A 121,896-nucleotide genomic window follows, 5' to 3' on the forward strand; every position below is an offset into this window, starting at 1 on the left:
GTCTGCTCATGAACAACGACACTTAAGGACAAGAATTTGTACTTTGCATTTCTTTTCACTGATGGCTGCTTGATATTTGATTGAATTGCACCCCATCATTGTATCAAACTCAGTGCGGACTGTAGAGAACCATAAGCATAATAAGCCTAATCTTTGTTGAAAAATTCATTTGAATTAACCTATTGCAAACACTTCTACTTTTACACATTTTGGGGCTTGTGCTCTCACATTAATAAGATGTGCACTGCAAATATTTCATAAACACATTCAGCGAATTCATTTATTTATTCATTTATTTATTTTGCAAAAACGGTCATAGACTTAATTATCAATGTCAACTCCAACGCCATGTCACTCATTTTTTCCCCCCTGATGTTTTACTAAAATTACACATTTTAAGTACTGTTCATAAATCCGTAAATCCAATTACATTTTTAAGGAACGGTTTGTAACAGAAGACACGATGGGCAAGAAATACCAAAACAATATACGGGTAAATTGAAGACATTATTATGATGTGCCGGGCAGTGGTAGAGTAGAGTTACACATTGTTGCCTTTCATACAACATGAGTACAATGACAAAAATCATGTGAGTTTAAAACATGACATTCTGTGGTGACCACTGATGGGAGAAGCCAACGGTATAGACACTCACTATTGTATTTATTTATTTAAAAAGGGTCACTGCATGTCAATGAACATTTACATGTACAGTAAATATGGGAGATTATAGCCAAATATGCGAGATTATAGTTGTCACCGAGTTTCCATCTGCAGTCCCTTAATTGGCAGGTTGACATGACATTAAAGGTATAAATCAAATAAAAAAAACGTGTAAGAAAAAAAAACCGCAATTCTCTTGAAATTCAATTTCGAACTTCATATACTTGTATCATCACATCAGCTATAGAAAAGAAGAAAGAAGAAAAGTCTTGCAACCTTCGAGCATTCACTGAACATCCCTTGGTGAAATCCATATTCTTATGGATAAGTGCAGTGCTAAGTGTGTCGATAACATCTTCACTGTTGGTGGATGGAATGAAAATGGAATGGAACACAAAGTGAATCATGTTGCCATGACAGCTCTTTGCATGAACAACGCAAAGACAGTCCTGCAATAAATTAAGCAACTAAAACAAAAGCAGGACATTTATGTTGTGATTTATGATTTCCCTCTTTAGCTGCATCATAAGTTATGGAATCACCAGCTAATTGTGTGTTTCTTAATTGTATATGCATGAGATGTTAATGGTTGAAAAATGTCCCTAAAAAAAAAAAAAAAAAAAACTGTCTAGGATATTTAAATATAATTGGTTTATGGGACTCAGCTGATGCCCTTTTGCGGTATCTTAAAAACACCACTGCATGTACCTATTTTATTTTTTACTAAATAATTTCACAAATTAGGTTTTATATGAAATTACTAGTTTCTAATTTTTCTAACTCAAAATTGATGAATGATGAATCAATCATGTTCACAAACGAGACACAATAATGTACATAAAATTCCTAAGAAAGTGGAGGGATGAGGCAGGGGAGCTCCCCATTCTTTTTGGAATCACTTAAACTTGGATATCTTCACGCCCACCCCGTTGATATTTTCATCAGTGTTACTGAGGCGTGACATGACTTTGGCCCTGACACGGGCACTCTACCTGGATGTTTTGTTTTCGAGCTAGTGGAGATCAGATGTTGTTGGTCGTTACATCGCCTCTTATTAGGTTTCCTGTCTCGTCCAAAGAAACTTAATGAGACAGTGTTTAATGTCCATAGTCCCTCTCTGCCCCTGATATAAGGAGGACGTGTGTTAGAGTGCGTCAAGCCAAATTACCTCGACATCCCGTTCAGCGATGGCACCTGGTCCCCCTTGTCGCTCGGGGGAGGTTGGCTCAGGGTAGGGGAATCCACTGGGACAGAGGCACGGCTGGACCCAGCTGGAGGAAGTTAAAGAGCTAAATGCTGATTGGGGTGCTTCTGATGAGAGAAGAGTTTCTGGATCAAGAGAGTCTACAGAGGACTTGGGAGGGTTCTTTTGTTTGAGAATGTGTGGGAGAATTTAACATCCTTGTAGTGAATGCCAGAGTAAGAGCATTCAATATGTACACGTTTTCATATGTATGTCATGTGCCAAGATTCTAACTGGCAAGGCTGCAGGAGAAAGTGTACCGTGTCCTTAATTTAAAAAAATGATTTTAAAAAATCACGTTTACAAAGATAGAAGTGACAGTAAGGTTGTTGCTTTAAGTGACTAATATAAAATATTTTTAAAGTGGTAATTATGAGCAGTGTCAGTTGGTGTTTGAAAAATAGAACAGTTACAGTCACATAATGCAGGAACGGAATCTATTCATAATGGAATTTTGTTAAAATATAAAACACATAACCCTGCAATTTAAATGTAATGACAAGTTATATTTTTCCTCCATGTCCACTTTATGGAACTTTAAAAAAAAATCATTTTGTGGCAGTCGTTGCAGCAGTCGTGTTAATCATTACATGCAGCATGCATTATTTTTGTATTTGAATTGGATTTAGTTAGATTTGCATTTTGTGTCCAAAGTTCATTTTTTTTGCAACACACTGTTGTGAAAAAATACTTACTCAAATTCAGACAATACCTGAAATTAATCAAAGACAAAATAACTTTGCAAAGAGTTCAGGTGACAGTTGCAGTGTCATGAGTTGTATCGATATCTGGCCCCAAGGAGGTTTCAAGCACCAATCTTTAGCCCCCCAGTATAGAAAATGAATAGATGGATATTAACATTATTGTTATCATTTTAATTTGTGACAGTTATCACTTAAAATGCTAAGGGATGATTTTACTGTCTGCTAGAGAAAAAAACAAGCAGAGGACATCATTTATTCGAACCTGTCTTTCCTTTCCATCTCTCAGTGTGAATTGCTTAAGAATAATGTCTCCTTCAATCATAATCAGTGAAGCATCCCTATCCAATGGTCATTTCAGACAAGCTGGTAGAGATCCAATCAGGACCTTGAGTGGCTGTGAATGAGATGACACTAAAATCAGCAGGGCAAGTAAAAAATATATTCCTGACACGGATAGTTTGGCCTCAAAGAGATCATGAAAAAGTGAAAAAGTTTACCTGGAAAAGTATAAAATAACTGAATGGTAGAGTTCAGAATTTTTCTTTCAAACGTTTGCTGACTTGTAAAGTCGTGTTATATTGTTGTGTTAAGGGGGGAAGTCAACCCCAAAATTGTCTTTACAATAATATGGTCTATGCAGCCGCACTAGTATAAACACAGCATTGTGATTGATATTGTGTTTGTGGAATATGAGTTAAGTTGTAAATTCCACCGTTTTTTAGCCATCTCAAAGGGCAGCCATTTTTCACTTCTGTCGACTGAAAAGACATCACAGTTTCTCAGGGCTCAGGTAACAACCCATCATGGCCTGTTTTGAAAGCTGAGCCATGATTGGTCATTATCTGAACCCTCAGAAACTGTGATGTCATTTTCAGTAGACAGCAAGTGGCAAAATGGCCACCGCCTCAGATGGACAAAAACGGGTGGAATCTGATATTGCTGTGTGCCCATGGGGAAATCCTAAAGAAGGCCCAGATAACATCAAATGAACTCTAACTGGCATTGGCAGTATATATTGACTTTTAACAACATTGGTAAGAAGTCTAATTCTGATTTTAGGATATCCAATTCCATGCAGTTTTTTTCACTTTGTACTGACATGACACAACTGAATTTTTCCACTTAAAACAAACAACGAAATAGGAATTGTGTCACGTGAACACTTGATGCAGAGTAAATCCATCCTAAAGTGAATAAGACTCAATATCTCGTTGCATATCATTTGCAAAAACTAACTGCACCATGCTTGTGATCCATTAACATCACCAAACTTTTAGATTCTTATTTTTTGTGATGTTTTTCCAGGATTTCACCGCAACCTCTTTCAGTTGTTTTGTTTTGGGGATTATTCCCTTCAGGTCTTCAATCCTGTTCCTCTAGGGCCGGTGTCCTGCCCGTTTTCCATCGGTCCCTGCTGCAACACACCCGATTCAATGTTCAGATAATCAGCAAGGTTTGCAGAAGCTGGATAACCACCCTGATCATTTGAATCAGGTGTGTGTTGCATCCGGGAGAGAAGGAAAACAGGTAGGACACTGGCCCTCGAGGAACAGGATTGAAGACCCATGCTCTATAGGGTTTAAGTCTGGAGATTGAATTGGTCAATCAAAAAGCTCCCACTGCTTTGTGATTTTGGCAGTTTCATTAGTCCCAAAATCTTCTCGTGGCATTTTATTAGGCACTGCACTTTTTGTCAAATTTCAGCCTGGCCTTCCTCTTCTTCATGCAAATGAGTGACTTTAATGTTCATGACCTCCACTCTTGCCATCTCAAAGATGTTGCTCATGTCATTAACAGATGTTTTCTGGTCTTTCTTTACAGCTGTCAACATGTCTTTCTGCTTTAGGACATTCCAAATGGCTGCATTGGCTATGGCAAATGTTGAATGTTTCTCTTTTTAATTTCCATCTTCGCTCAGCCTTATGTGTTTTTCACCCATGTACAAGTCAAATGTTCCAATAATATTGGTCATGTGAAAAATGGGTGGTTTGAAATAAAAGGTGCTCTCTTCGAAGGTGTGTATCTGGAGCATATGTGAATATAATGTATATACAGTAAATACCCAGAAATTAAAACTGATCTTTTGGACTGGAGTTTATTTTGTATTGTAAAGCTTCCTTTGAAGTGATTGTGTGACTTCACACCTAATGAATTCAGAGGAGTTTGCTCCACTAAGATATACAGTACTTAAGTAAAACACCCCTGGCTCTGTCATTGATTCTGAACCTCAAAAGGAGCAGATGTGACAAAAATCAAAGAAGCATGGAAATAGAAAATAGTCCATCATTCAGATGAAGGCCAAGATGAATGGTATTTTATCCCATTTATCAAACAAATATTGTTATTTTAGATATAACATGTTTACATTGAACATGTATTAAATAACTTTTTAATTGTAATGCATCGAATTAACATCAGTAATAAAACTAGCGAGACCAAACAGTATTGCCCTCAAAGGTAGAAATTTAGCATTCGAAAGAGAATTTGTATTGTAGTATTAGGGATATAATCCCCCAAGATTTGTTGAATTCCAGAAGAGGTTGAAAATGCACATCGATACCTTAACTATAAACCCAGGATTACGATCACAGCCATTTTGTGTCCGTGAACCTCAAGTTGAAAGAAGGCATTCCAATTTAAAAGAATGGGGGAACTACAAGGGGAAGCACTCCCTGAACATGTCTCAGTCCTTTCTCATTAAATTTAAATTATGCCTGAGCATGGCCCAAGACTACAGTCCCATTTGGTTGTCTCTTGGTGGTAGAACCAGTGTATTAACATAAATTCTAACCCCTTTTTGATTCAAGATGTTAGAAAATACAAAAAGATGTATGATGATGTAGCTTTAAATGAAATTATAAAAATATTCAATTTGGAGGGGGACACAAAATTGTATTGATGATGTGCTTACGACTCTGAGTTTACCCCCAATAAATACGAGGACAGATTCAAATTTTGTATTTCAAAAAGTTTAACGGATTACAACTCATTCGTCCACAAGCGGGTACTTCAATCATTTGAAACTTTGAAACAAAATTATGGGTTGAACTCTTATGACTTCTTCAGATATTTACAGATCAGGCGCTACTTTGATAAGAGTATTAAAAAGGAAACTGATCATGGTTTTTTACAAACATTTATGTCATTAATAAAATAAATTCCCCCAATCAAGATAATTTCCAAACTGTATTATAGCATCCTGCTGGGTAAGGAGGGGAGGCACACACTATGTGAAGGAGAAGTGGGAAAGGGAAGGGAGGATTACCATCACAGGAGAGGAATGGACATACTGGAAATATGTCAAACACAGTGGACTACGACTGGGTCAAACATCTGGCGTGAATTTTGCTGGAAGAACACAATGAGATTTTTTGTAACATCGGCACAGAAGAAATATCAGGGAACAGGAGATACGTGTTAGAGATGCGGAGATGGTGGGGCCAACCATTTCCACATATTTTGGGAATGTGCTGTTGTAAAAAAATGTTGGTTGGACATTCATTATCATTTGCAAAATGTATTTCATATTGTTCTTCCCCTGTCCTTTAAATCGATGTACCTGTGTAAAATGGATCTGCCACACATGAGTAATAGGGACAAGAAACTCATTTACATTCTACTGGCGGCAAGTAAAAAAGCATTGACGAGGAAGTGGCTCGAACCTAAGAGTCCAACGACGGATGACTGGATTGATGTTCTTAGTGAGATCGTCATTATGGATCGTTATTATTGTTTAAACTCATACTCTTTTCTTTTGTAAAACAATGGCAGTGCAATAGGTTCCCATGCTCCTCTGTTGGTTAGTTCATTTTATTTGTAAAATGGAAAAGCAATGAGAAATTGTTTAGATTTTTCTAATTGAATGCGCAATGCGCTTTTCAATTTTGTCTTCATTTATTTTATAAAACGCTTTTGCCCATTAAAAAAAAAAAAATCAACTGCGAATGTCAAATGTGGTTATTTAGGATTTAAGAACATAACTTAACGCAATATAAGGCAGGATACATTCTTATTTTGTAAGTGGTACAGTGTATAAATTCCAAGGTATCCTGCCAGACATTTTGAGATGTTTTCTTAGAATTATTTATTGAGCTAAAGTGTTTTTATAAAATAAATGAAGACAAAGTTTGATTTTTATTTTTTATTTTTTTCATAATGAAAAAGACCAATTTCAGGCACCTTCCTTTCAACATGGGCAGCGCATTATAAAGTATTCTTGGTCAACAATATTGAAAAAGTAAAAAAAAAAGTAGTACTGTAAGCCAAGGAACAGCTGTTGAACTACCAGTTAATTTAAATGCGGCGAGGTTTCTTTTTCTGCTCACGCCGCCCTCACCCCCGCTGAGCTATTCGAATCGAAAGAGTCAACGTAGTCTCCGTGGTTAGGCTTCTATGTCACACTGGCAGCGGAGAGGCTTGTAAGGCTTGTTTACGGTGAGACTTTGCTCAGCAGGGGAGAGCAAGTGGTGTGTTGGTCGCAGTTTGTAGTCAGAAACGCTAACGTTAGCTTGTTTAAAAAAAAATTTCCGGCCGGACAAAATGGCGGATAAACGGACTGCTGTACCCCAGCTGCAGGCGGAAGGCGATAAAATGTTTTGTAAAATGCCCAGCTCTGTATATACCAGTATATTAATAATAATGATATGTGTGTGCTTGCATGCGTGCGTGTGTGTTTTATTCAAATTATTAGTAACATTAATTTGGTATTTTTTGCACAGTCTAATGCAGGGCTGTCCTAACTATCAATGTGTTTGTGTAGCCTATATGTCATTGCTGTTCAATGAAAAACATGTATACATGTCAACAATTTGTAATCATATTCTTTTATTTTAAAAAGCAAAAAAATGACTTCTTATGATAGTTACATATACATAGATTGGACATTGCAATTTATTCATTCATTTGCATTCATTAATTACCGGTACTTCTGAAATAATAAATATGTTTGGAGGCAATTCCATTTCATATTACCCTAAGATTAGGGTAAGATTAATCCAATTTAAATTTTCATTTCCATTCATTTACAGTATTAGTAAATAAGCATTTACTATTGTATATCTAATGTGTCTGTTTGGGTTGTGTGTGCTCATGATAAAGAACTAACATTTAGACAGTTTGTGACAATTTACTGACAGCCGCAGCATTAAAATATAAAGATTTGTTTTCAAATGTCTTTATTTGACCTTTATTTGGACAGCTAGTAATCCTCACTTGAAAAGAATGTTACTGTCTCTTTGGCCAGGTCAGGACCCCACAGGCCACAAATGCACAAAAAGCTTAAAAGTGGACAGATGGCAGAGCAGGCAGAAGTGGGCAGTAGTCCCTGAAGGAAGCCAATCAGACATTGTCACAGGAATGATGAAGTAAACAATGACACAATCCATCAACTCGGCTGTCAAATGACCAATTACTTCCTCAAAATCCAATATAGGGTCTCGTTCACTGCCCGGGGATGACACTATTCTGTTGTTTCTTGGGACAGTAATGATGGTTGAAATGAGTTTCTGTAGATACAACATTTTGTGAACAGAGAATGTAGTTTTCAGTTTTGAAACTGCCAATCCAAACAGGTCCGTTTCATGTAAGAGTAACATCAATATATATATATATATATATATATATATATATATATATATATATATATATATATATATATATATATATATATATATATACACACACACACAGTATATATACACATACATACAAAGATAGATAGATGTTCACGAGTGAGGGCAGGATGAAACGGGATCGATAGGCAGATTGGTGCAGCATCTGCTGTGATGCGGATTCTGTATAGGTCTGTCGTGATGAAGGAGCTCGTACCCTCCCCTATAGTCACGAGCTGTGGGTTGTGACCGTAAGAACAAGATCCCGGATACAATTGCCCGAAATGGGTTTCCTCCGCATCGTGTCTGGGCTCTCCCTTAGAGGGTGAGAAGCTCAGTCATCCGGTAGTCGAGCCGCTGCTCATATACGTTGAGAAGAGCCAGATGAGGTGGCTCGGGCATCTGGTTAGGATGCCTCCTGGACGTCTCCCCGGTGAGCTGTTCCGGGCATGCCCCACAGGCAGGAGGCCCCGAGAACGACCCAGGACATGCTGGAGAGACTAAGGCTCCCGGTTGGCCAGGGAATGCCTTAGGATCACTCCGGAAGAGCGAGAACAGTGTTTTTCGAACTCTGTGCCGCGGCACACTAGTGTGTGAGATATTGTCAATCAATCAATCAATCACATTTTATTTATATAGCACTTTTCATACATAAAAATGCAACTCAAAGTGCTTTAAAACATTCAAAGCAAAACATAGAATTATCTTCAATCAAAAGAAAAGATAAATTATTTAAAAGTTGTTGAAAGCCAAACTAAAAAGGTGTGTCTTGAGCTTCCTCTTAAAAATATCAACAGTCTCTGCAGACCTGACATCCTCTGGCAGGCTATTCCAAAGGTGAGGACCAAAATGGCTGAATGCAGCCTCGCCATGCATTTTGGTCCTCACCCTTGGAATAAATAAAAGGCCGGCGCCAGAGGACCTCAGGATCCGCGAGGGCTGGTATGATAAAAGCAAATCAGATAAATAAGATGGCCCAAGACCATTAACACATTTATAAACTAATAAAAGTACTTTAAAATCGATCCTGAAACACACAGGGAGCCAATGCAGCAATTTCAAAACTGGCGTAATGTGCTCCCGCCCTCTGGTTCTCGTCAGCACCCGAGCGGCTGAATTCTGCAGTAGTTGCAGTGGTGAAATGCTCTTTTTCGGGAGGCCAGAGAGCAGGGCATTACAGTAATCTAAACGACAGGAAATAAAGGCATGCATCAGCACTTCCGTGTTAGCCTGAGAGAGAAACGGGCGGACTCTGGCGATATTCTTAAGGTGATAAAAACCAATCTTGGTTACATTTTTAATATGAGGAATAAAACTGAGCTCAGAGTCAAAAATGACGCCAAGGTTCTTCACACAGTGTGAGGGATGTCAGGTGTGCCGTGGGAAATGATGTAATTTGTGCGGTCTAGCGCCTGGCAGCGTAATCATGTCTTTACTATATTGTAGTACTCTTCCATACGAGCAGGTGGCAGCAGCAGCAGCAGGTAGCTAATTGTCCTTGTTTAGAGACAAGCGAATTAGTGACGCATGTTTTTCCAAACAGGCCCAGGTTTCACACTAAGTATCAATATGAAACATTATAAGATACTTTTTTCTTTGTGTTTATTTCATTCCTATTCAAGACGTTATAATAAAACGTCATTCTTCAATGTTAAGAAATGCTTATATAAACAATATAACTCTTATATTGTTAAAGCTGGCAGTGTGCCGTGGGATTTTTTCAATGAAATAAATGTGCCTTAAAACAAAAAAGTTTGAAAAACACTGAGCTAGAAGTTGTGGCTGGGGAGAGGGAAGTCTGTGCTTCCCTGCTGAAGCTACTGCCTCCGTGACCCGACCTCGGATAAGCGGTAGATAATGGATGGATGGATGGATGGATATCAATATTACACACCTAGTGTTCACAACATTTGGTACATCACAGTAGAATGCTGCTGATCAGCAATGCTTTACTTATCCGTCAGAATACGGTTGCAAAAGTGGGACAAAAATTTTTAAAAGATGGAACTGCAACCATCAAGCAGAGAAGTCCAGGTCATCCACGGAAGTCAACAAGTCGACAGCAGCGTCTTCTGATGAGAAGGGTCAAAGAAAATCGGTATGCAAGTTCACTGCAGTTATCTCAGGAATTAGAAAGCCAAACTGAGCTGACTATTTCCGGTGACACAATACGGCGTACACTTGAGAGGAATGGCATGCATGTCCACGAAGGAAGCCTCTCCCAAAGCCCATGCAGGCACAAAAAAAGTGTGCCTAGAGTTTGCTAGGGCCCATGCTGAAAAAGGTGAAGATGAACCATCTCGTCCTTGGGGACACATTACGACATCATCAAGTGTGCCCGTCACATCATCTGACTTTTCATCTTAGGGCACCCAAAGGGGTAGCAGCGGCCCTGACATCTGTATTTTATGTCGTTCCTCATTTTACATAAATAAACGTTTACGTAAATAAACCTTTTAAATTTATAATTTCCTTCTCTTAATTTTAAGAATGTTTGATTTCAAACAGGAAGACATTCACTACACGAAAAAGCATTTACAATGTCTTCAAATACACAATAGCCTATCCATGATTTTTAAAATAATATACCCTATAAATAATTGATTGGTTAATTCTCTGTAGCCAACCTTATTCTATTTTCTAATAGCTTTTTCCAGCAGTTTAATAATTGGGTCTGTGTTTGTTTTATATGCATTTTCCCAAACTTCAACACCTGTCAGGAAATAAAAGAGAAGGTTAAACTATATGACGACCTTTGATTCTGCTTCATCTGCAGTCTCATTTTTCCTCCTCCTGTATAAATCCCTTACACACAAAACCAAGAGTTATGATGCATCTGACAAAAAAACAATTTGTGCTTATTCGAAATAAAACAAAACGAAACATCTGCTGCGTATCGAAGGCACAACATGAACGCGCTTTTTTGGTGCAATTTCAAGGCAATGAACGGATGCTTTTTGTCGCATCAGCCTCGACCTGAGCATCATCCATGGGTTCCGCGCCGCATTTTTGTCCATGCCTGCCTGAGCGTTGCCTTCCCTCCCACCAACCTTAGCAACAGAGTGAACATGGCGGCGTCCAGCAACACAGAACATTCACCAGAACTATCGAGGCCGTTAAAGATACCGAAAACCGAGGTGCCATCCCCAGAGTCGGAGGATTTGAGTGACAGTAACCAGTACCACTCCGGTCCCTCCACACCCAACCGCTTCTCGCCGTTGAACGTGGGCTCTGGGGCCGCTGCTCGGTCGGCGGCCTCATCCTCCAACAACTACACCGCTTGTCGGGGTATGTCGTGGACCCCTTCGGAAACGAACGCCCTCATCGCCGTGTGGGGGAACGAGAGGCTGACGGAGGCCAAGATGCAGCAGTTGGAAGTGGCGGGTACCATGTTTACCGGTAAGGCCCCCGGCCCTGCCATGTACGAGCGGGTGTCCAGAGCCTTGTCGGAGTTGGGCTACGAGAGGACCCCGTCTCAGTGCCGGGAGAGGATGAAGGTACACAGCAGAGGATTATGGAGACACTCCTTTATCAGAATACCTGAGTTTTCACACTGTGCTTCTGTCTGGTGATAGTGGTTTAATACTGTATTCAGTTCACGTGAACTGAGACTCGTTCTTAATTACGGCCCCAATCCTTATTTTGACTTTGATTAACTGTGTTGACGTTTTTACCATGACGTCACACGTACTTCCGGGTGGCGCCAACAGTAAACAAACAGGCAAAATGTCCTGAATGATGATTTTGGCCTTTTTGTCTACTGCTGTAGTTGGGAATGACGGACAGAATTTACATAACATTTTGATAGGTAAATTGATTAAAAAAATAGTATGTGCGATTGTAAAATATGAAATATTAATCATTCATCTACATTACATATGATTCATTGTGTTTGTGGAATATGAGTTAAGCAGTAAAATCCACCCATTTTTGTACATCTCCATTTTACCACTTGCTGTTGACTGATATAGACAGTGGCTCAGGGCTCAGCTCCGCTCCAGAAAACAGGTGAACTGTGATTGGTCGTTACCTGTGCCCTGAGCAACTGTGATGTCATTTTCAGTCGACAGAAGTGACAAAATTGCCACCCCCAGAGATGGCTAAAAACAGGTGGATTAACTCTTATTCCACAATTCTACAATTCACCAGAATGCCTTGTTTCAACTATTGGGCCAGCATAGAACATATTCTTGGAAAAGATATGTTTGGGTTGATTTCCACTTTAATGAAAGAAAAATATCAACAATAAAAGAAATAGGTGGCACGGTGGTCGACTGGTTAGCACGTCCGCCTCTCAGTTCAGAGGTCGTGGGTTTGATCCCGGCATCGCTGTGTGGAGTTTGAATGTTCTACCCGTGCCTGCGTGGGTTTTCTCCGGGTGATCCGGTTTCCACCCACATTCCAAAAACATGCATGATAAGTTGATTAGACACTCTAAATTGCCCCTAGGAGTGATTGTGAGTGCGGATGTTTGTTTGTCCCTGTGTGCCCTGCGATTGGCTGGCAAACAATTCAGGGTGTCCCCTGTGAACCGTGATTGGTCTTACCTGAGAACTGAGCAACTGTGATATAATTTTCAATCGACAGAAAGTGACAAAATGGCCTCCCCCCGAGATGGACAAAAATGGATGGATTTTACCACTTAACTCATATTCCACAAACGCAATATTAATCAGCATGCCATGTTTAGAAAAGTGAAGGAGCATAGAACATATTGAAAAGAATTTTGGGGGGGATGACTTCCTCTTTAAACTAGTATTATTAGATAGACCTTTTATAACATATTGCAAAGAATTTTGGGGGGTTGACATCCCCTTTAAAATAGTATTATTAGATAGACCTTTTAGGTTTTGCAGTAATGTAAGTATAATGTTCCTGTAACAAAGGAAGTTGATGACCGTTTATTAAAAGAAGTGAAAATGAAGGGCTATCTCATTTTCAAAAGTATTACCAATATAAAGCTTTCTAAACATGGAATCAGACAACATAACACTGATGGTAATTATTTCAAACTGATTAGTTAAGTATTTCCATTCACACACGAAACAATAGGTAAATGTCAGTGTCACAAAGAAACATTATTGTTTGAAAACTTCAATTAACATAAATTACAATTTTAAACAGAAAATAATCTGAAAGCCTCCTTTCAATAAAGTAATATGCTGTACAATCGTAAAGTAAAATGAATGTGGTAAAACACAGCAAATAAGGCAAACATAATGACAATATATTAATATGCATCATAAGGAACAATTATATCACAGTTAGGAGGCATCTGTAGTTAATAAAATTCATGAAATTAGTGTTGGAAGCTACAGAAAATATGAATTTGGATTTGAAGCATGGCTTTACCTAAGAGGGGTTTGTCAACTACAAATTCCGGATGTGTTGACAGTCATAGTCATATACCGCATGAACAAACCCAATTCCAATGAGGTTGGGACGTTGTGTTACACATAAATAAAAACTATCATATTATTTCCAAATCATGTTCAACCTATATTTAATTGAGTATACTACAAAGACAACATATTTAATGTTCAAAACGATAAACTGTTTTGTGCATTTTTAGCATATAATCATTAATTTAGAATATTATGGCTGCAACACGTTCCAAAAAAGCTGCAACAGGGTCATGTTTACCCCTGTGTTACATCACCTTTTCATTTAACAAGATTCAAATAAACATTTGGGAACTGAGGACACTAATTGTTGAAGCTTTGTATGTGGAATTATTTTCCGTTCTTGCTTGATATACAGCTTCAGCCTTTAAACAGTCCGGGTCTCCGTTGTTGTATTTTACGCTTCATAATGCGCCATACCATCACGGATGCTGTCTTTTGAACTTTGCGTCCATAACAGTCCAGGTGGTTCTTTTCCTCTTTGGCCCGGAGGACATGACATCCCTCATGTCATCTTCCAAACCGCTTATCCTGTACAAGGTCGCGGGGAGGTGCTGAAGCCTATCCCAGCTGACTATGGGCGAAAGGCAGACTACACCCCGAACTGATCGCCAGCTAGTCGCAGGGCTTTTGCTTTGCATATTCAAGTTTTAAATTGCACTTGCGGATGTAGCGCCAAACTGTATTTACTGAGATTGGTTTTCTGAAGTGTTCCTAAGCTCACGTGGTGATATCCTTTACACATTAATGTCAGTTTTTTGTGCAGTGTCACCTGAGGGATCGAAGGTCATGGGCATTCAATGTTGGTTTTTGGCCTTGCCGCTTACATGCAGATTTCTCCTGATTCTCTGAACCTTGTAATGATATTATAGACCGTAGATGATGAAATTCCTTGCAATTGTACTTTGAGGAACATTGTCCTTAAACTGTTCGACAATTTTCTCACGCAGTTTTTCACAAAGAGGTGAACCTCACCCCGTCAGAGCTGGACAAAATGGCTGGGGAGAGCGAAGCCTGGCCTTCTCTACTTGGGTTTCTGCTCTGCAACCTGACCCCACAAGATGATTTGATTAATTGTTTTGAAATGAAGTGATTTATATCAATTTGACTACTCATAGCAATCAATGGAAACAGATGAGCAGATACCATTCCCTTCCCTTGACAGCTGTTTCCCACTGCTTTTTCCCCACGTTATCTTTGTGAATCATACATAGCACACAGCAACTCACAACAATCAGAAAAGCTACTTCGGGGCATTAAAAAGGACATTTTTATTTATTCGGATGCCCAGAGTTCCCTGTAGAAATTGACAGTACAGTATTATGGACAATCTAGATTTCTTAGTACAGTTTTAGCCAGTCTGCAAATTACTTTATATTTGCAAAAAGAAGTTACACTACTCACAAAAAGTTAGGGATATCTGACTTTCAGGTGAAATTTATGGAAAATGTAAAAAATTCACATTACGGTGGTATCATATATCATGAAAGTAGGACATTTAAGTAGAAGGATGCACTGGTAATTTGCTCATCTCAAACTATTAATTGAAACAAAAGTTAACAACAATGTCGGGTACACCACAACAAAAAATGTCAATTACTCATCCCTAACTTTTTGTGAGTAGTGTATAATGACCAAATACTGTCAAAAGTCATGTTCAGTCTTGACGCTTCACTTTTCCACATCCAATAAGGCAGTGAGAGACATACTATTCAGTGCCCGAGGTGATGTCTAAATTATATATGATGTTTAATGGGGCTACCTGTGTCTACTGTATATGATATGTATGTGACGGCAAATTAGTTTAGCCTAGTCGTGATTCACTACTGGCAAAAATTCCATCAGTTAGTTCCTGAAAGACTAGCCCTATTTGCTATTTTCTGCCCTGAAATACCCTAAAATGCCACATGATGGTAGCAAAGCCTTGTCAAATAGCTCGGAGATGCCACAAGATGGCCAAGGAACTACTGTAAGCTGAAGTGATACATGGGGGTGTTAGTAACTCACATTTCCCCCCGGTATTTACATCAAGGCCCGGTCCCAGTCCCGAGGGGATTGCTGTACTAACTTCAAGATTTCTCCCACCTCACAGACACTTCGCCGTTGCTACAGTCGTGTGAAGGAGCATGGCATCGGCAAGAGGAAGAGCAGCTACACTATAGAGCAACTGGAGAAGGTGTTTGGTCAGGGAGGCTGGGATTCCCAGACCTGTGCGCCGGTGTTGATCAACAGCAGTGGACTTTACCAGGAGATGGAGTCTGATGGCAGCACCTTGGAAGACTTCTCACAGGAGGACTGGTGCAACCAGGTGCTTGATTCAGCTTTCCAGGAGGGAGACATGGACGCCGGTAGGTATTGGGCCAGGTAGGCACACAAGAATAGAATAGTAGTGAATTTCAACCTAGGTGATTTTTGTTTTTTGTTTTTTTCTGCAGAAGAAATACATATGCCGAAAAGCAGAGCTCTTCAGATTCAAGCAGAGCTCTCAGAGCAAATCCAGTAAGGAAAATTGATTATTTTAGTGTTTTTTAAAGTTGTGAATGATGTAGGACAGGGATAGGCAACCCGTGTTTTTGGTCCTCCCGCTGTGTTCTCTGTGACTTTAGAAAATAATCCTGACTATTTAAAGGGGAAATCAAGGTACACATTTTCTTTACAATAATATGTTCTATGCGGCCCCAATAGTCTAAACTCTACATTCTGATTAATGTTGGGTTTGTGCAGCATGAATTAAGCAGCAAAATCCACCAGTTTTTATGTATCTCAGGGGGCGCCATTTTGCCACTTGCCACGCTGTCAACTGAAAGTGACATCACAGTTGCTCACAGCTCAGGTAATGAACAATCACAGCTCAGCTCGCTAACGTTGCATGACCAAACTCAGAAAACTGGTGGGAAAATTCAAATTCAAGTGTTGTTTTTTTTTAATTGTCTCTTTTAATTTTCTTTTTCTGCTTTCTTAGGTGCGTTGTTTTTTACCACAAAATAGCCAATGTGGTTCTGTCGTAACTTCGTCTGATAGACCAAGACCAAAATCTAAGGGGAGAGATTTATCTAAATTCTTACTAATGTTTCTAGAGAGGAAAATAGTGTGCTGCAATGTACAGTTTAAATTTTAATTATAAAATGTTGATTATCTAAAAATTAAAACCAGTTGGCCGTTCATTTTTAAGTGGAAATGTGTTTTTTTTGTCTTCTGTATCTTTAACCAAGCAAATACTGATTACTCAATGGAATTTAGTAAGATATCCGAATACCAAAATAATTGATAGCTGCAACCCTACTCATTTTTATAATTTTAACATCGTCTTTGGAATTACCCTGGAAAACATGAAGTTTCTCCAGAAATTCAACACCTGCAAAATAATCTCAGCCCCAGTAGTAGATAGAAACATAATTCCAAAAGAATTTGAGACTTTAGACGTGACTTTCACACAGGCCCGAGTTTATTAATCTTTACTGTTTCAATCAAAGATGTAAAAATAAAGTGTCAGTGCAAGAGAAGCACTATTTTTGATTTAAAAATCGAGTGATGATTACCATCCTCTATTCTGTTAAAAAGCCGTCAATATTGTCATTGTTTACAAACATAAATCATAACCATATACTATATCACGTTCGACTGATTCCACTCGTTCAAAGTCCACAAACACGTTGTCTATATCACCGCCATGACTAATTTCAGAGCTCCCGCGATCGACGGCGTCCGCCATTATGATTCAAAAGAATTCCAGAACATCCTCTGCGGACTCACGACACCGTCATGTGTATATTCTGATGCATTTTATTGGTTAAGAGACCGAGAATTGGATAAAAAAGAAAAAAAAAGAAAATAGCATATATGCTCGCCAGGCTTTAAGGGTAGAAAGACGCAACAGCGCTCCAGCTCTAGTTGTAGAAATGTGATTATGCCTTAATGGGTTAACATAGAACTGATGTGGCTTGCCAAAAACTTCCAGTTTTGTTTCATCAGTCCAGAAGACACTCTCCCAGAAGCTTTATGTCTTATCAGCATGCAGTCTGGCAATTTCTTTTCTGATTAATTTTCAACAGCGGTGTCCTCCTTGGTCGTCTCCCATGGAGGCCATTTTGCCTGACATAACAAAGGATGGTGCGATCTGACACTCATGTACCTTGACCTTGAAGTTCGGCTTTAATTTATCTTCACTTTGTCTTCAATTTTCCTCTTGCGGCCGTGTCCAGAGAGGTTGACTACAGTCTTGTGGATTGCAAATTTCGGAATAATGTGCAACTGTAGTCACAGGAACACCAAGCTGCTTGGACATGGTCTTAGGCTAGGTTCACACCACAGGTCTTCATGCTCAATTCGGATTTAAAAAAAAAAAAAAAAAATCTAAATTTTTTGTGTAAGCGTTCATATTACATTTTAAATGTGACCTGGTCTTTTCTGCTGTATGAACACATGCGTCACCAAACTGACCCGCATGCGTCGAAGAAGAGACAGTCGACGTCACTCCCGATGTTGTATTTGCGGAAGTAAATGTGATCCAGCGTGTCACGGCATCTCTACAGTAAAGCCATTAGGTAGGAGGTAGAAGTAAATACAGTATTTTGGGAAAATCACGAGGCGACGCTTTAATATCTCATTTCATGGAGACGTCACTAACGATGACGTCATAACCGTGCGTAAAAGAAATGAATCGATTTGAGCCGTGGCTGAATTACTACGATCGCCCATAAATGTCCGACTTTATGCTTCATGTTTCATCCATCCATCCATTATCCATATACCTTATCCTCACAAGGGTCGCGGGGCGTGCTGGAGCCTATCCCAGCTGCCTTAGGGCAGTAGGCGGGTGACACCCTGAATTGGTTTCCAGCCAATCGCAGGGCACACAGACAAACAAACAACCGCACTCACAATCACACCTGGGGCAATTTAGAGTGTTCAATCAACTTACCATGCATGTTTTTGCAATTTGGGAGGAAACCGGAGTAAACCCACGCAGGCACGAGGAGAACATGCAAACTCCACACAGGGAGGCCGGGCCGGGATCGAACCCATGACCTCTGAACTGTGAGGTGGACGTGCTAACAAGTGGACCACCGTGCTTCATGTTTCAAGTGGGATAAATTAAACTCAAATATAAAGTCATTAGTGTTACTCAAAACTTTGCAGATTCGATCCCCTGCTGCTAGCACTTTGCTGCCTGAGCGGAGCGCATTTTGGGCTCCAGATGACGTCAATGTTGGATATATGCGACCTGGCCGTTCAGACTACCGTCGCATTGGAAAAGATCGGATACGTGTTTGATCTAGGACCTCGTATGGAAGTGACCCAGGTCGAATTTGGAAAAATCATAATTGAGCCGTTCAGAGTGTCTTAAAAAAAGCAGATACAGGAAGCATATTGGCAAAAAAACCCGAAACACCGTGCTGCCTATTTCTTTTATTGTTGATATTTTTCTTTCATTAAAGAGGAAATCAACCCAAACATATCTTTTTCAAGAATATGTTATATGCTGGCCCAATAGTTGAAACAAGGCATTCTGGTGAATTGTAGAATTGTGGAATAAGAGATAATCTACCTGTTTTTAGCCGTCTCTGGGGCATTTTGTCACTTCTGTTGACTGAAAATGACATCACAGTTGCTCAGGGCTCAGGTAACGACCAATCACAGCTCACCTGTTTTCTGAGCCATGATTGGTCGTTATCTGAGCCCTGAGCAACTTTGATCAAATTTTTATCCAACAGAAGTGACAAAATGGCTGCGCCCTGAGATGGCTAAAAATGGGTGGATTTTGCTGCTTAACTCACATTCCACAAACGCAATATTAATCAGAATTCCTTGTTTCAAATAGTGGGCGTGCATAGAACATATTCTTGAAAAAAATATGTTTGGGTTGACTTTCCCCTTAACAGAGAGATGGAAGTGCTATCAACAAAAATAATGCAGTTGTAACAGTGAGTTACATTATAACCAACATGGTTCATGGTTTTTGACCCCAATCTGTCTGCGTTATACCACTAGGTGGTGCCAAAGGAATCAAGAATGAATGATGATTTTTTTTTAGGCCTTTTTGCCCTTTTTGAGGCTACTTTTTTTAATACAGAAGCCCTGAGCCAGACCATGAATAGCAAATTTCTACAAACCATTGCTGCATACAAAATGCTGTGTATAGAATAAAAATCAGTCATACAATAACAAAGACAGTGAAAACTATAAATTAACTAATTCACTGCCATTGACGAATGTACTTGTCTTTTCACAGTCCAGCCACTCAATCCCAGGAATTTTTTTCAAACGTTAGGGTAAAAGAGGGTCTCAAAATGTCTGGCAGTGAATGAGATAAAAACACAAATACTGCAGGCATCATACACTAAAACAATGACAAGTGTCATAGTGAGTTAAAAGCCATCGAATAAAAATGTGTTTTAAGATGAGTTTTAAAAATGGGCAGAAGAAGGGTTTGCCTGACATCCTGCTGATCCCTCAAGGAGGCGCACCACTGCATTCTGGAGTGCTGACAGCTGAGCCATGGCCACGCTCAGGCTCTGGACATTAACGTGTAAAAAAAGACACACACACACACAAAAGTAAAACTAGAGCAATGATGCTCTTAGTCAGCATTTATTTCATTCAATAAAAGTAACCCCCCAAAAAAATGGAAAGAAAAGGAAAATGCATTTGCACACTATGGAAGTCCAAAAAGATGAAGAATGGATTGATGGATGACTGTTATCTTTTATTTTAGATGGTATGATTTAATAAAATCCCTTAATTGATCCTTCAGTATGAAATCCTTCAGGCTAACTTGACCATCAGGTAATTTTGAAGACAAAAATGGCAATTAAAATGGGCACTGGTCTAAGCCTGATTCTCTTTTTTTGCAGAAAAAAGGACATGATGCAGACGCTGATACGTATCCTGGAGTCAGTGCAGCTCAAATGGGAACACTTTCAGACTTGGACCGAGTTTTCACGCCTGCACCTCTCGAACAAGCTCGCCATCTTCGGCATCGGCTATGACACCCGTTGGCGAGAAGATGTGCGTTACCATTATGCCGAGCTAAGTTCACAGGTACCACTGGGAAAGAGGCTTCGTGAATTCTTCAATCCAGAGAAGCCTGAGGGCAAAACCATTATGACCAAAGTTCAAAAGATGAACTGGAAGAATGTCTACTACAAGTTCCTGGACATTACCATCAGTGAAGCACGCTGCCTCGAGCTGCACATGGAGGTGGACTGGCTCCCAGTGTCAACGTCAAGAGAAGCAGGATGTAGTATGTCCACATCCCACTACACCCTACCTAGGGATATCCCAAAGACATATGGACTCTACGCTATCGGTTATGAGGCGGCGTCATCAGGTCGGACGTCTCCCCAAAGTGATATTCAGAACTGTAGCTTACCTCAATGTGAGTCTGAGAATTGGGCACAAAGTCACATTGATGGAGAAGGAGCAGGGAATAGTGACAGCACTGGGACTAAAGTCACTTATTGCTACCTTGGCATTGCTGAAGATAGGACCATTCAACAGTGTCTCTTACAGAATTTTCAGATTTCCGCAAAACACTACTTCCAAAGTGAGCCCTCCTTAGTGACCCATTTTTTGCGAGAGAACTGCCGCAGCTGCGTCTTAAATGATTCTGACGGTGGTAGAGGCTCAGCTAGGTGTTTACCCATTTACATCAAATTTATAGAGGTGGATCTGGACTTCCTGTCTGCAGGTTCCTTAGTGGAGTGCCTGGAAACTGCTATTGGTTATTCTTTGAAGTACAACAACAATGGACCATTTTAATCTACCACGTTTTGGACGTCTGTTTAGAAAGGAGAGGAAGATGCACCAAGCTAAGGTTGCCAGTTACGTTGTGATTGGGCTTAAAGACTCAAATTAATAATCCAAAATATGGGTCGATGTTTTGACTTGGGAATTTTGAACATTTAAAAAGCTGTAACTCTTATTTATTGCACTTTACAAATTTACACAAATGCTGTGTTACTTGTTTTATCACAATGAATGTGAGGTAAATGGCAATTTAAGGATGTATCGGTCTACCTCAGTAGAATTAGCAGTGAGGTACAAAAAGGGGACCATAACAGATATCAGTTTACTATTGCTAAAACTACCTTTAAACAGACTAATGAACTGTGGGGCCTTAATTAAAACCATATATGTGTCAATAGGAATCTTTGAAACTACAATTTGGATGCAGGTAGGACCTTAGAGTGCTCACTGGGGATGAAGTCATATCTGTATGAAGCATTGTTCATACAGATGTTTAACTGCAGTTACTGCCCTGTCAAAGTTAAAACATTAACCATGGAGAATAATTTAAATTTTATAACGGCTTAAAAAAAAATTACTCAGTTAATTCAGTTTTATGTACTTTCTGTGGCAGCTGACCTTTGCTCACTTTGCAGCCAAATTTTGAGGACTGTCGCAAAGACTGACTTTGACGTAGTTTTACTTTAAAAAGTTGCTTGACGGCTCATTGACGAAATCCAATATAATTTGCACACTTTGCAACACGAAACTTAAATACCATATTAATTGCATGCCTTTGGTGTATCGTTCAACAGTTGTCTTACAGGAAAATCATCGTATTCCAGGTTAAAAGAAAGCTATTAGAACAGTCTTTGAATCGAAATTTTCTTTACATTTTTTTTCCACATTCCAAGATTTTACTTGAAGGGGAAGTCAACCCACACATATATTTTTCAAGAATATGTTCTATGCAGGCCCATTAGTTGACATTCCGATAACTATTGCGTTTGTGGAATAAGATTTAATCCACCTGTTTTTAGCCATCTCTGGGGCGGCCATTTTGTCACCTGTCGACTGAAAATGACATGACAATGAACGAATACTTATGTAACCTTAAAGTGGAAGTCAATCCAAACGTATTTTTTCCAAGAATGTGTTCTATGCAGGCCCACGGGTTGAAACAAGGCATTCTGATTAATATTGCGTTTGTGGAATAATCCACTCTTTTTTAGCCATCTCAGGGGATGGCCATTTTGTCACTTCTGTCAACTGAAAATGACATCACAGATTCTCAGGGCTCAGGTAAGGACCAATCACGGCTGACCTGTTTTCCGAAGCTTAGCCGTGATTGGTCCTTACCTGAGCCCTGAACATCTATGATGTCATTTTCAGTCGGCAGAAGTGACAAAATGGCCGCCCCCTGAGATGGCTGAAAACGGGTGGATTTTGCTGCTTAACTCATATTCCACAAACCCAATATTAATCAGAATGCCGCGTTTCAACTTAGTGGGCCTGCCTAGAAAATATTCATGTTTAGGTTGACGTCCGCTTTAAGGTTACATAAGTATTCTTTAGGTAGTCTGGTATCCTCTCACATTCCAAAAACATGCAAGCTAGGTTAATTGAATACTTTTACTTGCCCGCGGGCGTGTATGTGTATGTGAACGGTTGTTAGTTTATGTTTCCTGTGAGAGTGACTGGCGAACAGCCTAGGTCGGTGGTGATCAACCTTTTTTCTGCCACAGACAGGTTCATGGTCCAACTGATGTTTCTCAGACTGGCATCCATCCGTTTTAGGTGGGCGTGGTCGGGTTGGGGGAGGGGTGCTTATATGGGGATCTCTTATGAATTTAAGTAGATCAGTGTATCCTGGTACCATACCAGTCAGTCCTTGGACCTGTGGTGGGCGACCACTGGGCTAAGGTGTACCCCGCTTCCCACTCAGCTCATCAATGACCCTGTATGGAAAATAAGCACTTGAAATGGATGGCTCCAATGCCATGTAAGTCAGCCTCACTGCAAAGTACAACTTCAAATATACAAATTCTTGTGGATTGGTAATAATTGTCTTATTTGTTTTCATACTGAGTGACTACAAAACCTGAAAAGTCAACCGTAAGTCATATAGTTTTTTTATGAAAATAATTCCTGAATTTTATGTGCAATGTGCCAGCAAAGGACTGTGCGGAGTAGATTCAAAGAAAGGGAAAACATACAGGTTTATTCTCTCCTCTTTATCTGCATACAAATAAATGTACTGTATATACAGTATAGATATTAAATCTACCTTATATTGAAATTAACTTATATAAATATATAGTATATATGTGCATTCCAGCTTTTGAAAACTTGCGCTGTTTATCTGTTTTGGTCTGCAGTACCAGTCAACAGTGTTTTCAATTTTATTGGTTGATACCTTGTTCTTGGTTGTTGTCATGTGTAGGTCACTGTCATTGTTAAAAACAATAAATTGGGCACTGACATTTATTTGCCACACAGTGACTGTGGGCGTGTGTGTAATTGTGAAAATTGTAGCCTTGATTGGCTGCTGTACCTCCAGTGGTTATACAGTACATTGGGAAATGACTTGCAGTGCTTACCTTTTCCCACCATTTTTGCCACCTTATTCCAAAATTGATTACATTCATCTCTTCCTCAAAGTAGCCCATAATGGCAATGTGGAAAATGTTTTTAGATTTGTGCAAATTTATCACAAATAAATTAGGCATTCGGATTCACAGCCTTTGCATGAGGTTCATCCTGTTTTCAACCTTGATACAGTATGTTTGTTTATCTTAACTGGAGTCCACCTGTAATAAACTCAGCTGATTAGACATGATTTGGAAAGGAACACAATAAGGTCAGAGCCCAAAGCAAGCATGAAGTTAAAAGGAGTTGTCTGTAGAGCTCAGAGACATAATTGTCTTGAGGCTCAGATCTGGGAAGGGTCAGAAAATGTTCTGCTGCTTTGAAGGTCCCAATGAGCACAGTGTCTGTAAATCTAAGACATTTGGGACCCAAAAAACTTTCTAGAGTGTCTAAACTGAGTGATCAGAGAAGAAGGATCTTGGTCTAGGAGATTACCAAGAACCCAATGATCCCTCTGTCAGTGGTCCTCTGTGGAAAGTGGAGAACCTTCAAGAAGGACAACCGTCTGGTCTGATGAGGCTGAAAGATTTGAACTCATGTTTGAAGGAATCCAGTCGCCGCTCGTTACTTGGCCAACACCACCCCTCTATGAAGCATTGTGGTGACAGCATCATGCTGTTGGGATCGTTTTTGGCAGCAGGAACTGGGAGAGTCGTCAGGTTTGATGCAGCGGCCCGGCCAGAGCAGACTTGAATCCAATTAAACATCTCGAGATTTGAAAGTGGTTGCGCATCGATGCTCCCGACCCAACCTGATGGTGCTGCAAAGAGGAACAGGTAAAACTGCCAATGTTAGGTGTGCCAAGTTTGTGGCTGCATTATACTGTATTGAAAGAAAGACTTGAGGCTGTAATTCAGCAAAGTATTGGGCAAAGACTGTACATAACTAAGTACAAGATTTCTACCGTTATTTTTGAATTATTTGTAAATGATCAAAAACTGTTTTCAAGACGTGGAGAGAGGGAAATTTAGTTCATTCTTTAAATATGATTATAAAACATTTTACAGATACACTGTAAAAAGTCTTTGGGGAGGGTTATTCTAGTTCGGATTCTCCTAATATTGTATCATTTTACACCAAAGCCATATTATTGAAATTATCTTAATGTAGCAGGAAAAAGATACAAAATAATTTCCAAAGCATGGAACACAGTGAAGGCAGCCATCGTCAAGTGGAGAAAATATAGAACAACAGTGACATGACATTACCAAAAATTAGACGTCGCTCCAAAATTGATGAGTAGAGAACCTGTCAGGGAGGCTGCGAAAAGGCCTACAGCAATTAAAGCTGATCTGGATGAATATTATTTCTTCAGCGTGGAACACTGGACTTTGCAGTTTATCCATGCGACCACAGAGTTGTAGGCAAGTGCTATCATTGAAAAAGAACTGGGTGCAAAAATGACCCAAATGGGGTATATGCACAGACTTTTATACGGTACTGTGTCAAAGATGACTTGTCGAAAGAGTAAGGTTTAAATTGTTACCATATTGTCCCAATGCCTGGTAGGGATATCATTCATGATGACTTCTCTGTCACCAGATTACAAATGTTAATTGATTTGAATTGAATTGATCATTAGTTGATTTAGAATAAATTAAATGTGTATGAACGCTTCCAGTGTATATTGAGGTCTTTAGGATTAACACCAACTATTACTTATTTTGAATTTTGAAATATTTTGAATTTACTTTTAATAAACTTTTTTTTTAATTATACGCTCCTTTTTAACGATACGTGCCCCAAAAGAGTGAGACATTTGCAACATATTTTTTTTAAAGAATAAATGCAATTTTTACTTTATTGTTGTATAAATCACAATAAAGTCTCTCTGTCTACAGACATATATCAATGGCAGCAAATGTGTCAGTCATGTTCCACTTTGTTAGTTTGGTGTTTTTTCATCTTCTAAACAAAAAGCCTACAGCTTCCATGATGCCATATTCAGGAAGTGCAATCATTCATTTGGCAGGAATTTCAAAGAACAAAGAGCGGTTGGCACCAACTTCCTCTGCTTTTTTTTCCTCAAGTTTTGTGACGTTAACCTCTATCTGTTCTTACCTTTCCATGATGTTATGCTAAATTGTGAAGAACGTAAGCAATATTTTGAAGTAGTTGCAAGTATATTTGTGTGTAGAGTTAGGTGACTAAAGATGACAGCCTCACAGAGCTATGGCTGATTTGGTTAAAAAAGAAAAAAAATCCACCCTCTATGTTAGGCAGACTAATTTGAGGGTTTAACGTGCATGTAACAGGGTGGAAAAGTTATTACAAAATGTAAATAAATGCATATAAATTGTGATATATACTTATTAAAATTATATTTAAACTGTCCATGTAATTTACCAGTTTGTATAAAAAGGTTTTACACTTTACAAATCATTCAACAATTATTTGGATTTATTTATCAACTATATTGATCACACACTCTTGTGTATAATCACTATGCATTTAAACAGTAATTATTATGAAGTGTTGTCTGTACAATTTGCATGGTAATATAAAGATAAATTGTATATATTTTTCAGGAATTGGCTACAAAAAACTTTAATGAAAAATTAGAGTAATTACATGACAAATTACAATGGGAGGAAGTGTTGCGGTGTTAAAGAGGAAGTCAATGCAAACATTTTTTTTTCAAGAATATGGTCTATGCAAGCCCACTAGTTGAAACAAGGCATTCTGATAAATTTTGCGTTTGTGGAATAAGTGTTAATCCACTCGCTTTTAGCCATCTCAGGGGGCGGCTTTGTCTTCTGTCGACTGAAAACGACATCACAACTGCTCACAACAACCAATCACGGCTTAGATTCAGAAAACAGGTCAGCCGTGATTGGTCATTGTGAGCAGTTGTGATGTTATTTTCAGTTGACAGAAGACAAAATGGTCGCCCCCGGAGATGGCTAAAAACAAGTGCATTTTGCTGCTTAACTTATACTCCACGAACGCAAAATTAATCACAATGCCGTATGAGTTTCAATTAGTGGGCCTGCTGGGAACATATTCTTTAAAAAAATATGTTTGTGTTCTTTGCACTATAACAAGGCGCCCATTCTCATAGTTGGTAAGCAGACAAGCCTCACTGAACTGTGAAATGTGTTGTTCCATGATGTGATGATTGGGCTGACTGCTGTTTGGTGGAGTCCATAGCGGTCAGCAAGGTCTCAGTGCTTTGATTCAAGGGCCAGGTAATTCAGAAACATGAACTCAGCAATGGACTGCACGGCATAGGTGACAGCAGATTCAGCCATTACCTGCTGCATATGGTCTCAAATAGTTATACAGTGTCTTATTGCTAATGTATTGCTGATGAGGCAGGTCATGTGAGTTACCCCTCCGTCATTATCAGGGGCGTGGCGCCTTCGGGAATTTCAGGAGATCTCCCGTACAGCTGAAGATGTTTCGGTGCACCTACCCCGCCTGTCAACAAACAGGTTTCGGTGCCTGTCGGCCGCTGTCCAACATACTATGAGTGAAGATGAATTTCGGTCACATGGTCTTTTTTTCAGTTTGCAAATGTCACTTGAGCAAACTTAGAAAACAGGTGAGCTATGATTGGTCGTTACCTAAGCCCTGAGCAACTGTGATGTAATTTTCAATTTGACAGCAAGTGGCAAAATGGCCGCACCCTGAGATGTATAACAACGGGTGGATTTTGCTGCTTAATTCATATTCAACAAAGCTATATTAATCACTGGATGCCGTGATGAGACTAGTGGTCCATAGATCATATTATTGTAAAAGAAAATTTTCAACTTGACTTCAGCTAGGGTACGACAAGTAACTTGGCTTCAGTAAACATGATGATAAACTCCAATTAGAAGCATATAGTGATGGCGATAGGACAGCTGACGCTAGTAACAGACGAAGCACGACAGGTTAGCCTAAACAAAAATGGCTCTAATTTTTTCATGAAAGACTAAAAAAAAAAACACTACCTACTTTGTGTCATCCACGGCCGACAGAGTAGATGGCTCTAAGCCACCCAACAGACCACATGGTGGCGATGTTTCAACAAAACCCGCAACAAGATTTAAGTTGAATACAATTACAAAGTTCATGTTTGGGAAATAATGTGTACGTTCACATATACGCTGTTTAAATAAAGTTTTACCAAATGTGTTTGATGTAGTCAAGACAACAAGTGAGGGTGTTAAGATTTGTGCTCTGTACAGTGTGTTGCACCTGTGTTTGCATGTATGTTTGTTACATAACAGTGTTTCTTTGATTCTTTGCCTCTTTGATTCTTTGTCCCTTTGTAGTAAAGTTTCTACTAGTTCCACGCTGACGGACGAGGCAGGTTGTTTGAGGATTTCCTCTGTCATTATCGTAATATAGAATCAGTTTGCTGATCCTGGAAAAAGTTGGATGTGTTACTATTACTGCAAAGTACCACTGCCAACACTACCCAACACTTGCCCTAGGTAGGTAAATATTTATTTATTTAATTTTGCCAACTTGCAATACGTGTGAAACGTAAACAGTATAGAAAATTTGTTCTCAAGGCCCACAATCTCAAAACGTAGCATATTAATGCAATGATCACTATGGTATTCAATGTTTTACATTAATGCATACAATTTGTTGTTTGATCGGGTTATAGATGAAGACGGATTTGAAGTCTTTCACCAACGGATCATAGCTGTTGCGATGACTGTGAATGGCTAATAAATGAGAAGATTATATGAACAAACCTAAAGAAGCAGAGGAGATACAACTTTTTTTTCCATTGATAAATTCAGACTCAGTTCAATATGGACTGATAGTCAAATACAGGAGTCTCCAAACTTTTTGAAATAAAGTGCTAATTCTTGGGTAATACTGCAAAAGGTCAACAGTTTGATGCAGACCTCTGAAATAACAATTTAGCACAAATTACCTTTATTTGTTAAATGAACAATTACCAATATTCATGTACATTATTTGAAAGTACTGATCATGTTTGATTTCTCAGAATACGTATCAGCTAGGATTTTTTACCAAGTAGAAAACTGATTCATATCAATATGCACCACTTTAAAGTAACACAAAATGCATCCATTTTATTTATCCATGTGATTTGAACTTGTCCTATGTGGTGAAGAACCTTGGGCTCATCGGAAGTCTCTTAATTGCAATGTTCCCAGCCCCTCGCTCTTCAAAACATTGGAAGCGACTTTTAAGATGTTCTCAAGCCGCCATATAAATTTTCGTAAACGTGCATCAATGTGCGAGGATTGAGCATCAAGGAGCTTCCATGGGCTTAAATCAAGGTCCTCTGCGGAAGGCTTCTCGTTGTTCGATGGTGATGTTTGAAAACAAGCTGGACGCAGGACATTAATAGTTAAACCATGTTAGTGTCATTCCTTGATTATTTTAGTTTCACTGATTTTTGTTTCTTTGTTGTTTTTTTTTCCCTTAAACAAAGAAGGACACTGTACAGCATTTTGTACGGGGTTAAGCAGGGGACACACATTCACAACAGCTAATAGTAATTTTATAAAACATAGTGCTAATTGATCTGTTAAAATACCTTTACAAAATCATGATCGGCCTCCTTCTTTTAAGACTGTTGGCGTGACCAAATAGTGAAAACTGTTGTAATGAGCTCCCAGGATATGCTGTCTCTTTAATCTTGTGATGTCTGGTTATTCTGTAACAAAAAATGTTTTTCAATTATTTGACTGGTGTACTATAAGCGTACTATTATTGTTTGGACGAGAACTGTTTCAAAGATATATATCTATAGTAATCGCGGTCACCAGCTAGCATTTGTCCACAGGAAAGTCAAATACTTATGATCAGGTCAAGTGATAACCAACAATATAGAGCTGATTAGTCCTGGGAAGAGATATGTAACCAACACATGATATAAACCAAGGCACCAAATATACATATAAAAGGGTTTCAAATAATTTCCCTCAAATACCTTCCTTAAAATATTTGACGGATTATCTGTAGGTTGTAGGTCCAATTGCCATTTACACTATCAAAATAAATGTAATCTTATCTTCAAACAGACTAAACCCTGCAAGTTTCCTTGGATTTATTCACAAGAATAACCCTTATTCCCCTTTTATAATTGAGCAATCCTCCTGCATTAGCATCACCTCTGTTGCCACGGCAACAGGGTAACCTTAGAAAATGAAATAAAAGAAATCTGACCACTTCTGCGACCACAGGTCTGTTCATATTTTTCATTGGCTCGGAGTAGGGGGCTCACCTGGGAATTCATGTCAAGCTGAGCAGAGGCCAGTTTGAATCTGTGCTTTTAGGCCCGCGCCTCATCACACAAGAGTGTTGATTGTAAAACAATGTTGATTTGCTATTAGTATTAAATCCATTCATTTATTCAGTTCTTTGTTGTTAAGCAAATATGGGACAAAGTGTGAGGAACCTCTAATGAAAAATGATTGTCAGTGCAAATAAGTGCTACAGCTAGTTGTACATTCTTCTTCAAGTATACGAATGGAACATTTGTATGCAGCCGTTGCCCGTTGTTTTACTGGAAAAAAAGAGAAACTGCATGCGGTGGTGGTTGAGTGTAAAATTTGTGTTGAAACAAATATGCATTACTCAATTACTCTATATTAGTTAACAACTTGTAACATAAACAAATTGTAAGTGTAACCCTATTAAGTGCTGTACATTGTTATTAAAGTGCAGATATGCAAGATCTGTATACAGCCTTTGTATTGGAAAAGATCAGATACTGCACGCAGTGATGGTTAAGTGTGACGATATGCAATTTGCAATAGGTGGTCGACTGGTTAACACATCCACTTCACAGTTCAGAGGTCGTGGGTTCGATCCCGGCTCCGGCCTCCCTGTGTGGAATTTGCATGTTCTCCCCGTGCCTGCGTGGGTTTTCTCCAGGAACTCCGGTTTCCTCCCACATTCCAAAAACATGCATGGAAGGTTAATTGAACACTCTAAATTGCCCCTAAGTGTGATTGTGAGTGCGGATGTTGGTTTATGTCTGTGTGCCCTGCGATTGGCTGGCAACCAATTCAGGGTGTCCCCCGCCTCCTGCCCGAAGACAGTTGGGATAGGCTCCAGCACGCTCGCGACCCTTGTGAGTATAAGCGGTATAGATAATGGATGGACGGATACTCCAGTCATCTTATCCACTGGGAAAGGTCAGATTGACTTGAAGGGAAAAAAAACTCTGACAATACCTTTGAAATGTTGTCGGGGTATTATTTTGTATTATATCATTAAGACACCAACACTCGGTAGCTACACTCGTTATATTATAACCATTGTATCATTCTTAACAATCGTTATTATTCATTTATATATTTATTTGGGGCGTCTTGCACATTAATTATTGTTATTAATTATATATTTAGACTTTTGCATGCCGGTACACTTGTTCTCACTCACTCACTCACTCAGTATAACATTTATAGAGGAATAACAAATGTGCTGTCAATAGTGGTTTCAATAGAAAGGCTTCGTAATTTATGACGATTATTTTATTTTGAAAACGGAAGTTATACGGAAGTTATCCGACATTTTGCGGCAAACACCTGGCACAGGCTCAAGCTATCATCAGCGTCTCTCTCTCTCTCTCTCTCTCTCTCTCTCTCTCTCTCTCTCTCTCTCTCTCTCTCTCTCTCTCTCTCTCTCTCTCTCTCTCTTCTCTCTCTCTCTCTCTCTCTCTCTCTCTCTCGGTCTCTCTCTCTCCCTCCCTCTTCCTCTCCCTCTCCCCCTCTTTCCACTGTAAAGAACACGCCGATGACAAGTTGCCGAGTTTCTCGGTCCTCAACTGTAAGAAGGATCTCGCTCACGACACGGGCAGTCACATTTTAGTCGGACTCCCCTGTGGTGAAGCTGCTTATCGACTTTTCACTTTTTACTTGACTCCTTTTCCACTTTTCTTTACAGTCTCGGACAATAATTCCTGGTCTGAGGTGGCTCAGGTGGCTTCCATATTTCCTCACCTGAAGTGTCCCTTAACCTGAACCAGTGGACACCTGTCTGGGAGCTCGAGAGGAGCACCTGGAGTGCTGTGCCCGAGGCCAAGAAAATTGAAGAACCAGGAAAAAAAAAGCGAGAGAGAGACTGCCTAAAGGACTGTGACACACGCACAAGTTGAAACTGTGGCTACCTGAAACATGGAGTTCGATGGTACTTCGTGGAAACTTACTGTGCTGTTACTGACTTGCCTGTGGGGGTTGTCAGGTAAGCAAAATGCTTATTTTCACATGTAATATAATACAGTGCCAAATATACCATGGTAGCTTCAGTGGTCTAAAGTCCGTTAAATTACAGGTGTCAGGATGGCATTCAGTCAAACATAATTTCATCCAGTCCCTGAGAAAAAGGTTATTAGGTCCCTTGTTCCATAATGAAGATACATGCATAATCATACTTATTTCTTTATCCTCCGGCTAATATTTACATATACGTATGAATCACAATTAAAAAGGAATAACACAAAAGTGTCAATAAATTGTATTTTTGCTGGGCATGCCAGAGGGTAAACGGGTGTATTTTAGTTAAAAACACCTGTTTTTATTTCTCAGGATTCAGAAAAAAGTGTGTTATACATGATTATGTCTTCCAGGGAAGAATAATCCCTTTATAGCTTCTGTAACATTGGCTCATCCGCCACTCTCTCGAGCAACGTATTAAAACTCCTACTTTCCCTGATAACTATACAGTACACGCAGCCTACTTCCCCCCTGTCATCTTTCCGATTTAGAAAAATTGGGACGTCGTACAGATGCTCAAGCTTTTTTCAAATTTTTTATGGAACGACAAGCCATCAATTATTAATTTTGGTCAAAATCTGAAGAGCGCTGTCTGAGAAAATGATCATTTACACAAGACAGGAAATCATTTGTCATGATATTTCACTGACATTATTTCTTTCTCTTCAGTGAATTGAATTGGCTGCAATAGAATACCAGTTTAGGTCGTATTGTTTTTCCAGAAACTGTATGGCAAGGTCATTTCAAAGATCTGCTGCTGTTTTAACAACAACAATAAAAATCCCATGCAAGGTGTCGGTTTGTGCTGATAATCACGTAGTTATAAAAATGTATCTTTTTTTGGGGGTGGGGGCACTATTATTGACATCAGTTCTGAATGCTTTTAGATTAAACTTGTACTACAAAACCCATCCAATTCTCTTGTGGGATAACTAGGACACTCATCGTGCTTAGTTTCAACTTTCAAGAGACAAGCCGGTGACTCTCATGTTGCTTGTGAGACATAAAAGCTATCGGGCACATCACATTTTCCTTGAATTTTCTCTTAGCTGCGTCAAGCCACTGTTTCCATTTATACTCTGTTGCCAAAACAATCTCATGAGCTGACATCAGTAATCTCAGGCTGGCTTGCCCCTCCCCCTGATGGAGGGAGGTGGATCACCTGAAAATGCTACCTGAAAGATATTCCCACCATGATGAGTCCATTAGATAAATCACCCCTAGGCTATTTGCAGGTACAATTTACTCAGTGATAACTCTGGCCATTTACCAACAGGTCGTGATTCAGTGTCAAAGCACAACAGGACATTGGAGTCATAGTAGCTGACCTTGACAATCAGTTGTCTAGCAGGTGTGTCCTGAACACAGTCAGTGGCCAGGATCCGTGAAGGAAACGGTAAAGAATAGCAGTCTTTGGTCACAGGAAGGCTCAGTGCTCCTTAAGTCCTTGTTGTTGACGTGTGCAGTATAGCAGGATGTGAGCAAACGCCCTGCAACATGTAAGATAAGACCTCAATTTGTGTTTCTGTCAGAAATCTGAAAATTGTTAGGCAAAATTGTTAGACTGAGCAATAAGACACGACATTCAGTACAACATCTATTTGTGGCTTCTTTGTCACACTTATATTACTACAATTTTTGTACGCCGCAGGATGCTGGAAAATGTACAGTTTTTCTCATTTTCATCATTTAGAAAAAAATGCATGGGAAATAATGGAAATTCAATGGTTAAACTGTTGTCATTATATAACCTTCATTAAATTTAAAGTGGAAGTCAACCCCCAAAATTATTTACTATAATATGTTATATGCCGCCCTCCAGTCTAAACACGGCATTCTGATTGATATTGTGTATTTGGAATATGAGTTGAATAGTAAAATCCACCTGTTTTTGTCCATCTCAGGTCGGCGGCCATTTTGCCACTTGCTGTCAAATTGAAAATTACATCACAGTTGCTCAGGGCTCAGATAACAACCAATCATGGCTCAGCTTCAGAAAACAGGTGAGCTGTGATTGGTAGTCACCTGAGCACTGAGCAACTGTGATGTCATTTTCCGTTGACAGAAAGTGGCAAAATGGCCGTCCCATGAGATAGCTAAAAATGGATTTTGCTGCTTAAGAATCCCATGTTTAGACTATTTTGTGATGTTTTGGCTGCCGTCGAAGCGCGTGTGTGAGGACGTGTCTGTCATGGCGTCAATGTGTACCACCATTGACTTCTATTTACTTGTACATTTACAGATGTGCTCTTGAGCCACGTCAAATAAAAACGCATCCGTGCAAAGTTGTAAAGTGGTCAAATATTAAGAAGATGAATTCGACCGTATGTTTCTAACAAAACACAGACAAAAAGATATTGAGATGCCGCCAAGTGGTAATGCCCGCTGGCATTTGTTATTACGTCATAAGTAGGCATTATCTTACTTTTCCTGCCCTGTGGCGTGTGTGATGTTACTAAATGGAGAGCATTAATCATAATCAGCTTTAATTTTATACATGTATGTTTTATTTATTCATCCGTCTGTATGTTAAGTTTAGTGAGTGATTTAAGAAGTGCAGTCCACGTTTACATATCATGTTTCATGAAATGAAGTGACGTGTAGGAAGTGGTAGAGCCACTGGATTATTGTTTTTCGGTCTGTATAAAAAGTTGAGGGATAAGAAGTGCAGTCCACGTTTATATCATGTTTCATGAACAAAGTGTTATGTAGGAAGTGGCAAAGCTACTGATTTGTTTACATTATTGTTGTGATCTGCACTTGACTTTGTGCCTTTACAGTATAGTATCATTATAGTACACTGTACTTAGGTACACCACACCTGTGTGGCAGAATTATGTTGTCGTGGTGCTCGTTTACCAAACTGCACATCAAAATATTTAGTAACTATACACCTCTAATTGTAGTAGATAAACTGTCTTTCATATTAATTTATGCTTCATTTGCCATTACCTGAGTATTCTGTAATGCATTACATATCTGATATGGTTTGTTGTAATAAGATTAATTGTTGAAAAATACATTATAAACGACCTTGAAAAAAATAATGACTAATAAAAACTAATATCGCAATTGCAATTATTTAGAAGAAAAATCACATTTAGATTGTTTTCCATAATCGTTCAGCCCTAGTTAGTAACACTTGTGACTGTTGTGCCTCTTTTTTTTTGTAGGTATACTATAGTTAGAGTGTTATTGGTTGTAGTCTGGTATTAAATGTTTGATACTTTTGGTATTAGATTATTGTGACTTGGTGACACCCTAAGTAACAAAGGTAGGCAGTCAATGCTATATATAATCAAATGTGCCAATTCATGTATCTTTGGCAATACATTTGTACAACAACAAGATAGTCAGATTCAAGTGATTTCAACCCTCTACCTCTATATTTACTAACATCAATACGAATCCGCGGGCCGGAAGGAATCAATGCACGAGCTGGAGTAGCAGCCCGAACACTGTATATTGTAGTTGAGCCCAGCGAATGCACAGGTTACCCAAACCAACAAGGCACATATAGAAAAACAACCATTCACACCAATGGGCAAATCGTTTGGCAAAATCACACTCCATGTATTCATCTATTCTGCTTGACTGCTCACGAGGTTAGATTCCAGCTCATCCGTGCTCTTATTCTATTGATTTAGGGTCACAAGTCAATAACAAATTTCTAATCATTCATTAATGGCATGCAACTGGTCGCATACATGAGCCACGATGTTATCATGCTTTTGTCATCTCAGTTACGATTAGATGCCTAGATAAGATCTTGACAAAACAAGAACTGTATACTGTACCAAAAATAGCATGTTCGCAAGCCATGAATATGATGAGCACTTGCTTTATTAATTCAACTCATCTTTATTTATATAGGTTTTTCCCACGGCTGCAGCGTAACAAAGCGCTTTACAGAACATGTGAACAGGTGGATATGAAACCCTTCTTTTGAGCTTCCTGGCTACGCAGATGCTAAGCTAATGTCCATACTTTATATTTCTTGCCTTTCATGGGTCTGTCGACCCTGCTAACATTGCCGCCACATAGGCGCATCTGTTAACCTGTTCCAGCCTGTACTGTATATCTGTGGTCATTAACTGCCGGAGACATGCGGTCAGAGTAGGCAAATGAGGCAGTGCCACTAGAACAGGGGTTCCCAAGTCTGGTACCTGAGAGCTCTATCCTGATCGTTTGAATCAGGTGTTTTGGAGGAGGCAAACATCTAAAACTGTCTGGATAGGGGCTCCTGAGGACTGGACTTGGGCACCCCTGTAACTAGAGGTTGCAGCGAGACATACTGTATCATAGTACAGTTGATTCCTGGCCCAACAATGTATAATCCATGCCTTACCTGCTGATCAACTATGGTACAATTATGATTCTATTCTGGACACACCATTTGGAAAAAGAACATCTTCATTTGTTTTCCAGGTGGGTCCAACAATGGACTTTACTTATTTAACAAGGTCAATCCACACAGGCTTCAAAGGCTCCATTGGGATGAGGAGGGCAAAGCTACGTTTCCACTGCAGATTTTCTGTGGCAACCCTCAGTGATTTAGTAGCGAGAGTGAGGGGGTAGCAAGTTATTTTTAGATTTATGTATTATTCTAAACACACTTGTAGGACACTGATCCCTCACCCATTCTAACTTAAAACGCCTACTTATCATGCTTTCATATTCTATGGCTGGCTAAGTTGAAAACATCTGGTTTCACGTTCCTTATCATTAAATCTATCGTGTGTCCCTCAAGTCTACAACAGGAAAGGTCATGGAATAGAGTTTAGAGTTAGTTACAAATATGGCCTTATCGCTAATTGCCTATTTCTTAGAATAATACTAAATGGATGTGGAGCAGAGCCCATTTCCACTTTGAGCTGGGATTATAGCTGTTTGAAGCTCACAGTCCTCATGTGTGTCCCCAGCAACTGGTGCAATTTTGATTTGAGAAAGGATTGTGGGATTTATTGTTACATACGTAATGACATGGCAATACAACAGTGCACTTTTTCCCTCCCTGTGGGCCAGTTTACTGTTTAAAAATGAACTCACGTGCCAGTCTCTTTTGTAATCCTTTGTATTTATACTCATCAGCATTGTGCATAAGGCCAAGGAGAACAAGAACCTGCAGGGAGATTAGTGCAGGTTCATCCTCACAGTCACATTCTTCACCAGTTCAAAATATTTCTAAATCCTCTTTATATTGCGTTGTATTGTAATTATCTCAGTCTTAAACACCTTACGTTAATTGTATCACCTTAATTAAAGTCCCATTTGCTTGATTAATGATGTAATTATAATAAATGGAAAACATGGCAGTATTAGCCGAATCCTTCTAAATAGGCTTTTCATTTTTTGACCTTGAAAAAGCACTTTCACGTCCATTGTTTTAACATTATACGATTTACAGTCCAGTTAAATCAAGTATTAAAAAAAGTGTAGGTATGTAATTGATGCACAGAGCTGTCCATACAAGACTATTGGTCGACCTAACTATTGCCCCATACTGGCCAAAGGTCTGCTCTATTGTTTATTTGATTGATTGACTGATTGATTGATTTATTGAACATAAAACACAACATGAAAGACATGAAGGATATCAAAAAAACAAAATCAAAGTAAAAATTTTGATACTTTTATTTGATTAGATAAAACGATTTTGACTGGTTAGTTATGAATGTAGTATATTATTCTTGTTTATGTGTTGTTTGGTATACAGTTGTGCATTACATTGTACAGTTTGTCGTATAAGTCTTGAATTGCAGTTGCTTTTATTTTGCCTTGTTTTCCTCCGCTTTTGGCCGTCAGATCTTCATTGCAATAGGGAATCTGTTATCAATTGCTTTCCCTCGATAAATGTTAAATAAAAATACAATTGCTATACGCAACTATCTGGGAGGTGTTGCACAAATTGTAGCATGCGTCACCTGTTTGGAAATGTTTTTAAAAAAAACAATGTTGTGAATCATTCTTGGTAAATTATGGGCAATAAGAGTTTTCCTCACAGGTTTACTGTATACATAGTCTGTGAGTTGAGCACTTTCAGTATACAGTACCTATGACGTGCAGTATGTGTGTGTGTGTGTGATAGGGGAGTCTTGTTTTTGTTGATGACTGTCCTTTTGCTGGGACAGCCCATCTCCATCCATGGAGCCAGAAGGAAAAAGGCCTCTTCTTTGGGGTCATGAGAAAGTTACTACTTGACTTTCCCATCACTCGGCTCTGGCCTAGGCACTCTCTTAAAGGCACACACACTTCACTTCCTATCTTCATTTTTGGAGTTCTCTTGCTGTCCTTCAGTCTGCTGATATTGACGCCTGCGAGATTTGGTTGGATATCAGCAAAAACATTTTTTTTGCCATTGTTGAATTATTACCAGCGCAGTGTTGTCATTCGTATTTTACTAATAATAGTTCAGTTCATCCGGATTCTGTCTGAATCCAAAGTAAATGCAATGCACACTGTTGTACAGAAAATACATGTTGAGCCAAAGTTATAATACTGATCTGCTTCTGAATTGCATACACCTATTTGACTAAGGCTATGTTCACATTGCACTCATCTTTATAGCATCTCATATCGCCAGAGTAGTGAGGCAGGAAGAGATAGAAATACTGTATTTTGGGGAAATGAGACTATGTTCCTTTCTTCATTTTATGGAGACACCTACTAAAGATGACATCACGTTATTGCTGCGCGTAATAATTGAACCGTCTTCTGGCTGGATTACAACATATGTCAAATTTATGATCCATGTTTCAAGTGGTATTACATTAAATTCAGTATAAAGACAACACTGTTATTCAAAACAACTTTGCAGATTCATGGACAGTTGTCAGTGTAGGCACCTGCGCGGACCTCATTAGGGCTTTTGATGAGTCGGATGTGTACGGATGAGTGTTTATACTGCAGATGCATCACACACATATCCGATTAATATTACATATGAAAGAGGCTCAGGTCGAATTTGAAAAAAAATCTTTATTGTACTATCTATACTCCTGTACGACTATGTAAATGGGCAAAACACATCTGAATTGAGCTGCAGTGTGAACATAGCCTACATAGTTTTGTGTGACTGCACTTTGACTATACTTTTACCAATAACTATTTACAGCATCAGGAACCTCAGTTGGCTTGTCAGATTTCTTTAAAGTGGAAGTCAACCCAAACATATTTTTTTCAAAAATCTGTTCCCAGCAGGCCCACTAGTTGAAACACGGCATTCTGATTAATTTTGCATTTGTGCAATATAAGTTAAGCAGCAAAATGCACTCGTTTTTAGCCTTCTCCGGGGGCGGCCATTTTGTCTTCTGTCGACTGAAAATGACATCACAACTGCTCACGACCAATCACTGCTGACCTGTTTTCTGAATCTGAGCTCTGATTGGTCATTGTGACTGATTGGTCCATTCACCTCACCACCCCGTGCCAATTGCATCTGCCTTTCAGAGAAAATCATTGTGCTGGAAAGATGCATCTCAATGCAATCAGATTCAGGAGACCAGCCTACGGATGGACACCATCATCCTCAGCCATTCATGGTCGGAGTCCACCTATGCCTGGCAACCTAAGGTCGCTCATGCTCCTCTTGTCGCCACCCACATGGACTCCAACTTGAATGATTAATCCATTGACTCCAAGATAAAAGGAATTTAAAGTCGTCTAACTGGCTCATATCTCTTAAAAAGCCCCTCTCTCAACACACACAATCTCCTCATTTAATTGGAAAACAAATTTGCTGCTTGAGAGCAACAAGGCCTTCTCCCAGCTGCTAGAGGAACACCTCCAATTTCCCCACCTCCATCTTTGTACTAGGGGTCCAATGACTCTCCTGCCCCCCATCAAACCCTGTCCAGTCATTCCTCTTCCATCAGAACCAAGTCGTGTCACTTCACTGGCAACCCAGGTGTACACGTTTGACATCCTCAGAACACGGGAATTTGTTCCATTCGATGAGCAACAGGAGTTGCCTGTGTAACTGACATTTCAGAGGGGGTCCTTTTCTGGCGAACCGACAGAGACAGCTAATTACGGGGAGAGGCATAAAGCGTCTTCCTACTCGCACCGGGGAAAAAGGCTCCATTCTGATCCTCTTACTTTCCTCCTCTCCTCACCCAAAGTCAAGATCGTAGGAAAGGGCCAGATTGCACCCAGTCGCAGTCCACCCTCAACATGTCTGCTGTTACCCCCCACCACACAAATTGTGGAGGACTCCATCACCCACAATTGGGGATTAAACTGACTAGTTAACTAGTCGAGGTACCATCTGTACAACCAAAGATAGTGAGGAGAGTGAATGAGCCAGGTGGGCTTGGAGGCGAGACAGATGAAAAAAATATCAATTAATCAAAGTTGGCTCAGCTATGAACACCAATGACGGAAAATCTGAAATTGTTCAATCTCTGCACTTCTCACTCATCGCTGTACCAGCCAATGAGTCTGGTCACAGTCGAATTGAGTGTATTTCTGAGGAGAGGCAAACCTGAGCATACAGACAGATAAATGAGCCAATCAGTAAATAGCGGACGTGACGTCAGGAAAAAAACAGTGCCGTAAGATGCCAGGGGTTTTAATGACTGTGTTTCTGGTTATTTAAAACAGATTTAATGCTGAATGATATTCTCAAACGTCGTCTCCATATTGAATGAGGCTGGACTTCCGCTCCTGAAGAGTGACATTGCTTACCAAGTATACGTCACAGCAAATAAAATTTGATTGCACGGTTTGTTTTAAACCTAGTCTCTCTGAGTATTGAGGCTCCAACGATTTCTTCTTCAAAGTCCTCAGTTTACCTGCTTGACCCAATCCCTACTTGAACCTCCGACTTAATAACCCCCTATCGCAGGTTGATACTGCTGTGCTAAACATGATCAATACGTCCTTATTGGCAGACTATATTGCTGTCACTTAAAATAGCTGTTATCAAAGCTTGTCTTAAACAACCCACGCTTGAACCCTTTTAGCCAAATGCAGATTGATATTTAATCTCCTATTCCTGTCCAAAATCCTAGAGGAAACAGTTGCCAAACATTTGTGTGACTTTGTGTAAAACAAACAGTTTGTTTAATTTAATTATGGGCTGTCAGTCTGTAATACTGCACTTGTGAAAGTTAGTAATGACCTCCTTACTGTCTCTGGCCATGGTCTTGTTTCAATGCATCTCCTATTAGACCTTACTGCAGTCTTTGACACACTTGACCACCACATCCCTTTACAATAGTTAAAACATGCCATTTTAATATAAACGAACAACCCTGAATCGATTTAACCCATTAAGACCGGGAGCGCATAACCGCGTTTCGACCACTAAAGCCGAGACAGCTGTTGCATCTTTCTACCCTTCGAGCCGGGAGAGCGTATACATCATTTTCTTTTTCAATACAATTCTCGGTCTCTCGGAGGATATCCAGAATTTTTTTTCGGGGCGTAATGGCGTACGCAGAAAATCGCGGAAGCTCTAAAATAAGTGACGGCAGTGAAAAAGACGAGGCCCTGTGGACTTTGAACCAATCGAACGTGATATATGGTTAAAATATATGTTTAGAGACAATGGTGAAATCGACGGCTTTGTAACAGAATGGATGATGGTAATTACCACACGATTTTTAAAATGAAAAATAATGCTTCTCTTGCACTGGCACTTTATTTTTACATCTTCGATTGAAACTCTAAAGAGTAATAAACTCGGGCCTGTGTGAAAGCCACACGTCTAAGATCTCAAATTATTTTGGAATTAGGTTTCTATCTGCTACAGGGGCTGAGATATTACCGTATTTTACGGACTATAAACCGCTACTTTTTTCCTCGGTTTTGAACCATGCGCCTTATAGTCTGGTGCAGCTATTCTGTGGATTTTTCCTCCACCGCTCGGGGCACTCTAACCGGAATTACAGTACAATTCAATCCAATACATTTGCCATTAACTAGATGTGACTGCAGGTGGAGGAGCTAAACAGGCGAGGGTGCTATGCACTAGGTTATTGCATTAGGTGCATATCGTCGCTGTCATGTGAAAAACACTTATCTCCATTTTTTTCAATTCTCTTATTTTTACGTGAATCATGTTTCCGCGTTACAGACAGCGCATTAAAGTGAAAATTAAAAAAGTTTCCAAAATTGGAGATACGTGTTTTTCACAGGACAGCGACGATATGTAGAATGTAGTCGAACAATAAAATACTGAAAATTTCCCCACTGTGGGATCAATAAGGCCTTCTTATTCTTATTCTTATTAAAAGATGGAGTCATTAGCTGACAAAATGCAGTGGCAGCGGGCACTGAAATGACGATAAGTGCTGTTCATTTTCTCTTGATTCTGTTCCGTTCTAATCAGAAAAGTTGCTGCCGTGTTAAAAGGCACTGTTAGCAAAGAATCTGTTCAGGTACATGTACATTTACAGTTCAAAATCGTTCTGTAAATGCAGTAAATATCAAATTTTTCAACATAGATAGGTGTGGCTTACATAAAGGTGCAGCTTATATATGTTTTTTTCATTCTTTTTTTTTTTTTAAATAGAGTGCTTAGGGCTTATAGAAAGGTGCGGCTTGTAGTCCAGAAAATACAATAATTATTTTGTAGGTGTTTTTTGTAGGTGAATTCTGGTTTTTGAGGGTGATTCCAAAGACAGTTTTATAGAGATGTTTAGCCAGGTGCTTCAGGCCTTAGGCTTTAGGCTTTAGGATTAATATGAAATATGAAACTTAAGTCACGTGCATCCCACAAGAGGTCTGTATTTGGTCCAGTACTGTTAGTCCTATCATTCTTCCTTTCAAGTCAAGTCAAGTTTATTTATGTGGCCCTTAATCACAAGAAAGTCTCAAAGGGCTTCACATGCCCATAGCTGACAACATATTAATGACATCCCCCTGATCTTAACCCCCAGGAGGGGAAGGAAAAACTCAAAAAGTAGCAGTAGTATCCTTGTGTACTATTGTTAGTTGTAGGTTCCTAATATATGCAAAAAAAGAACAGAACTTAAGATCTTACTACTAAACTTGGATAAAAACCAAAGTAATGCTCCTGCGACCTTAGAGGCTGCCTCCAGTGACATAGCTGCTCAAGAATACTGAGCGCTTGTAAAACAAGCAGCACAGTGTGGAACCTTCGTATCATCTATGACCAGGCTTTATCACTCAACTCATATATACAAAGTGTCAATGACAGCATTCTTTCACTTGTGTAACAAAAATAATTTTAAATGTCTTGCCATTAGCCGATGCGGAAATTGTAGTGTACGTGTATGATCTTCAGGCTGGACTACTGTAACTCTCTCTTAAAAAAGCTGCTCCAGCAAGTGGTTAAGGACATCCAAACCGGTCCAAAATTCTGCAGCCCAAGTACAAGAACACGAGAAGACGATATCTCCCTTGTGCTAGTCTCATTTCACTAGCTTCATATAAAATTTAAAAATCCTTCCCTTCACCTATAAAGCACAAAATGAACAGGCACCACTCTGTCTTACACACACAGCTCATGCTGCCCTACCAATCTACGAGAGTGCTATCCTCTCTCAAAGCTCACATCTACTTGGTTCCTATAATATGCAAAAAGAGAACAGAACTCAGGACTTCCAATTATCAGGCTTCTTTCCTATGTAAGATTCTTTCAGATTTGGTCTGAAAAGGCCAACGCACACTTTTTCTTCAATAAAGTGGTCAGGACTGATTTCCTACTTCCTGGTTTACTGTTCTGGTTGTCAGACATTGAATTGACACACAGACGCACGCTAGCCTGTGCAAGGTGTTCTTTAATTGTCCATGTCACATATGTGACTGACTACATCATGTGCAAGGGGAGAGGCTGCGCTTTACCTGTATAAACGCACGGACCCCAGTGAGTCAGTCAATGTTTTCTGAGATTGGTCATGTGACGTTTCCAAGATGAGCAGTGATTAGTTTTTAGCTGAGCCCTTAGCAACTGTGATATCATTTTCAGTCGACAGCGAGTGGCAAAATTGCCGCTCCCCTGAGATGGTTAAAAATCGGTGGCCACAAGTACATTATTAATCAGAATACCTTATTTAGACTATGGTTCCACAGACAACAAATTATTGTTAAGAAAACATGTGACTTTATTTACTTTTTAACAAGTGAAGCGTGAGGTTCTAGACTTGCTCCATGTGGAAAGTGCACTGAAATAATTCCTCTTGTATTTTCGCACGATATAAATAAAACTGAATTGAATTGAACTCTTGCACACTGAAGCTATTATGCACAGATTTGTTGTATAAGCTTGGTTGGTTCAAAATTGAAAAGCTATCAAGCTATCTTGCTAGCTAGCTAGAATACCAGAATGTTTCTTGCCCAATGAAATAAGTAACATCCAAAATGGCAAATGCTAAAAACTCTACGGTACTCTAACGGTACAACTGTTGTTGCATTATTACAGTAAATAAGACATGGTTTTTGCTCAATGCAAACAGAAATGATCATGTGAGAAAATGATGCAAGCTGCCTGTGCCTTAGACAGATGTTGCAACCAGAAGTCAACAACAACTGCCACCTTACATCCCTTCGACCTGTCCGTCAAAAAAGTTAATAAAGCCCATGACAGACGGGAATTGAGGGCACTGGCTTAGACAAGATAGGCTGTGTTCAATTACTCTTACTTGAGGTATTTAGGTGGGGGATGGGGTGAGAGCCTGATGCACTTATGACATCAGGCACATTGACGTAATCCTGGATTCCTTCTTGAAGTGTTTGGCCAGCTCATTAATCATTGTCGTATCGTCAATTTGTTTTTATTGTATTTTCGTTTTCGTTTCCCTCCCCTGTTATATCAGAGGGCAATGTATAACAAATGAACTTTGTTCCACAAAAGGACCTTCCGAGTCATTTTGCAAGACAGGCAAACATTGTGTAAATTAGAGGCGCTTGTCACACAGTACTTAATGATGGGATAATATTGTGATATTTACAGGGATTTCGATAATCAATATCATGGCCAAGCCACATCATCAATACATTACGATAACCGTAAACCAAGAAGGGGAATGCTTGTGTAATTGGTGTTCTTGCACATATCAAAAATAGAGCTGAAATTAAATACTGTAAATAAATAACTTACAATGTAGTATGTTCAATTAGTATTTTTGTGCAAATACTGCGCTGAAAATGGAATTCAAAGCAAATTAGTTGTCTTTCTACTGAATAATTACCCTTTACCTGACCGCCTATTTAATCGGGTGAGAAAAAGGTATCAAGTCAAGTCAAATTTATTTATGTAGCCCTTAATCACAGGAAAGACTCAAAGGGCTTCATATGCCCATAGCCGACAGCATATACACGACATCCCCTGATCTTAAGCCCCAGGAGGGCAAGGAAAAACTCAAAAAGTAGCAGTAGTATCCTACTAAAAAAAAAAAATCTGGGGAAAAATGAGAAACCTTGAGAAGCGACCACAGGTGGGGGAATGCCCCTTCCAGGATGATCAGGCTGCAATGGATGCCGAGTGGACAACATTTAACACACATTATGGTACTATACAGTATTTGTTGAAATAATGTGAAAGTTAATCAAATGAAGTGCTGCAGGAAGATGACATCGGTGAAGTGAGCAGGGGCCCAATGGTCAATGTAGAAATCTCCATGGCAGCGCCTCCGAGGATGTGGTCAACCTCCAATCTTGTAGCGGTCATTTGCTGTGAGATCGAAACAGCAACCTCCAATTCGGTCGTCATCACCTAACTCCCAAGCCTGGTAAAAGGGGGCAGAGAAAAGAATAGAAGCGGCAGTAAATATATTGGAATGAGTTATCATTGTCTGCTATACTTGACGTATCCTGTACTTCCTTTGCTGTGACATCACTTCCTGTTGCACATTGTTTTACAGTGAACAATAGTATTTACAATACATATAAAATTATATGTATTGTACATATAAAATAAAATTACAAATAAAATTATATGTATTGTGGTTAGGTTGGAATCATGGGGCATCATCATAAGTTAGCATTTGCCTAAAACCTATCAAAAAATGTACACTACATTGTTTAAAATAGAATCATCAAAGGTTCCCCAATTTAACAAAAATGCTGAAATGTCAGAAAAGCTAATTTGACTTTCAAAGGTCAGAGGTCATCTTGACTTCACTTGCATGTCATTCTTTGGCAAAGAATTATTGGATCATCGTTGCTATCCTCATTACCTTTATTTTCTCATAGGCGAGGATAAATCACAGTGTTATACTCCCCTTATTTTTTTTCCCCACACATAATTGCTTTGGATATGTTGTTGCATGCCGTATTCAGCATTGTTTGGCGGAAAGAAACGTGTTTAAAGTAATAAAAAAAAAAAGAATCCATTTGTGTGACACCTTTCTTTACAAATATCCCATGTTAGAATGAAGAGACCTGTGGCTAATAAAGCGAAGCGGCCAATTAAAGAGTGTGCACTTTTTATTAATGGCTAAATTTAGATGTTGCTTTAAATCAGGTGCAGTTTGTAATCCGAAAACAGTACTTTGTAGTCTTCCAAGCAGCAACATAATACCTGTAGCACACAGACATCAAATCAACATTAGCAGTAAATAGAAGTATAATTAAGCGGCCTAATACACCCCAGACATTACAGTATGGGTGAGGTGACGCTGGCAGCAGGCAACAATGTGGAAAAAGTCATTATAACCAGGCTATTAAGCAAAGGCCCTTGGGGCATTTGAGCTGTACTGGTGATTTCAGAGACAGAACTAGAAAAGAAACACGTTCAATTAGATGTACACAAAATGTTTTTAAATACTCATCTGCTGCATCCAAAATAGAATAAAGGAAAAAAATATAGTAATAATAACACATGATGACAATATATATATTGTATGAATTATCATACTAACATGCATTATTCTCACTACTTTTCACATGCTTCCTCGATGGAGAAATGAAACACTTGGTTTTTCCGTGTGTGCGTGTTTTTTTTTTAACTTATCTGGAGCTCGAAGAACAGAAACGTGTATAGTTTTTGAATGAGTGTGGATTTGAAGTGGATATAAGGTGTTTTCACTGGTGGCAATAATTAAAAGAAATGTCACAACATAAAATTGCCACGATACTGTATATCGTCGTCTTATCACGATATTAATACCAGCAAGCCCAAGTTGTTCTCCATTTGTGCAGTTCCAGCACCCTCTGGTGGTTAGTTTATTAGTGCAGTTTGATTTGATGCATGACTGGCCAGACATATTTTTGTGAATGCTGTTATGTACAAAAACAGAATATTGTGATGTTTTTTTTTTTTTTAATGTGAATTTTTTTTTTTACAATACCGTAAGCTTTTATACAGTATAGTGAGCTTTTTATATATCGCCAATCTCTCCACAATATTGTGATAATTCTCGTATCGCAAGATTCATATCCTGGTATTATCGTATCGTGACATTTGGATATCATGGCATCCCTAGAAATCTCATGAAAGAAAAGAAAAATAATCGAGACAAAAAACGTAAATGTGGGTGTATCTGTGGTAAATACCTGTGACATGCTTTCTGTAAAGAATATTTAATGTGGTAACTCGTTCATCCAGAGGATGAATATGTAATTCTTTCGATTCTTAAAATCACTCTGTCTTAAGACACAGTGTAACGTCTGTGTCTACTGTATTTGTATAAAGCCTTCAGGTGTGCAATCAGAGGCACTATATTTATCCCCTAAAATGACAAAATGAATACTTGTAATAATCCTTATTGTCTATGTCTAAAGCAGTACTCCAAGCAAATTTACAGAATGTGAGCATTTACCTTCACAAGGCAAACAATAAATGATAATTGAGTGTTGAGGCACCAGATAAAAGTCTTCATTAAATATAAAGCATGAACATCGTATTGTAATTTATTTATATGGAGATGCTCTCAGATTTGGGAATGAATCTCTTAAGCCCATGCTGCACAAGGACATCCATGTTCCCTTGAGAGGAAGTCTTTTAGAGAGACTGCCTTGTTCTTTCCGTCACAGAATTTCTACGTCAAACACATTGGCCTTGAATGAGAAAGGGAGCATGTAATATAATTAGTCATTGCACAATTGGATATATTATAGACCTAAATCTGTCTGTCTATCTATCTATCTATCTATCTATCTATCTATCTATCCATCCATCCATCCATCCATCCATCCATCCATCCATCCATCCATCCATCCATCCCATCCATCCCATCCCATCCATCCATCCAATGAGAAAGGAATCATGTAATATAATTAGTCATTGCACAACTGGACTTATTATAGACCTAAATTTATGTCTCTCTCTCTCTCTCTCTCTCTCTCTCTCTCTCTCTCTCTCTCTCTCTCTCTCTATATATATATATATATATATATATATATATATATATACACCCATGCGCCCAGTTAGACTGCGCTTTGCACTAGAGTTGCGCTCAGTGAGAAAATAGTGCCCTAGGTGTTAATTCGATACCAAAATTCCAATTTTATATCTTTGTTTTTAAAGCCTGAAATGTGGAAAAAAGTCAAAAAGTTCAAGGGGGCGATATGCAGAACGTCTAGAAGCATATGCCTCACACAGTAACACACTTTGAACGTGAACCCAAAATGGATATAGAAATTGAGCAGTCACTATACCGGTCAAGGCAACAAAAACACAGCTTTTACTAACGTTAGTCGTTTGCAGTTAACTTAGCCTTGTGACTTTTGATTTCTCTTTTTGACATAATAAACCTGTATGTAAGTTTTTCCTAAACTTTGCCTTGCATTTGGGTATATTTTAATTACTACTATTACCCCTCGCCACCCTTCTTTTATGTTTCTGCACACACACAACCGTTTCTTTGTCTTTTATCTGTATGATTACCTTCCTCCCCCTCCTGCCCCTCCGTGTGCTGCTCTTTTCCTTTTTTCTTGGCAGCTTCTCCTCCTCCTCGTGCTCATCTCCATCCAATCTCTCCTGAGGGCTGCAGCTCCAGCATCTCATCAGCATCAGTGTCTCAGGTCAGCCGTGAGGGTTAGAGCACAAGGGTCTTTGTTGCACTAGCATTTGAGTGTTATTTTTATTTATTTATTTTCCACTTACCATTAGGCATCTCTTTCCTTAATTGTCCTTAAATATGATTTACAGTATATGTTATTGTGAGTGCAGGTGTATGTAGATGCAATTTTGCATCTAAATTACTCATCTAAATTAAATTACTCATTATTTTCAATTAACCCCCACCTCCATTCCTCCTCTTTTCTCATCAGTGGTCCTGTCCTCACCGGGTGGTGTATGTAATTATAAGCTCTTAGCTATTTTTCAGTCATACACAATTACACTCTGAGGAGAGAGCTCAGTTTATGGCATTATCGCCAATCATGGCTCAGAGGTGCAGATCCCCCAGTGTCAACCTTTAACTCATATACAGTAAAATTGCTGTTCATTGAAAATATCTTACATCACCCTTTCCTCCATTCTTTCTTTTGTTTTATGTACTCTTTCTCCCACACACATACATGTCTCTGGATATGTTGCATGCCCTGCCTTTCTGGTCATCATTGTATTTTTCTTTCCTCAGTTTATGTGACCGCACCTTTTACAAAACAAATGTGAACGTGGGCTATTTCACACAGGGCGCCATTCAGGAGTGGGTGTGGGTTGAGTGGTGCTTTTGCATTAATGACTATTCTAAGGTCTCGAGCCTGACAGTGACCTTAGAAAATTGTAATTTCAATAAGTGGCAATGGATGTAGGGGCCCAAAGTGAGATTTTCTTCACAGACCCCAAGTCCCTGATTACACAGCAGTCTATTCAAATGTGACACGGGCTTCATACGCAGTAAATTCCTCCACAAGGTTATTGCCAATGCTTTCTTTTTTCAGCGACTATGTATTGGGAAACACATGGTCCTGTCGCCTGCTTAACAATCAGATCTGTTTCCTTGAATCTGTGAGTCTCTCAACTAGTGTATATTTTAAATTCTATCCATAACAATTGGACATATATATATACTGGTGTAAGTGCAAGGCAGGAAAGTGGACAACGCAGGAAATAATGACCAAAATAGAGTCCTTTGTGCCGTGTTGACGTCACATCTACTGTTTGCAGTTGCAGTGTGACAGGAAAAAAAACAACTAGATCTTCTCCATCACTCTTGTGTATGAGTGCAGAACTACTATACATCCACTGTGAAGTACAGCGGCACAGAAAGCCCTTATAATCTTTCCTTGTGCATGTTTGAAGAGACGGAAGTCTCTCAACTGAATGCTAAACAGGATCTATCAGGATTACATTTAGGTTTGAACTCTAGCAGCTTGCTGACTGTTACAGATTTGGGAATTTGGAATAAGGCTTGCCACCTGAAGCTCAAAATTAAGGATTTCGTCAGCATTTCTGGAAGCCCAGTTACCAGAGGAAATTGTCTGCTTCTGCAGTAACAGATACTCTATGTATACTGTACATAAATTACATGTCGTGAGTTTTTTTGCTGGTGAGTCACATTTAAGACAGACATTTAAGACAGATTTATAAATTTTCCATTAACTTAGCCGCCTGACATTCAAAACTAGTAAATTGGTATTTTTTTAGCTGATGTTTAAAGCAGATCTCAGTTTTCCATCATTCCTTCGTTTTTGGCTATCCAGTTTTGAGAAAGTTTTAAGGCTAGATATAATATTTTCCATTTTTAGAATGCACTGATTACAGCTGCTGCTTTATTTTACTCACAACAGTGCCAACAAATTTGTTATGCTACCATTGTGCCCTAAATAATGTCTGCACGTGCACAGTAAGAAGATGAAATAGTGCAGTTGAAACGATCATGATACATGAAGTATTTTAGTGTGTTGTTATGCATGTGAATTAAGACAAAAACAAAAATAATTGCTTTAAATCAAATTATTCAGTTTTTATGAGAAATTACCCGCCTACTGTTTGTTAAGATTTGGGAAGAGGAAAAATTAACTGAATGGAAAGATGATAATCTCATCAAGCTACCAAAGGAGGTTGGGCCATGTTCATATAGGGGAACCATTCTATTCCTCAGAATAGGCAGTGTTTAACAGAATGTTGCTGAACACAAGGATAGACAGTCGATTCACACATGTGATACTAACAGACTGGCTTTCAAAAGGACAGATCCTGCACAGATCAAATAGCCACATTTCGCATAATTTTGAAAATGGATGTACTGTATATGTATGTTATACGTAACATGAAATTCTGTATTGTACCTTTTGATCACAAGTGACAAATATATGTCAGCTAACCAGTCTGCTTGGAAAAGCTAACAGTCTACTGATTAGCTGACAAAGCGCTGTTTTTCCACTTGAACACCATCAAGATTACCAATAACCATTGATGGTGTTGAAGGCGAAATTGTGCACGGAAAAATTTTTTGGGGAGTTATAATTCATAGGGGAGGTACGGTGGACGACTGGTTAGCACATCCACCTCAACATACAGAAGCTTTGATTCCGGGCTCTGGCCTTCCTGAGTGGAGTTGCATGTGATCCTCGTGCTTGCGTGGGTTTTCTCCAGGTGCTCTGGTTTCCTCCCACATTCCAAAAACATGCATGGTAACTTAAGTGAGCACTCTAAATTGTCCCTAGATGTGATTGTGAGTGTGAATGGTTGTTCTATGTGTGTGCCCAGTGATTGGCTGGCAACCAGTTTAGGGTGCACCCTGCCCACTGACCAAAGACAGCTGGGATAGGCTCAGCATGCTCTCGACCCTCATAAGGATAAGCAGTTCAGATAATGGATGGATGGATATAGTTGATAACAAATTGTTTTGGAAACCTCATGTGGGATATGTTTTAAATCTCAAAAAGCGTCTCAATTAAGTAAAACCATACCTTAATGAGGATTCACTCTGTACTTTATACTGCACCTTGGTTCTCCTATACTTCCCCTATTTGGCGCTATTTTGGTAGACCTGCGCCCGTGCGCTCGGCATAAAAACTTCATTTAACTTCATTTTCGTGCCAGCACAAGTCTAGTGTTTGGGGCCATGTTGCGCTTCTCTAGGCCTATGGCACACTGAGTTGCCTCGCCCCCAACTCATCCAACAATTTGGTAACAAAGTGGTCTGGCCTTGGCGTAAAAACAGCCATACCATCATGTTTGTGCGACGGCAATGGTCTTAAGCTCGGCGTGTTAGTGAATTTGGTATCCGCGCTACGCCTGACTAGGTGTTCCTGACACCCTACCCCACCCTACCCAGCTCATCTCGTAAATTGGTGACATAAGGTAGATAAAATTTTAGACTGTCTTAAAAGGGGGTTCATTGTGCAATACAGCTGGTATAACACGATTTTGGTGTATTTGAGGCACACGCAGACAAATTTGGCACTCTGCGGACGTGTCTGGTGGATGTCACCGGATTTCTTTCCTAAATATGACACCAGCGTGGGACAGTCTCTCTGAATCACTGTAGGAACCAAGTCATTGAACAAATAGTAATCATCATCATAAAAATATTTTTATAGCACACCCGTCACTATTGGAGGAGAAGAGGGATATCACACACGCATGGTCGTGCAGGTGCAAAGCGGTCTCCAATTGCCCATGTCACATGCATGGCCAACTACATCATCCACGAGAGATCTTGCAGTTTGCCTGCCAATGTCATGCACAGACTCAAATGAGTCTATTGTCTTTTTCTGCAATGCCAAGCAGGGCATACTCGGTCGTACTGCACTCCGACCGCCAGGATTTTGATGCAAATGAGGGATGCCACCACGATTGGCCGGAAAAAGGCTCGTTCCATCCCACGACGGTGCACAATGGCAAACGCCCTGTTCACACCCAATTCTACTGGTGCAAAGTCCAGGAAAATGCCAAAAGAAAGAAAACTCCACCCATGACCACATTTCGACTCATGCGCTTTGTGCTAGACTTGCGCCCGGGCCGGAATGAAAATAGGACCCTGAAGTTTGTGGAAACAGTTACCACAATACGACTAATCCTTTTGTCACCCTACAGAAGCGTGCTGAGTGGATCACTCACAAGGTTGGGTTTCTTGCGCACACTCATATTTTGTTCATTATATCCAAGTTTTAAAAATTTCAGGATCTTGTGAAATATTATACATCTATAATTTTAGATAAAGCATATAACAAAATCTAAACGGCTAACTTAACTTTTTGTCTGTGTGCTGTGCTGTCTGTGAAGTGTATATGTGTGCTTGTTCATTCCTTATCATTGTTGGTCTATTGTCTACTAGCATAGTTGGTATGTTTTGTCTTCGCCATTGCTGGTATTGTTACCTCCCACTATTGTACATTACTTTTGTTACAATCTAATACTGGCAATGCCACCATGCTAAATTCTTAATTTTTCGATAATGTAATATTCATTGCTCTTTCGGTACTTGCCTATCATTGAGTTTTAAGGTTGTAGTAGTTGAGTAGCTAATACGTGTAATGGGAGACTGACATTGGGTGGGATTAAATACATTTTCTTCTTCCCACTGAACCACCGCTGATTAAATTAATTTGTAAAAAGGATCTTTAAGTACCGTATTTTCCGGACTAAACGTCGCTCCGGAGTACAAGTCGCACCAGCCTTAAAATGCATAATAAAGAAAAAAAAAAAAAAACATATATAAATTGCACTGAAGTATAAGTCGCATTTTTTAAGGAAATTTATTTGATAAAATCTAACACCAAGAACAGACATGTCATTTAGAATTCAAATAATGAACAATTTAAAATAAAAATAGAATAGAGACAACAACAGGCTGAATGGTATACTTACGTTATATTACACAACACCCCCCCCAACACCCGCAAGCCAAGTTGCCTCCGTCGCGTAACGCTGATAAATGTGTCCATATCGATCAAAATAATAAAATTGTGCGCTTAGTACACATAATTTCCACTGAGCTACGATGCTAACATTTATCTTACATTCACACATGTAGAATTACAAGAAAGTTACTGTAAATTCCCGACATAAATCAACGTAAAGAAAGGACCCATTGGCTGCCCGAAAACATGTCTGGTGTAAAACACACAAGTTAAACAGTAAACCAATGCCTGTATAAACGAAGCACTAATGAGGGATTTACAGCAGGTATGTCAGAAAGACAGGGAGGAACCAAAGTTTAGTTCCGCCATGGTGCGTTTCTTCTGTGTCTGCAACACTACAAGGTAAGATAACTTTAAACTCACCAAAAACGGTCGTAGATCAATTAAACAAGTCTTTTATTTATCGCCGACCATGTAGAATGTTTCCAAGTCTCCAAAAGTATTTATCTATTCGGTTGTAATTATCTCTTTGTTGTCTCCGCTGCGTGCGTGCGTGTAAGACCACAGGCATGGCATTTATTTAACAAAATATTAGGATTTAATTGTTTAAATTATTCTTGCATTTTAATAGCGTTAAGGATTTATCTTTGATTCTTTCTGTGAAATGATATAGGTCTGCCCAGCTCTGCACTACAGATTATTCTGCCCGTTGTAAAGTCAGTATGTAATGCAGGTTTATATGCAGCCTTAGAACGCCCTCCCGTGGTTGTTTGGTGTATTGTTTGCTGACCTTGAAAAGGAAAGGGATACGATGTAATGTGTTAATAATTTCACACATAGGTCGCTCCGGAGTACAAGTCGCACCCGGCCAAACTATGAAAAAAAAAACGTGAGTTATAGAACGGAAAATACGGTATATAGTGTGGGGTTTAATGTTAAATGTTTCGACTTTATGGTGGGAAATCACTACCTTTGATTAATATTTGTATCAGTTACAAGATGTATCTTTTTAAATTATATTTGGTCCAGTATATATATTTATAGTCCCAGACCGTACAACATAAATAAAATATATCAACATACTCAAAATTAATTAACTAATTAATTTGTTTTTACTATCATTAATACAATATATTTTTTAATGTATTGAAGTGTATTTGATAGTTGGTCTAACGAAACAGATAGATGCAAAAATCGCAAAAATATCCATTGATAAAGAGAAATCTGATCTTTAAAAAAAAAATTCATTTCAATTCAAAGTTCAGTTAGTTGTAGGGATAATGACAATATCGTGGCATTAAAATTTGCCCGATACCCTGTCAAAAAACATTACTTTCAGCCAAATCCAGCATTGTGAACTACATACAGTAGACCATGTTACTTTGCATCGCTGAGCCAATAGGAAAACATGACAATAAAATCTTGGATGCGGGACTTCTATAGACAAGTAAGCAATGAATGGTGATTGTGTCAGTAAACAACTTTTATTGTAAATGATCCAACTGACCGCCTTCTCCTATAGTTTTGGTAATTAATTTTATCTTGTGGTCCTGAAATTGTAATGCTTTATGGGTCCCAGTAATTGGAATAATCTTACAAAAATGAGTAAGTCGTGATATTACTTTGTTACTGCCTAAATGTAATTTATTACAGTAACTCATCACTTTTGTAATGTGTTAACACCCAACACAAAGAGAATAATAATAGTCAGTATATCATAAACCACCACTGCTTTCAACCTCATACCCGTTGTTACATTTTGCTTTTCTTAAAATCAATTACAAACCCAGTTTTGTTGAATGAAGAAATTAATATTTACTATTATACTATTTGGAACATTTAGCTTGAATGGAATGATTCTGCCAAATGAGGGGCTATTTTGTTTTCCTCTCAGTCCAGCATCACCATTGATCTTTTTAACATTCATTAGTGACTGGTCATTGCATTTACTTTTTTTTTTTTTTTAACCTTCCATTCACGGGGTCCATTAACCTCAGACGCTAAATCTAATTAGTGCTCCCTTGTTGTTCTGTTATTTCTACACTGTGGATTTTTTAAAATATTCCTGATGACAGTTGGCACTTCATTAGCCATGCAATTGACCATATAGTGCTCTATTTCTGTACTATGTAGAAATCCTCATTACCATTTGCTGAAACATACAGTAGATGTGACTCAGATGAAGAAAAGTATCAAATAGGCAAAGGATGAGGTGGTTGTAGTAGGCTAGTGCTTGGGGGGTAGGGCACACTCACATGCACTTATGCACATACACACGTGCACACAAAAGCCCTATTAAGTATCTCCATCACGCTGTCATATGAAATGAAAATCCTCATTTCAATGCAACATGTTTTTGGTCTGCGTTTGAGGCCCTGCGCTACAGTCACTTCATTGTCCCTTCCTCTGTTTTACGTACACCCCCTTACTGTTTCCATGACATTCCCGCCAATTCTCTCTCAGGGAACACTTTAATCATGATGGCAGATTCATATATCCCTCTGTCTCCTCTACTTGGTGCACAAGCACACACGCTCACCCATTCCCTCATTTTCACACAGATCCCCCTGGGAGGACGAAAGGCAAGCCTCGTCTGAGCCGTAATCGCTCTCACGAGTCATTCCCCATAAGGAAAATAACAAATTCAGATTCAGTTTAATGAATGTTCATACTGAGTGAAATCACAGAAGAATACTGGTTTCTGTCTTCTTTTCTCAGCAGATTGCAGGAACAGCAACTTTCCTAAAGCCCCAACTTGTCACTCAGCACACTTACCTTTTCCCTGTTCTAAAAATAAAATCAAGTACATTTCTTTATAACTTCATTTTTCCGGTCAAGGCAAGCCAAGACTGGGCTGAACTTTTTTCTCTATGATCATAAATGTACATCAGGGGTGTCCAAACATTTTGCAAAGAGGCCCAGATTTGATGAGGTGAAAATGTGGGGGGCCAACCATGAAGCCTGATATTCTTTTTTTACATGGGACACCAATAAATCCAATCACATTTTAGCAAACCAGTCTTGCCTTTCGTTTTTGACTTTTTGATTTAAATTTCAAGATTCTTAAACATGTCGTTTGGTCCATTTGAAACGTGACATATCACTGGAAATTAAATGTTCACTGAACTTTTAGATTTAAAAACAGGGAAATAAGTAAGAGTATTAACCAGTGCAAATTACATTTCAAACATGAATAACAACCGGAAATTAAATATTCTATGAACTTTTGGATTAAATAACAGGGAAATAAATATGTAAAAATATATATATGTCATATATATAATATTCACCAGTACAGGCAATAGTTAATTTGAAACATGGAATATTTTTGATAATAAATGTTCACTGAACTTTTAGATTTAAAAACAGGGAAATAAGTAACAGTCTCCTGGCAATTGAGGGAGGCACAGTTGTTGCGTATTTCAGTGGGGAAAAAAACAGTCCAATATCCCCCTTTTCTTAAATTGTCGGCCCTCGCAGTCAACTTTCCTTTTTTATTCATTGTCGCCATTCTAGCCGCAGGCACTCATTCGCGCACAGCGGAGAGGGGAGGTGTTTAGCTTGGTAGTGTACGACGACAGCATTTCGACATCGCAATCAAGTGGCCGACACTGTGAAAATGCAAACAATACTGCTGTCTTGATAAAGTTCAACAGCTGTAAAAAACAAAAGAAAGAAAGTGAAAACATACCAGGTATACAAAGCTCACACAGTTCTCCAAACCTAGTCTCTTTTTTTTCTTGTCCCGGTAGTAGTAGCTGGCCGTGTTATATAGCTCGGGGTGTCCACAAACAATAATCTTTTCCTCCATTTTGCACTCCCCGCCTAATTTACATGACCCTCGGTGTGACGTAGTATGTCCTGATGCTGATTGGCTGCCGCGAGGCAAAGAGGGAAAAAAGTTCAGTTGTTTTATACGCGGCGAATGGACGGGTTTTCGATGCTTCACTCCGCGTCCCACCGCTCCAAACGCATGATCTGCGGCGCCCTGCACTCCATCGCGCCCGCCCGCGTGAAATATATTGACTTCAATTGAATCACGCCACCAGAAACTCTCAATGGATTTGGTGTGCATACAGCATAGAAACTGTCCGTAAAGGGTCACACAGGATTATGCAGTTGGACAGACTTCTGCTACACTCTTGTGTGTAAATGTGAAATTGCATTTAGAGTGTATTTAATACGCTTGTCAACGGGCCAACGGGCCAGACTTGATTATTTTTTTGACAGAGGCTGCGGGCCGAATAAAATTTGACCGCGGGCCGCATTTGGCCCTCGAGCCGGACTTGGACATGTCTGATGTACATCAATGTGCTGCACGGTGGGACTGTGGTTAGTGTGTCAAGAATCTTGGCTTGTGCCTTCCTGTGTGGACATTGAATGTTCTCCTCCGTGGGTTTTCTCCACGTTCTAAACACATACATGGTTGTTTAACTGAATTCACCGATAAGTGTGAAACTGAGTGTGAATGTGTGCACTGGACTGTATGTCATGCAATCTACTGTAGTCCAGGGTGTACTACACATCTCGCTTATGAAGACAAGTGGTTAAAAAAAAAAATGGATGTATGGATAGTTGGATAGTGCTATGGCATTCATGTTGTCTTTTTTAGATTGAAAAAACAATCATCTGAAGAAAATAAATTTAACACCTGGCTGGATAGCTAGTAAATGCTAATACACTGTACCTACCTGGTGAAAATGCATAGAACAAGATGAAAAGCAACCTTTAATAGAAAGCCCCAATCGCACATACAGTACATAAGTTGAGTATCAATTATGTATGAGCTTTAAAAGTGATCATTTTGAGTCAAGAAAACTGAAAACAAAAAAACAAAACAAAAAAACAAAACAAAAAAACGTGTTGCTGTGGTTCAAAAGTGCTCAGTTTTTCAAAATACCGGTCAGCGGTAGCTGTTAATTCATTTTTATTTGCAATGTATTTAAGCAACTAGAGTACTGTGATTTATATCAGAATAACAGAAAACATTAAGCGTGGGACATGATATTAAAATATATTCCTCTGTTATCTGTCATGGTAGAGAGAATGTCAATACTCCAATGTCTGAAATCTAAATTGTAATTTTACCAGGTATGTGCAGTTGTGCACAGCATAGCATAAAGAGGATATATTGTTATACACCCATGTTAACGTAAGATTACCATGACCTGTTCAGCTCTGAACAGTACTTTAAGGTAATCCAGTGTCCACTTTTCTACAGTGATCTTTTTGTAGCTGTTTTCAGTATTGACCTCCTTATCAAGGCATGGGAATACAGAGAAAGCAGTAACAAGGAGACGATTTGAACAGTTTACATTGTTCATTGTTTTTTTTTATTTTTAATCACTCATAAAGCTTTCCTGCAACATTTAAAGACAAATCAATGTCAAACAGGGAATGGAAAGTAAAGGTGTTTTAGGGCTGCTCGATTATGAAAAAAATATTAATCACAATTATTTTGGCAATAATTAAAGTCACTATTATTCAAATGATCATTTATTTTTGGATGCCAAACAAGAAAATGTTTTATATAGACAAATACATTTCTTTGACACACATATAGGGACCAAACAAAATTCATAAAATGAGTTATAAAATCCAAAAAGGTACAAATGTACAAATTCATGTATGATTTCCTTGTGTAAACAATATATATTGTATATAATATTATATATATATATATATATATATATATATATATATATACAAGTATATATTAAATGGATATTAATAATAGTTTTTATGATTATGCCAATTTTGTAATCGTGGAGTCAAATAATCGGAATTGTAATTGAATTTCAATTAATTGCACAGCCCTAAGAAGTTTGTATTTGTGTGTGTAGGCCTATAGAATTGCGCAGAGGCGCCTGTGTGCTTGGCGTAAAAATGGCGTAACTTCCTTTTCGTGCCGCCGTAAGTCTAGTCTACCCTGTTTGGGGTGGTGTTGCACCTCTCTTGGCTTTCTGGCACTTGGAGTTGATTGACTCATTAGACAATTTGGGAACAAAAAGTAGTCTTCTGCATTTGGCGTAAAATGGGTACATCGTCATTTTCATGCCTGGGCAATAGTCTAGTTCAGCATGGTGGGAATTTGGTAGATGTGCTATGCCTCACTGGGCATTCCTAACCTCTTAAATTGATTCGGCTGCCAAGTGAATGTTAGAGGATAAACGTTGTCTTCGAGCAGTAGGCGGGGGACACCCTGAATTGGTTGCCAGCCAATCGCAGGGCACACAGACCTAAACCAACATCCGCACTCACAATCACACCTAGGGGCAATTTAGAGTGTCCAATTAACCTACCATGCATGTTTTTGGAATGTGGGAGGAAACCGGATTACCCGGAGAAAACCCACACAGGCACAGGGAGAACATGCAAACTCCACACAGGGATGCCGGAGCCGGAATCAAACCCACGACCTCTGAACTGTGAGGCGGACGTGCTAACCAGTCGACCGCCGTGCCACCTGAGGACCACACCCTAAGCAATATTCAACTAAACATTTTACGTACTCAGGAAAATGTTGGCTAGTGTTTTCCTATGAGCCGGAAAAAAACAGGAGTAACAAGCACAAAGTGAAAAGACAATAGCGATTCTGCACATGAAAGGAAGGAATGAAGACAAAGCCCAAGAATTTATGCGGAGTCAAGGATTGTGGTGGGAGTCGTGTTGAGAGGGAGAAAAGGAGGACAAGGAGTAAGTTAAATGAAGAGTGCATCAGATACTGAGCTGGAGATTTGACTGTTTAATCGAGTCGGTGAGGATTAGAGCAGGATTATGAGGAATTGTGACATTGTAGCAAATTAGCAGGGTAGTTTTAATCTGAGAGGCGGACGAAGCCTAAGTACTTGACCAGACAGGAACATAAGTGTATGTGTGCGTGCGTGTTTTTGCGTGTGTGTAGTTGTGTGTTGTTGCACAGATGTAATGAGGGGATACACCGTTGTTTATTTTTATCATATACCCTTCTAGTAGGGTGATACATCGATTTTATTACTTCATTTGAGTTCATGGGTCAGGGCAATTTATGCACTATATTTTCTCATTTATTTTCAACCCAAGGCAAGTGCATCCAAGTCGCAGATATTTTGCTGAGGTCATCCTATCTCATCTGTCCAAGTCCACCTTTTTTCATACTTGTGCAAATGTGCAACATATTGATTGTTTTTAACAATACTTCCATTGGAATTTGTCTAAAAAGTGTTTATTGTGGTTTTTGTTTACAATGGTGTAGAATGGCAATGCATCATCAGTCAGATCCATAAATATGTGGACATTGACACTATTTTCCGCATTCCAGCTTTGTACAACATCACAATTGATTTGAAACGAAAAAACAAAAATGTACTTGAAGTGCAGACTCTGAGCTTTAATTTGACATTTCCATCCAAATCTGGTTAACAGTGTGGGAAGGAATTACAAACCATTTTATACGTGTCACCACCTTTTTAAGGGACCAAAACTAATTGGACAAAATAACATAGTTATAAATCAGTTTGTCAATTTTTAAATTCTTTGCTGCAAATCCTTTGCAATCAAGGACAGCGCTTTCTTCAGCAAGTAAAATGCATGTTCAAACGGATTCAGGGCAGGTGATTGACTTGGCCATTGCACAACATTCCACTACTTTTCCTCTTTGGTTGCTTTTGCAGTATGCTCAGAGTCATTGTCCTGCATTGTGAAGCACCCTCCAATGAGTTTGCAAGCATTTGGCTGAATATGAGCAGATAAAATTGCCTGAAACACTTGAGAATTCATTCTGCTGCTTTTATCAGCAGTAACATCAATAAATATAAGAGATTCACACTGGCAGCCATGCGTGCCTATGCCATGACGCTACCACCACCATGCTTCACTGATTATGTGGTTGCTTTGCATCTTGAGCAGTTCCTATCCTCTCAATAATTTTCTCTTATTAGGTAGAAGTTGATCTTTGCCTCATCTGTTAATTAAACGTTGTTTCAGAATTATAGACTCTTTTGAGTGTTCTCGATCTGGCCAACTGTTGTGAAAAGGTGTTTCTTGAAGGGGAAAATGATCCAATCGCCTGTCATCCAGCACACTTGATTCTAGTCTTCCAGGTCTTTTGGTGTTGCTGATCTCACTAGTGCCTTCTCTCTGTTTAAGACTGTACCAAACAGTTGACCACACCTAATGTTTTGCTATCTCTCTAATGAGTTTGTTTTGATTTTTCAGCCTAATGATGGGTTGCTTCACTGATAATGACAGCTCTTTGGACTTTATATTGAGAGATGACCTCACCAGATTCCAAATGAATATACCACACTTGAAATGAATTTTAGGCCTTTTATCTGCTGCTTGTAAGTGAAATAAAGGGGGAATGACGCATAGCCAATTGTCCATTTAGTTTTGGTCCCTTAAACAGGGGGAGATGTATAAATGTGTTCTAATTCCTACACTGTTCACCTGATTCGGATGTAAATACCCTCAAATTAATTGATTGTTTCATTTCAAATCCATTGTGGTGTTGTACAGGGATGGAATTCTGAAAATTGTGTCAATGTCCAAATATTTATGGACTTGACTAGTATCTGCGCACTTTCAAGGCCATCCAAACTTTCTGTCCAACATTATACAGGTATTACCATCACAATGCTTCACACCCTCAGTTCCTTATCCTGACTCTACCTCACTGTCCCACCTGCCCGCCTCACTACTGTAGAGAGCAGAGCACTCAGCCGCTCTCCCCATCTCTAGAACTAACTCTCACCTGACATGTGCAACAAAGTCTCTATTACCCGCTAAAAATCCAAACTCAAAACATATAGTACCAGTTCATAATTTCGTATCCCCCATTCTAGTGTCATTTTCGTGTTCTTTTTATTATTTCTAATTTTAATTTTAACATAGTATCCTTATGTGATTTGCTATGCGCCTTTAATTAAAATAAATAATTAGTAACATCCGTTGATAATATCTAACAAGAGGCGTTAAAGTTTAGATTACATATGACAACAAGGCGCTCATAGACTTCCTCTGTTAACTGAATGTAGCTCAATTACTTAATGCTCAATCAATTGAAATAATCAGTTTCAGTGGCAATCCAGTGCGTTACCCCATTAAAAAAAAGGTTATTTATAAAACATTTGGCAACTTACTCCTTTTGATGCTCACTGAGCTGAAGTCTCAAACGATGTAAAATCATTTTTTGCTGGCACTCGCATTGCATCAGGGCTCTATTTTTGTAGACATGCACATGTGTGCTCGGTGTAATAACTGGTGCATCTTCATTTTCATGCCATGGGAAGTCTAGTTTACCATGTTTGGGAACTTGGATGATTGCGCTGCGCCATATGGGGCATTCCAGCGGACTGGAGGGCGTTTTTTTCTACACACACCCGGGGGACTGGACAATTTGGTGACAGGAAGTAGACTACAACTTAAACCAGCTGAAAGCAAGGCGTTGATTTACACACACGGACACAAACGATCAGGGCGGGGTCTCAAAGTGGCCATTTTACAGCGATGATCTGTGATTCTGGCCAATTTTACATAAACATACATACACACTTTGATCTTTTGAATTGAGTCAAGCAAGCCCATGAGTGGAGCCGCTTTCAATGGCATAAGTCAGCTATGTTCACTCCCACATCGGCGCAAATGCCCCTTTCTAACTGCACCCGTCTATGAAAATGCCAAACGAAAGAAAATTCCATACTGTTAGACTGCACTTTGTGTGTGTTAAGTTTGCACTGGGCACAAAAATAGGACTGTTAGACTGCACTTTGTGTGTGTTAAGTTTGCACTGGGCACAAAAATAGGGCCCTGAGGTATTCTTCGACACTCATGGCATATTTTGGTTGAAGTAAAAAATTGTTGGTCTTTGGAAGCATGGGACTTTATGAAGGTTCCGTATTCTTTGTTCCTTTCAAAAACTTTGCGTAAACACGCACCGAAAAGTTTTTGTTACAATGTCGGTTACACAAATGCCTTAGGATAGAAAGAATTACCATTTAGTAAAACTAAACAGAAATGAGTGCTTACAGTCCTGTGAGTGGAGGTGCCCAAATGAAAGCTGATCAGAGCTGGTAGTTCAGGCAATTGTGAAAGCAGAAGCATTACAGTCTTCCAATACGTAGTGTAACCAACAACGACATGGCACACATGCGTGTGACTCCTACAGTGAACACTAGTTGATGTTCTATTTTCACATACACAGACACACATTCAGACAGTCAGTCAATTAGAGCAGGTTTACTGGTGGTGAAAGGTGGGAAGCTATCTTCTGTCTGACTGACTCGGCACTTCATTGTAGCTGCATGCGGGAAAACATCAGAGTTATGTCTTATTAATGTATCAAACGTGTGGATTGGTGTGTATCTGCGTGTGCTTGTGGGTTTGTATAGCGATGGGGGATGGTTATCATAAAGGACAGGTTGCTTACATAAGAGCTCATTTCCAGCCAGTTGTAGCACCTTGGACTTTTATCCCTGCTGTGTTGCTTTAAGTCGATTCACTCACAGCCCCTCAAGTCGCCCTGTGTCCGCTTGAATCAAAGGACATGCACAAAGAGCACGCTTCCTACCTCAGCGCTCGGCAGGCCTCACTAACAGAATGGTGACATCCTCTCATATTTGCACACGGCCTGATGCACACACACTTCACCAAAGGGATTGTGTTTGTCGAAGCTGTGCCACTGCAACTTATTTACCACTAGACAAGCAACTCTGTTTATTTGTTGCTCTTCCAACCCATTTTTCATCGTATGTTTTGAGCTAGAAGACAGAAAAGTTTGGGAAAGTTACAAAAATATCACAGCCTCTTTGTTTCATATCCTTTGGGCTGAAGATGTGATGTTACAGCTCTGTGACTGCAAATATCCACAATTGGCTCCCTTTCGTTTGAGGTATTTAGCCAACAAGAATATTATAAGCATGACTGAGTGTGGTAAAATGTATCAGCCTGTATTTCTACGCATTCCTCGCCATGCATGCTAAGAACCATGTTATTACATTTTAGTGCATTGTCAGCATACTGTACATAAGGTAAGCTTGGTGTGAATAAAGGCCCTTTTAATTGAAAGACAGACAATTACAGCACCCTGTGGGGGTTGTTTATGCACTGCAGGGAGAACAATAAACTATGTGTAGCTCCCAACTGCTCATACAACCTGATACCTTTAGCCAGAAATGTAATTGTCCAGGACAATCATTTTGCGCTATTGAAATTTAATTGTAACTACCTTTACAGAATGCCAAGCTGTCTTTCCTCCCCGTGTTGTACTGTATGTCTTTTGTCACTGTGTCTCCTTCTGAGTTTTGGCCACAAATGAAGACACAAATCCTAAGGATGCACTTTGCTTTGTTCGTGGCATTGTTCTTATTTTCTATTGCTATTTGCTACTGGACTAACTTAACCACATCATTGCAAAAGAGCAGTATAGCTACTTGAGGCTCTGCCTGGTTCTCTGATGTCCTGATGTCTCCACAGCTGAATCCCAACCACTTGATCCATAATCTTATTCTTTCCGTCATTATCTGAATTTTGTGGCCATAGGTGAAAAATGATGCATAAACAGGGCTCTGGCTCAGCTTTTTTAAAATAGATTTTAACACAACGTAGAAGTACATGTACATGACCATATTACTGCTGATGCCACGTGGATTCCCCCACCATTGTAACCTCAATCAATCATGAGTCAGAGATACTTCAACAATGTTCTCATCAGGAAGGCTCCCTTTTTAGGAGTATTTTATTCCACCAAAAGCAGTTTGGAAAAAAAATTATCACTGGCAGTATTTTAACAATAAAACACCAGTGAAATGGAGATCTAAAGCAGGAAAATCTGAGCCAAGCCTTAAGGACCTGGAAGATAGCTCAGATGGTCTGCTGTTCTTACAGTTCTGCTTTACGATGTTTTTATTGTGTCAATGGAGTTATTTCACTTCCATAGTGTACTATTGCTTTCTTCTCCCAACACTGTATGGTTTCCTATTTCTATTTTTATGGCATACGTTTGATTTCTAATTGTTAACAAAATGTTCATGCGAGTAAAAATGGTGGGCTCGAAGCCCAGTAATAGTGTCACGTAATAGGAACACTTTCTGTGACATCTGACCTACTATTTTGGTAGTCAATGCATACATAAAAAGCATTAGGCTATTATCATTGTAAAGACAGACAGAACGTAGATGCAGCTGTTGTATTGGACGTCATTAGATTCTGCAAGTGTTATGAGTTTTCTGATATAAAATGTTTAGCTGCCTCAAGTACTTCAACAAAGAAGGGATGAACACACATAGTGTATACTTTTAGAAAGATAAAAGTCCGTAAAATAGAGGAAAGCAATGTTGTTTTGTTCGGCTGTAACTGTATACAGTAGTTGAGAAATACATATCAAGAAGCTGCAGAAGCAAAGCAAACAAATTGTCAAGTCACCTGCAATCTTCTTATAGATAAATTCCTTTTAGGGTCTTTTCTAAATTCTCTCTCCTGGCTGTGATTTAAAATCTCTACATCTGCAACGCCTAGTTGTTTGTTTAATGTCTCTTCAATTTAACGGGGTAATTCATCTTATCCCTTGAGATCACTGGGCAGATCAAGTCCAAGTATGCTCTGAGACCAGAACAGGATATCACTATCATCATCACCCCTCATATGTTTGTTCACACAACTCTCTCAAGGGATGCACACTGCAATTTGGCTGCTGACAAATCTGAAGGGGCATGAGCAAACAGTAAAGCCCCTATTGGTAAGGGAGGGACAGTAATGTCTTGGAAGGACCAAAGTGCCAAGTTCAGTGGAAGGATAGAGTCTTGCATTATGTATGGTGGTTGTTATTTTCATCACAGGGAGCTGTCAGGCGTCATTGTAGTTCCTGCCCTGTCAGCATATATTGCAATGTATTCACAGATTGCTGTTTCGGTGTCTGCTCTAACCTTATTCCCTCCATTGACGCTAAAGCCACCCCAACCCGATACTTTATTCCACTAGAAATGGACTGAGAAGACCCACTGGATTCCATTAGCTGGACCAGTCCCCAAAGTAATATGGATTCTGTTCTGATGGTGACTTTAAGTTGAGCTGGTTGTTGTTGCCACTTACCATTAGGCCACTCAGGAAAATGAGAGTGAGAAAGTGGCCCTACTCAGGAGTCCATGCATTATTTCACACTACATGTGACAGGCCAGCACACAGACACAAATGCCAACAGACGCTGGGTGTCAGCTAGGTGTATGTGTGTGGTTGTGTTTTTCGACTTTATGCCACTGCGCTGTGAAAGCCCCAAGCATACAGTATCCTTTGCGGCCAAATAACAGATTTGGACGAAACAGGATTAAGTGAAGTCATTCAAACTAAGTGCTTTGAGGTTATGTCTGGACGAAGTAAGTGGGTTTTCAAAAATGAGGTGCCGTGTGAAGGCTGTTGAGAATATGTATACAGTAATCTCTCGTTTATTGCCGTTAATGGGGACCAGAACCCCCCGCGATAGGTGAAAAACTGCATAGATGTTGACTTATTGTTATTGTTATTATTTTTTTAAATTTTATATTATTTTTATATTAAAGTTTTATTTTGATGGGATTTACGCCTCTATTACGCCGGTGCAAACCCCCATAACAAGATATGACTAAATATGCAAGATCTGAACACTTCATTATTTTTTAACAATGGACAGAAATTTCAACCAATTCGGTAGAATGGCTCATATATGCATGTAAAATGTATACACATATATATATATATACAGAGCTGGGCACTTGACCCTTTTTTGCCCATCCGGCCGCGACCCTCCACCCTTGACCTGGGTACCCTTCCGGCATAACATTGTTGGTATTGTCGGCCCCCGCCCCGTTGCGACCTCCGTCCCCCCAAAGAAAAAAAACTTGTATCATGCCCCCGCGGCAGGGATGCTAGCGGAAGAGGTTGATTTAAAGACAATTAGCTGGCTAACTTACTATTCAAACCCGCTGTGGACATGCTTCAAACGCGCCACTTACTCACGTACTTACCCATGTAGTGTATGGACCTACTTTTCCAGGCGTAGTTATTCGCCCTGTAATTTCCTCAGTGCACCGTGACATGCGCGGAGTGATATAATTTCAAGTGTTATCAGTGATTCAACTCGTCTGTGAATGGATGCCATTTACGCAATAAAAAGAAGCTGAGCTCCGAGACTTCTCCAAGTTATTAAGTTGTGAAAGACACAACAACCCAGCTGCGTGTACTTACTTCCATTGCGAGCCATGGGGTTGGTTTTGTCATATTTTATAATTATTTGGGTCCAACAGACGACAAGTCTGCAAGCATTCAACAAGTTACCGGTACTTATTTTCCACACTCCCCTCCTTCACATTTCCTGGCCTTCAAAATAAAAGCATGCCAGCAAACCACAACACAGTAGGTTTGCTACGGCGTATTTCCGGAAGTAGGGAAGTGCATGATGTGCCAGTGTCATACTTGAGTGCTGCATGCAGCTTGATTTTCCTCCCGGACACAATTTGTTTTGAAAGAAGCCCAAAAAGAAGCCTTTCACCAAGTAGGCTGAGATTAAATTTGGCCGCCTCACGAGCACGTCACACGCATGAGGGCCGATTAGTGGGCCGGACTAAAATCCACTTCCGGCCATGCTTATTCCAGCCATTTTTTTCAATTTGTCACCCCCCACCCCTCCGCCCCCAAAATGGGCATCCGGCCGGGCCGGAGGGTCCGACCGGTCCGGCCCAGGGACGGACTGCCCAGCTCTATACCTCCCCCCCGCCCACACGCACACATAGTAGGGAGCGGGGACACTATGTTTTGAGAAGAAAAGTAAATTCTGGTCTTAAGATGTCGAAGCTACCATGAAAAACAACGGCACCGTTTGGCAGTATTTTGATGCAGCAGATGACAACAAGGTCGTCTGTAGGCTTTGTAAGCATAAACTCACTTACAACCACTCTCTGGGAACGATGAGAAACCACATCCAAAGTAAATCTCGATATGCACCTGCAGGTCGATGGCGGCGGGGCCAGTCAGACGAGCATGAGAGCGTTTGTTCCAGCCAGGCGCTGCGATGCTCACCGCACAGCAAAGATTACCCAAATAATTTGTAAAATGACGCAATATGCTGCCACTTTTGTTGAGGGCAAACGGTTCGAAAAAATGTATGCTGTATACCGAGCCTGAGTAGGTTACATGGTGCCAAGTCGCAAAACAATAACGCCCCAACTCGAGAGTAGCCATAACCAATGAAAGAGTAGATACTACGAGCGTTTGAGCAGGTCAGTTATGTGACCAATGCCTTAACTACAGACGGATGGACGTCCATAGCCATCGAATCTTACATGACTATAACGTGTATAACGTATGTGGACGAAGGACATCTGTGTGCTTCATGCGCCTTGGAGGAAAGACACACAGCTGAAAACTTGGCTGCTCTCCTGCGGAGTGTGATGGGTACGTGTGCACTAGAAAATAAAGCCGTCGCCTGTGTGCATGATAATGCACCTAACATATGGCGAATGAGACCCTGCTGGACTGGGAGTCGGTACCATTACTCATTACATTATTCATAATAAATGCCATGCATTGCATTGGCAAATATATCAGAAATGTATTTCTCTTTCAATTGTTCACTTTTATTCAGTCAGTTGTTGCTACATCAATAGAATTTAAATGAACAAACTGTCCTGAATGTTTGGGCTAAAATAGCCCCTACTGTAAATACACAAAATATTTGCATTTGAAACTTTGAATTCAATGTGGATTAAATTTCAAGTTTTCTTGCTTATAGACTAGTCGACTAGTCACAAATAAAATTTGAGACTAGTCGGTGGGCAAATTAGTCGAAATTCCCATCCCTAATATACAGTATATATATGTATACATATATATACATATATGTATATATATTGCTGTCCATATATATTGCTATATATGATATAGTTTTCTTAATTGTAGAAATGAGGGCACATACTGCACTAACCAATGCTTTCAACAAAATGGCTTTCAGCTTTGATATTGTCTGTAGACTCTTGGCACGATAGGGTAGCAATTTCATTATTGCCACCCATTCTGTCTTTTGGGTGTAAAACTTGATGATCAAGACAAAATTGAATAAGAATAGAGTATGTAATGAAAAACAGCAACTGGGACATAGAGGAAAACTAAAATCACTCAGACAGGAGGAAGATGTGATCTATAACTCAATCACATCGTAGATAAGGCAGGAAAGGCTATGTGCTGTTGTGTACTTGCTCGGATGGGTCTATTCATGCATGCTAGCCTTTGTGTGTGTTTGCGTGTTACATCCCAGCCTACTTCCTCTTTCCCTCCTGACATTCCACTTCCCATCACAGCAGTCTGGTGGGCTCAGATAAGACCATCCAGAACATTCCTTCTTCCTGGTGATTCTCTCGCCTCCATCCAAGCACCAACGGCACTCAATCCTGCTGATTACTGTCTCGCACAAAATAAACGCATTGTGTCCTGTGTACATCTGAATGTAAAGCCAATGTTTGAATCACAAGATCAATCATAGTAGTGGTGATGTGATAGGAAGGGAAAGTTGATTTGGGAATGAGAAATGACGGGTGTGAATCATTTTGAAGTAGCTCGTTCCATCTGCTCAGCAAGCATAGGTCAATATTTTTGCAATCTTCTGCAGGTGATGGATATATTAAGATGCTAGAAGCGTGCTAAAGTGAATGTAAGATCCTTCTTAGTGTTTGGATTGTCAATTGAGGCATGCATGTAGAACCCCGCCCATCCTTCCTGCCACTAGATCCCCACTGTATTACTTGCTGTTGATGAGACAGAGAGGGGTCTGAACTCATGAAGAGAGTATTTGTGGCGTGTAACTTGTCTCCTGTTTCTTGTCCTCTTCACGAACATACAGCTTGGTAACTGGAGTCTGGCCACATTGTTCTTTGTCCACAGGGATTCAGGTAGTCAGGTTAACAGTATACAATGACTGGATTTAGAAAACCAGTGGAGGCCCCAAAACTAAATGATTGTATATCCTACTTTTCCTCAAAGCCAGCCTTTTTCCATCATCACTCGGGACACTTACCTAGTAGTGTAGTGTAGTGAATTAAATAGAGCGGTGGATGTGTTTGCTTGTGCTCCCTCCTAACCCAACCTTATGGCATTTCCAGCATTTATCGCAAGCTTTGTTGGAGTCATGGGGGGCCTAAGGGTGCCCCGTTTGCATTGAGATGTGAGGGTCATCTGGAGATTCGGACTACAAGTTTAAGAAGAAAATAATTTAATAAAAGTACTGACCAGCTCACGGTTACCCCACCTCTCACCCGAAGACAGCCGGGATAGGCTCCAGCACACCGCACCACATTGGGCCCTATGTCTACACAAATCTAAAATAAGGGCCCTGCTAGCTTTAATATGTCAGTTTTTACGTATTTGCAATTACTGTATTTCATTTATTGGTATTTCTTACTTTTAGTTTGCTTTCTTTTATTACTCATTAATCACAGTTACCTTTACTGCTGGAAGTGAATTTACATCACTTGTGTGAGAAAGTCAAGTTGTTATTCCGTGCCTCAGAACATGACTCCCAGTCCTTCTGGTTGCACCGTCCCCCCGCCCCAACAGCAGATGTGATTGTTTCCTTGGGGAGCCATACATTTAGCATTGCCATTCAACAGTGATAGGATTAGTAGTGTTGAGGCTTATAGTAGAGTTCTCGCAGCTTCGCCATCCAACCCAATCAAGTCTGAGTGCAGCAGAGATGAGAGCTAAAGCTGCCATGCCAACACCTTATTATACTTACCGTATTATATAGCGTACTCATATAAAGTATATAAAGTAAGATTTGGATTCTTGCACACAATTCTCTGAACACTTAAAAGAATATAGACATTAAAAAGTACTCATATATTGTACAATAAATGTATATTATCAATGAGATTTTTTTGCCCACCAGAATACATTCATTGCATTAACATTCCTGTGTGTTGCTGCATAGTCCTCGGGGATTTATTAGTCATATGCAAAACACAAGTCACTTTTTTTGTGTTACATTTTGTGTCTTTATAATGATAATTGGTATCTATACATTTAACCTTCAATACGGGCATGCTAATGCACCTTCTATAAGCTTGAAACCCCCTGCAAATGAAATCAGACCAAAAAATGAAACAGTTGCTTTACTCGAAAATCCTCAGATTTCCTGAACTTCATAAAGCCCTTTATATATTTCTTGAGGGTTATTATTTAATAAGTAAATCATCTCAATGCTTTTACTTTAATTGAATAAGAACATTCCTGTATTCAACATTTAATATAGTGTACCATTTTGACTGCTTTACTACTCTCATCTTCATGGTGATTGAGTTAGCCCCTGCTCACAGTTAGAGGTTACAGATTTCAATCTCGGTTTGGGCCTTTCCATATGGAGGTTGCATGTTCTCCCTATTTTTTGTATGTGTCTTCTCCTGGTTCTCTGACCTGTGCCTTGCAAACAGGTCAAGAGAAGACTCATTGCCACTTGATGTGATTGTGTATGGTTGTTTGTCTTTATGTGCCCTGCACAAGCCATACAAGAATATCTCCTTTCCAGGAAGCATCTTGGAAAATATCCTCAGCCGACAATTCCGTTTCCTTTGTCCAATCACATACACAGGGCATGCATAAGGGCTGTGCGATTTCAGGAAAAGATTGAATTGCGATTTTTCACACAGATACTGCGATTTTGATTCGATTCACGATTTATTTTTTCTTCAGATCAAGCTTCAGGGCAATATTTACTTATACAATAGCATTTATGAATATGACATCAAATTACATCATAACATCCAAACATGAAACACTATTTGCTTTTTGCAGTGCTCCTGACTGACACAGAATCTATTGTATCAACTACAGTATAATCTCCCATGCAAATGCTGTGGTGTCCCTGTGATGCTGGAATGTAACAATGTCACATGACAGCTATTGTTCACCATTCAGACGCATAATATATGCATAGTCTGTAATGTGTTTTTCAGCTGAGTATCTTTGTATGAAGGTAGTGAAGCAGTTCAAGTGAAAAATAATTAATTTAAAAGTCTTTTCTTTACGTGAGTGCACAGTCCTTGTGCTGAGGTGCTAAGCTCTCCAATATGAAACATTGGACGTCACGAATGCACGACATTAACAATCTCTTGCAAACAAAGGGCTGAGTAAACGGTCTTTATTTAGCGCACTGCAGGAAGGTTTGAGTTGAAGCATATATCATTTTTACCTGGTTTTGAAAAACGCCATTTTTGGGCTCTCATGCCACACTGAACTATATGTTGACATCTATTTTGATGTATGGGTGGTCTGAATTTTTTTGCAGCATAATTACATGATCTCAGATTTTGGACAGGTGTGATCCTGGATTGGCCACCGTGTGCCTTTCTGATGTTGCTCACATGATTCAAGCAATACTCTGGGAGTTTGTGTGAATGCTCTGACACATGCAAAATTAGAAGTAACAGTTGGTTAGAATGCCAATTATCTCGTTCTCATTCTCCGAACCGCTTATCCTCACTAGGGTTGCGGCGTGCTGGAGCCTATCCCAGCTGTCTTTGGGCTAGAGGCAGGGTACACCCTGAAGTGGTTGCCAGCCGAACGCAGGGCGGAACTTTAAGTTTTGTTGTTGTTTTCATTTTAATGTCATTTATTTAGTTTACTTCAGGACAGAGCGCCTCAGGTGAGGAGGCTGGGGAAAAAAAATCAACCTTTGTGAGATCTCGCAAACCATGTCATCATCATGTGACAGAGAAAGAGACGCGCACACGCACACCCACACACGCACACACACACTAGGCATTACACACGCATTATGTTACTGTTATTTTGTAGTAACAAGTAAATAAGATAGTTAGGGAATTTTATTGGAGTAAAGGTACAGATTTTGGTCAGGAAATGTAGTGGAGTAAAAGTGATAGTTGCCTAAATATAAAGTAATGAAAATTCTACTTTACTAAAGTAGTAACCAATTGTTGTGGACCTAACTGTGTAGCATACTTATTGACAACAATTGTGTACAATGTACACTGTACATCAATGTCAGAGAATACAACTATTAAGGCTATACCATCATCTGTGTTATTAAAGTCTACAGTGTCATTTGAGCTGCAATATCCAACCCTCTTCCAGCAATGGAGGCTACAGTAAGACAATTATAGTCACAATAACAGTAATTGCAGTGTTGCTTTGTTTCCCCAGGGTTGGGGGTTCATTCCACAATGTATTCAGAGGACCTTATAATAGCTGAACCTGATCCCCCACTAGCTCATAACTATATGTTGTAGCAACTGTAGACAATCATATAATTACACCATTATCATTATTATTTTTTTATGCAGTGGCCGTCATTATAAATGCTAATTATGACTTGTCAGTACCCTTATATTCTTTATGATCCTCTATAAGTCACTGGCATTTTCAGAACCTCGGCCTTTGAATTCACACATAGTAATCTAGGCATTACATTGAATGGTCGGGCGGTGATGGAAAAAAATAATTGCGATTATTTTGATTGAGATTGAAATCATGTTTAATAAACACAATTATTAATTGATTGCAACAATTTGTGTTTATTCAACTACGAACATTCAACTTTAAATAGGACTTGAAAGAACAACCAGAAGATAACTTGGCAACAAAGTCAAATAATATATTAAAATAAAAGCATCTTGGCCTCTTTGGAGCAATGCGGTGCCATCCATGCATGGGAATATACACTGACATTAAGATTAAAAAAAATAGTTGAAAAGCATTGTGATTGAACTTTTAAAATAACTCATGTTTCACAGCTGTATGTGTTACTACAGTGTCAATAACCTATAGGTTAGTATAAGCAAGTGTAAGTATATCCAATGTAACCACGATGTTAGGAATAAAATTGACTGGTACCGTCATACATTCAAGCTTTTCTATAATTTGTTGCACAAATTCTTTGGAGGAGGACTTACGAAAACAGTATGTATTTTGTGATGATTAGTTTTGGAAAGTCCTGTTTAAAACACATATTTTTTAAATATGAAAGAGTGAGAGGTATACTACCATCCCCCATCATATATCTACCTTTTAAGAACACTTCTTTGATGTATACAGTCTTGGTCTTGCCTCGGTCTCGTCCTCCAAAAGTCTTGGTCTTTTCCCGGTCTTGATACACTCTAGTCTCGATAATGTCTTGGTCTCGGTTGGTGTGGTCTTGACGACAGCACTACTGTTATGTGTGCAAACTGTAAGTGTGGAAAAATTCTTAATTAGGCCACCTGGGAAACTAATTATCAAACCTGTCTGAGATTGATTTGCTGCATAGACAGAAGAAAACCATGACAAACGTCCCCGGAAAACCTCAATTTTTTCTTTAACTTAAATCCTACATGCATTATAAATTGAAACATAGTTTAGATTTCACCCGTAGTTTTAAAGCTCAGCACGCATAATAATAACAAAAACATGTTTTTAAGACACTCATATTTATCTGAAGACATGCATTTAAGCAGTAACATGCATACTTCAGGTAGTATAAATAATCTTACAGTATGCATGCGTGTTGATTCTTTAAAAAAAGGCCCTCTTAATGCTGCTATTTTTGTAGCAGCATTGCCTTTTCTGTCCTTCTGCCAGCAGAGAGCTTATACTGACCAAATCTGTTCTCCATAAACAATTCCCGCGTGAGATATTTAGTGTTATCAGAGATGGCTGTCCCTTTGTATAATCCACCCACAAGTGACCCTTGGCAGCTTGTCATGAGACACAACTTTTTCCTGTGATGACAGTGAACTTTGCTTGTCCTTTCCTGCTTGATATATTTTATTCGTTCTTAATCGCCAATCCTAATATAGTCCCATCTGGGGTTATGTGATGGCTAATTGGTGTATGACACATACTGTATATAGTTACGATAATATCTTTTGTTTTTCTATTTTATGTACATACGATAACATTGCCAAATGAAAACCTCAGTTGAATACTATTTATTATCATGTCATATTTGTGATATATGAATGAAGAGATTAAAACTGAGATCTCAGATATTCCTGCTTTGAGATCATCCTGTTTTCACCCCAATATAGCTGAGAGTCTAATGTCTTCTGTCACACTGACTATAAACAGGTTTTTTTTAGGCCCCTTTCCTAAAAAAATATATAAGAAAATATTAATTCCAGGTACATTAGTTCCTGTGATAAACATTCCCATGACCATTATTTTGAAAAAAAAGGGCTCCTTCGAATAAAATGTGAGCCTCGCTATTTGAGCATAACTGCAAAGTAATTAACAGTAGCATCAAGAAGTGTTAAAGGGGAAGTCAACCAAAACATTTTTTTCAAGAATATCTATGCAGGCCCACTAGTTGAAACAAGGCATTCTGATTAATATTGCGTTTGTGGAATAAGAGTTAATCCACCCTTTTTAGCCAACTCAGGGGGCAGCCACGAAAAATCACATCACAGTTGCTCAGGTCTCAGGTAACAAACAATCATAGCTCACCAGTTTTCTGAAGCTGAGCCATGATTGGTCGTTATCTGAGCCCCGAGCAACTGTGATGTTATTTTCAGTCGACAGAACTGACAAAATGGCCGCCCCCTGAGATGGCTAAAAACCGGTGGATTTTGCTGCTTAACTCATATTCCATAAATGCATTATTAATCAGAATGCCATGTTTCAACTGGTGGGCCTGCATAGAACATATTCTTGAAAAAAAGGATTTTGGATTGACTTCTTCTTTAAGCGATCTCTGATGGAAACATTTTAGTAAAATAGCTAATTCCCTTTTTAACGTTTTGAGGTAGCGGTTTGCTTTGACCATTGTTTCTTGTTGACCTTGACTGTTCTCTATAAATCACAAATCACTACAAGCAGAATTACAGTGTTTTAGTCCTTAAAATTCCCCTGATCAGCTAATCATCTTGTGCATCGGTCTTGAAACCAGTTTTAGAAACTGTGTGCTATGGTACTCCTGCTACAGTATTATAGTTTTTATATACATTAACAAAAGCCCCCCCACCCCCGAACACTAATAGGACTAATGAGGCAAGTTTTTGATACCCACCAAGACAGTCACACAGATGCTGCTATCAAAATAGCAGCATCTGTGCCTGCAGCTTCTCAGCGAACAGAGGCGGCCCTTATTCAAGATGTGCATTGCTCGATGGGAGGACCATAGCGTTTCATTATGGATTGCTCAACTCCTTCATTGCCAAATGAGATGCTTTCATCTCCCCTCAAAAAACAGACCCTTGGTCTTCTCCTGTATCATTAGTGTGTGTTGATTACTGCTTACTGTTTCTCTACTAAGTTGAATTGTGCTGATCTTAAATTTGTGTGAAGAAAGTGTATTATTAACAGAAACAAAGTTACTGCTGTTACTAATAATGACATTGGCACCTTTCTAGCGAATGCAAGCTGTTCCTGGCATATTCTGTCATTTTAGATCAAACACACATATTGCTGGTGTTGGGTGGAAATCCTTGAATGTCCAAAAACAAATTTTCAAGAACACCCACCCCCCCAACAAACGACGTTTTGTTGATCCATTACCATATTATTGTCAAAGCGAGCAAGTGATTATAAACATTTTAGATTGGTCAATAATTTTGAAAAACAACAGTTCCATGTGGTTACTGACTTGTAGCAAAGATCCGAGGTGGGATGGCAACTGTCAAATTCTGTACAATTCCTGAATGGGCAGTCTATTCCAGGCAGATCTTGTTTTTTTTTCTCTATTTTTTTTTCTAAATAGGCCTCAATCCCTATAATAACGGCTATCTTCAAATGGCGGACTGTGCATTGTCACACGGATATTTTTTGTTTTTTTCTCCACGTACACCGCTGTCACAGTCTGTGTACAATCAGTATTACAGAAGCCCATGTTGTGATCACCTAACCATAGTGAGAACATCTTTTTTTTTTTTACTGTAAGATATATATATATATATAATATATACGAGACACAGATATTTATATATATATATATATGTATATATATATATATATACACACAAAATGAGACAACACGGCATGGTTGTTCAAAAGTTCCGTAAAGTTCACTCAGAAAAGACACTTATTAAAAATGAATGGAACAGTGCATTTCTATTCTTCTAGAAGCCTGCTCAAAACCATGATGTCTCATTTGTTTTCAGACTGACTTAGTTAAAAAGAAAGTATGAGCCCAGTACAGAAGAGCAGCACGACTGTAGAGCAAAGGAATATTCCCTCCGGATGGTGTGGATTTTGGGCCAGCATGAATGAGCATTCAACGAGGTGATATGATAAGAAGGCCGCGAAATTCAAACCGTCAAACGATTAAAAATTTTATATATATGGTATATCCATTCAACATTCTTGGATTTCCATGCCTTTTTGCACCTCCCTTTCTTGACATGTTTCCCTGTGTCATTTCACATTATTACACACAACCTGATGTCTGAGCATATTTGTTCTGCTTTCTTTGGCTGTATGGATTACTTCTTGTTTTCCAACATCTGGTGACAATTTCATGTCAATAGCACCGTTGGAAATTTATTTAGTGCGAAAAATCGTGATGTGTTAAATACGCATTTCAGCCGCTGTGTATATATATATATATATATATATATATATATATATATATATATATATATATATATATATATATATATATATATATATATATATATATATGAGTGGGACCAAGAGAAGTATATATCTTTGTCTCACTCAGCCACCTGCCATCATATTGTTTTAATGGCACCATGGCTCAGTTGGCAGATTGGCTGTCCAGCAAACAAGTCTGCTGTGTTTTAATACTGTGCTCCCCCTGAGACTTTGTTTGCCTCAAGCAAAATACAGAAGGCCTTATCATTCCCTGGGCCGAGGGTCGGTGTGTGAAGGCGGCGGTTAGTTGCACCTTCACCGTGTTACACATTGAGCACACAACCACTCCCTCCCACCCAGGCATACACAAACCTACTTGTATGTCTCTTGTCAAAAGAAAAAAAACGAGTGATGTGGAGTGTGATGACATTTGACATCATCCACTTGTTTGTGGCTTGCTGTCTTTTTATAAGGCACATCCTGGGAGATCTTATCATGCTTAAGTGCGTGTGGGTGTGTGTGTGTGTTTGTGTGTGTGTTTTCTGTGTGTAAGGATGATTTTAAATAAATGCTGAACATGCCACACAGTTGTGCCTTTTTCAGCATGGTGCAGATTAACCCATGGGGCAATGGGAGATTTAGGTCAGGCCAAGGTTGCATGTTTATCACTTAATGGTCCAAATGGCAGCTTTTTCAGAAATGAGGTGTTATTGTCTGCTTTGTTATGTACAGAGTGTATGCAGTCACACGTGTTGTCACACAACCAATAATGTTGCTTTCAATACTATAACTGAATAAAGTATATTGATACTGGTATGGAAACGATACTTTGGCAAAACTTTAAAACATCTGTATGAAAACAAAAACAAACAGTGGAATAAAAGCTTACAAATAAACAGCTGCATTTATTTGTATTTAACAAAAAAATACACTAATAAGAATTCTTTTGATAAAATAAAAAAGCAATTATCACGTTAATGTTCTCTTAAGGCGGCATGGTGGTCGATTTATTAGCACGTCCGCCTCACAGTTCAGAGGTCGTGGGTTCGATCCCGGCTCTGGCCTCCCTGTGTGGAGTTTGCATGTTCTCCCCGTGCCTGGTTTTCTCCGGGTACTCTGGTTTCCTCCCACATTCTAAAAACATGCATGGTGAGTTGATTGGACTCTCTAAATTGCCCTTAGGTGTGATTGTGAGTGCGGATGTTTGTCTCTGTTTGCCCTGCGATTGGCTGGCAACCAATTCTGGGTGTCCTCCGCCTACTGCCCGAAGACAGCTGGGATAGGCTCCAGCACGCCCCGCGACCCTTGTGAGGACAAGCGGTATAGGTAATGGATGGATGGATGTTCTCTTAATGAAACTGCAAGTACACCTAGACTTATTTTTTTTCAAATACGTCTTACCGTCTTAGTTGTACTTTTACATAACCACTCTTTAATTGACGTATGGAAATGTGTGTATGGAATCAAGATAAACAGCACAAACTGTCACTCAATGTACAAGGCCAAAAGGACTGTAACATTTATATTTCACGTTGCAATTAGTAGTCAGAGTGCAGAGTGAATGTAGATATTGCAGCATAAATCCCAATCTCCAAATACAGCGGGCGAGCAGGATGTTTAAACATTCCACCAGTGATGCGTATTACCAGGTAAATGGAAAAGCTTATACATAAACATAAACACGTTATCAAATACTTATCTGCATCGAAAACCACAAACATACACACACACACCAGTCAAATTCTTTACCCAAACCTGCTTCACTACCCCACTATCTTAGTTTAGTCATTTTCTGCGTTTTCTCTCAGATGACTGCTGCTCTGTCTCCTCTTTAATTATGATAGAAGAAATGCAATCACATGGTTATCAGATGATGAGTTCTGCCTTGGATTCCAGCCCTGAAATCGCTGTGGTGTGCGTGCGTGCGTTTGTGTGATTGTACAGTCCTGCATTGGTCATGATGGCCAACAAAACAATAATACAATTTTGAAAATCATCTGAAGTGATCAGTCACTATAATGAGATAAATTTTGCATCATGTCTCTGTATGTGAGGAAACAGCAGTGTGATTGTTTGGAAAAGTTGGGTCACGAACAAGGGACCAAGCTTGTTAATTCTAAGGGGCTACAGTGGGAAGATCTAGAAAATGGCCCAAGTTTAATTAAAATCCCCAAAACGTAACATTCGGATAGTTATAAAAGCTGCATCGCTGCCAGCTCCTTCGCATGATGTAAAAATACGATTGGGACTGGATTGCTCAACACCCTCAGCGGTGCCTTATGATGAAATACCTTTGTTCTGACTATGTGAAATGTGTTGCTAAAGATGCATTTGAAAAAGGCTCTTTTCTTTTCAGCAGAAATAAGCAGCTTCAAATCAGGATGAACAGTACTATAGGTCATACTCATTTCGTAATTTGAATGCACTTATGTAGACGTTATGTTGTCCAATATTTTGCAGTGACGCTGGCTTAAAGGGACACTTGGACGAGTTTAACATTGGCACTTATATAAAAGGTTTGCATGTAAAAATTAGATCAGTACTAAAATGCTCCACCCAAAAGACTCTGTAGTGATTTAAGGGCTTTTTTTGTGATTAGATTTACGACAAATTGCCCCGCCCCTTTTTGGGGCTCGGCTTGTTATTTTTTTCTGTCTCAGCTGTCTACGTCACGGGAGGGAGCCTAGCATGGTAATATTGCTCGCTTTGTCAGTTCTGTTGTCTAAAACTGAGACCGATCGCCACCAAAATGCAAATGCACATTACTACTCTTGTCCACTTCAACGTGTGAAAGGGTAAAAGTGTTCTGCACAATAGTTTGGATTTTTTGGATTACCTACACAAAATCAAAAACACTTACACAGGCTGAAGCGGACAAGTGCATGAATGCGCACACTAACCCCGACTGCTTATATTTCGGACATTTAGCGACGCTAAACTCGTGTCAACTCTCAGGAGGCAGACGGCGACTGGCAGCACGGGCAAGCAATCAGGCAAGCATGGATCTTTATTCCCACCGCCCTCCCGGCAAACAGTAGAATAACGGTAAAGCTAATAGCAACAACTAGCTTCAGGTCATTATAGCAAAAGGCGTTAGCACAACATCATTAGCTCCTTACTGTCCGCGCAGCGTGTGGAGGTGATCATGAGCCTGCGTCTTCATGTCACGGGGTTGCCTCCCAAGCAGTCGCGTGCGTTGTCCGACACCGCTTGCAGCCGCGAGAGTGGAGCGGCGTCAGAGTGACGTAAGACCTCATCGAACACCGGGGGGTGTCTTGAACGTGTGCATCCGACTCCAAGTGTGGCCGCATTGGAACGCACCATTTCGGCTGTTACGTTCCATTGGATGGCGTGTTGTCGGTCAAAAAACTGTGGCCATTCCTCATCCAAATAAATGTGCACGTCCACTCATTCCCACTTCAGTCTCTGTAAAGATCCTGACTGGTGTTAAATGCCTCGCCCGTCCCAACTGTGATCAGCAAGTTTTTGTAGCAAAGAATCAGTGTGCGCTTGTCCCAGCATAAATCTATGTAGCTCTGCTCACTTCCACATTTCCTCATTCTCGTATAAATCAGCCACAGAGAGTTTAATCTTTTTGATATGTTGAAGTGGTTAGTATGGATGTCCACATAGATTTTGGTGCCAATTGATCACCGTTTTAGACGTTAGAAGCAATGAAAGTACAATGATTTACAACAGAAAGTTTGTAATCGGTTCCTCCAGTGACTCCGACTGATAAAACGGTTGGGGGCACGGCCATTCTCCTCATTAACAAGGGGCGTTATTCATGGAGTCACTTACTTCCTAATGTCTACAAAATGAATGGATAAAATAGAAAATGACAAGTCTTTTCATTTTCCTGATCAAAAAATATATAAAATGAACTTGTTAGTGAAAACATGGCCATCCCGGACCAACCATCGCTTTAATAAAATCAATTAGGATTTGTTTAATTCGAAGCTAAAACAAATGGCAGACAATGACAATGTTACGATCCATCCCATATAGGGCTGCTCGATTAAGCGATTTTGAACTGTAACCGAATTTTCTGGATAAAATGATTTAAATATCGCTCAAATTGGTACGTTTGATTTTTATTTTGGTAAGACACCGTAGTTTCCTCTGCATTTCCGCAACAACGACATCCATGGCTACCGGCGATTCTGCTACTTTTGCCCAGGCAAGTGAGCATTTAGTTAATCAATCGGGCAAAAGTAGATATGTAGTGTGGAAATGGTATGGTTTCAATGATATGGACACGGACCAAACAATCCTTGGTGCAAAGTGTGTTTTAAATCAGTTGCAGTGAAAGTTTCAAACACAAGCATCTTTATTTTTTTAATTTTTGGTTTATGAAGAGCAGAGAGACCTGACGTCTATTGTAAAGATGAGATGCTCATAATCCCAAGAGAAAATTCAGTTTGTTACCTTCACTGGCATAACGTATGCCTATGTGTTTCTTCAGACAAGGTGATCGTCACCTTGCATATTGTTATTATTGAGTGACAGTTTTGCACTAATCAGTGATTTATGTTTAAGTAAAACCAGAGCGAAAGTTGAAGCCACTTTCAGCCTGGCTGCCTACCTACCTCACCTGATTGACTGAGTGACTTGATTGACTGACTAGCTGGTTGGCAAAATGACTTGGTGACAGACTGTTTGGTTTACAGACTGACTGACTACCTTCTCTCATGTTTGATTTCGTTTCAGATATTATAGGCACTTCCTTCTTTCATTATTGATTTAATTAAGAACAGATCTGAAGTCTATTGTATAAGGAAAATGCTGTTAATCCCAATGGATTGCTCTGTGTGTATTGAATTAAATTAGCTGGCTTTTTCAGTTCAAAGAAAGAAAAATTAAGTTTAAATAAAAGACATTTGAAATACTTTATTTTTCATTATTTGTATTTTACAAAGAAATGGTTATCGGAAAATCGGGTTTGAGAGAAAATAATCGGGATTTTCTTGTTAGGCAAAATCAAACAGCCCTAATCCCATGTACACCACTCAGTTTCATCAGTGCAAGCATTACAGAAAATGTTTTGAATCAATAGAACAAAGGTCTATTGAAAGGTCATTTCCTGGAGTCTTGATTTTCCTTGCTAACAATATTCAGTATTTTGCGGATTATGCTTTGGTCATCTTGTTGAAAAAAATGCACATTTATCTTTGTTGTGTTAAGAATAGTGGTTGAAAATATATTACACTTTTTCATTGTAGCGGAATTAGGGCTTGACATTGGCAGGTAGGTCCATCACTCTCACTAGCCATTTTGGCGGGTTGAAATTGTAGTTTTCTCAAATGCCATCTGTAGTAATAAAACCATTGCAATGTGAGACAATGACACAACCACTCATATGATGCATTAGTTGCTCACAGTGTTTGCTCATTGGCAGAGATGGGTACTTTACCCTATTTTGCTGGTCCATCCTCCGTCCGTGACCTGGGCACCCTTCCGTCATCGTCCCTCCGTCCTTATTCATAAAAATAATCTTACTCTGACCCCCGTCTGTCCTCGTCCTTCCATCCTTACATTTTGGCCTAATCCATGGTATTGCATGTGCTGAACCACTAGAGAGCAGACGGTTACTGCAGGGGAATGCACATGAAAAAGAAAAAAAGGGACTCTACAGTGTTGTGCAAGCAGTTAAGAAATGGCGGCTCTGTGGTATCGCAGAAGAGAATAGCAGTCTTTTTTTTTTTTTTTAAAGAACCCAACAACACGTCAGTCGGTACTTGACCTGGTTAGGGACGATTAGCCACTTCCTGTCCTTGCTTAGGCCATCCTTTTTAAAAAACTTCTCTTCCTCCAGAGGACAGATGGACCGTTCTGTCCCTGGGACGGAATGCCCATCTCTGCTCATTTGCTCATTTGTCCATTCATGAACCCTTTTGCTGACGAAGCACATTCAATACCTTGGGCGAATGTATAAGCAGGATACATTTATATACAACAATTTTAAGTCTATATTATTGAATATTTTTTTGGTATATTTTTTAATTAAAGTATATTTTTAGGTATTTTTTCTGACATAAGATTTCATTTGACGTTTTACTATGTGGTCTGGATACATGCAGCCTTATCCTGACTGACTACTACATCTTTGGGTGTCATTAAACTTGATATACGTTGCATTTTATTCAATAGAGAAATTTGTTTTTTGGTTTTTGAATGGTCCTCATGGCACCTTGTATATCATATAAGCAGAAGCTCTGTGTAACTCTTGATTACAAAGTTGCTGATAACATTCTTACAGGAAGTGACCAACCCACTCCACCCAAATCTAAGCTTACCAGAAATTGGTACCATCAAACCCCTCAAATAATGCCTTATCTGCAGTAAAGCCTCTAAGAAGTAAACAGGCTCAACCGGAAGTAGTTCTTGTAATCATGAGCTTTGTGCATTAAGAAACACATGCGCACACCCAGGAAAGACTTTCATCAAGGGAAATAACACTTTATGTTGTGAGTCCATTGTTGCACAAAGGAGCACTGGGCAACTCATGTGTACAACACACACTTGACTCTGAAGCTAATTCACTCAACAGAGGACTGCGATGACAGTTTAATCTCATTCTCAGCGCTGATGTGCCGCTTCATGTCCTCTCCCAACAATTGTACTGTCCCCATTACCAACACATAAAGTACAACTGCATTCAATTTACCGCCCATTGCTGTCGGTAATTTGAGGCTCCTGTCTTTTTTAAATTATTGTTTTCCAAGGGGTTTTATACAATGTTGCAGACAGAAACTGACATGCATTTAAACATAAAACATTTGTGTTAATCCTACACACAACAATGTTGCAGACAGAAACTGACATGCATTTAAACATAAAACATTTGTGTTAATCCTACACACATGGGAAAACAGTGATGAACACAAGTGCTAAAAATATGTACGTACATATAAACTAATGCAGTACAGTAAATGGATAAAGAGTTTGTTCCAAAAGTCCCTCCTATTATCATAGTCCCATATGCCTATCCACAGTCTAACACCATCAAAATACAACTTTTTCTTTGCTCTTACTTGGAATTAGTGGTGGGCGATATGGCAAAAATATCATATCACGATTTTTTAAAAATAAAATCACGATCATGATTTTATCAAGATTCTTTTTTTACATATATTTTTTAGACTAATTTGCACATTTTGACCATTTTCCTCACGTTAAACATATAAAAACAGATTTAAAATGTATATAAAACCCTAAAAGAAAAAAATACATTTTAAGCCAGCTGAGCTTTCTGAACAGGTTTTAATTTGAATAGTGCCGATTTTTATCAAAATAGGGTTAACATAACGTAAACATAAAAACACAGCTTGTAACGCGGGTCTAGTACTTTGAAGAGTCTTTTAAACCCCTCGTTTTATAATAAGTCACTGCCTCAGTTACTTCTTTACACTGCTTGCTTGTTTTTTTATATGAAGTGCCCTTGTTAAATAAATGACTGTGTTACCGTGGGTTATGTTAGCTTGGAGCTAGCGGCTGCCTCTGGCTACCATGTGTCTGATCTCCATTTGCTTTGGCTGTCAGCAGAGTTTTTTGGGTGCTGTCTCTGCAGTGATTAAACAGGTTTGTCGTGTTGCCATCTGACGTCCAAACCGAGTCTCTGCAAACTTTGCAAATAACTGGTTTGCGCTTTCTCCTCCGAGGAAAAGCCAAACTAAATCGACACTGTGGATGTGGAGTTTCTTTTCGGGACCAACTCTGCTTCGTGGTCACTTTCCGCTATAGCTTCCCGCTATACAAACATACAGGGAGACGCGGAATGTCACGTACGGTGCACTGTGATTGGTTGGTCGGGTATGCGTCAGCGGCTTTGGGCCGCCATAGAGCTAAACTGTATAGAATGTGCCCTGTAGGCGATCAAACAAACTTTCGGCTTTATGAGATCGTCAACATGTTAAACGATCTAAATCGTCATATCGCCCAACCCTACTTGGAATGCATTTATTTTTTCCTGAGTGAGTTATGTGACTTTGTGTATGTGTGAAGGAGGTCTTCAAAGTATTGTCCCCAATGACTCACAATGTCCCAAGTTGAGGTCAGCAGGACCCCATCTCCATGAAATACATTGTTAATGGTGTCATGCTCCCCCCTCATGAGATGCCGAATGGGGGACCAGAATTTCCTCTAAGCCGGCCGGAAGTCATTTTCAATTGCTTCACCGAACTCCTCCCATGCCAAAAGTTTTTTCCTCGCCAATAATCCCTGATAAGACTTCCTCTTCAGTATGATATCATCCCTTACAACTGGTGTTCACCAACGGGTTTGAGGATTGCCACCACGACAGGCACTACTTTGACCACCTACGATGGCAGCTCTATGTGGCCATCTCAATAATGGAAGCATTATGGAATGTAGTCCACTCCAGAGTGGAAGAGAGTTTCCTGCTTTTGGCCGACACCCAGCTCACAGTGCACCAGACCCGTTTTGCCCTCCCACAGGTGGTGTGCCCTTGGGAAGAGGGACCCACTTTGCCTTTTTGCGCTGTGCCCGATCTGCCACCAGATGCTTGCCATTGAGCTCCACCTCTAGGACTGGTCGCCCGCGTCCAGGCAAGGGAAAACGTGATCCAATATTTTCATCTGTCACATGGGCCCCACCTTGCACCTGTTTACCATGAGTGACCCTGCCAAGGGCATAAAGCCCCAGACAACTTAGCTCCTCAGGTCATTGAGACACACAAACTCCATCACAATAAGGTGACGGCTCAAGGAGGGGCAAAATTAATATAGAATATAAAAAATTTAACTTGTGTTTTTTCAATACAGGTTGTAAAACGAATTGTATATTTCCTTAATGTTCAAACGAAGTACCATTTTGATTTGATTTGAGCTCATGAGTCTTTTATGCTTCAGTACTCTACCTCCTGCTGCTAAACAGCCATTGTCAGTTATAATTTATTGAGTTACACCAAAAACAGTACATCTCTCATGTCTATGTCAGTGCTTGCTATTTACTTTTTATGTATTCTATTCAGATGGCAACGATGTTTGTGTCACGTAAAATTTCCAACAGATTCTAAAACTAGATGTTCCAACAGGAGTTTAGAGCAATTTCACAATATAAGTTACACTGTAATGCACTCAGTAAAAAACTGACATTTTTGAGTAACCAAAAACTCGTAGCTTGGGCCACTTGGTTTAAACATCAAACTTCCTATCTGTCATTCACACCAAGGTCATTCTTTCAGCAAATCTGCCAATAGTCTAAATAGTATAGTAGTCATGTATCCCTTTCCAAATATTGTTTTCGCATAATTTCCGGCAAAACATCTGGCCACCCAATTTCGGTACTATTTGTCCTCATTACAGTCAGGTAACTCAAGCCTATCCCAGCTGAATTTGGTGGCGAGGCGGGTACACCTTGGACTAGTCGCCAGTCACTCACAGGGCACATATAGACAAACCATTCACACTCACATTCAAACATATGGATACTCAAGACTCTGAAATTAAATTAAAAAGCAATGTTTGGGTCTGTTGGGGGGGGGGGGGAATGGTGAGAACATGCAGTCTCCACATTGAGTGATTCCCAACAGTGATTCGAACCCAGACCTCCTCATTGTGAGGCAGCTAACCAGTATTTTACCTCCCTGCAAAACATTTTGTTATACATGCTCTATATTTTTTCAACTAGTATAGCAGTTAATTAATGCAATTATCTAGGGAGTTAAGCCTACATATTCACTCTCCACTGACACCGATCTGCTTCATTTATCTCCAGAGTGGCAAGAAGGAAACTGATAGCTACACCTACTTACTTCAGATCTCTTTCCATGGGGCATTGTTGCAGTTTCTATTCACTTGGACTTCAAGCTATATAAGGCAAAAACTGACATATCAATGATGCACATTTGTTTCTTTAATCATACAGAAGAATTCAAGATAGTAATAATCGCAACAAAATGTGTCTAGTACTCATGTTAGTTGGTGGCTTATCAGTTGCGTCTTTTCACGATACTGATGACTTGAGCTTGTCATCTTAGCCGAAGCGTTATTTTTGTTTAGCTACTTGTGAGGCATTTACTACACATTGGACACTTTTCGACTTGGGTTTGCAAATACAGAGGATTGCAACATTTGTTAGCATCAAAAACGTTTTAGCTTTTGCCTCTTTCATTCCATTGATACAGGCCCATTATGTATGCATGGTGCATGCTCAATGCATGAAAATGATAAAGTATTACAATTTTTTTTGCAATGCAGTTCAGGCAGATGAGTGTTGATGTCATTAGGAAAACTCCCATCAAATGCATGAGTAATCACACCTTGTCAATCACACTAATGAACGCATGACATCTCCCACTTATGGACACCATTATTACCATTATTACATGATTGCTGTCATGCCTACGTACTTGCATTTAAAGAATGAGAATCTCATGTGAAGATGCTTTATACAAATATGCAATGTTAAATTGAAAAACAAAGAGCGATTCTAGAGATTTAGAAATGAATTCAATATGAGGAGAAAGAAGACCAGAGGCTGCGTGAGAAAATCCGCTTATGCATTCTCTCCAACCATACCGGCATGTAAAACTTTATTTTAATGTTTGTTTGTTTGTCTCTGTGTGCCCTGCTATTGGCCGGCACCCAATTCAGGGTGTCCCCCGCCTACTGCCCCGAAGACAGCTGGGGTAGGCTCCAGCACACCCGCGACCCTTGTGAGGATAAGCGGTACAGATAATGGATGGATGGGTTGTAAAGATAGATGTAGATGTGATAGAGATGAACATTTTCTCTTGGCTAACAACCAACCACAATCAAAATCCCTGAAAAAATAGGAACCTAGACAGCACAATCTTAATTAAGGTACATGCTGCACAAGTAGCTCATGCAGTTTCAATCATTTGTATTCTTGCAATTATTACTGACTTTCAATGGATTGAGGAACAATTGTGTTGTAGCTCTGTGCTGCCCCTCTCTGGCCACCACCTCACAGTACAACCTAGTACCTGTGCACTTGAATTGGGTCAAATGACCTTGTCCCAGGTTTTCTGGGTCTACTCCTGTGTCCCAGGCTCCCACATCCCCAAAACACATTTCTGAGGTTAATTGAGGACTGTTCACTACCCACTACCCTACGTGTATGTGTATGTGTGTGTGAATGGTTGTTTGTTTTCATGTGCCTTGCAAATGGCTTTAGATCAGTCCAGGCTGTAATCTGGGATATCCTCCAGTGACTCGCAACCCTAATGAGAATAAGCAGCATTAAAATGGCTTGATGGATTTACTTTGTCATAATTTTTCATGAAAATTAATTTTAACATGTCCACATTTTACCATTCTGTTATGTTTTTCCTTTTGATTTATAATGTTTTTCATTTTGATTTATAAAGTAATAACATCCAAGTTTAAATCATTATAATGAACATCATCCCACTCAGTGTATAGTAATTCAGAGTAAATTTAAATAAAGTATATAGAATATCTGTATGCTTGCTTCTTTTTTCATCATCTTCCAGTGCTCAACCTAAATGAGTGCGTGACAAAATGGTTTCATTTCACAGTCAATATTTCCTGTGGCATCCAATACAAAACATTCTGACAAATGAAGGTCAATGATTGCAAATCATATTTGTCAGTGTGCACATGTGATACTTCCTTATTTAATCTTGCAATAATGCAAACATTTGTAAAAGTTAGTAGTATTAAAAATTTGCTTTCCAAGGTGGTGAAATCATTTATTATGATCACTGTAAGTGTGTTAACTGCAACATTTTTTAAGACATACATTTGCCTATTGAGCATTCATCCATCCATTATCCGAACCGCTTATTCTCACACGGGTCGCAGGCGTGCTGGAGCCTATCCCAGCTGTCTTCGGGCAGTAGGCGGGGGACACCCTGAATTGGTTGCCAGCCAATCGCAGGGCACACAAAGACAAACATCCGCACTCACAAACATACATAGGGACAATTTAGGGTGACGATCAACCTATCATGCATGTTTTGGGAATGTGGGAGGAAACAGGAGTACCCGTAGAAAACCCACTCAGACACGGGGAGAACATTCAAACTCCACACAGGAAGGCCGTAGCTGGACTCGAATCCACGACCTTTGCACTGTGAGGCGGATGTGCTAACCAGTTGAGCATTTTTACTTAAAAAGAAAAATCTTTTTCTTTGAAGTGAAAGTGATGATTCATATTGCGTTTGTGGAATATGAGTTAAGCAGCAGAATCCACCCGTTTTTAGCCATCATCATTTGACCAATCACAGTTCACCTGTTTACTGAAGCTCAGTCATGATTGGTCGTTACCTGAGCGCTGAGCAACTATAATGTCATTTTCGGTCGACAGAAAGTGGCAAAATGGCCGCCCCCAGAGATGGACAAAGACAGATGGACTTTACTGCTTAATAACACGTCATCTTTAGACTAGTTGGTGGTGCATAGAACATACTCTTGAAAAACGTTTAAAAAAATGAGTTGGCCTCCACTTTAATATACAGTAGGTCATTATGAGCAAAGTCCAATAAGGAGAGGCCTTCTATTCACATGTTTCCTTTCCCCTCCCTTTGAATGCAGGCATTTGGGCAGAAATCCTGATGCCCCAAACCCATTTGGATGTACTGAAGGGTCAGATGGTGATCCTGAAGGCTTCATACAACATGGTGCCTGGTAGTGACCTGAGCACAAACACCATCCTCTGGAACCTTGTAACGAACAACACTCAACTGGTAAGAAATGAATTGATCATGAATTTAGACCATAACTACATTAAGATAACCTCAAAATAATGTATGACAGTCTTAGCTTCAAATTATTTAACTTTTCATCGATAGCACTTCATGATAATTCTCTTGTACAAAATCCCTGTGCTATGTAAGTATTAGTTGTACCGCTCAAGTGATATACTTTTTTTTAAAGTGAGATGCAGGAATTGTGATTAAAGTTAAACTGAGTATTATTTATTTTGGGTTTTAATGTTAACAGTAGGTAACTTATATACAGTTGTATGGCAGTTAAGAAGGTTTTCCCTGCACACGCAGTTTTAGAACTGTGATCGTTTAACCCTCAAATCATACATCAACTACACTTCCAAAATATAATATTGCATCATATCCTAGAGGCCCCACTATATAATTAAGTTTGTATTAACCAATTTGGTTTGCGCAAGGTAGTCGTTAATATTTCTTATACTGGATGATGTTATCAGGCAGGGAAAAGGAGGTTACATAACTGAGCAAAATAACACCTCTTAGCTCAGTGACATTTTTGTAACACATTATCTTGAGAATCTGGCCTTAGTTTTGTTTATCTGCCACCATTACATTATCATGCTGGCCAGATGAGAATTTGAAATCACATACAATAGAGGAACGTGGTCAAAAGCAAGCTCATGAAATCTTTCGACACAGGAAAAGGGTGTTTTAGCCAATGTGGGCAGGCAGCCCATTGTGTGACTTTTTGTGCTATGAAAAGACAAGGAGCAACTTGCTATGTGTGTTCAATAGCATGGTATGGAAAATTGTGATTTCTGTGACTATCATTTTAATCTTAAATTAGGTTTATACAGTGGAGACATAACTACAGTCATCTTCTAAATCAGTGAAAATTCCCAGCCTTTTTTGGCTTGTGTACCCTCTGACCTTTTCTATACCATGAGTTAGGGCTGCTTGATTATGAAAAAAATATATATTAATCACGATTATTTTGGTAATAATTGAAATCACGATTATTCAAACGATCATTTATTTTTTGGGGTACAAACAAGAGAATGTTTAAATGTAAAAAATATAAAGACAAATACATTTCTTTGAAACACTATAATTATGTAAGTTCCAAACAAAATGTATAAAATCAATAGTGCAAATGTATAAATTCAAGTATGATTTCCTTGTGTGTAAACAAACAGTGCGTTGGATATAAATACATTTTAATAATCGTTTTTTACAATTATGCCAATTTTGTAATCATAGAGTGTAATAATCATAATTGTAATTGACTTTCGATTAATTGCACAGACCTACCATGAGTACCCCTCATTCATGTTGATGGCACTCCAAAAGTAGATCGTGACACAACTGATTCTTACATTAAATCATAACTTAATTTGAACTTTTACTGTAATTCTTGAACATTGTCTTTTTTTTTTCAAATGAAAAATAAAATAAATGTTGCCTTGAAAATACATAATTAAAAAATTTGAAATCAGTGTAAAGAAAAACAACTGCCTGTATGATATGCTTTTCTAACTTATAACAAATACCACAAAAAAACAGAAGCTCCTTTGAATGTCACCTTTAAACAGGCTTTTAAACTTTTAATATCAGGAACAAAACACTCAACAAGAATATTATTTAGACCCACAATAGCAGTTTTGCTTTCTTTTCATCAGTCATCAGTCAGCTGTTGTGATTTTGTTGCATCATAGGTTATTGATCTTGGATGTATTCTAAATACAAACAACCATCATAACACAAGAGGTGTGGTAACTGGACCACTTACTGAATGTCCTAGATGATGACAGATGTTGATCTGGGATTGCCATGGCAAAGGCAAGGGATACCATTTTCTGTATCACAAGCCAAGTACTCTACTCTACTTTACATTGTACTGTAGGGCTTAAAATAAACATAAATAATAGTTATATTATTAAATAGAACTCTAAATGCACAAGCATTTTATTTATTTGAAGTAGTCGAAACTGCAACAAATACTATATAAGTCTGGCATCATTAATGTGAGTATTCGACATTGCAGTATTTTGTTCTGTTGAAGTCTAACTCAATAATTTTCTTGCAGCTTTTTCTTTTTGTAAATGTATTTTAAACTGCACACAGTGAGCATGTGTTTTAATTATGCAGCACAGTTGCTGAACTACTTCATGACATTTTGTATGACGTGTTTCTATCTGAGAAACAAAAACCTTCCATATTCCTCACTTTGCCCAACAATGAGCACATAATTTAGAAATAGTACTCTATAAATGACCTTTGCCTCTTTTCTTGTGTAGATCATCTCTTACACTAAAGGCTCCATAAGTGTGGGGAGTTCCCAGTTTAAGGGCCGAGTTGGCTTCACCTCTAGCATGCCCTCTAGTGACGTATCTCTGTACATCAACAACACCCAGGAGCCAGATTCTGGACGTTACCTCTGCCAAGTCATCATCCCAGATAGCCCTGGCCTCACTGCTGAGCTCAGCCTGGATGTCAAAGGTTAAGACGCAGATGAAGACTCAACTATTTAATCGTCAAATGTTCATGATCCCTCCCTTCTCCCCCCCCAGTGCCCCCTGCTGTCCCAAAGTGCACTTTATCAGGGAAACCAGTGCTGAAAGGAAATGTGACCCTGAGCTGCAAGTCCAACAGTGGGAAGCCGGTTCCATTGTATAAGTGGAGGAAAGCCAGTCCCACCTCTGAGGTCTTCTTCTCACCCATGCTCAGTGAGTGGATCCCACACAACTGTCCATCCTGGTTTCTATCAGCAAGTCACTCACAGTAGCTAATTAGAAATAAAAGCGGTGTTTTTTTGTCTTTTTTTTTGCCTTCCCACAAAGGTGCGGAATCTGTCCTATTCCGCTGTGGATCTAAAAGTTTCCTATCAGCTTTTGATTGTTAGTCATTGTCAAAGAAAGAGTGCAACTCATTTTTCAATGATATCCAGTTTGAGATGCTCATGGTAGCTTGGACAGTTAAGCTTGGTCAATTCTCTACATTTGCAGTTTTATTCACGTGTGTTTATACAGTAAACTGGACATTGCTCAATATGAATACATAAAAATTGTCGTATTCCTTGGTAAATGCCATTTTAGATGAGAAGACAGGCACTCTGAGGCTGAGTAACCTGAGCAGCAACATGTCAGGGAAGTACGTGTGCACTGCCAGCAATACAGCCGGATCGGAAAGCTGCTTCATCAACCTGGAGATTTCCACCTGTAAGTACAACACACTGTTACATCATCATCATCATCATCGTCATCACTAATATCAGACAAAAAATGACTGTTAGTCACCATACTCTGGAACCACTATTGTATTAAAAGGTACCACCCACAATTAATAAATAACTAAAGTTTCCCTAGCATTTCATTTCTAACAGATACTCCCTCTAACAGAGAACTTGATGGTTAGAGAACAGATTGTTGATGACTGTAATTAGTAAATGCCAAAAGCCTTGTACTCTATTTGCAAAAGTGTATTCTGTTTACTTTGTTTGCATGTACACCCAGAAATGCATTTTATACTTTACTACTATTGAATTATTTGGTGTTGATAGCATGTAATTGTGTGCTATGATTTTCTCTGCAGCCAATAAAGTCGGAGTGATTGTTGGCGCCACTGTGGGCACAGTGGTTGGCATCCTCTGCCTTTTACTCATTTTCGTGTTTTTCCTTAAGAAGAAGCAACGGGACAACGAAGACGACATGGCAAATGAAATCAAGTGAGTTGGATGACTGTACTTGACTGACAAAAGAGTGCGGAAATTGAATTGACATCCGACTTGATTCGCCGCTAGTGGATGCGGCTCCTCTCATTAATCTTCAAATTGGTGAGGTGAAAAAAAGGCTACAAAACAATAAGCGGTTATGGGGTACATAGGTTTATGCCTAACTGTACACCTTAAAGATTGCAGGCATTGTCTAAAAGGCTTTAAAGTGGAAGTCAATCCAAGCATTTTTTTTTTTCAAGAATGTTCCATGCAAGCCCACTAGTTGAAACATGGCATTCTGATTAATAATGCGTTTATGGAATATGAGTTACGCAGCAAAATCCACCCGTTCTTAGCCATCTCAGGGGACGGCCATTTTGTCTCTTCTGTCGACTGAAAGTGACATCACAACTGCTCAGGGAACAACCAATCACGGCAGCTTCAGAAAACAGGTCAGCCGTGATTGGTCGTTGCCTGCGCCCTGAGTAGTTTTGATGTCATCTTCAGTCGACAGAAGTGACAAAATGGCCGCCAGATGAGATGGCCAAAAACAGGTGCATTTTGCTGCTTAACTCTTATTCCACAAACGCAATATTTATCAGAATGTTTCAACTAGTGGGCCTGCTGGGAACATATTCTTGAAAAAAAATGTGTTTGGGTTAATTTTCTCTTTAAGGCTTAAGTGGCAAAATGACAGATGCACTTTGTGCCATCTTGAACTGCCCTAAGGGAATTTAGAGGTTTGAGCCTTGGTGTAAAAAAAATAATAACATTGCAAAGCATGGTAAATTTACGTTCATTCGTCACAATTTCCCAACAGAAAATGATCGAAACAGATGAAAAAGATGGACTAAAATTGTAAATTTCTGGACCACATTTATTTTGTCAATATCTTGAAACTGATCAGGAACACCAGGAGCAGTCAGACACCAAGTGTGGTTAGCAAGCTACCGGACAGCAAAACTAATTTGGGACAGGACAATGCGATCAGCCTGACATTTTTTTTTTTTACTCAATGTCACTATTTAAATTGAGAAATGTTGTGTTGTGTTGATATTAAATATTATTGTGGCATGTCACATTGGCGACTGATTCGCTAGCAACACATTTATTCAGCCTATTTGTGTTTTGCTGACAGTGTTGGGGGTAAACGCATAACAAAACTAGCGATTTACAAGAAACAGTTTATGTTTCTCGGCAACTAAGTCATGCAAAAACATACATACATGAAAATAGAGTCAGTTCGCTGTAAACACATTTCGGAACAGTATGTGCAGTCAGCAGTAAAATTCACATGCACTGTGGCACAACAAATTACCAGTGTCATTCCGTTGCACACACGTCCCCCCGCCAGCGCAAATGTCATTAAAAGCTAAATTAATCTTAACTGTTGTGTCCCAGCACAGGGCGGTCAGTGCAGAGTATGAAATGACACAGTTTAAAATAGATTAAATAAAAATAAAAAATAAAAAATTTAAACTTTCCAGCGGTTGAAATAGTCCAAATCAAAGCTTTCTATATCTTCAACGTTGGTAGCAGAAGAAATTCCCTTATCCATAAAGCACCGCGTAACCTGGAGAGCTGCAAGTGGTCTAGTTCACCATTGCTCTGATTCAGTGCTAACTTGTGGATTTAAGGGCTACTGCTTTCTAAAAGACCAAGACTACAGAACATTGAAGATCAAACAAAACTTTCCCTCACACCTCTGTGTCTTGTCCACAATTCAGAGAGGACGCTCAGGCTCCCAAACGTGTGTCCTGGGCTAAAAGTGGAATGGGTTCCGATCTCTCCAAGAATGGCACCTTGTCCTCCATCGCCTCCAGCCCGCAACACAGAGAGCCCTCACACCAACAAAACAACCACCAGCACTTGCAGCAGTACCCACAGCGCCCTCCGTCCGACACAGCCTCCATCATCACAGCCACCGGCAGCACAGCCGGCTACCGTCCGTCGCGCCATCACGGAGCCTCCACCCCGACCCACTACAGCTACAACACCACCACCACCCTACCACGTGACCAGCCCGTCTCTTCGGCGGAGGCCAACACCAATGGGGGCTCCCAACCCAGACCGGAGCGTTACGCCCAGCTGCCACAGGCCCAGATGCTCCCACAGACCTTTAGTTACCCTCAGTTACAGCTTCAGGCCACTCCACCGCCTCCACCACTTCCCTCCTCCACACTCACTGGCTCCAACATCACCCGCATGGGTGGGGTGCCCATTATGGTGCCTGCGCAGAACCAGGCTGGATCTCTTGTCTAGCAATAGCCATTACGTGCAAAGGTATGCTGTTTAACTGTGGAAGAAGGTCCCTTCATGTTCCTCAAAGGGTTCACCTGGAGCTCTTTTTATTGGAGAATTAAGAATTCAAGTATAGTTAAACTTTTCAATATGGTAGGACTTATTCCTTGTTTCAGGTATATATAAATATTTTTTATATTCTTTACGCACTCTATAGCTACATTGTTCAATATTTTCTACCTTACAATTTTTACATTTTTTTAAATTGTCATTCAATTTCAATAGCTTTTATTTGTTACACTTTCCTCCGATATCTTATTTTCTTTTCTTTTTTTTGCCTTTTGCTGAAAAACAAAACAAACTCTTAGACAATTATCTTAACACTTTTATTTAGCGACTTATAAACAGAGCACTATTTGGGGTTGCCTAAGTGTAGTTTTACACATCTATGACATCATGCTTAATTAGTATGTTGCTTCAGAGGTGCCACCTACAATTGTGAAGTGTTACTTTACCAATAAGGCAGGTTGGTGAATACAAATCAACAGTGGTAGATGTGCATTTGTTAACTGAAAAAGACATGGTCAGAAACTAAAGAAGCCAAACCATTAAATGGAAACACTAACACTGATCAATCTTTTAGGCATAAAAACATCTCTGATTATTTACATTGCAGCAAAGTTGTACAAAAGTCATATTACCCTTAACATTTTTTCAGTTATTTTAAGTTAAAAAAAATACTGCACTATGTTAAGTTGTATTGATTGAAGTTGCAAGCAGCAAAAGAAATGTAAATATGGTATTTATTTTATTTTTTATTATTCCAGTGAGAAAAGTATGGTGTCTGTAATAGTATGCGGGTATAAACTCAGTTTATGTGTTAAGTTATTTCTGCCTTGAACACTGGATACTGAACCAAAGAAAAACAGTTTGCATACTTTCCGTTCTTTTAACTTGTTCAGATTCGTATAAAATAATTGATTATCGATATGGTAAAAAAAAGTAGTAAATATGTACAGTATTATGTAAAATGATTTGATATGCTATATTGTCATCACACTGGAGCAAATAGTTCTTGTTCTGATACTGTTGGTTTGATGATAAAGGAAAACCAAGATATGAACTTTCAAAAATAACAAAAATGGGTATTGTACAGACCCTTTCTGAAAAACATATTAGTTGTATCTCAAAGCTGTGGTGTTATGCCAGAAATGGGTGGGGGGTACTGGTTGTGGGGTGAGCTACAATTCATCAAGTTCAGTATTTGAAATTCTAAACTGTGCATTATGAACAATTGAATTTATTTAAAATATCTTCCAAAAGTATTTTTTAATATACAATATACTGTAATGTGCACCATGTATGACTCAATGCTTCTCATGTTTTTTTATTTTATTTAATTTTTTTATTGAAGTGCTATCAACTATGAAGGACTATACTAGCTACTGTGGACAAACTGGTGGCCAAATATGTTTCTTTCTACTGGTGGTCTCAATCTCACACATACAGGTAGATGTGCACTTGTATCCCCCATAATCATGTTTATAAAAATACTTGGCATAATATTTTCAATTAAAAATTATACGAGAAGCGCGCGCGTGTGTGTGTGTGTGTGTATGCACATGTCCACTACATTGCATCGGTGCATTTACCAGGTGAGCCTGTCCATTGTCAACTTGTGCACCCTCCGTAGGTTTGCTAGCCATTAACAGAATTTCTGATTATAGTATACAAGGAGTCCTCATTTTAGGGTTCTGTTCCTACAGTGGCGATGTAACACGAATTTCCACGTATGTCGGATTTCACCATTAAAGTCGAAATTTACATCAGAATACTTTGTATAAGAAAACGAAAATACATTAAAATAAAAAGCATAAAATGCTGTACTTAGCATTATTGTTGAGAAGTGGATGGAGAAAGAGGGGGGCGAAAAAGGCAAAGATACTGCCGGTGTCGGTACCATATGTGATCGGCTGCAAAATTGTCTCGGGGTCCTCTGGTGGCCTGCGCGCGTGCTGATGACGATACGATTTATAATGTATTTCTGTAATATATTTATTTGCCTCTATGTTTGTCACTCACCTAGTTGTTGTGTTTGTATGTTCTTGGGTTACTAAATAAAAAATCAAGCACATTACTGCCACTTTAGCGAGGATCGTCCTTCGGTGGCCAACGGCACGTGGGGCACCACTGATGACGTCACGTCAATTCGTGGCTTTAGGAATCGGATTGTGGTTCAGTTATTCGGAGGGATAACATGTTTTATTAAACACTTCAGATTATATACATGTAATCTTGCAGCCTGAGTCAACCACGCAATCGTTGCCAGTTCGGCAGGACAAACGCAAACATTTCATTAAACAGGTAGCAGCGGCTTCTGAGGGCATAAGCGGAAGTGACGTAGGAGCTTCCTCGCCAATGTGGCACGAAGCAATTTTGTATTCTTTTTTGTAATTTAATAACACAAAATAAAAATACAAGAGCTATAGGTAACAAACATTGTGGCGAAGAATTATATATTGTAGAAATACGTTATAGTGCGTGACGTCATCAGTACGCGCGGAGGCCACCGATACAATTTTGCACCCGATCACATCTGGACCCCACAACGGTGTGGGTATACCGATCACATCTGCACCGGTGTGGGTGCCAGATGTGATCGGGTGAAAAATTGTATCGGACTTTCGTTCAGTGTCGCAAATGTTCACCAAACGGTCGTCATATGTTCGCCTGTACTTTACTATCTGCTAACGCTTTACGAACATTTACTGAACGAACTCCGACGTGAACGTAACATTCGCTGCCTTGGGAACACTCGCAACTGGTAACACATTGTAACTCTCAGGAGCATTACTTTTCAGGAGATGACATTGTTTTCTTATGTAGGGTTCATTAAAACTTACGTTGCGTGCGGGTATTAGTAAAACAGCGACCTTTGAGTGTTGCCAATTTGGCTGCTATGTTGCCATATTTGGTGACTTAAAGCAGCACTGGGCAAGAAATCGACCTTAAAAAAAAAAAATGCACAAGTCTTTTGATGAAACATTGACTTACAAGTACAGTAGTTGAACGGAACTTCATGCCCTGAGGGGGTCTGTATCGTTCTTACTGGCACAAAGCAACTTTGAGGAGGATGGGCTCAACCCTCCTGGCACACAAAAAAAACGAATGTCCTGAATTGCTTTATGGCATACTCACTTCCTCCTTTTGCAATAAGGTCGGCTCAGGATTTCACGACATTACGCGCTGGCACGCAAGGGAAATGTGGTTGATTTTTGTCAAAACACTGCCGCTTTTGTCGAAATGGAGCCGCCATAATCAACAAAAACTGACATGTGACACAGTGTTGCTATAACTACAGATCAGATCCCTTTAATAATTATTTTGTTTTTTCAAGTAAACACAGCAGGTCTTCTGTTCATGGCCTTAACCTACAACATTCCGTTACAAATGCCGTGCACACGATTGAAACTCAGGATCGAAGGTAAGGAATTTGCCCCCCCCCCCACCAATTTGTTTAATAAGGAACCAAACAGAAGGAAACCTGTTGCAACAAATCCAATGACTTCATTCACACACTCACATCCAGACTACGAGCTTGAAGACAAGCCACCACTGTCAGTCAGTGTTATTTGATGTGATTTCTTAAAATAAATAAAAAAAGACTCATGTGAACACCATCAACTGACATGACCCTTCCCTGTTTTAGCAGAATCAACTACAGTGAAAATAATGGTGTGTTGAATTTACTCACTTTCATTTCGTCAAGTGGTTGCACAAAATAAAATCATCTGGATCCAGGGACATTTACTTCGTAGATGTATGGTCTACTTAAAAAAATTGATCTGGATCCAGATGATTATATTTCATGAGACCACTTGAAATGAAATTGAGTGAAGATGAATCAACATAATCTCAGTGAACTATTGGCACATTGAAAGCATTTTTTGTTGAATTTAATCAATTTTATTTCTTCAAGTGGTTGCACGAAATAAAATCATCTGGATACTTTTTTTTTAAGTACCGGTAGACTATGTTTACAAATCATTTTATTTTGTTAGTGTAAACATATGATAACAAGGCTGCAGTGGTCTCATCATTAATTCATTTTTTGAATCAACAACCTTTACTCTTTTTGTGTTCAGGCCTAAAACTTACTTTGCGTTTTGCATTCTTTGTACCAAGTAACTACGTTGGAAGTGAGTTGAGGAGTTTCATTTCGACAAAAATAGTGCTTTGCCACAATCTTGTGGCATTATAGGCAATTCAAACCTTTTTAGGTATACTGAAAAAAATGATGTATTGAATTTAGTAAAATGTTATTTTGTCAAGTGGTTGCACAAAATAAAATCATCTGAATCCAGCTGATTTTTTAAGTAGTAGATCCATTTTAAAAATGTATCTGTAGATTAAAAATTACACATTAAAAATGTATCTGGATCCAGATGATTTTATTTTGTGCAACCACTTGACGCAATAGAAATGACTAAATTCACCAAAAACTGTTTTCAGTGTAGTGTGTCCTTTGCGGGTAGTTGCTATTCGCACAGGGCTCCTTGCACAATAGAAATGAACAGATAGCAGCATATAATGACGTGATACAGCGCACCTGGAAACTCTTATATAATTTCCATATATGTATTTCCAATGAGCCAACATTGTAGTATTTTTAATGAACCACCCTTAATAATTTCACTGACCAATTTAATGAGACATAATGCTCTCGTTCATTGCATGCCCGCATGTGTCGTCAACAAAAAACAGTATATAATGTAAATTGAAATCCCAGTTGAGGGATTAAAATCTGTACAACATATAATACAATAAAAAAAGTACATACTCTCTTGTATATTCCATGGTATGTTCACCCTTTGTTTGAGGAAAACTGAGGGTTCCATGTTGCCTTTTAAAAGATAAAAAAAAATGCTTATTTGATACCATGAATTCAGGGTGAGCAACTTTACATGTAATTTTGTTAACCAATCACGGCAAAGACCACACCACAAAAATTAGGGTAGCATGTTTATTAGAATTAGCAATTTAGCAATGTAAGATTCATTTACACATCTCATAAGCGAATGTTTACACCTTTCCTGGACAAGTTGACCTCAAGGGTCGATGTCCAAGATTAAATGTGGAACATGTCCATTTGAACTGATTAATACGGAATACACGGCAGCCTGTCACTCTGGTGACATTAAATGAAAGTAGAAAAATCACTTTCTATCAAATGTTTGATACAAATGAAAAGAGATTACAAAATACTGTGTATTCACAGTGAAATCAAGAACAGGAAACAAGAATAATGCACTGCACCTGAATTGTTGTTTTTCTCTCACTCCGCTACAGTGGTCAGAAAACAGCGCATGGCTTGTGTATTCAAATAAATTCCTTTAATTCAAACAATACAGGGAGGGTCGTCGTTTATGAATGCAATGTACTTGTAATGAATTATGAATAGAATAAATATTAACGAAAAAGGAGGAATAAAATGCAGCAACACCATGTTATCGGTGTCGTGATCATTTATAGTGTGTCATGCTCCATTAGTGAAGTCCTTTAAAAGAGGGGTCTGGCTGTCCCACTTTGAATATTTCAGTGGCTGGCTAATAAAGCATGATTAAGTGCAAGAAGGTAGAGGATGAGCTCAGCAAGAGGCAATCGTCATAGGTGAGGAGACTACAATGATGTCGATGGGGTGGAATAATGACCAACCAGGAGAAGGGTCATGCTGCTCGGGCCAGCGGCAAAAGGAGGAGTTCCCGTCACACTGTGGGCCCTGCCTGGTGCGACGCTTTAGGTAGGACACAAGACTGGAGAAGGAAACCAGTGGATATTTCATAAAGTCACAGAGGATTGTATATATCGTCGCTGTACTGTGAAAAACACTTCTCTAATTATGCAAAAAAAAAACCAAAAAAAATTCACGTTAATGCAATGTAACGCGGAAACACCATTCACTTAAAAATAAGAAAATTGAAAAAAAAAAAAGATATAAGTGTTTTCCACAAGGACAGCGACGATACGATAAGATTATAAAACCATATACATGCTTCCGAAAACAACAAAAAAGTTCTTGTTGGGAATGGAAAGATAAAAGAACATCATATTTTCCAAAACAAATGTATTCTTTTGAAATTAAAATAAATCCATAGGTATGCTGTTGCCTATCCTTTGGATAAGAGGTGGGGTACAACCTGGATTGGTTGGTAATAAGATAACTTCCCGAAAATAGTCAGTTGTATTTTTACTGTGGTTTGTTTTCACTCACATAATTGTAAGAGAACCATTCCTAAAACGGATTGTACACATACAGACAACCACGCTTATTTTGATAATTGTTCCCCCTTGCGATTATTGTCAGAAAAGGTTGTCCTTACTGAGTATATCCTGTGGTGTGGGCTCTCAAGCGATATTTTTTTTCCTCCCTGCTGGAAAACGGTCTGGGTTGACCATCAAAAATGTTCAAGGGATATCCTATTTCCAACGGCAAATCATGCATTCGCAACAATGTGGTCGGCTGAGGTAATTACGTGAGTGTGACATGAAACGGAACGATGGCTAATTAAGACTGAAGCCGCACTGGTTCATCCTGCTTTTGTGCCGACGCAAGCATCGAAGCGCTCGTTTGGGAATTTGGTTCATCTCTCTCTGCGCCATTGTTGGGTGTTCTGGCGTACTGGACCTTTCATTTGACACGCCCCGGCGCACCTCACAATTTGGTGGCTGAAAGTTGACTTAACTTTACACCCGCTGGAACAACGTCTAACTATTGGCGCAGGTAGTGACAAAATTGATTGCTGCACAGGCAGACAGCATTCTATTTATGGAGAAGCATCGACAAGTATGATTGAGGGGCGCTCAAGGTTACACAAGACAAAGGTTTGGGAAACTCTGGCTTACAGAGCAGAGGACTTTGTGCATGGGTTGGTTAGTTATGTTATTCATTTGTTGTACTTTCATACTTTTGTAATCTACTTTATTACTTAATAATGACTTGATTACTTAAAGCTGCTGACCTGTTTTCTGAATCTGAGCCGTGATTGGTTGTCGTGAGCAGTTGTGATGTCATTTTCAGTCGACATTTCGTTAATATTTTTTTAGCCCCAGAGATGGCCAAAAACGAGTGCATTTTGCTTATATTCCACAAACGCAAAATTAATCAGAATGCCGTGTTTCAACTAGTGGGCCTGCTGGGAACATATTCTTGAAAAATATATGTTTGGGTTGACTTGCGCTTTAAGTAATAAAGAAATAAATTACATTGTTACTTTAAGTAATAAAGTCATTCATCAACTAATTTATTATATTGAGTAAATACTGTAAGTAATAAAGTAATCTGTTACTTTATGTAAAAAAATCTGTAATAAAGTACCTAAGCAATTATAATGATGAATTATGTAATATTTCATTCATTGCATAAGTTGTTATGTAATAATTCATTAATAAGGTTGAATGATGACATGTAATTATTACGATAAGTGATTTTTAAGTGCATAGTATTTTATAGAGCTCATGTTCTGTTTGTGTTCATGCAGTCACAGCATGGCAGCAGAACTACCTTAACACATTTATCATCGCATACAAGTAAAGCCTGGTTCACACGGCAGGATTTTAAAATTTAAAACCCGCGTATTGCAGTTTTGAACGTACCGTGTGTGTGGTCTGCAGCCACACGGCAAAATCAACCACATTCATTCACTGTTTCATAGATATTCTCACGTCAAACGGAAAATCTCGCAAACCCCCTCGGGATTAAACGAGACTTCGTAGTGAACAAACATGGCAGATAGGGGTTTCAGAACGTGTCTTTATGGTGGCGCTAGTTTGCTAATTATTTTTAGTGGAAAAAAGTGACAATAAGAAGAAGACGTTGGGCTCTGTTGCGGCATGACTGTTTTCATTTTGGATTCCCACCGCGCTTCTTCGTCGCCCTATCATCTCACTTTCTGATTGGCTGTATGTCCCTGCCATCCAGCTGCGTGCTCGTTTGTCCTCAGAGCACTGCACACACGGTGCGAAGTCGGGCCAAAACAATCCAACATGTTGAATATCCCAGATTTGAGTTCGGACGTACCCTTGTGAGGATAAGCGGTACAGATAATGGATGGACGGATGGAGTTCGGACGTCCTTCCGAGCGGCTGAGATCAGGCTGAGCACACCAACGCCCCGCAGGATTAATTGATAAGATTATCTTCGGAGCCACTACGACAGTTGGCCCCGATTGTCGGGAGGGGAGATTCGGGCTAAAATGGGCCGATTATGCTACTGTGTGAACCAGGTTTCAGACATCAGTGCGCAATTTGGAGGACATTGTATTAAAAGGTTATCTTTACCTTTTAATATGTAGTCAGTTAGCAGTGTAGGCACCTTCTCGCTGTCTTCTTTCATGGCAAAAAGAACTACATGACAAAAACAAGTTTACATACAGTATTTGAAATTTTGAATTCTGAGAGTAGACACGCTCCTTTGTTTTTGACTGAAACGTACTTTTTGTGAGCATCTGCAGGTCGTCAACAGATGGTGGGCTGCCTTTCTTCTCATAAGGAATGACTGTGTTCAGATACTAGAAACAATGTGAAGGGTCACGGTTAATGCAGTTCAGATCTAAATAATTTAGTAAACATGTAATTTAGCACATCTGATCTTGGGATAAAACACTTTATTTGACACAAAATGATAGAGAATGCCAACACTTTTTAATGTGTCTTTTTAATTGTAATGACTTGTGATATATCTCACAAAACTGATAATGGAAATGACAAGTTTTCGGAATGATTGTCGAAGCAAGAACCCTGCTGGTTTGAATGACATTGACCTAATCAGTGTTTAGACCTAACCATAGATTTATTTACCAAATAAATAACACTGTGGACTTTAACAGATACCCAATCAAAAATGTTTGGATTAGCAAAGGTTTAAATAATAATGATACAACATACCTGTAATCAAGTTTGATGAAAGTGTTGTTTTTTTTTTTTTAAACAAGACTCCAGTCTAGTCTTTTTTAGTAAAGCTCTTTTAGCTCGTCTATCGATCAGGCAAATACTTTCAAATGCATCTTGTTATGTGATGTTTAGTTTCACTGTATCAACACTGTGATTTACAAAGAGTTTTAATTTGACAAATTAATCAATTGACAAATGGACACACTACCTGTTTCTCATTCCCCGTGCTTCCAAAAGTCTGCCTGATGCCCGTCTGCAGGATGTTGGATAATCCCTCCATACTGAAGCGCTGCATGTCAAAACCAATGCACACAAATCACGGACTATTAAATTGTAATACCTACTAAAATCTCTACAAAGTATTATCGGTATTTTAGTTTCTAGAAGAATCTGAAGGATAAACAAAAGTCTTTGATATCATTCAGATGCACACTGGGATTGACAGCATTTTTGTGCAATAGAAAGTCATCAGTACTTCAAAGACTTCAGTAATGGTATCATACACAGTCACTATAACGGAGACGCTATAGTGATGTTTTGCTTTGCACAGCAGGAAAACCCATTAGGGTTTTTTCTTCTAACTGAACAAGCGTAGACTGGACTGGGTTGTTACTGTCTGCAGAAATGCCTCCTACAGATTAAAATCATTCCAGGAAGATCCTTTTGTGGCTAATGGGCCTGAGATCCATTACCAGACAGGAACAAGAACTCACAAGCAGTCTGGTTTCACCTTTCTCTAATATAACTGTACAATGAGAATACATAGGTTTACATGAACACACTTGCAACAGAAGGAAATATGCAAAGTACATTATCGCAAATTTAAGATTAACTAGATATTTCTATTCTTCAATATCTAGAGAAATTGCATGTGAATGCTTAAATGAAAAAATATGGATATATGTGGAATAATGTCACATGATATCGAATGATGTGGAATGGGAATGAATGGCAATTTTTTTGTCGGATGTGGACGTTTTTCATAAATTGAAAATCATTACCAAGGTGGATTACAAGTGTTCGATGTTTTGAATCTTAAATGGGAACAATGTGAATCCGTTTTGTTGAATGTGTCACTGGGAATGAGTAGTGATTTTTTTGGCGGGGGGGAATTTTAGTGATGTAAAGGTAAATTTTAAGAAAACATTCAGCTCAAAATGTCTGGCAGGATACCTTGTTATTTTATACACTGTATAAAATAAGAATGGCCATATTAGACAGGAGGGTTTTTTTGTTGTTGTTTTTTTAATGGGCAAACGTGTTTTATAAAATAAATTAAGTCAAAGTTCTAATTATCTTATTTTATCAATTTTTTTTTTTTTGCTGATCCGAAAAACAATCCGATCCGTGACTCAAAATCCGTTGACCGATCTGAACCGTGACTTATGTGATCCCGTTGAACCACTAGTGAGTACCAAAGTCAATCTCCTGATACTGATGTGAGTAACCCATGAAAAAAATTATGTGCACCCCTGTCAATGTGAATTACTGGTTGTTGAAAACTTGAAAAATGTTCCCAAAGTGAATTGAATGAGCTGAATGTTTTGAATTTGAAATGGGGACGATGTGCATCTGTACGTTGAAAGTCCCATTGGTAGTTTTGGTTCAAAATTTTGAATTTTGGGAAAGCTGGGAATTTTTGGAATTAGAAAAATAATAGCCAGGAAGGTGTGAATTTTTGGAACTTGTTGAAATTGGAATGATGAGAATCGGATGAATTATGTGGAAGTAGATGCTTGTCCAAATAATGGGTGGAAAACCGGTATGCATACACTTATAAATGTAAGCTATTAACGCATCCAAGCTGACGCCTCCATTTTACCTTAACAGGCATGCTTCCTGTCTTCTCCACGCGACCAGTGGTGCCAGTGTTCCCTGTGTTCACAGACACCACACCCACACTTCCTTGCAGGCTCAAAGCTTTGTCCCGGCGTCGGCGTTTGCTACTGTCTCGCTGCTCCTTCTGCCTGTTCTGCACCTCTATCAGGGCAGTGATGAACGTGTTCTTCACTTCTTTTTCAAACTCCAGCTCGTCGCGCCGCGCCAGCTGACTGACCAGTTCCTCGGAGTACTCTCGGATTGCGGCTTCCACGCGGTGCAGCAATTCTACCAGCGCGGAACTTGGCATCAGACTCAGGCCTGAAAAATGAAGCCGGAGATGTGCAAGGAAAGGAGGATTTTTTTATGCAACAGTCAATTCTCTACAGAAACAATCTAGAGAAAAGCAAAATTCATTTAAAAAATCCTTCTCTTTCTTTTTCTTTTGTTTTGGATTCAGTGATAGATTATGGTGCCACGGTAAGTATGGAAATTCATCATAAGCCAAGGACCTCCGTATATAAAGTGTAATATGTATTATCAGTTACTCTGCACGTGTGTTTTACTACTTGACCATAACACTGAGGGTAACAGCCAAACATCATATGGCAAGTGACTTGCATATTCCCTCATAACAACAACAGTTGTCATGGTTTTTGTTTATCTTTTAGTTGGAATGGGTTTTCAGTTATCCGTTTTTCTGTTCATGCCTTTCCTTTCTGCTTGTTATGTCCCTGTCTCGTCAGTTCTGCTACTCGTGTCTCAGCCAGTCAACGTTGGCTGAGTCATAATCAAATGTTGCCTGTGGCGGTGAGTCCTTCATCTATGTTTCTTGGTTCATCTACTTCCTAGTAGGGATGTCACAATATTGGCAAGATTGTGATATTGCAATATTAAAATTGCCACAATATATTGTCGTCATCATGTCACAATATTAATAGCAGCATATCTGTTTAAAAGCCCAAGTTGTTTTCCATTTGTGCAGTTCCAGCACGCTCTAGTGGTTAGTTTATTAGTGCAGTTTAATTTGATGCAACCTATGTCTAATACCCACGCTAATCGCCAGATGAAGGGCAAAGTTTGAGTTCCTCCACAAACTGACCCGATTCACAATGTCTGTGTACATTAGAAAGAAAGTGCAGTTATTATGTACAAAAACAAAATATAGTGATTTTTTAATAATATGATCTTTTTTTATTATTTTTTATGCAGTATTGCGAACTTTTTATATATCGCAAACTTCCCCATAATATCGTGATAATTATCGTATCGTGAGGTTCATATCGTACAGCTGGGATAGGCTCCAGCACGCCCCGCGACCCTTGTGAGGATAAGTGGTATCGATAATGGATGGATGGAGGTTCGTATCGTGATATTATCCTATCGTGACATTTGGATAGCGTGACATCCCTACTTCCTCGGTTGTTGGATTTACAAATTATAATTTTATAATCCTGTACACTGTTACCTTAATTTGCGTTTATTGAATGCCTTTTGCCTCCACTCCACCTAGACAAACCCTCCTTATGTGACAGATATTTGTAAAGCCATGGCTCAAGAAATTAACTGAAATGAAATAATAGGAGTGAAAACTAACTGTCATTAAAAATGCAAAATGATTACAACCCGATGCACTGTAAGTACAAGTAATGTTAACGCTGGTAATACAGTACCTTCATAAGAGCAGTTGTTGTTGGAGGCCTGGGACAGTTGTCGGATCTCCTCCAGCAAGGAAGGGTGAGTCCTGGAGGAGCAACGGCTGCTCTCCTCCTCGTCCTCTTCTTCGGTTTCACCAGGGTCTGGGGAGTTTTCCATCATCTCTGCTATCTCCTCAATGACCTTGGAGAGAAACAGAAGAAAGAGAAAAATGAAATGAGAGGATACTAGAGTCATCCGTCTGTGGTGTGAAGCTAGTCAAATACCAACAGTGTTGCCAGAGTTACGAAGATACTTTACTGATTACTTGATTTTAATGGTTATGTTATTCGAAGCATGTCTGGTATTTAAATCTACAATGTGTGTGATTCTTTTTGCTGTGTGATTAGTTTTACAGTAAACTCTGACCAGGGTGTCATTAAACAGCACGCTCAGGGATGGCAGAATCACATACACGTCACACCCTTGCTGCACAAGCAACATTCAGGGTACTTTCACAACGTCGGGAACTTGCAAACACACCGCACTTTCGGCATATTGTTTTTTCTTCGATTATAATGTTTATAAGATGGACAGTTATTGGAAATCACAATTCAATTACAATTACTTTCCCATCCCTAGTTAAGGGTACCATCAGTTTTGTCAAAGACTGTTTCACGAGTTTTTTTGTTTTGTTTTGTTTTTTCATAAAGTACCTGTTGAACAACAATTTCAAAGCAATGAGTTTCATTGGTTAGTTTTTAAGATTAAAAAAAAAAAAATATATATATATATATATATATATATATATAAATATATATAAATATACATATATATATACATATATATATATATATATATATATATATATATTGGCAGACTCAAGTTATTTATGTGTTTTTTTCTTCAATTAACAGAGGGGGACCAACAATTGCAAACTGCACACTTGCAATACTTTCCTGTGTAAACATACACACATTCCAAAGAAGTTAAAATGCTGATTATATATAAACGTAACGATGGCGTAACCACAGCGATTCATCCAAAAATGATTCACCTTCTTCACCTTTTAATTGATTAATTGAATGCAGGCAAAGTGTACTCACCTGATCTGCTGTGATGAGAGGCTCTTCATTCAGACAGTTTGCATTATCATTCTTTTCATTCATTTCTTCCTCCTCTTTTTCGTGGATCTGGAGGATAAGAGAGGAAATAGAAGAGACAGGGAGCATCGGATTTCAGCCTGTCATGAAAATAGCACTAGTACATCAAAGGGACGGTGAGGCCACGTTTTCACTAACAAGTTCATTTGATATATTTTTTGATCAGGAAAATGAAAAAAGTTGTCATTTTCTATTTTATCAATAAATATGGGAGAAATTAGGAAATAAGTGACTCTATGAATAATGCCCCTTGTTAATGAGCAGAATGGCCACACCCCCTACCGTTCTATCCTTGTTCGGCCGGAGTCACGCGAGGGACTGATTCCTAACTCTCCATTGGAAATCATTGTACTTTCATTGCTTATAACGTCCAAAAATGGCGATCAATTGGCACCAAAATTTATGTGACCATCTCTACTAATGCCCACTTCAACATATCAAAAGGATTAACCTCTCCGTGGCTGATTTATATGAGAATGAGGAAATGTGGAGGTCAGCAGAGCTACATAGGCTGGAACTAGCGCACACTTCTTCTTTGCTTAAAAAAACAAAACAAAACACTGCTTCTTTGCTGATCACGGTTAGGACGGGCAAGGCATTAAACACCAGTCAGGATATTTTACAGAGACTGAAGTGGAAATGAGACGCGCACATTTATTTGGATGAGGAGTGCCCCAGATTTTTGGCTTACAACGCGCCGTCCAATTTGGAAGGTAACAGCCGAAATGGCGCGTTCCAATGTGGCCACACTCTTGGCTGTGCAGTTAGCCTCGCTGGAACTTTTCGTTCCTTGGTCGATGAGGGCTTTTGTCACTCTCAAGCCGCTTCACTAGGGCAGAAGGGGGCTGCAAGCAAAAAGCAGAGACTGCTTGCGAGGTGACATGAAGACACAGGCTCATCTTCACCTCCACACGCTGGGCGGACAGTAAGGAGCTAAAGTTGTTATGCTAACGCCTTTTGTTTTAACGGTCTGAAGCTAGTTGTTGCTAAACGTCCGCTGTCCCAATCCTACCTTTAACCGGGTAGGGAAGCGGGGGGCTCCAATCTCCCTCCTGAGACACGGGTTTAGCGTCGCTATATGTCCGAAATATAAGCAGTCGGGGTTCGTGTGCGCATTCATGCTCTTGTCCGCTTCAGCTTGTAAAAGTGGAGGAGCAATCGCCAGGGTATTTTTGATTTTGTGGAGGTGATCATGATGAGATCACGTTTTATGTCAATAAATCCAAACTATTGTACAGAACACTTTTATACTTTCACAGTTTGAAGTGGACAAGAGTAGTAATGTGCATTTGAATTTTGGGGGCGATCCGTCGGTTTTAGACAACAGAACTGACAAAGCGAGCAATATTACCAAGCATGCCTTCCTCGCATGACGCTGGGACCGAAAACACAACATAAGCCACGCCCCTTTTTGGGGTGTGGAAATTTGTCGTAAACCTAATCACAAAAAAAGACCTTAAATCACTACAGAGTCTTTTGAGGTGGGCATTTTAGTACTCATGTCATTTTTACATGCAAACCTATTATATAAGTGCCAATGTCAAACTCACCCAAGTGTCACTTTAAGTCATACATCCAAAAAACAATATCCCCGATTTTAGTGTAACCAAACAGAAACGTTGACCATACAACCAAAGAAAGCAGCAGAAAGTGAACAAAGACAAGTAAACTCAAATTAAGAACAACTTTAAAAGAAAAATAGAAAATACAAGAAATATGTATGAATGGTTTGAGTTTGAGTGTAAATGTGAGTGTCAGTGACATGTACCTACCTCTTTGTCGGAAATATTTCCGTTGAATCCCTCTGAGTCGGGCCCGTCCCATGCAGCTATGTAATTGTCGGTTAGAGCATCCCACACACTGCAATGTAACAGAAAGATCCACATGAAAAAAGTCCTTGCAGGTAGCACAAAACGTGTTCAACAGTTAAAGTTTGAACTCTGAAGCGGATATTTCAAGCTGCTTTGTCAACACATGCTTAAATGAGCCCGTTACATAACAGGATTACACTAGTTTACATTCGCTTAGCGTGATGTTTAGCTCTTTTTCTTGTAGCACACTCAATCACTAGTCAACATTTAACATACTGTATTAACGTTTACATTTGCATTCGAGCAGAGCTGTGGGCTGCAAACTAACAAAGCACATGCATAAAATGAACATTGCAAAATTGCTAGAAATTGAATGCTATAGGAGAAATGTACCCATTGTCGCTCACATCAAACAGTGCCAGTGGTTTCTGTAGCCCAGTGTTAGTGTCTGTTTGCGGAGGAATGACATAAACTGGGAGAGAAACACCCTTTGTTTCAGAGTTGTCCGTTTTTTTCCCCTCCTCCACTGAGAGGCTGTCTCAGGACCTGCTTGGCGCTGCCCACGCCCGGCTCGGTCGGTCACACAGAGGACATTATTCAACTCATGAGAGAGTCTGTAAGCATGGTGGCATGCAACACCTCATAAAAAGGTTATATTTTTTTAGCACGGTGCACAGTGCCTTGAGATGATTTATGGCTCAATTATATTGTACCTTCATACCACGGTACAGGTTTTTATGTCACAGATTTTTTTTCTATGTACAATTAATATTCATTTTGGTGTTACTTTTTTTAATACAGTATTGGGTGTACACTTTTGACCGCTACATGGCATATTTAATTTGAGACGGTGCATATTCCCGCCTCACAGTTCAGAGGTCGTGGGTTCGATCCCACCTCCGGCCTCCCTGTGTGGAGTTTGCATGTTCTCCCCGTGCCTGCGTGGGTTTCTTCCAGGTACTCCGGTTTCCTCCCACATTCCAAGAACATGCATGGTAAGTTGATTGGACTCTCTAAATTGCCCCTAGGTGTGATTGTGAGTGCGGATGTTTGTCTCTGTGTGCCCTGCGATTGGCTGGCAACCAATTCAGGGTGTCCCCCGCCTACTGCCCGAAGACAGCAGGCTCCAGCACGCCCCGCGAGGTCCAATGAATGGTAAATTTAAAAAACGCTCTGACAGCACTATTGTTAAAGGCAGAGTGATATGCCGTCTTTGTAAGAAGGACTTTACTTACCACGAACAGCAGTTCAAGCCTACCATATAAATGTAAAGTATCATAAGCCACAGGCTCAACTAATGATAGCAACGAAGACGCTAATGTAGCGAGCCGTTGCAAAGCTCTTTGCCAAACTAAATTCGAGAACAGCCCGCATGTGAGCAGCCAAGGGAATAATGATGAACTGCAGGTCGATCAACATAGTTGAAGACGGGATTCATTGAGGTGTTTCAAACTGCAGTGATGACTACAATCAGCAAAATGTATGACAAGTTTGCACTCACCCATATAAGTGTTTAAATATTTTTAAGTTTTTCAAGGCACCACATTATATGCTGCTGTTCATAAAGGCAAGAAACCATTTGCCAACTTAAAAGTGTTGTTGAAATGGATGCAACATGCCTAAATACAAAGACTGATAAACGTAAATGTTACTAGTAAAAGTTAAACTTTAATTTAAAAAAAAAGGCATTTTTAGTTGCTTATATCCGTGTAGAAAATTTGCAAAAACAGCATTGATAGAAACACATCTTTCTATACTTTCTATACTTTTGAGTACCACCACCAGTTTTCAGAGTTGTCTGACAATGTATCAACAAGCAATAATTGGCAATGCACAGCTCCAGCAGCATTAGCATCAACGCTTGTGTTTAATTTCCCATCAACCCATTCAGAAAAATAATCCCTCACAATAGTGATCTAAAAAATGGAATAAATAAAAGCAGTGCGGAAGTGCTGACTGGTGTGAAAACATTGAACTGAACATTACCTCAACATGTGAAAGGCACGAATGTTATTCAACGCTCAACAGAATACAAGCAAGTACCATAATTTGCAACAGCAACTAGAGGGATAAAAATAGTCACTAAAATTTCCAAAAAGGAAAACAAGACATCTATAGTATTACGTATTTATCATTCGCAACAACACCAGTAGGTGAGAATGTATGCAGGGCATGTTGAAGTCATTGGACAGTCGGTCACGTGACAAAGCTGCCCTGCTGTGTTTGCTGGCCTGAGGCCACTGAAAAGAAATCGTTCTGTTTAATATTCCATCTTGCTTGTCAGGCTCACCCATGTCTGCGTTTCTAATCAGGCATCTGCAAGGATTAACGCCAAAATCTGCAGCTCTGACTTCTCAACCCGACGGCCGATTTAACTTGATGATTTCAGGGCAGCACATAACATAACAAGATTAAGAATTTCAACCGTAAAAAATAAATAAATCTTATAAAATTGACGGCAAATGGTGACAAATTGTGAGATGTGTTTGATACACGTATATAGCCGACAATATTGTGCTTTGAGCATAATCTGAATGAGACAGCTCGGCTCTCATCGGAGCTCTGCTTGATAACTGAATGACAAGTCCCTTTCATTTCAAAATATCACGGCATTTCTTTTTTTTCGTGTGCCCACTACAAGGCTATTTTTAACCCAAATTCACAGAGTGTGACGATGCATGCTTGCGGCGGGGGGAGGATGTGACACGAGCAGACAGAACGAGCCAAAGACAAGGAAAGAACACAACACTGTACTCTGAATATTTCTGCACGTAGTCACAGTGAAGTGGAGGAGCTTTGGCTTCAAACTTCTGAATGAATGGAATTTGGGATAGCTTAACTGCGTACACAGAAATCTTGTGAGGACTTGATGGCAGTAATGGACCCATCATTACGTGATACGTCATCTTTCTGATATCGGTTCATTTATTTATCCCGGTTCTACTGCCACTGTATGAATGAAATGCAAAAGTGGTCGAGTGTTCAAGGTTAAAGCTGTTAAAATGACTTGGCTGGGGACCTGAAGGTCAAATGATCGATACCTGCCCTGGTTGATCTATTTCCCATTTGCATGTTTATCAGGTTAGTATAGTATAGTATAGTATAGTATAGTATAGTATAGTATAGTATAGTATAGTATAGTATAGTATAGCATTTATTTTATCGGACAAAATACAAGTTTCGTGTATAGTGTAACATACAATAGCCATCCAGGTTTGGACACTTTTCTGATTTATAGCACATGCAAGTGCATCAGAATTTTTGGACTGATGCTTTGTATACTGCAGTTGCTATACGGCAGCAAAGTAAATGATAATGTTCTTTTCCAATGGTTAATCTTATTCGGAGCAGCACAGAGGTCTGGTGGATAGCTAGTCCATCTCACAGCCAAGAGGTCCTGGTTTCTAATTTTGCCACCACCCCACGCCCTCCCAAAAGGACAAATCAACATGATAGCCCTCCTAAATTTGCAAAATTCACCATTACTTCTGTAATTTACCACATTCCTCCCACGTTTTGTTTTTCAATGCCGCTATGTGCTGAGGTGTTTTTTCCAGACTCCACACTGTGCCCCCCACCGACCTCCCATGTGAACATAGTTTGGGAGTTGTGTTTTTTCCCTCTTTCGTCGTTTCCACGTCATCTCTAAAGGCCTAGATAGACCAAACCGACGACGAAGGTCGTGAAGCGTCGTGGCATCTGATTGCATCTGACTACATTGGTGTAGTGACCACCGTCGTAGTGTCATAACTCGCCAGTAAGCGTCTGGGGCGCGTTTACGCATGTTGAATCGGCGTCGCCAGTCGTGACATTTGGTCACTCTGATTGGCTGTTAGCTAGCAAATCAGCGCTCGGAGCACCAACGGGAAGTGACAAATGCGGAAAAACAGTGAGCACGCCTCCGCTGCCTTAATCTTCTTACAAGTACAAGAGTGAGGTTTGACAATGTAAGTATTTCATGATACTGTGTCAAGAATGTGAGGGTTTGCTTCACGTGGGAGTTCATCGTGAGCGAAGAATATAGCTGAATGCATTGTTTACGTTGTTCTAATCCACCCCCAGTCAACAGCTTTCCAGTTGGAGTTTTCTAACTAAGAGAAATGGTGACTACCGCCGCCGATGGTATGGAAGGGTATTACATCTTATGCATGCGCAGAAGGTACTTTCATGGTCAGCATCGCTGTCTGTCGTTGCGGTGTATTCCTCCAGCTTCTGTCACTGTTGGCCAGCGTCTTATTGGTCTATCTAGGCCTTAAGAAATCGGGGTGCCATCTAGCGACCCATCAGATTCTCATTCCTGTCTCCCCGCTTTAGGTATCACTGTCTTTTTCATGTTTCTCTTGTCCGGGTTGAAACTGTAAAATTTCGTTGCACTGACAAATTTGATTGCAATCCATCCTCTCTTACAACTTTAAAAATCCACATAATTTGGCATCTCTGTTTTTTGGGAAAATTTGTGTCAGCATGATGAAACTTTGAACTATATGTAAAATGTAGCATAAAGCTCTTGACACCCACGACAAACTAAACGTAAATGGACAACGTTTGTGGAAATGATCCTGCACAGCGGTCACTCACTCTTCATCCTGCAGCCGCTCCTCATCGTCTTGGTTTTGTGACTGGTTGCGTATCGGCGCCAGGCCCTCGGTCTTGGTGTTGTAATTGTGGAAGCAGACGTTGAGTTTCTCATCAAACTCATTGACCAGATCCTCCATAGACTTGAAACTCATCATCTCCGAAAAGTTCTCCAGCTCCGAGAAGTCCTCTCGGGTGATGGAGACCAGCGGGACGGTGGTAGTGGTATAAGAGGGGTGGTTGAGCGCCGGGTGGTCAAACTCATCCATACGGCAAGGCCGGAGGTCCTCAAACTCCTCATCCAAACACACGAGTGGGGCTTCCATGGTATCCCCTGTTGGGTCAGTTTCTGAGCCCTGCAGAACAAAAACTGTTGAGATACAGTAGTGTGCAAATGTCTCAGACCACCGCTCTTTTAATGACCCTTTTTACTATTACTACCCCATTTCGAGAGTAGGGTGAACCGAGTAATGCAAAAGTTGTCGTGGACACTGTCTTTCATCAGCTATCCTATTTCTAGTTTTATCGATGTTCAGTGATACCAAAATATTTTTTCTTTCTCAATCAATGTTGACCATGGTCATTTTCAACAAACCTTAAACTAAATGTGCATACACAATTAAAGTTTTGTGTCCAAAATTGACAGAGGAGTAGTCAAAATAAATGCAAAAATGAAAAGTGGACTCTCTTTCTTGCCTTCTTTCTTTCAAAGATATTTGATGTTGCCCAATACAAAACCACACCATAATTGTGTCAGCAGTCCCCATCTGCTCAATTGACCGATACGCCAAGAGGATTTTAGCGGAAGCCTACTAAATCACGTCTTTCCAAACCTAATGAGGAATGGCACACTGTTGTGTTGTCTAGACAAAGAGGTAATGGAAGTGGTGTACCAGAAGGGGACCGTGTCCCAAAGGGAGTCCAATTAATTGGCTTTAGTTCCAAACCACAGATAATGAAGTACATTTTCTTGAATTTAAACTGATGCGTTTCTGTAACATCGACATGCTATTTGTCAAAATAGATATTCTATAAAAGAATGTCTATCTATTTTCATATTTATTACACTTATGTAGAACTGGTAAAAGGTACACTTTTGTTGTGTGTGTAAATATTCTATCCACACCATACCAGGGTGGTAATATCTTTGGATTTTTCATTATACTTAGTTTTTATTGCATTTTGACTTTTTTTTTAATCATCCATCATTCCATTAACAGAGTTAATTTTAATTAGTTTTTAGAGAACATTTGTTCATTTTTATTAGTTACAAAAAAAAAATGGAGAAATACAAAATAATTTGCGCATTTCGCAAAGCCAAATTCAAATACCATATTAGTTGTACGTCTTTGGTGTCTCGTTCAACAGTTCTATTTTACATCTCATATTCAAGGATCAAAGAAAGCTATTAGAACAGTCCTTGAATCATTTTTTTTTGGGAAAACCATCTTCATTCCAAGATTTTACTCACGTAAAAGTATCGGTTCCCGCGGCATGGCTCAGTGGTAGAGTGATCGTTTCCCAACCCGGAGGTTGTGGGATCGATCCCCAGCAATTGTGACCACGTCAAAGTATCCTTGAGCAAGATATTGAACCCCCAGTTGCTCCTGATGCTGTGTCATCAGTAGGTAGATGAGGAAGAGTGTAAAGCGCTTTGAGTACCCAAGGTAGAAAAGCGCTATACAAGTGACAGCCCATTTACCATTTGTAAAAAATTGTAGGTGAAAAATATGACGATTCGCGATTAATTATGGAAAATGTTGCGATTAATTACTTAAAAAATGTTAATTGCTTAACAGCACTAATATACAGAGCTAGGCATCGTCTATTTCCGGTCTGCATATTTAAACGACCCACGGGGGCCCAGTCCGTCCGATTCAGCCAAACAACGTCAAGAACGGACTTAACATGTACCGTGCAGGTGCCGCACTCCTGACACGCGGCCGAGTAAACATTTTTAAAATAAAACAGTGTTGTATACCTTGCGGTCCCACAGCCGCAATGACATGTGCCCCATATTATTTTATTTCAACGATCACCATGCTGTGTGTGTGTTTCTATTGTTAAAAATTTATATTTTTTCTTTGTTTGGCGCCGTGTCTGCTCGTGCGTCGTCTGCTTGTGAGGTGAAGATTACGTTCTCGACGCCGATTGGCTGTCGCCGACGAGGGTTGGATATACACGCATACATACGTACATCGACTTTCCTCCTCCTGTAGGGCCAAAGAGTAATACCGAAAATTATTACATTTACAATGAACCCCGTAGGATCAAGTATGATATTAATTGACAAAAACTAAAATGAAGGACATTTTCACTATAATTATAGTGTTAGTTTTATAAACGTAAAATGTAGTTTCAGTTGTCGGTATTTTTTTTGGTTTCGCAAAAGCATGTTTGCTTTTATTTTTATTTCAGTAATAAAGATCTATTTTAGTTTTAGTTTTTTTAATTAGTTTTCGCTTTGTAGAATAACAGAAAAAAATTCTTTTTTTTCAGGGACTGATATGAATCTTACAACAATACACCCTATTATTATTACTCTTCACTAAAGTTCACTGTAACTCACAGGTGATTAAGAAGATATGAATTGGGTTCTTGTTTGAGGGACCAGGCTGGAAATAAAGTGCAGTTAAAGTTGTGAGTTTTATGTGTACCTTGAGTACAAACAAGTCAAGTTAGAAAAAGCAAGCATCCTCATCTCACTATTCACCCATCATCATTAAGTGCTGTCATCCACCAACAGGATATTTTTCCCTCATTAAACCACTCTAATGCATCTGTCCCCTTTCTGGACAAATACTGTATTTTTTATTGCTCTACCGCTACTCTTACAACCAGTATATGTTCATTTTAGAGTGCTTTTCCAATCATTCCACTTGCCTGTTGGGAATATGTTGGCATAGTTTGCCATAGAATAAGATTGAATGAGAAATTTCTGTAAAACGTTTTTAAAATTTCTGAAGACTATGGGGAGTTTATCATGGTGTTTGGAAATATGTACAGTACATATTATTTGTAGATATTAGGTCTGAAACTATTGATTATTTAAATAGTCGATGAATCTGTCACTTATTTGGATTTTTTAATTAAGTGATGAACCATTCAAAATAATAATAATTTAAAAATAGTACATTCAGAAACAAAAATTTCTTACTGAAATAAATTAGAAAATTCAGTTAATGGTTTAGTCCATAACTGGTCATAAAATCGGCAATAATGTCGATCATTTTTCTGAAGTGAAAGCAGATGTTTGCAAATGTCTTACTTTGATTCAACACAAAGGTAATCACATCAGTCTACTCTCATGGAGGACTAAAGAAATCAGAGAATATTTAATGTTGAGCGACTGAAATTCTGAGAATTTAGACACTTTTAAATTCCACAATGTCTCTTAAAGTGTAATCGACAGAGCTGGGCGCTTTACTACAAATTGAGCGTCCGTTATTCATGAGCAGCGTGGGTACCCTTCCGTCGTCCGTCATTTGCCTTTTTTTCCGGGGGGAAAAATACAGTAACAACTTAGGTCAGCCCGCCTCTAATTTTAAACGGGCGTCCGTCAACGATTCCGACTAAACTTTCACTAGCACCCCCGCAACCCCTACTAACCCCCCAAAACCCCCCTCCTTTCCAGTCATACTGTTGCCCTTCTGACTATCCCAGGTCAATTTTCATACAGTAAGTAAAACTTACATTTGTTTACGTGTTTATTGCACATATAGGTGTTGAAAATGGTACATATGATGCACGTGTCTGACATATCATACCTCCAGCGTAGACCTAGAATGCCTGTCAGCAGATTTCTATCAAACCTTTACAAAGAGAGAATCTGATCTGATCCAGTGATGCGGAGGTGGAAAGCACCAATCACAGTTCAGTTTACAGTGGGAAGGACCTTGCCCCCCACTTTTACAGATTGTGTTTCAATTTAAATGGCAGCTCCAGCTTTACTTTAAGAAGCATTATGTATAGAGTACATACACATACATATACATTAGAAACACTGGTCAAACCATTCATCTGTTTTTCACATAATACACAGTATATATCTACTCATATGAACATCTAAGATGGATTCCACTGAATCCAGTGAATCAGTATTCGGCTGGGGTGTAACTTAGTAATGGATGACAAGCAAGTGTATGTCATGAGCTCATCAGGGGGAGAAAACAAGGAGTGTGGGGGGAGGGAGAAAAGCGAAGCTAGAATTGAGGAATAAAAGATGGAGGCAATGATGGATACAAGGCCTAGATGGAAGAATGGTGATGTCGTACAAGAATCGCAGTCACGGCCCGGTCTGGCTGAAATGAATAGCAGACTGATGATTACCTGCAGTGGATGTGATGTTGCTGTTAGGTGGCAGGAGCTTCTCAGGCAGGAATAGGCGGTGTCTCAGCCTTGCTCTGTTGCAAATCTCACTGATGAGCAGATGCTACATTCAAAGCAGAGTGAATAAGAGACAATACTGAAAAGTGAGGGCAATCTAGAGATGGCTTTAAGCTCCGTCCGTATCCCTTCCCTCACCCGTTTGTCCACAGCCACTCTTATCTGTCCTCCCACAGTCCCTTGTTTTCCCATCAATAGGCAGCCAGCCCAGCTCACGCAGCGCCTGCGCACCAAATATCCTCTGACGACATCAGCTCAGCCCCTCCCGCCGCTCTTTCCTTACAAGCATCTCCCTCCCTTTGTCACCTCCTCAATGCAAGCTTTCATGCCCAAATATTAATGAGGAGGAGGGAAAGGAGTGGGAGCCTTGGGGGAAGGGGATGTTTTGCATGTTAAGGTAACACAACATCCATGCAACTGTCAACCTTAAATATAAAAAAATATATAAATGGACATTATTACTCCATCTGTTTATTTTTGTTACTTACTCACATTAATTTTTCATTCTCTTCAACCTTCGTGCCATTAGCGTAGCACGGTGTCACGCATTG

The 121,896-nt window shown here is 39.4% G+C and overlaps 3 protein-coding genes across 5 annotated transcripts; 2 read left to right on the forward strand and 1 right to left on the reverse strand.

Annotated features, from left to right (window-relative positions):
• The first annotated feature begins 11,194 nt into the window (after positions 1-11,194).
• msantd2 (Myb/SANT DNA binding domain containing 2) lies at positions 11,195-22,587 on the forward strand. The gene is made up of 4 exons (XM_086013310.1): positions 11,195-11,717; positions 15,715-15,970; positions 16,058-16,121; positions 20,477-22,587. The coding sequence occupies exons 1-4, from the start codon at positions 11,289-11,291 to the stop codon at positions 21,381-21,383; spliced, it is 1,656 nt and encodes a 551-aa protein (XP_085869436.1). The 5' UTR covers positions 11,195-11,288; the 3' UTR covers positions 21,384-22,587.
• Positions 22,588-28,282: 5,695 nt separating this feature from the next.
• esama (endothelial cell adhesion molecule a) lies at positions 28,283-98,598 on the forward strand. Of its 2 annotated transcripts, none has more exons than XM_086012934.1 (8): positions 28,283-28,423; positions 31,869-32,165; positions 90,922-91,073; positions 93,353-93,554; positions 93,626-93,781; positions 94,151-94,273; positions 94,647-94,779; positions 96,495-98,598. In XM_086012934.1, the coding sequence occupies exons 2-8, from the start codon at positions 32,099-32,101 to the stop codon at positions 97,027-97,029; spliced, it is 1,368 nt and encodes a 455-aa protein (XP_085869060.1). In that variant the 5' UTR covers positions 28,283-28,423; positions 31,869-32,098; the 3' UTR covers positions 97,030-98,598. The 2 variants fall into 2 exon arrangements, with proteins under 2 accessions (XP_085869060.1, XP_085869061.1); XM_086012935.1 differs by lacking the exon at positions 28,283-28,423 and adding an exon at positions 31,654-31,751.
• A 3,419-nt stretch (positions 98,599-102,017) lies between these two features.
• On the reverse strand, positions 102,018-121,585 carry fez1 (fasciculation and elongation protein zeta 1 (zygin I)). 2 transcript variants are annotated; one of them, XM_086012945.1, is made up of 11 exons: positions 121,484-121,585; positions 121,289-121,391; positions 116,963-117,315; positions 112,346-112,433; positions 110,517-110,603; positions 109,449-109,614; positions 107,780-108,096; positions 106,166-106,246; positions 105,500-105,575; positions 105,346-105,411; positions 102,018-102,821 (listed from the first exon to the last, which is right to left on the reverse strand). In XM_086012945.1, exons 3-11 carry the CDS (start codon positions 117,283-117,285, stop codon positions 102,805-102,807), a joined length of 1,221 nt encoding a protein of 406 aa, XP_085869071.1. In that variant the 5' UTR covers positions 117,286-117,315; positions 121,289-121,391; positions 121,484-121,585; the 3' UTR covers positions 102,018-102,804. The 2 variants fall into 2 exon arrangements, with proteins under 2 accessions (XP_085869071.1, XP_085869070.1); XM_086012944.1 differs by having other exon boundaries at positions 121,289-121,564.
• Between the last annotated feature and the right edge of the window lie 311 nt (positions 121,586-121,896).

The sequence above is a fragment of the Filicampus tigris genome, chromosome 17 (genome assembly GCF_054856515.1).
Source record: "Filicampus tigris isolate MCC_2025a chromosome 17, RoL_Ftig_1.0, whole genome shotgun sequence".
NCBI lineage: Eukaryota > Metazoa > Chordata > Actinopteri > Syngnathiformes > Syngnathidae > Filicampus > Filicampus tigris.

Excerpts from the sequence above, each read along its gene's own strand:
- esama (XM_086012934.1), top strand. The coding sequence starts at position 32,099 with ATGGAGTTCGATGGTACTTCGTGGAAACTTACTGTGCTGTTACTGACT. Across the intron at positions 91,074-93,352 it reads TAACGAACAACACTCAACTG|ATCATCTCTTACACTAAAGG; the intron begins GTAAGAAATGAA and ends TTTCTTGTGTAG. Across the intron at positions 93,782-94,150 it reads CTTCTTCTCACCCATGCTCA|ATGAGAAGACAGGCACTCTG; the intron begins GTGAGTGGATCC and ends ATGCCATTTTAG.
- fez1 (XM_086012945.1), bottom strand. The coding sequence starts at position 117,285 with ATGGAAGCCCCACTCGTGTGTTTGGATGAGGAGTTTGAGGACCTCCGG. Across the intron at positions 109,615-110,516 it reads CTCTCATCACAGCAGATCAG|GTCATTGAGGAGATAGCAGA; the intron begins GTGAGTACACTT and ends TTTCTCTCCAAG. Across the intron at positions 105,576-106,165 it reads GCACGGGGAATGAGAAACAG|TATCTGAACACAGTCATTCC; the intron begins GTAGTGTGTCCA and ends CATTGTTTCTAG.
- msantd2 (XM_086013310.1), top strand. The coding sequence starts at position 11,289 with ATGGCGGCGTCCAGCAACACAGAACATTCACCAGAACTATCGAGGCCG. Across the intron at positions 15,971-16,057 it reads GGAGGGAGACATGGACGCCG|AAGAAATACATATGCCGAAA; the intron begins GTAGGTATTGGG and ends TTTTTTCTGCAG. Across the intron at positions 16,122-20,476 it reads GAGCTCTCAGAGCAAATCCA|AAAAAAGGACATGATGCAGA; the intron begins GTAAGGAAAATT and ends CTTTTTTTGCAG.